At 39.7% G+C, this 139812-nt stretch overlaps 11 protein-coding genes across 17 annotated transcripts in view; 3 read left to right on the top strand and 8 right to left on the bottom strand.

The window, feature by feature from the left end:
* The window catches only part of ipp (intracisternal A particle-promoted polypeptide), a 4778-nt gene extending 329 nt beyond the window's left edge, over positions 1 to 4449 (bottom strand). Inside the window, exons 1-10 of the mRNA XM_061044223.1 lie at positions 4397 to 4449; positions 3518 to 3939; positions 3222 to 3433; positions 2773 to 2992; positions 2472 to 2627; positions 2183 to 2350; positions 1941 to 2078; positions 1566 to 1688; positions 1235 to 1455; positions 1 to 1150 (exon numbers count right to left, since the gene is read on the bottom strand). The exon at positions 1 to 1150 is cut by the window's left edge and continues 329 nt beyond it. Of these exons, the coding sequence (XP_060900206.1) occupies positions 926 to 1150; positions 1235 to 1455; positions 1566 to 1688; positions 1941 to 2078; positions 2183 to 2350; positions 2472 to 2627; positions 2773 to 2992; positions 3222 to 3433; positions 3518 to 3857 (1803 nt within the window). The 5' untranslated portion in view covers positions 3858 to 3939; positions 4397 to 4449 and the 3' untranslated portion in view covers positions 1 to 925. The remainder of the gene's footprint in view (positions 1151 to 1234; positions 1456 to 1565; positions 1689 to 1940; positions 2079 to 2182; positions 2351 to 2471; positions 2628 to 2772; positions 2993 to 3221; positions 3434 to 3517; positions 3940 to 4396) is intronic.
* A 7477-nt stretch (positions 4450 to 11926) lies between these two features.
* Positions 11927 to 17625, bottom strand: LOC132978878 (phosphatidylinositol 3-kinase regulatory subunit gamma-like). The gene is made up of 10 exons (XM_061044222.1): positions 17283 to 17625; positions 15181 to 15292; positions 14961 to 15059; positions 14670 to 14850; positions 14427 to 14543; positions 14171 to 14313; positions 13895 to 14071; positions 13707 to 13781; positions 13422 to 13592; positions 11927 to 13331 (listed from the first exon to the last, which is right to left on the bottom strand). Exons 1-10 carry the CDS (start codon positions 17335 to 17337, stop codon positions 13058 to 13060), a joined length of 1404 nt encoding a protein of 467 aa, XP_060900205.1. The 5' UTR covers positions 17338 to 17625; the 3' UTR covers positions 11927 to 13057.
* Positions 17626 to 40527: 22902 nt separating this feature from the next.
* Positions 40528 to 65788, top strand: LOC132978877 (SH3-containing GRB2-like protein 3-interacting protein 1). Its single transcript, XM_061044221.1, has 23 exons — positions 40528 to 40832; positions 47803 to 47866; positions 48407 to 48452; positions 50401 to 50457; positions 50743 to 50800; positions 52696 to 52874; positions 54282 to 54293; positions 54813 to 54824; positions 55263 to 55287; positions 55627 to 55690; positions 56197 to 56267; positions 56380 to 56454; positions 56555 to 56623; positions 56709 to 57473; positions 58744 to 58865; positions 58994 to 59144; positions 59668 to 59779; positions 60277 to 60432; positions 60565 to 60697; positions 60795 to 60997; positions 61136 to 61200; positions 62097 to 62261; positions 62405 to 65788. The coding sequence occupies exons 1-23, from the start codon at positions 40823 to 40825 to the stop codon at positions 62425 to 62427; spliced, it is 2637 nt and encodes an 878-aa protein (XP_060900204.1). The 5' UTR covers positions 40528 to 40822; the 3' UTR covers positions 62428 to 65788.
* A 1087-nt stretch (positions 65789 to 66875) lies between these two features.
* On the top strand, positions 66876 to 68401 carry dynlt5 (dynein light chain Tctex-type family member 5). 3 transcript variants are annotated; one of them, XM_061044219.1, is made up of 5 exons: positions 66876 to 66940; positions 67248 to 67380; positions 67525 to 67616; positions 67842 to 67966; positions 68066 to 68401. In XM_061044219.1, the coding sequence occupies exons 2-5, from the start codon at positions 67274 to 67276 to the stop codon at positions 68267 to 68269; spliced, it is 528 nt and encodes a 175-aa protein (XP_060900202.1). In that variant the 5' UTR covers positions 66876 to 66940; positions 67248 to 67273; the 3' UTR covers positions 68270 to 68401. The 3 variants fall into 3 exon arrangements, with proteins under 3 accessions (XP_060900202.1, XP_060900201.1, XP_060900200.1); XM_061044218.1 differs by having other exon boundaries at positions 66877 to 66940; positions 67231 to 67380; XM_061044217.1 differs by having other exon boundaries at positions 66880 to 66940; positions 67199 to 67380.
* Positions 68334 to 69364, bottom strand: LOC132978876 (relaxin-3-like). Its single transcript, XM_061044220.1, has 2 exons — positions 68776 to 69364; positions 68334 to 68671 (listed from the first exon to the last, which is right to left on the bottom strand). The coding sequence occupies exons 1-2, from the start codon at positions 68963 to 68965 to the stop codon at positions 68538 to 68540; spliced, it is 324 nt and encodes a 107-aa protein (XP_060900203.1). The 5' UTR covers positions 68966 to 69364; the 3' UTR covers positions 68334 to 68537.
* Positions 69365 to 70948: 1584 nt separating this feature from the next.
* Positions 70949 to 82813, top strand: mier1b (mesoderm induction early response 1b, transcriptional regulator). Of its 2 annotated transcripts, none has more exons than XM_061044209.1 (13): positions 70949 to 71015; positions 71797 to 71821; positions 72820 to 72968; positions 73261 to 73449; positions 73545 to 73674; positions 73768 to 73835; positions 74918 to 74990; positions 75092 to 75243; positions 75814 to 75895; positions 76041 to 76135; positions 76518 to 76564; positions 78754 to 78881; positions 80919 to 82813. In XM_061044209.1, the coding sequence occupies exons 1-13, from the start codon at positions 71007 to 71009 to the stop codon at positions 81230 to 81232; spliced, it is 1461 nt and encodes a 486-aa protein (XP_060900192.1). In that variant the 5' UTR covers positions 70949 to 71006; the 3' UTR covers positions 81233 to 82813. The 2 variants fall into 2 exon arrangements, with proteins under 2 accessions (XP_060900192.1, XP_060900191.1); XM_061044208.1 differs by having other exon boundaries at positions 76437 to 76564.
* A 277-nt stretch (positions 82814 to 83090) lies between these two features.
* Positions 83091 to 88323, bottom strand: LOC132978873 (nucleotide sugar transporter SLC35D2-like). Its single transcript, XM_061044215.1, has 13 exons — positions 88101 to 88323; positions 86294 to 86327; positions 86116 to 86202; positions 85959 to 86026; positions 85794 to 85865; positions 85640 to 85708; positions 85437 to 85539; positions 84078 to 84170; positions 83926 to 83993; positions 83766 to 83844; positions 83598 to 83680; positions 83448 to 83515; positions 83091 to 83333 (listed from the first exon to the last, which is right to left on the bottom strand). Exons 1-13 carry the CDS (start codon positions 88295 to 88297, stop codon positions 83323 to 83325), a joined length of 1032 nt encoding a protein of 343 aa, XP_060900198.1. The 5' UTR covers positions 88298 to 88323; the 3' UTR covers positions 83091 to 83322.
* Positions 88324 to 89343: 1020 nt separating this feature from the next.
* On the bottom strand, positions 89344 to 97389 carry serbp1b (SERPINE1 mRNA binding protein 1b). Of its 4 annotated transcripts, none has more exons than XM_061044213.1 (9): positions 97011 to 97389; positions 95792 to 95972; positions 95383 to 95523; positions 94456 to 94527; positions 94045 to 94119; positions 93572 to 93758; positions 92135 to 92200; positions 91836 to 92021; positions 89344 to 91045 (listed from the first exon to the last, which is right to left on the bottom strand). In XM_061044213.1, exons 1-9 carry the CDS (start codon positions 97264 to 97266, stop codon positions 90983 to 90985), a joined length of 1227 nt encoding a protein of 408 aa, XP_060900196.1. In that variant the 5' UTR covers positions 97267 to 97389; the 3' UTR covers positions 89344 to 90982. The 4 variants fall into 4 exon arrangements, with proteins under 4 accessions (XP_060900196.1, XP_060900194.1, XP_060900195.1 ...); XM_061044211.1 differs by having other exon boundaries at positions 91836 to 92024; positions 97011 to 97388; XM_061044212.1 differs by having other exon boundaries at positions 89344 to 91042; positions 91836 to 92024; positions 97011 to 97388.
* Positions 97390 to 99910: 2521 nt separating this feature from the next.
* Positions 99911 to 103611, bottom strand: LOC132978874 (3-keto-steroid reductase/17-beta-hydroxysteroid dehydrogenase 7-like). Its single transcript, XM_061044216.1, has 9 exons — positions 103441 to 103611; positions 102610 to 102813; positions 102387 to 102479; positions 102117 to 102231; positions 101722 to 101916; positions 101270 to 101374; positions 101110 to 101166; positions 100908 to 101006; positions 99911 to 100213 (listed from the first exon to the last, which is right to left on the bottom strand). The coding sequence occupies exons 1-9, from the start codon at positions 103473 to 103475 to the stop codon at positions 100076 to 100078; spliced, it is 1041 nt and encodes a 346-aa protein (XP_060900199.1). The 5' UTR covers positions 103476 to 103611; the 3' UTR covers positions 99911 to 100075.
* A 997-nt stretch (positions 103612 to 104608) lies between these two features.
* Positions 104609 to 117935, bottom strand: LOC132978868 (discoidin domain-containing receptor 2-like). Its single transcript, XM_061044206.1, has 17 exons — positions 117795 to 117935; positions 116768 to 116867; positions 115530 to 115632; positions 114024 to 114261; positions 112813 to 112960; positions 112510 to 112612; positions 112179 to 112362; positions 111508 to 111748; positions 111341 to 111406; positions 110326 to 110462; positions 109203 to 109413; positions 108882 to 109105; positions 108518 to 108645; positions 107829 to 108044; positions 106679 to 106907; positions 105805 to 105954; positions 104609 to 105508 (listed from the first exon to the last, which is right to left on the bottom strand). Exons 2-17 carry the CDS (start codon positions 116850 to 116852, stop codon positions 105374 to 105376), a joined length of 2598 nt encoding a protein of 865 aa, XP_060900189.1. The 5' UTR covers positions 116853 to 116867; positions 117795 to 117935; the 3' UTR covers positions 104609 to 105373.
* Positions 117936 to 121312: 3377 nt separating this feature from the next.
* On the bottom strand, positions 121313 to 139336 carry LOC132978870 (carboxyl-terminal PDZ ligand of neuronal nitric oxide synthase protein-like). The gene is made up of 10 exons (XM_061044207.1): positions 138559 to 139336; positions 137645 to 137716; positions 134556 to 134648; positions 134398 to 134456; positions 134195 to 134303; positions 130967 to 131096; positions 130379 to 130506; positions 126743 to 126904; positions 123631 to 123799; positions 121313 to 123143 (listed from the first exon to the last, which is right to left on the bottom strand). The coding sequence occupies exons 1-10, from the start codon at positions 138661 to 138663 to the stop codon at positions 122611 to 122613; spliced, it is 1560 nt and encodes a 519-aa protein (XP_060900190.1). The 5' UTR covers positions 138664 to 139336; the 3' UTR covers positions 121313 to 122610.
* Between the last annotated feature and the right edge of the window lie 476 nt (positions 139337 to 139812).

Raw genomic sequence — 139812 nt, 5'->3', positions numbered from 1 at the left:
TTTGATTAGAGCCTAGCATGCAAATATGGAAGCTTAATTGAAGTTTATGAAGCCTTAGAAGCAAACAATAAAAAGGCGTTAACGCTGCAGTGTCACATAAATAAACTAGCTGGTCTGCTTGACTCATCATCAACATCCCAAAAAGAAGGTAACACATCTTTCGACATGTTCTGTATCGACACATCAGTAAGTTGAAATGTATGTAGAATGTAAATCGTAGTTATTTCTGGTGCCTCTGATGAGTGAAATGAAAGAACAGGCTTCACTTGCTGGTTTTGAAGAGCAAATAGTAACTTAGAAGCACTATTATTTCTTACAGTTTCGTATATACAAAAAGAAACCAGTGGAGATCATTGTGTTACTGCAACTGCACTGATTTGACATCAGTGGTGTGCTGTTCAAGTAGACCGTTATTTTTACAGAAATCATGGACCTTTGGTTCCATTATGAGTAGGCTCAAGTGGTTTGATAAATATTCCAAGTTCAGTCCTTTAAAACATTTCTTAGTAAATAAGAAGAGGAAAACTACAAATCAGTGCTGTCACATCTTATCCCGAAAACAGTGTTCACAGTCCCCACAGGACTCTTCAGAAAATTCTCGGGTACATCCAGAGCAAGGGGTCCTCAGCAGTGAAAAAATATCCTCATCACAAGAATCATTTTGTTTTTTTAAATACGCACAAATGGGAAAATATGAGTGCTAACACTCTGATTGTAATGTAGAAATATCAAGTGAATTTAAAATATAAGGCTCAGACAAGTCCTGTAACAGTGTGAGGGGCAGCAGATTCAACAGTTTTGAAATGTGAAAGCAAACTTAGGAATAGAAACACACAGATATGTGTTTCTTAAGGTGCATTTTCTTCACTTTATGCTGTTTCCAGATGATCTGGGCGCTGATATGGACGTTTGGAATGCAAATATTTTAGAGCACAGCCAGCCCGCCGTCACAGCGACTGGTGATCATGTTGCCGACTTCAGTCCACGTGTCCAAGTGAGGATCATAGATCTCAACAGAGTCCACCGTCACTGGGGCGGAGAAGTCTCTGCTGGCGGCTCTCCCCCCGACGGCGTACAGCAGCCCGTTAACTGCTGATACCGACACTCCTGCGCGAGCTGTAGACATAGACGCCACCTCCATCCATTTCTCCTGTAGAAAAACAAGCACAGAGAGTGTAAGGAAAAAAATACTGAGGGCTCTCTAGTGACTTGCGAAAGTAACAATTCCCTTTACCTCTTCTGGACAGTACTTCTCCACCGTCTCCAGTGCACCCAGCGCCTCATTCCAGCCGCCCACTGCGTAGATACAGTTATTGAGGCAGGCGACTCCCACATAGGCTCGCCTTGTGACCATGACGGGCAGCGCGCTCCACCTACGGGAGATGGGGTCATACACCTCAGCTGATCGCAGCTCCATTCCTTCGTCACTGATTCCTCCGATCACATATATAAACCCTGGTAGTGGATATCAGCATACAGAAGTTTGTGAAGGAAAGTACTTCCCCTTACTGACATTGCACACTGGATGACATATACTGATTTACGGCACAAGTAGAGAAACAAACCTTGTAGCTCACAGCAGCCAAAGTAGTAACGCGGCACTGCCATGCTGCCGATCACCTCCCACTTGTTCTCCTCTGGATCGTATCGCTCCATCGTCTTCCCAATCTCAGAGCCGATCCAACCACCTGAACAAGAAACCCACAAACAAGGAGTTACATTTTGTTTGTTTCTGTTCCCTAAGAATCTTGTCGTAAATTATTGATTAAAAAACAAAGATGCATGATGAGGGACAACATCTGTTTTGTTTAAGTTAAATAAAAGTTTTCCTGGTAATCTACTTGTGCAATTGCTGGAAAATATTTTGTCCATTCCCGAAGCACACCACAATCATGTCTTCTTCCGTAAATGGTGGAAAAGCCTGTTATTTTTGCACTAACCGAGTGCATACAAAGCTCCATGGCAGGGGCAGACACCAACACCACAGCGGGGGAAGTTCAGAGACGCCACAGCAGCCCACTGCTTTGTCACTGGGTCGTACCGCTCTGTGCAGTCAAATATCATTGAGTCTTTCTCTCCTGGTGGTGAAACACAAAAACAATTCCTGTTCAGACAAAGGCTTCAAGGGGTTCTTTGAAATCGCACTTGAACACAACCATGAGAAAGGTCTAAGCTCTCTTACCTCCAACCACATAGATCATGCCCTCCAGTACCGCCACTCCAAGCCCGCTTCTGGCCTGATGCAGGGACGACACAGTGGTCCAGTACTGGTTAAAGGTGTCAAAGCGCTCCACGCAGCTCAACTCCCGGCTGTCACTCCAGCGACCGCCCTGCAGCCGAGTGAAGCCTCCTGTGTCGGGGAAACAAGGCTCGATTAAATTACAATTCTGATATTTCTCATTTGTAAAATATCAGGTACTGTCTTAATTCAATTTGAAATGATACATCAGGGAAGGGATCTGAAACAGAACCTATAGCGTAGAGGTATTTCCTGGCTTTCCTTCTTGGTCTCATCTTGGATGGTTGTAACTGACTGTACATCTTGTTTTCTTTGGGAGACTTTGCTACTTCAGTGTATTCCTTCAGCAGAGTCTGCAGTGCCACCCGCAGGCTGAAGTCTGTAACACCTTTATTGAATGATAAAGAACGTTATAGCTGTTGTTTACAATGCAAATTTTTTTTCATTTTACAGTATTATTGTGATACCTAAATTATTTATGTGTAAAAATGTGAAAGGGGAGTGATTTTTTTGGAGTTTTCTTTTTTTTTTACCTTCTATGTACTTGAAGAGTCTCTGTGGGGAGAGCAGAGGGAAGCGGACTGGTTCCAACACCTCTACCACATGTTTTTTCCTCTTCGCTACATCCTGGAGAACCCAGTCCATGGCTGCAGTAAAAACCTGGTACTCATCTTCAATTCTCAGCTCTTCACTTCTCAGCAGCCTCACCATCTGATCCTTTGTCAGGCCCTTAAACTCATCTGTGACGCACACCTAAAGGGAGGCAGACAGGTAAAAAAAAAAAAAAAAAAACCTCAAGCATCAACCTTAAACCCTTAAATATCAGTTTAAGTCCCTTCAGGTAAAACAAAACATTCTGGGGAACAACTGGCGGTATTTGGTGAATGTGTTATAAATAATATCAAAATAAGAACAGATTAAGTGCACATCTAGTTTTCACTTCCAGAGAAAGTGACGTCTGGCATATTTTATTGTTTCATACCTCCAGAAAGTGAACATGGATGTAGTTCTCAGTGAACTCCAGCATTTCCATGCAGGCAATCTGCTCCAGGAACTGAAAGATGCCCACACAGTTGGACGGGTCCATGTGCCCCTTGAGAAACTCTCCACTGATTGACACCACCTCGTTCAGCTGCAGCATGTCTGCCGCCACCATCAGCTCCTGCACGTTCTCCACCGTCACACTGATCACACCTGAAAGGAAAGGGAAAACGGTAAAAGGTACACAAAATGTTCGAAGACATTATAAAAGACGATAAGTGGAGGATTGATGCAGACCTGTGTATATGAAGTCCAGCAGAATCTCAAATACTCCAGTTTCCACTCCAAGGATCTGAACCTCCTCTTTATCTGCCTCCCTCATCCCGCCTGAAAACAGGGCGGAGAAGTAAGGGCTGCTAGCAGCAAGCACCAGCCGGTGAACTTTGAAGACCCGGTCGCCGACCTTCAGCCCAACATCACAGAAGTCAGTGCGCTGCCGCATCTTGTTCATCTGGGCCAGGATGATCCTGGCATAACGATCTGAGGCCAGAAGAGCCTGCTCCAATGCCTGAGTTGCCATGGTAGCAGCAGCATCACCACCACAACAAGTGGATGTTGACACAGAGATGGTGGACATGGCAGCGGGGACAGGTCTGTTTTGACATGGAGGCAAGTGTTCCCAAACCCTCGTCTTCAGTAACACCGAGTATCAATCAAGCCTGAAACACACATCGGTTGTTTGCATGAACACCAAAACACACACACACACACACACACACACACACACACACACACACACACACACACACACACACACAGTCTCTGACACATTTGACTGTTGTGTAACAACACAAAACAGAGACGATGTTGGTGATATAAAAAAGCTACAACCTGTGTAGAAAACGGTCTTTTAGACTGTCTCAGGGTACAGCACCCTGATGCAATCACAGGTAAGTGACTGTCTGCTGCTGTATTAGATATAAAAACACCTCACGACACCGTTAGCGCCTCATGCTAACAAACACACAGCTCACTAGTGAATTAAACATTCATCAACAAATGCTCAACTGGAATCTTGCAACTTTCTTTCTTGGACGACACAAGTGTCACCTAAGAAATGCGGATTTTTAAGGCAGAAAAAAGTCATTGCTCAGTTTGTTTTTAGCCGTGACATACCCATAACTTTACTGTTGATGGTGCAGGCGGCTACTTCCGTCACCCTGCAGACTCCTTTTTTCTAAATCGATTACACTGGTCTGGATGTTGACTCCAGACGTGACTAGCCAATCTATGAGCATGTGTTTCTGTTGTGTTTGAGTCTTCAGTAGTCCTTGTTGTGTGTTGTCTAACTTGCCACACAGCACTTTAAATAACACAACTTTTGTGATTATTACAACTTGTAATATTAATGTATCACCATTTCTTTGCTCAGTCGACCAAATTATTCAAGCCACGTTTGCTGGAACAACAAACGCCAGATGGCAGCGTTGCCTTTGAAAAATCTGCGAGACAACTGAAAGTCCTTGACAACAAGCCACATAAACCTACCATGTAAATTATCATTGTATTCTTAGCATGTCAGCCCCCAGAAGGATGGTAATTTAGATGTAGCTGTCCTGCACTGTGTTGGCTGTGACCTCTTCCACTGGAGATTTGACAAAGCCTACAATCTGAATCTCGCCTTCACTCAGACAGTGGCAATGGGTTGTCCAGTTTGTTTTAATCAGCAGCTTGACATTAAATGAGTTTAAACATTATGTTGGAAACCTATTATTACACACAGACCTCTCGCAATACTTTGGCCAATTAGACCTTCCCGGTGATCTAAATGAGGTGTCAACGCCTGTGACAGTTTTAGAAGAAAGTCCTGTAACTGTCACCTGACTTGATTTTCCTGCTGTTTCAATGTGTCACCCAAAAAAAAAAAAAAAAACAGACAGTGGTGAGCTATATAATACGTGGTGGCACTGCCGATGGCCAATAAAACTCAAAGGTAGATAACCTACGTGCCAACTTGGCCAGCCCTTTCGCCACACAATTGGTTAACTTTCAATCTGGTTGCCATGTATTGTTAAGTTTCCAGTGTATCCTGTTTCCCCAAAGGGAGTCTAACAAGGCCATTATCTGAGTCTAACAATGAGCTTATTGGATACAGAGTCTTAGTAAGCTAACATAAGGTAAAGCTCACCTTTTGAACTGCAAGAGCTTTGGAAAAAACACGCCTGCTCCCTATCCCCTAAATGTTGCTCCTATGCAGCCAAGAAAGACGAAAACATTAGGAACTACATTTAAACTGTAACTTGTCCTCCCCAAAAGACAAACAATGAGTTTGTGGACATGGAAAGCATCATTGGTTAGCCAAAGAATAAGGGATGAAAGTCTTGGTTGGAGCACATGAATGAACTATTTTTAATCAGAAGTAGAAAACAAAGAAATGTTTTCATTAAAAAAAAAAAAAAAGTCTATTTAGGTCTGTGATTTTGAATAAATCTGTTTTAACCTTATCAAATATTAATGGTGCTACATTTTTAGTCACAACAAAAAAAGGGTTTTAACCTAGACGTTGAACTTATTATTCATGATTCTCAATGTAGTGTTACAGTAACTGTCACTTTCCACACAAGCCTGACTCATGTGTTAATCACCTTATGTATTTTTAGCATTCATCAGGTGATCAGTGGTATTTCATTTTCAAGAGCCTCATTGGTGTTTCATTGAAGTATGACAACAGCCTCTCTTCAGTCAATGGATGATACATGCTGCTTTGAGAGAAACACGTTCTCTACAAGTCCAAGTTGGCTGATCATAGCTGCTGACTTCATTGCTAGAGCCAGACAACAGGCCTCTACTGAATCCTTTAAATTCCCCTTAATAACAAATACATTATCCCTATCATTTAGGTTTTATGTGTATCATTAGGAATATGAAAGTGTTAATTCTTTTGTGCCTCTTGTTCATTTTGCTGTTGCCTGGGCAGGTACCTCCTGTAAAACAAGTTTTAATAAGTAGGTAAGGTGCTCAAATGAATTTGAGTGCAGTGACACAGACTTCTTGAGACAAACTAGGTTCTGTTACAGTGTGATTTTTTTTTTTTTTGCCAGAGCACTGCTGTTAACTATCACTTTTTTCTCTTATATGCAATGTTTTCCTTGTCCTGATCATTATAATTATTTTCGCTGATCACCATGTCTCTTCATTGCGGTCATGGGAAGCAGCAGGGTGTTTGCCTTGCTCCCAGAATCTCCCATGTAGTAGGAGAAAAGAAAAATAGTGTGAGGGTCATCCTATGGAAAGTGGTCACTATAATTGCCATTTTGTTTTAAGTGCAGGGTATGTATGTCTGACTTTTTCACCAGGGCTCTGTCTGCTGGCAAGATGTTGCTTTCACCAGGAAAGAAAAACATGAAGACACTGACAGCTTAAAGGTTCTTATGGGAGTATTTAGAGTTCAGAGATGTCTAAGTCCTTTTGATTGGATCGGAACCAATCCAGATATTGCAAAATAAGTAATGACAGCACTTTGTGGTTAGAGATTTATTATTATTGTTTCCATAAGATGACAATGACTTACAAATCTCTGTTTTTGCAATCAGGGTTCTGTATTTTGTGTTAACATTACATTCCTTCTTTTCACAAATAAACTGTTGTACATCTTATCTCCTCTTTTTGGTCCGATATCACCAGAATAGGAGCCTGTCCTCACCTGACAGGACTTGTGAACTGTGTAACCCTTCCTTATCTATGCTGAGGTCACTGCCTTCAGACAGTATTATACTGTATTGACTGTATTGTACTGCCTACAGGTATTGTACAGTATTGACAGTATTGTGCTTTCAGAACGAGCTGGATTCTGATTTGAACTCTGACGCCTCTCTATCATCTGCACAGAGGCCGGAATCTGTCTGTCAGTGTACAGTGCCACATTGGTTTGCTGCCCATGTGCCTGCTGGTTCCCTTTTTTAATCTATTTGAGATTTGAACTTCCACAATGAGATTGCACTGTGAGATGAAATCATTAGAGAGGATTGTGTTTCATGAGAAAGTACAATGTTTTCTTGAAATCTTGAACAATATTGAGTATGTGTCCAAAAGGAAAGTTAAGTGTCCTATGAACATGTTAAAAGTCAGATCTTATGTCAGTGTCTAAGCCAGTCTCTGTAAGTCTGATTTGGTTGTGGATCTGGATTGGCATTTCTCCATAATTGTTTGTCAGTAAGCAGTATGTTATCCGCTTGTCGGAGCTGGCTCAGTGTCACCTCTCATCTCACTTTTATCAGAGCCCAATCACTTTTCCCAGAGGTATCTGAGATAATAAATGTTGTTTTTAGGTTTGGACACATTCAATTTATAGACACCCTACTTTAATTTTAAGTTTTATCTTGAACTTTTTCCAAGTAAATCTTATAATTTCACTTTAAATTGATGCAAAATAACCTGAAAATTGAATTCTGAAATTAAATTAATGATTGCACCTTTAGCCACCTTGATTTATTAGATTTAGGATTAGTGAGCTAATGTAATTGATAATCTTATAATTAACAGGTCAGTAAAGCAGTTGAGTAAAGGTCAGATATGATATTCTCATGAATCTGTATATTGGAATTAACTGGAATGTTAAATGTTTTGGGGGGTTTTTATTAGGATGAAAGACAATGATGGAAAAATGAAAACAACATGACCAAAAAGCCTTCCAATCATTTGCATTCAAAAATAGGTTTGATGTTGATCATTTGCAACATTTTTCTGCTTGGAAACTATTTTCCATCTCAAAGTTGTTTCTATTCAAGCTCTGCACACAAATTCTTTTACAAATAAATAGTCTTACATAAAAATACATACACATAACACAACTACATTTTTGAATGTACGTATCTATTGTTATATGTGATCAGATGTTTAATCCTGCTGAACGGGATTTCTGCCAAAAAAGTTTTGTTGTGTTCTTTTATACAGTGGCAAGAAAGTGCCTTTCTATTAAGTAGCACAGAGTTATTGTTTGTCCTGTATTTGTCGTGATCTTAGAGAGGCTTCAAAGAAATGTGGAGCCTGTATGTTTAATGGTTTGGTCTGTAGCCTATGCTGCTTGGCAGGCAACAGTGTCTCTTGCCTTCAGCCTATAAGCCAGCTATAATGTGAGCTAGTAAAAAAAAAAGAAAGAGAAAAAAAAATCCCTCTCTTATCGATTCTGCCTCCAACATAGCAACTGGGCGCTGATTGGACGACTCGCGGCACGTTCTCGGCCTCCTATTGGCTGAATGGGGAGCGTGAAAACGCTGGAATCGGACGGAGACAGAGGGGAGGAGAGAGACGATTGGTTGCTGCCAAACTGAAAGCGAAAACCTCCTCTTCTGAAGGCCTGCGAGACAGTTGATGGTGTGTGTGTATTTTCGGCGTGACTCCAGAGGTAATTTGTCCTGCTGCCTGCCCCCCCCACCCCCTCCTTCCCCAGCAAGGGCTTATTTAAATTGAGAACTATAAAGCAAAATAACTATGAATTTAACCGAGCGCAAGGAGAAGAAAGAAAAAGGGAGGGACGTGGAGGCCGACTGCATATGAATGAGAAAGGAAATGGCATGGGGGCTGTGTTTTTCTTAACTTAGATTGAACTCAGATCCAGGGGGGTAAGGGAAATAGCTCGGAGTAGTGTAAACTATAAACTGCTGTTGAAGCAAATACTTTTGATTTTAAGCCAGGTGGGAGTGTGTTCAGGTTAAGGGAAACAAAGCTAGGCCAAGCTTGACCTCTACATCCTTCATTTTTACACCATCCTGTACAGGAGAGTGGAGAAATGCTGCTCTGTTCTTCCTGTCTACCCCACACACTTTCTCTACCCACTCTTTCCCTATCCCTGAAAGTCCAAGTTTGACTCAGCCCTGCTACAGTCTGCCATATCTATTTATCTATCTCCGCTGTATCTGGTCAGTTCTAGTGGAGCGCACATACAGCCGGTCTGCCAGCTCTCTATGCTGACACAGGTAAGAGGCAGTAATCCGTGGCCTGGAACCGAGGCTCTTCCCCAGTACATCCTTGCCCTGTGTACCTCATTAATCCCTACCTAACATAGACCTTATGTGGTGGTTGAAACAGGCCACCTGTTGCTCTGGTCACAGAGAGACTTTCAACATATTCTCACAGCAACCCTTTTCCTCTGAGATCATGCCCACAGAGGAAAGCTAAATGCTGATGTATTGCTTTCTTTGCTAATTGTATTATTAGGGAATATTATAAACTGCTATCACGTCATCACTCCTGATTAATCAGAAACTGAAAAGACAGTGGATAATGAAAATCAGGAGGGACATTGAACCATATTTGTTGTGAACATATTTTGCTATATGGTTAGACAATAGCAGTTGAATGTTTTTTCTTTTAGATTTTTTTTGGCGTTCTATCCTTTATTAGATTAGACAGCGAAGCGAACAAGGAGATGTTGAGAGGAGAGAGTGGGGATGACGTGCAGCAAAGGGCCGAGGTTAGATTCTACCTCACGGTCGGTCGCTCCAATGAGGACTATCGCCTCTGTACATTGGGCGCACGACATAACAGTTAGGCTTTTTGGCACCCCAATAGCGGTTGAATGTTAACGTTGGCAATCAACCTCTTTCCACTTTACAAATACGAAAAGTAAGAAAATACAACCCGGGGAAACTTTTTATACAGGCAACACAGATAGACAGTGAACATCTACTTTTTCACATCAGTTAACCGTTCGCTTATTAATGGGCGATAAAAAACGATTTATACATGTAAAAAGTTACATATAGCCCCTTTAAATATATCCATGATTCTCCATCTGGATTTTCTCTATTGACTTATTTTGGTTCATTGAGAATAATCTGGAGGACTCAGTCCCTGCATAATTTTCAAGCCTACATTATAGTGGAGTCACATTATAACAGCATTTACCTGAGCCTGATGTCCGAGAAAAAACGCTGCCATCTGAATATGGTGAAGGGGGCGGTTACTAAGGGTTAGCATCCAAATCAATCAGTCCACTATATCCAAAGGTTCACTTACCGTCTCTTTTGGATGGTGCTAAATGTAAGTTTGGGGAGATTTTGAATACATTTAGTTTAACCTCAGGTAGTATAACACTGTGACATGAAGTTTAGGAGACTAAACTAAAGCTAGCCCACACTTAATGTTTACAGTGGAGCTGCATTCCTTTCCCAGGAACTTTGAAAAAGTTGTTTCAAAATACACCATGTTCCAGCTGAAATTGGTTTGATGCATAGTTTTCAAGTGACTCAACTGCGGCCAGACTGAGAAGGGAAAGGGCCTGCACATATCCTGCTATTGTCTTTATCGCTTCCTTTCTCTTCCATCTGTCCACAGCCTGTCCTCTAGTGCCCTCCCTGCCTCCTATCTCTGCTGACCCATGGATAAGCTCATCAGACGACAATGGCTCCACCAGAGACAGATGGTATGTTTTAATAACTAATTTTCTCCCTTTAGGCCAGCCTTTGCTTTGTATTTGCTAATATTTCCCCCATGTGATAAGATTAGTTGAAAAAAAAAAGAGACAAAAATAGACGCACGTCTTTGTTTAAGGTTACTTTAAATGATAAAAAGTGACACTGTGCAGTCTCAGCAATTCAGTAAGAAAAAAAAGCAACAGATAACGCAGGTTGACAAAACCCTCATCAGTTTATTGTCTTTAAGCAAGAAAAAGGTCAGGATCTCACATTGCTTTGCTTCACCCTAGGGGTTTCCTCAATCCCCCAGTGGAGTTATATTTTTATAAGAGGCTTAATCATCCCCCTTCCATAAACTGACCTCAGAATTACATTTTACAGTTTCTCTGTACAGAGTATCTATTGTCCTCAAACTTGAAAAATGTGCCAAGTTCAACATGGATTCCTTTCCTCTTAAGCTATGTAGGCGGCATGTCATGAAAAACATTCATAGCTCGAGCAATGCCACAGTTCAAGTAATGGAGGCAGGATACTTCCGGACCTCTGGCAGTTCAAACAAACATCGGAGGCCACATAATACCGACACCACCAAAGAGAGTGCATTCTTGTGGCAAATGTCAACCTCTCAAAACAGCATCACCGTCACCGCCATCATCATCATCGTCATACATTGCAACAATAGAAATACTGTTGGATTGCACTTTCTTCAAGCTTTCATCTTGTGGCGTGTTTATAGAAAAAATATATATAGAATACAAAAAGCTTATACTTCTTTGAGTAACAGAATATAACATACAGTACTTCAGATTATGTTTCAATCAGCACATCAGCAGGTGTACATACATTTCCCTCCCCTTGCCCAAATGCATTTACCGGACTGAACAGGGATGTAGTTTTAGCTCACTATTAAGTGCTTTGGTCAATGGGTTTAACATTGAGTATGCTCATACAATGGTATTCTACAGGATGTTAATGCTACATAATTACCCTTTGTGTATGAATGTCTGCTGAGGAAGGGGCAAATTGTCAAGATGCACCACCACTTTTTCACATATTCACACATGGAAGTTACCCACAAGTGGTTTGGTCCACCAAACCGTTATAAAGGAAACAGCCTGTTTACAGCACCATTTTTTTTTTCTCCTCACAAATGCACCAAGTAAAGGTAAATGATGGAGTTAGATTTTTGCCTTTTTTTCTTTTAGTGTGCAATGAGACATTTTAAGCACAATGGGGTTTTTTTGCACTTAAATGACATTTTGTAACACAATCATTATCAAGGTATGAATAATCTCTTTAAAAGATCGAAATTCTTTTCTTTACTACCACTGTTTATTTTGTCCATAAAACGTTTTTATGGACAAAAAAAATCCCCTTTTCCCTCATTTTCACATTTTGTTTTAACCATTTCTCCATTCAAATCATCTATTTGTGCCCAAACTCTACTTTATAGAGTTTTAGACATGACCACAATGACAGAAAACTTGAGTAAGTACATTTTGATTGGCTGTTCAGTCTCCAATCACGCTGCCACTGTTGATATGTTACTAGGGGAACAGGGCAGTACAAGAAGAATGGCGAGCAGCTTCTCAGCCCCACACAGCTTTAAGAGATTTGGCTGCATATACTTTCATGAACCTCTTTCTAAACCTGTTCTGCAAGTTATTTTAACTTTACTAGTGAGCAGCTTAGCTTTCATGGTAGGTTGCTAGTGAACTTGTATGTTGCTAGATAATCAAGCTAGTTGGCGTTCTTTACGGTTTCCAGCTTTATAGGAAAGGCATGATTATCTATAATGTAGGTCCTTGATGAAAATGCAATTTAAAATGTGCAATTGCACTTTTTAGACAATTGAGAAATTGCAAATGAGCAAAAAAGTTCAGATGTTAGCATTTGCCCGATTTGTATTGCTCAAAATAAATCTTTATTTCCATGATAAATAACTTCTCTGCGTCATACTTTCTTCAAACTGTTCAAAAGAGCACTCAGGAAAAGAGGTAGAAATATAACTCCATTGTTACCAAGCACATTCTCAACAATAGGTCAAATTTTCAGACCTAAACAAATGCTAGCTAGGGAAAAGAACATCTCTAGCAACATTAACTGGTTGTAAAACTCAAATAAAGGTGCAGCACCTGATGTCAGAGAGCAATAAACTGGTTGTGAACATCCCTACCAAAATGTGTCCATTGAACAAATGGCGTTGAATGAAGTACAAAAAAAAAAAAAAAGCTTAAACAGTCTCTTTGAAAACTAAACAAAAAAAAGTTCAAGCTGACATTCAAGTTCCGGTCCCACTTCTATCTGTGAAATCCCATTCACAAAAACCGATGGAATCATTGTAGTGCAAAACTTTACAAAATGCACCTCGATGCAGTCATTCTCGCAGGATACAGTAAACAACATGTCTCTTTCCATTGGATTACATTTCTGGAGCGGCAGGCGGCAGCCCCGCTGTGTGTTTTGGAGTCTGTAAGAGTTTGTGTTCCTCTGGGTGTTGCAAAGGTGTGGCTGCAGCTTTGGCGTGTACTGGATGTGACAGCCGAACATCCAGGGCATCATTGTGTTGCGCTAATGAGTGCAAGCGATAGTGCAGGACAAGGTCTTTCAGTGAGCAGTGGGCATCGTAGGGCTCAGCGAAGCCATATCCGTTTGGTGTGCTGTAGATCATACAATGCTTCACGTCTTCATTTACACTGTAATAAAATGAAGGAAAAAACACATTAGTGACACATAACATTTGTAATGTTCATCTTTTATTTAGCGTTCCAAAATGTTCTACTCACACAACAGAGCAGGCGTAGCATCCCTGTTTGCTGCTCTCTCGGATCAGGAATGTTCCGGAAGCTTTTCCTTGAAGCATCTCCTCTGCCTGCGTCCGGCTCATCTCGCCAACAAACCAACTTGTCTCCTCCTGATGCGGCAAATTCTTCTCATCTCCCTTCAGCACATATGTGCTGGAAAAAAATCAAGAGTGGTATTGTTACAACTCTGATACAATTGTCTTATTTCTTTGAGAAGTTAAAATCATTCTTAAGCATGGCATCTAGAAAGTATTTGCTCAAACTTACTCATCGAGGCTGTCAATCTGTGTCCCAAGCCAGTCATTTATGCGTTTCTGTCGTACGCCTTTGTGATTGAGCCAGCTGCAAGGAGAGGTGAAAAGAGACGTTTCATTTTAACTCCCATGCAGCAGCAGAATATTTTTTCCCTTCGGGGTTTCTCGCGATCAAGTACAAACAATATTCTCCCTACTTACTTAAGGTACTGGTCTCTCATGTTGCGTAGCTGGATGAGGTCAGGCCGCAAGCTGTTTATCTTCCTGTCCGTCTCTCTGTAGTCCTCCACCTGCGTTCTCAAGTCTTCCTCCAGATGGATTTTGCTGTCGTAGATCTCCCCGAGACGGCACTTCAGCTTCTCATAATTTATCAGGAAGCTAACAAGGGCCAGTGAAAGATCTCAGGTTAGAAAAAAAGTCTAATCAGCATGAACTACAAAAGGTGTTTTTTCTTTTAAACACAACGTAATAAAGTACCTCTCCAGATCTTTGTCTGTTACTTCAGACTGATTGTTCCTCTCAAACTCCTCGCCGTAACGCTCCTGTTCCCGACACTGCTCCTCGAAAATCAGCATCGTCTCATTGAATGCCTCGATTGCTGTTCTTTTCATCTGGATCTCCTGCACCACAGAGAATATATGAAGAGAGTGAGGCATGATATTTTTACTACTTAGAAAAAGCATTTTTCTCCCGTCACAGACATGAAAGATAATTTGAGTTAATTGATTTTTACCTGCGAGGTCTTTGTGAATGTTTCGTAAAGGCGATCGAACTCCTTTGACTTCTCTTGATACTGACAGTGAACCTCCTTGAGTTTTCTGCCGGCAACATCGACACTGTCTTCTTTCACCTAGAATCAAAAATTACACTTAAATATCTACAATACATAACATAGGTATTTAATAACATCACTGTTTCTCTACTTATAGTCTTCTGATCCAAAGAGTTTCTAATACTATCTCAACATGATGCTGACCTGTTGGGAGCGGGACACGGGATGTGTGAGCATCAGGTCCAGGGTTGCGTTGTACTCGACTAACGGATGGTGCTGATAGTACCAAATGAGCTCCACTACTGATGTGAACGTGAGGGGGTCCGAGAAGCCATACTTCCCGTCACGGTGGTATATCTTGATCAGCTTGTTGTGTCCATCTTTCCTGAATAAGCAAAGCAAAAACATTTAGAACATATATGCAAAATCAAATTGATATTTGTGACAGTTCTTTTATGGGGAAAAAATGATTTTATCTTTTCGTATTCTGCCTACCTTAACGTGAGCGTGAAGTCGCCTTGCAGTTTCGTGGATGCGTCACGCACCAGAAAGGAACCATCCGGTGTGTCCCGGAGCTTCTCGTTCACTTCATCCCTGCAGGGGCAAATCAGTTTATTGGTTATTGGATCTAACATACCATCACATTAAACAATCAAACGATGTGTTCTTAGCAGACGCTTGTGTTTGCTTGGATGATTGCGGGCTTGTTCTTTACCTTGTTATGTCTCCCCAATACCATTCAGCGTCCTGAAGCGAGTACACAGGTGGAGAAAGGCAGTTGTTGTTCACGGTGGTGGACACTGGCTTTGCTGACCTGGGAGGAAGAGCTAGAAATAAATGAGAAGGAGAGATAAGAAAATGAAATGCAAACGATCAGGAAGACTGTTTCTTAGACAGGCATCTGAGGAAAAAAAGATCTTTACTGAGATAAAGCTAAGCACTGTAAACAAAGCATCTATATTGTTGCCATTTGTGTGTGTGGTAAGGAAATAGTGCTCTCCCCCAACACAGACTCACACTCTGTCACACCCCTTGCTTGATGGAGCCTGTCATGATCTGAGGACAAGCCCAGGCATGTTTCCAAGAGATATCAGTGTCAAATCATTTCCAAGTTCTGAAGTGCGGTTAGCACTAAAAAAGGAAATGTGGCAGTTGGTTCTCATTTTGTTAAAACCCATCGGTCAACAACCGTGAGACATTTTTTTCCTTTCTTTGACCAGAAAAGTTCATAATTAGGTCTTCATTTGCCTGCAACCCTTGCAAAGTAGAGCTTCTGAAGTTTGCAGCAGCCTTTGGCACTGTCCTGAATTGCATGAAAGGCATTACATAAACCAGATGTTATATTTTGAGCCTCTTGGATCACCCCTCCCACTACTTTATAATGATTGCACGCTTACAGATCCTCTTAAGTTTTCCGTCAACCTTTAAGGAATAAGATCTGCGAGCCTGGCCGGAAGATTAAGCGTTTTCCTAAAAATAATTAAAAAAAAGAGAGCAAAACCGCATCAAGAGGAGGTGAAGGGCGATATATTTCAAGGACAAAAGTGCCTTTCATGAGTCAGTTAGGTAGAATACAAGAGCAGCCTCAGAGAGGAGAAAATGTGGGTTTCTCCCACCATCCGCTCTCCCTTTTTTTTTTTTTTTTTCTGACCTTAAAATAAACAAAAGGCAGGTGCAGCAGCAGCACAGGGGAAGGCACACAACGAAAAGCTGCGGCTCCTGAACTCAGCAAAATTAAATCTGCACCACCACCACCAACCCCCTCCTCCTCCTTGTCTCCTGCCAAGAAACTCTTCTGGCTTCCAAAACCCACATACGCATACCAGTACAGACAAGAGCCCCGAAATTTAAGTGTGGAATAAAATAAAAAAAAGTCAGTCACTGTATAGCCTGCTTTTGCAATGAATTCTATCCAGAAAACACCAAAAAAAAAAATGAACACAGGAATTGCCCCTAAATATCTATAATAAAGACTCTAACCAGGAGCAATAGGGCTTCTGTATTGTTCTTCTGTTGCGTCAGTATTTATTGTATTCCTATAGCTTAAGTCGTAACAGTCGTTAAATAATAATAACTAAATAAGAATAATTAAATAACTATGCACATCTTATCAGTCAAGTCAAAATAATAAGGCTAGGTGGTAACTGAGAAGACAACAGGCTTGAAACCCCGACAGAAATGAGTTGTGATGATGTTGGGACAGTGCAATCGCACCGAGGTCAGATGACAAAGGTAAATAAAAAATGAAGTGTTGTACTAGCTGCCGGAGTTGAGTCATGAGACGAGCTGTCTGGTTTGCTTGCCTCTAGCCTACTTTGAGAGCTAGCACACAAATTAAGCACGGCTGGCTGCAGAGGAGAACAAAGCGGTCGTTTCATGCGGTGCTCATTATTAACGCACACTCAAATCTATTCCCCTCTCAAAATGCACCATTTACTATGTCATACATGTTATGTGTAGTCTTTGGCTGAAGAGGAGATGCAAAAATCGCCATGCATTGCCGTCCAAGTTGGACATATGTGCTGGGACAAAAGAAAAGAAGGCAAAGCCGCTGCGCCTGGTCCACAGAAAGGTATTACGTAATTGGCAAGTGAATTGCGCTATGCATGCCTGGGCATAGCCACAGGGGGAGCGCAGCACCGAGGACCCAGGCATTATAACGTTTTACTGACACCTGCAAAAGGTGACAGGTGCCAACTTTATCACAAATCTTGTAAAACATGATGCTTCCAAATAAAAAAAGGCTCGGAAAAGGAAGAACACGTTTCCCCGAACCCCGTATATCAAGACAATGGCTGCATTTAACCCTAAACTTACCTGGTGGTGCTTGATCCATTTCGATGTAGAATAACCCTTCGGAAGGATAAACCATTCCTGTTTCGAAAAAGTAGTCCAGGTTGCTGTCTTTGTTGCTGCTGCGTGTGTTTAAAAGAAAAATGCACGTTTCTTTTTCCGCAAATGGGTCTTAAACAGGCTATAATACACCCGCAGAGAGCCTACATCGATGCAGAAGATGAGAAGAAACTCCCTCGTTTCCGAGTCCATAAAACATCCCAAAGTCCAAATCTATTTTGTCAACACAGTCTGGAGATGATTTTTTTTTTTCTAAGAGATTGTCAGTTCATGTTTTTCCCCCCTGTGCGACGGAGCTCTACTTCACTTCATCTCGGAAGTGGAGCGACTTTAAAGGGCTGTTCGTAACATCATCTTGGCACGGTCCATTATGGTCATTCAGGAGGGGGGGTCTTTTTCCATACAGGCGTCATTGAAAATTAAAATACATCAATTAAAATGTAAATTACAGAGTGGGATACTAGAAAATATTTCAGTCTGATACAAAAGTAGACGTGTGTATGATGAATTACACGAGCAAATGTACTAAATGTGCGTAAGCAGTTACCCCTGCTCTGTAATGGTACAGTCCAGACAGTTTCATTCACTTCTCAAGCTGCACTGTAACAGCTGAAAAATTCCTTTCAGGGCATGAATGGAAAAGAAAAACCCTGGTCTGCAAGCTTGAATGATTAAATCAGAGCATGACCTATAACTTTAACCTTATATAATAGTAATGCTTTTAAACAACTAGGAGTTAAGCTGTTTCTGCTACTTTGGTTTTGCACTCATAAACTGGTGAATGGATGGGATGCAAAGTAATGATATTTTTCTTTGGGCTTTGAATTCAACTGCCTTCAGTGGATTGGCCCACAGAGAGCCCCAGACTTAAACTCTATTGTCTGATAGAGAAACTTGCCTAGTTGGCAACTGTTTATTAGGCTATATTCTTGTTGAGCTCGTCGAACACGTTCAGCAGCAAAAATGGCACCTTGGCTGCCACTTGTAATAATTGCAGCTCTGAGATCATTCTGTCGAAGTCACGATATATGTGTGTTAACAACATGACACAAAGAATGTATTATTTTGTATTGACACATTCTGCTGTTTCCTTCTTCTTGTGCTAAAAATTGTTATGAGTAACTGTCTTCTTATGTTCATTTTGGATGAATACTTGCTTTGTGTCCCGTTCATGACACAGAATGACATTGTGCTATAAATTTAAACAACCAGGGCCTCTTCCACCAGCTGACATTAGTGGCTGCAAGGAGAGTGAAACAAGGCCTGCATGGTCAGAGGTCTGTCTCTGTTGGTGTCCGGGCATTTATGGCTGGTCCCCTTTTGACCCAAAGACAGAGAGTCAGGGAGGTAAATGCCTGGAGCATTCCTTTTTTCCCATCAGAGTGACACTTCTTTCCTTTGTCCAGTCTGTGCCCACAGACAACATAAGCTTTACCCATGATTGTCAGCCAAACACAAGTTCTGGCAATTTGGCGTTTATGTCTGCAAATGCAGTTAGACTTGCCTAATGGTATTTGTGGGATGTTTCTTTTACATCCACCTTACGACAGGTGTAGTAATTGTTTGGGTGTGTGCACACTTTGGGTAAATATGCTCACGTGTGTCAGTGTGGTTGTAATGTTTGAATAGTGCCTTCCTTCAGTCCCTCTTTAAGAAGCCTTGATGCCTGTCATGGCATGTGACTTGGCTACTGCCCAACCCCCCCCCCCACCGAGTGTCTGAAGACCACAAAATGTGCCCCTTTAACTTCTGGGTGTGACCTCTGTGACACATTTCACTACCCTGTCCTCCTCAGCACTGGCTCTACACACGTCAGTGATACTTTGGCATGATGAGCTCCTGTCTTTAGGCCTTGTGTTTGGGATTTGTTGCCGTTATGACCAGTACTCGAAAAAAGCCTTGATGTTTGGGAATGTGCTGTGTATTTCCACGAGTGCCTCTCTTGTGTTGTGTGCGTGTATTTGCCCCAGGTGATGAAGGCCTGACTCGCAGAATAAAACCTTTAGGCTTTGCACCCCAGATCGAGGCAGTCCTGATGGGATCAGTGAAGGCTAATCGTAAGATTAACTGGATAGGCTGATACGGCAGGCCTGCCAGCTGCCTACTAGCTGATGTGACTCATCTTGATACCGCAATATGCCACTGGACTGTGGGAGTGCTGGGAAACTGGGGGAAACGCTGCATGAGTTTTAAATTAATAGACAGATGTTTCTCTGTGCTTATAGATAACAATTCAGCTGTGAGTTTGTTGACAATTATTTGGCAACTTAGGCTGCAAAGGGCTGCTAATAAATGGACAGTAGGTGTTGGAAATGTGTTGTTACTTTTGTTGCTATCTTTTTGTCTCCCTGTCTGGGTCTCTCTGTTTATTTGTCTCTATCCATCTCTCTTTATCTGCCTCTCCCTCTATCCCCATTCATTGGGCAGATAGCTGTCCGACAATGTGTCTGGTTCTCCTCCAGATTTCTGCCTGTTGAAAGGAAGATTTTCCTTGTCAGAGTTGCCAAGTGCTTGATCATGGTGAATACTGTGTCCCTCTAAATAATAAAACAAACAGTATGGCCTATCTGTAAAATACAGAGTCAAAAGAAAACTTCTGTCATGATTTGGCAATATACTAATGGAATTTCATTGTTTGATTGATTGCAATACAAATGAGAGCTTGAAAGAATGGCAGAGAATTGTTTATTGTTCCCTAGCTGTTATTAGGGTCAGTGGTTAAGTGTGTTGAACATGGACTCTGTGTTGAACTGATGGAAAGAGCTTTAATCCCCATATTTAAGAGTGTTAAATGTACACACGATCGGCCCCCTGCAGTCTTTCACTTAGCCGCACTAAGTCATAACACCCAGTTTTTGGAAAATCAGCAGAATAAGCTCTCCGCCTTTCAGAATTGTAGAGTTAATGTTTGTTTAGACACAGCTCATTAACTGTGTCAAGGAATGTGTATACACTATCTACTGTTTTCATAATTCCTGAAGCCGCTTAATGTAGGTCACATGTTATCAGGATTTGTTTTTTGTTTGTGGGCTATCATAAAAGGCTCAAAGACACAACATGGCAATGTCAGGGGATCAGTTCAGTTCAGCAGTGTCTGTATTTGTGTCATGGTCTCTCATTGTAAACCCTGGATGAATCACACATCTCTCAAATCTTCTGTACTGTAGTGTGCTGCTATTCTCGCCCATTGAAGGGATGCATAATGGCCTTGGCAGGGCATTCGACATTCACCATGGAGAAACTGTGGGGTTTCCCTGATCGGCGGCCAGAACCAGCACACAAAGCACGCAGTAGCTCTGCCAGAGGCAACTCAACTGTGGGCAGAGTGTAGGGCGGCTATGGTCTGGCCCCCAGGACCCGGCCATTGTGGAAATGTAAGTGGGGACAGTGTCTGAACGGCTTGAGTTGGAACAGAAAACTTTGGATGACCAAAACTATGAGCTTCAAATAGCAGGGCCCTGGGAAACATAGCTTGTTCTTTTAAGGAGGTCACAGAGAAGCCAGAAAGGAGGGGAAAAACACAAAGCCAATGTTTGGTAGAGGGAATGTCAAATTGGAGGATATTGTTACTATAGACATCAGCAAAACTGACATACCATTTTTCCAAATGCTCCGTTCCCTGTCTTTCCTTTCATTTCTCTTTCTCTGTCCTCTGTTTTAGCAACCATCGGTCATCGCACTCATCAGCTGTCACTCCATTCGGCCTGAGCCTAATCTTACTAACAGAGGTGACAACTGAGGTACTCCTGGCACTCCTGGTACTCGAGTTATGCTGAGGATGATGATCCCACAGTATCTGTGGCCTCTGTTAACCCACCACTATGCTTAAGTAGAGCCCACAAATATAAGCCTGACCATGGGGAGTGTTAGCAAAATATATCCATGAGATGCTTTTGTAAGCCATTGTATCAATAGCTGAGATGTAAGTTGGTAATAGGGCTGCAACTACGGGTCATATCAACAGTCCAATAAAATGTTTGTCATTTTTTTCGCTAATCGTCTATTTTAAAACTCGGTCATTTTAAAAATGTCCATCAGTTTCCTAGATTTTAAAGAAGCAACTATAGACTGCTTGTTTGTTTGGTTTTGGACCAACAGATTCCAGGTTTGCTACATAAATCACACAGATGGTCTTGTGTCATTTTTTCCTTCCTGTTCCGATTCTGATATTCAGATTTGATATCAGCCAATGATACCCCAACAATACCAGCACAATGTATATAATATAAATATATTATGAAAAAGAGAACAAAACATTGATTTCTGAGATTTTGTTTGTTAAGGCTGATACAGATATTGAAACAATTAGAATGGTTTTGGATCAAAATTCTCCTTTTTGTTTTAGGGCAAGTGTTATATAACTGCTTAAATCTCACATTGTCTGAAGACAAAGAATGTATTATTTCAGATTCAGTCAACCCACCTTGAAATCAGAAGAACTTCTGTGACACCTCCTCATTTATGAGTCAACTATGAGTCTTCACAGAGGAGTCGTGTCAGTGAGGGAAGGATTCACGACTTGGAGCTCAGTGAAGTTAAGCTAGTAACCCTTCTCTCTCTCTCGCTCTCTATCACTCTCTCTCACATACACACATACATACAAATGCACACACACACACACACACACACACACACACACACACACACACACACACACACACACACACACACACACACACACACACACACAAATGCACACACACACAATCCCAGGCTTTCATGCTAAGCAGAATTGAGAAGCTGAGACCTCTTTCAAGCTTCTCGGCAGTTGCCCCCCTTTATATAAGGGGACACTACTTTCCAGCGCTACACAGCCATCACATCAGCACTATAACTCTATTAGGCACAGCTCCAGGACACACTAAGCAACCCATAGACCACAATGGCATCATTGTCAGTGGGGATTGCGTCCCATTGTGGTCCATGCTACAGGATTTATTCCCCTCCTACCGTATTTTGACCTTCACCTCTGACCTGGGCTGCCATCTCACATGCTCTGGGGACTGAGAGCTTGTGAGGCTTTATGCCTTCTACGTCTTAAATACTGCTTTACAATGACCCCAGCCTGCTAAGTGGCTTCTCAGCACAGCAGCAGTGAGGATGATTCAGGTTAGTGTCAGTGAGGAGAGAGGAGGGGCGGGTGGAGGAGTGCAGAGTTGTGGTTGGACTGATTGACCCTTAGAAAAGGTCAGTTGGAAGGCATGAGAGTGGAGAAGTTGCCTAAATGGCTCTTTTCTCTCCTTTTTCTCCCCCTGGCCTGGGCAGAGGCTCTGTATGGTTATTTATGAGCATGTGGGAGAGTGAGAAGGGGCTGCTGAGAAACCCACCAGACCCTCTTTGTTGCGAGGGCTGCGCTGGCCTGAGGTGCCTGTCATTGGTTCGGTTCTGTCACATATACATGCAGGTGCACGCGCTCACAAACACTATAAGGTTCCCGTCCCAGAGCTGCAAGGACAGAGGAGAGGACTCTGTTGCGAGGCAGATTTGGGAAATGAGGTGTGCTTCACACAATAGCTGTCAGCAGTTTGATAGATGCCACTCAGGCATCCAAACCCCAGGAAACTTCCAGAAAGTGGAGGCCATTGACATTAAAGCTGGAGGATAGTGTCGTGGAGTCTTGTTTCACAAAAGAATACAAAAAAAAAAAAAAAGACAAATCCAACCTCAGCCCTTTGCTGCGTGTCACCCCCCACTCTCTCATCCCAACATTTCCCTTCTGTTCTTCAGCTGTTGCATCTAAGAAAGGCAAGAAGGCCCAACAACAACTGAAAAAAGACACACAGAAGTAAGAGATGTTTCCTTAGCTGTAATAATGACTAACATAATTTATACTGTCATACAAGAGGATTAGTTCAAAGAGCTTAACAATAAAGTCAACAATAAAAAAAAGCAGGCAAATTACAACGAGTGCAAACACTGAATGAGAAAACCTACAAATCAAATTCAGAATAAAGCAGGGAAAAAGGACGAGAATGGAAATGAGCGAGGTGAAATAAAACATGTAAAAGATGATGAATCAAAGGAATACACTAAAACAAATGTGTTACAAAAAAAGAACCTTTACTGAATGTAAGTATAACATCTGTTTAATGACACAAGTCAAGATATCATTTGGATTTTGGTATTTGTTCATTTTATTGCTCTAATTCAGGGCCTTAAATTGTGACCCATATTTATTTATAGTGTATATTAGTTATTATATTAAAGTACTGAGATGTGTTTTTAAAGGATACTGCCATTTTCACATGTGCACTCCTAAAACATTTCAGGCAGACTGCCCCTGGAAACTGGAAAATAAAAAACATAATAAAGCAGTTTCATTGTGAGCGTTGAAATCCTGCCGGGTACGGTCTAATGTTGTGCAACAGTCCCCCTCTCGCTCGTGGTGAATTTTCCTGAATATTTCCTGCTGCTTCCTCGTATTTACTACGGGGCTGGCAGGACACATACAGGTCACCCTGAGAATTTCAGGAAGTTTTCAGGAGTGTTGTGCATGTGTGAGCGCACCACATGACAACTCTCGAGTTTATTCAGTAGCATCCTGCTCCTCTTTTCTGCACATTCACAACTCAGACAAGCTGCTTCTTCCAGTAAAAACATTATTTGATAGATTTTCAATAGTCGGATATTTCTTGTAAGATTGATACTCTGGAGAATAAAATCAGCCGTGCCGTCTTAGAAATGCAGAAAGTTGCCGTTCACACCAGCACAGCGCTCTGCCAGTGTAACACCACTTTTTTTCCTTTTCCCCTGACAAAGTTAAATTAAGCTTGAATTTCACGCTCAAGTCAAATGGTCATGATGTCATGGTTTGAGGACAGAATGACTTGGTTTGTCTGTTGACTGAGGAGGCCTATTCTTGCATGTTTGGGTGGGAGCAGAGCATATAATTGCAGAGCGGGATAGCATGAGGGGATGGGGGAGGGAGAGAGTTAGCACGCAACATGAGTTTTGGCCCACAGTCGCTGGTGTGGGTGCCAAACTTGTCCAGAGGGCTGCTGCTGTGTGTATCTGCTCACGATGCTAGTTTCTGCTCGCTCTGTTCCAAGACACAACTTTCATTTGCACACACTGAATAGCTCAAGGGAGCCTGAGGCAGTTAAGATCTGTCTTTTTGGACTTTTTGGGTGGTTGCCTGGCTCTATGAGTTTGTGAGCCAACACAGGAGAGTCCGGATCTTTTCTGGACGTGCAAAGAAAAAAAAAAACTTTTGAGTGTCCCATTGCATTGTTTAGTTGTCAAGTTAGTTGTTAGGGAGCAACCGAACTGCTATACACGTGTTGCAGCCATTTGAGGATTACACTGATCCAAAAATCTGACAGTAAAAGAAGAGAATGTAAAGCTTTGTCGGCCTTTTCATATCCTCTCAGTGGGAGGTAGAAAGGCAAGGCCTCCAGACCTGGACTTGCAGTGGTGGGTGTTAATGGGAGGGGGGGTAGCTCTCAACTGCCAACCAGATGGACAAACAAGCCTTGTGTATTTAGGGAGATCATAAGGGATAACCTTGCAAAGACAGATTGACATTTTGCTGACAAAACAAACCACCCCTGTCCTGCACGCAAGTAGCCCACTGCCCCTTTTTTTCCCTTTGCGTGTGCACTCTCATGTACGGCCATACAAATACTTTAAGTGGTATTTGCTTACATAGGTCTTAAGGAAGTTATTCCAGCATGTATTAAGCACTCTGTAAGGAGCCATAACAATAAGAGGATAGGACAAAAGATTCTAGGATTACACAACTCCTGCACAAACAATGTACGCATCAGTGACCTGCGTTAAATGACACAACCTTGAGCCACTAGGGGAAACAAAGTAAACCCATTTTCTGCGTCATGCATTAGGATTTACCTTGACGCTTTAGGGCCTTAGATTGGGATGTGTGCCTCAGATCGTTAAGAACATAATTATCTCTTTGCGTTTACTTTGTAATAGTATTAGACCACTTCTGAAAAGGTCAAGTGTTGTATATCAGCAGCTTTAAAACGAGTTACCCTCAATAGTCTATTATGTTGAATTTATTTAAGGAACTATATGAGTCAGACCTTATCGGATTCCTCTACTTGACCCTTTTTTGCTTCGTTAGTCAAAATAGTTTAGAACAAAGGGTTAGAACAGAAAGTTTGTAAAAGTACAGAATAAATGTAATTATCAAGAGTCACTCTGCTCTTTAATCCTCTGTGCAACAATTTGAATAAACTCTGCATGATTTATGGAACATAACCTTCCTTCATCCAAACACACACCACCAATTGACTTTATTAAAGCAGCTTGCAACAATGCTCCATGTACCAAAATACTGATTACATTTGTTGTCATAACATTGATAGCAAATTACTGTTATCTTTCAGATTCACACCTGCGCTCTGTGGCTGCTTCAGTCAATCCAGTACAAGAGATTCAGCGCAAGAAACGGCTGTAATGTAAAACTGCTGACTGCACAGACTCAAATTGTCATGGTGACCCGTAAAAATTGTGTCAGTGGCTGCTTTGTCTTTTTCTCTGCAGAATAAATGTCAAATTGGAATTAGATTATTAGCATGAGCACAGTTACATAAAGTATTGCCAAAGTAGGTCGTATTAGTTCTACAGTCTCATTTAGTCTGAATGTAATAACAAAAAGGTTTACACCACATTACACTTTACATATGTTCACTTTACAACACTAGATTTCACCACATTAGTTCCCAACAAAGTTCAGTAAGCCAAAGACCAGCCAACCATCAGAGGCAAATCATAAAATGTATTTAAATATCAAAAGAAAATGTATATTGTAAGATTTTTGTGTAGATATAATGGTGAGAACAATAGAAGAAAACAAACATAATCCAAGATGTATCTCTTTGTTATTGGAGTCTGGTACCATTTTATGAGGGTGTAATTAGAAGAAGTCTGTGGAGAAAGTTGGATTTTCTAACCCTTTCTCTCCATTTCTTTTTTTTTGTTGTTTTTATGGTATGTCCCACCACATAGGTCTGTTTGACACATGTGGGACACCAGAAAGTTTGGCTGACAGCTTGTATATAGTCTGTGGATTCAATGATCAGGGAACATTTTTACCTTATAGTGTCACTGATTTTATACAGTACAATACATTTTAATCATAATATTAAAGGGTTCTTCAAAATAAGTAGTAAAATAATTTGTTTTTGTTTTTTTTCAGACTTAACTTTTGGGTGCTAGCCAGCTGATGCAAAGAAGTCAAAATGTTTAAATGATGCAAACCTGAGGCACGAGGGGAAGCAAAGTAAACTCATTTTGTGCGTCATGCACCAGGATTTACCTTGATGCTTTAGGGCCTTAGATTGGGATGTTTGTCTCAGGACGTTAAGAACATCATTGTCTGTTTGTTTTTACTTTGTGTCCAGCTTTCTTTTTCCATAGTAGTTCCATTTTTGAGGACAACACTGACAACAGGCAAACCTTTGACCATTCCTTAAAGCAAAGACTCAGAAGTTTGTTCTTTTAGTATTATAATTACTGTAGGTGTATCTGACACTGAGATACAGTTGCAAAACTTGTATTCTTACCTACTGGAAAGGCAAAAACATTTCATAATGTACACAGTTAGCTTTAGCTGTGAAATTTCATCTCAGAAACTCAATGGAGCCATAGACACATGCCTAACCAACTCAGGTTCAAAAAATGACCATTTAGACATACATTTTTAAAGGAAATGTCTCGACAGATTTCAAAATGGACACCTGGTCAAGAAAAGAAAAACAATACGGGTTAAAAGCCATTGAATTGATATTAAACAGATTTAATTAAACCCCAAAAAGTGTTGGAAAAGTCACAGCATATAAGAAATCCTGGGGAATTTGAATATTTCTTTAATTATTTCTGAAACTAAAGTATACTATGAAATTTATAGCTGACCTTTATGTTCTCCTCTATGATTCATTAAAACCACTTTGATGCACAGTGGGTCACAACTTTCCTATAGTAGTATAGAGTTTCATGTTTAAAAGTAAATTTTACTAGCATGCTAAACTACGATGCTGACTGCAGTAAACATCAAATCTGCTATGCATTACCATATTGTCATATGGGCAGGTTAGCATGCTGACATTAGCATTTAGCTCAAAGAACTGGTGTGCCTAAATCCCATCAGACCATTAAACAAATGAATGTAGCCCCCTTAATGTCACTAATTTGTCTATTCACTACTTTATTTAAGCTTTAATCAGCATTTGACCGGCAACATCTCGTTTTTGTTTGTTATTTTGAGTCAGAAGTGACCATATTTGGACGCTCAGTTGATACATGTTTCTACACTTCTCTCCTGGTGGACAAGTTGATTAATTATCCTCATTTACAACCACTTTATCCTGTGCAGTCTAAGCATGATGATTTTAAAACATCTGCTGATTATTGGCTTCAATAAATTATTAACATAACTTGTTTATGTTAAAGTAGCATAATGAAATTTAATAGGATAGACCTAATGCACATTGTACTGCCCTTTCGTAGATAGCCCCCTGGAGTCAAGTCTAAAATGAGCTTATAGAATGAACTCAATCCTGTTTGGTCATCTAACGAGGATAGAGAAGCTGCTCAGGGGCAAAAGGGCAATTAAGCTTGTATGACCACCTTTCTTTGACAATTATGCCTGTGACGAATGACTCGCTATCAACACTGGAAATGTCAAAAGGTAAACGGGTCACTAACTGCCTCTGCCTGGGCTTTAACTGCAGTGATGTAGTAGTGTAAAGGGATGTTTAAGAACTTGCAGAGACAGCCAGAAAAACAAACAGACTTGCAGGCAGGGAGGCAAACACAAGCAGTTGTAACAAAGGAATCCTGAACATCACATGGCCGAAAGTTTATACTGCATGTCTCAGTTTGATTGCACTCATCATTCTCAAATTATGTTACCCACAGAGATTCTTTGCTTGTGCTATTTCGGTAAAGGCTGTTGCTTGGGCTTGTCTCTGCCGATCCAGCTCTCTACAGCTCTGTCTCACACACACATACGTACCCAAAACACACACATACACCTCTTTCCCTTTCTCTGTTTTTCCCTCTCTACCACTCTTACCACATTGCCACCCTCAGTTTTCCATGCCCTCTCATTCCCAAATGCTCTGCGAACTGAGCAAATGAAGGACACAATCCGGAAATAGTGTTCCAGCCGGAGATGGTGGGAAGGAAAATCCCTCGACTGGTGCAGACAGGAGGGTGGGAGAGAGATTAAACCATATTGTAGCCATTTACACTCTCTCTTTCACTCAAATTCTTGTAAAACAAGAAAAAAAACCACATTTCTACTGGGTAATCTCCAGGCAGATGGTGCACATGTGTGCTAACTTAACAGCATTATGAGAGACCATGTCGCTGGCTTCACGGCATGGTAGTAGAGGTTAACTTACCTTTAGCCCTAGAGGTCAAAGGCCAGTATTAAAAAAGGGCAGCTGTTTGTACGGAGGCTGGTGTGGAGGAGTGCAGCACAAGGCGCTGGGTAAATGTTGTCAGGATCGGCCTAGAGTTTTGGCAGAGGGGGAGGGGAGGAAGCAAAGTGAAGACAAGGGGTGTGTGCCAGCAGGTTAAAAGCAGGGTCAACACAATAACCAGGGTGATATCAGGATGGCCCTTTACAGCCGCCAATCACAATCATACTCGCACAGCAGCAATTTTCCTCTTCCTCGTCATGCTCAGGGTGGAAAGCTCAAATGCTGTTATGACGTCATAAAACTTTATTCAAGGTTGAACAAAGTGAATGTGACAAAAATTGTTTCGTCCACTGCTTAAAGATTGATCAGAAACTACAAATGTGATACCATGTTTCTGGTCCATTAGCTCCATGTTCCATTTAGCCACTGGAAATTTCATTTTTTATATTAAAAATGTATTGCACTATTCTAAACGGTAATATTTGAGTGAATGGCTTAATGCTACCATGTCTTTGTGGGTTCACCACTCAAATTCAACCACGTTGATTCACATGTCAGTCATGTTGTCCTGAATGCAAACCTTGGTCTGATAGTGTTAGTAGGACAGGCTTGAAAACTATTGTTAGCATTCTGCCACTATCTAGCTAGTGGTTAAATTTAATATTGTTGAATTCATTTGATTGTGGCTTATCAATTTATTTACATTCAGCTACCTTCAAGCAAGGACGCCTGAATAGAAAACAGTGATAGAGTAAAACAATATGATAGGAAAAGGGGCAAATTCTGAACTAATGGTAATGTTAGCTAATAAAAACATTATCTGTTGTGTGGGTTATCAAATATATTGTTTTTCAAAATAAGTCTCTTGCCCTTCACTATTTTGTCATAATGCTCTTTGAAAGGTATATATTAGCATTAAGCCCCCTGTCTAGCAAGTAACATTAGCCAGAAAGCTGCTGAATGCTATAGCATTTGCTGGTGCTGGTGGGTTATCCAATATTATTTGCATTTAGCTTCTTTAAGCAAGCAATTTTTCTATGCAAACATATTTTGTAATGTTGTAATGTAGGATAGCAAAGGTAAAAAATACAAACTTATTGTTAGCTAGCTAGTTGTTGAAGGCTAACATTAGTTGTTCTGTTATGATAGCTAATGGTTTATCTAATATTATGCTTTTACGGAATGAGCTCCGTTTATGCCTTTTATCCATTATATCACATAATAATTTGAAAGGGAAATGTAGGAATCAGCCACGTGGTAAGTATAGTAGCTAAAGGGTTGATGAATACGAACGTTAGCCTTTTGTTTGCTCGTAGCATACAATAATTTCTTTCGCAAAATTAAGTCAGTTTATTTGTTTAACTATTATATCATTTCACAATTTGAAAGGGAACAGTTAGCAATCAGAAACTATCTAACTAGGAGTAATATTAGCTAGATGCTGAATGCTTACATTAGCGTTTTTATGGTAGCTAAAGGGTAATCAAACATGTTGTTTTGAGTTTTTCTGGGTTGACTTTAAAGCCGGAATACAGCAGTTTAATATTGCAACAGTTTTATAGCTTCCCTGTAAACGAGATGACGGAGGTAAAGGGCTGATAATACGGTGACATGCCTGTTGTAGCAGCTTTAAAAATTGGATTTGACGGTGGTTCAGTCACTGCAGTCTTACATACTCAGGAAATGTTCCAGCTCTCTTGAAAACCTTGAGCGACGGCCTCTTGGTCAGGGTGGTAAAATGTTCCTCTACCGTTTGTCTGAGGATGTGGTTAAATCTTAGTCAAAAAGCCTCCAGTTCAGACTTTTGGTGTAACAAGAGTGTAATAAATGGTAATGTATTTATATCTGTTGAATTAAATACAAGTATGAATTTAAAAAGGTAAATGTGCTTGTGTAGAATATGCAAACACTGTGTTGTCATTGAATTTTAATTATAGTTTCAGTCCTTGTTAAATGGCCAACAAATGCATGGCTGACTCTGCCTGGGAGGATGGCCTGCGTGAGTACGTCTCACTATAACAGTCAGTAACATGAGATGGGGAACCACACAACCACTAAATCAGTAAAATGGGAGCCCAGAGTCACTGTAATTTGGGAGAGAGCTGGTTAACCGCTCCTCATAATGGATGGTGTTTCTGTTTAGCCTAAGGCGTTGGAGCTGAGGTCATATGCAAACAAGACGGATCCACGGCCTCGGCTTTTACACCGTTCAAAACGCTTGGCTTTGTGTATTTGATCAGGCTCATAAAATCGTCAAGACTTGGCATTAGCAAATTTATTTTACACATATTAAACAATTACCATATAGCTATGTTCTTAACTGGCTTTATTAGTTTGTTTAATAGTCTATTAAAAACAGTTTACCTGTCCTAAAGTTCAAAACTACTTCACAAGAAACAGCTTAATGTAAAGGAGGTTAGATAATGCAAATTACAACAAAAAAATACAGTTTCCCAAAGGTCATCTTTCTCTTCAGCCAATCGGCGACATTCAATGAAAACTTTTTTTGTGAGGAATTTCATTGGTGCTTACATATCCAAAATGTGCCCTGATACATTAATTAGTAGTCACTCTGTAAAATTCTGTAATTTGACTTTTATTAAAAATGGCCAGAGTAATCTCCACATCACAGTTGGTTCTTCATAGATTTTGTGAAGTTTAATAGATCCTAAATTTTCATTAATTACTCTTACTTAGGTGAGTCATTAAAGGAGTACTAAACCCAAGTAGTTTAACGTAAATCCTGCAATCATAACGCAGAATAAAACTGTGATGTTTATTTAACCAGTGAAACAATCTCAGTCAGACTTTTTTTTTTTAATTTTTAAGTTTCCAGAGATCAAAACTGAAAAAATTATTAAACCAAAATATAAATATAAATGTATTTCACACGTTCACTCCAACAGCGAAACACATTACAATTTACTGCTTATTGGCTGGTGAGCTTTTTTTTTTTTTACCAATTACACAGGATCATACATTTGTAACACGTTCTGTGTATCTATCTATATCCAACAATGACTATGAAAACAATGAATCACCTAGTGATGCCACATATCTCCAGGACCATCTGTGAGTTTTTTTTTAATATCAAGATTCGTTATTAATAGTTCTCCCATTGCCCTTAATTGACGTTAATCCCTGTCACATTCCTGATTGAAGCTACATCCTCGTCTTATATCAGTCATAGATACACAATCCAATATCGTCAACCGCATTAAGTAACACTTTGTAACACTGATCCAAATCATCATAAAGAACATAAAAAAGACAGATATTTATACATTTTTCTTTTCTATATGAAAACAAACTTATTTTTCAAATCTATAAAAGCTCAGGAATAATGTGTCAAATCATGGATGAATGTATCTGATTGTATATAATTGGCCTATGTATGATATTGTCTCATATTGATCACATTTGTTTTGAAAGAAAATCACGTTTCTGCAAACTAGAAATGTATGCAAATACTTATCGATTGTTAAAGAATCAATCTCCTCTTATTATGCAGAAACCAGCTTTTCAAATGTGATGATTTTGTTTTGTTTTTATCTGTCATGTCATGTCTGTCGAATGTTTCTGTGTTTGCAACAGCGGGACAGACAAAACAGGCAACATGAAGACGTCACTGTGGGCTCTGAGGATTTGCTGTAGGCATCTTTCTAACCATCGTGTTTCATTTCCGTGTAAATAATCATTCATTGAACATTTATGTATGGAGTGGTTATTTCAGCTCTGCTAGAGTGCTAGAGAGCCTCATCTATTGTTACCACATTCTAGTTTTTATGGGAAATATCCCTTTAATGGATTACATCATCCTCTTTGCTCTTTTTTTTTTTCCTTCGCCACATTTCTCAGTGTTCAGCCTTTTCTGCCCAGAGACAATTGGTAAATTCTCCGGTGTATAACACTGCCACCTCCTGATCCACAACACCACCACCTTATTCAAAAAAAGAAAAAGAAAACGGCAAACACCTTCCAGCAGATTGTTTAGTTTGTCATCATATTTGACAACCTTTAGACGTCTATATCATCCTTAGACAGTGTTCAGGATTAAATGCATCACTGCACTGACTGTAGTTTTTATTATTACACAATGTTCGGCCAAATGTTCATTACTGGTGAGAAGATGTAGATGTGATGAAGGTACCTGGTGTTCATCATTAATCCACTGAGAGCTGACGGCACCTTTTTAGTCTATTCTTTGCGTTATTGTGCCATCTAGTGGCAAAAACACCTTACTGTCGTGTACTGTCATATTTATGCCTCCATTATTAATAATTTCTCAGTTGCAATGTCACGTCTTTTCTGAAAATAAAATATTAGCTCTTTTTGCTGTAAGATTTTTCTTGTATCTCTTGACTTATTTTCATTAAAGTCACAGGAGCTGCTCAGTGATGTTTCAGAGCTTCTTTGTGTTGCGGACCCGCTCAGCTGACGCCCACGAGTCTGCGGCTTTAAAAGGACGGCCCTCATAACATCACTGCACAGCCTCTATCAACACTAAATGTCTCTTTGTTATCTGCTCCATAAAAACAACAAGTGCCCGGCGGGGAACTTTTCGAGAACAGAGGGAGTTATTTTGTCAGAAATATCTTCATTTACGCTCTTAAAGTTGATCTATGGTCAGAGTTTAAGCTAATAATAGACAGCAATGAAAGTCAGAGTGATGTGTTTTTACTAAATTAATTATATACAGAGAAGGAGGCATCAAGCAAGAAATACCAGGGGGAAGTAGATTTTATTCATCTATATATTCATGCTCTGGAGTAAAATGTTTTGTATTCCACACGTTTTATCTGATAACATCTGTCATTTGATTTATTTTGCATTTAGTTTTATGTCACTGTCAATCCGACTTGCAGAGATGGGAGGCAACAGATTACAAATAGCGTGTTATTGTACTTAACTCAAGTACAATCTAGGAATGGGTTTGTTACTTTAGCTTTAGTGTATTTGAGGGGAGCTATTGATTGTTTTAACAGTCGTTGGTCTCTATATTGACCTCCCAATAATGGCTACACTCTGCCCCAACCGCCACGCAATCCTGAACAGGATAAGCAGTGTAGAAAAAAAATGAGGGTTTGAGGGGACCTGGTTAAACCCAGTTGGTGGAGCAGTCGTCCCACTGGTTGAAGGTTAGACTCCTGATCCTGACCTGCTTTAGTCCTTGTCATCTCCCACTCTCTCTCTCTCTCTCTCCACGTTTCCTATCTTCAGCCGCCCTACCTCAAAAAAAAGAGAAAAATCCAAAAAACTATTAAAAAATAAAGGTTTAAAAAGATGGATGAATCATTGAACCTCAGTGATGTATTGAGATGGAACAATGGAGTGACTTTTCCAGTCTTACTTTGTTGATTTAAAACCAAAACAGAGTGGTCCAAAAGAACAGCTGATGTGTTTACGTCTTGTTTTGAAAGGTATGACAGTAATTGATTATTTATGACTTTTCTGTCCTGCACAGTTAACATAACTTGATGTTCAGTTTTGCTGATTCAGAAAATAAAAACACAATTCTAATGATATCTTTTATTTATAGAGCACAAGTATGGTAACTAAGCAAAATAAATGAATGGACGAGTCACAAATCATCCGATTTGAATGGAAAGCAAATATTATCACATTGTAGGAAAAATGGGAAATGAAATCAAATGAATTTGAAAGAAAATATCAATTTCATTTGATCCTACTTTCAATCAATATTTTTATTTGGATCGGAAGATATTTTCAGCCCGAGGACAGGCTCTGATAAAAAAGGGTATTTTGGTACGGGACACTTGAGATGCTGTGCCACTTGAAATCCTTCTCTGAATGATAGACATGAAACATGAGCCTGTGACTAAATTCATTGACAGGATTTCTCAGAAGAACTAATTACGTTTTACCATCTTTTCAATATGGCCTTGTTTCCACAAAGCAGCTGCTGAAACTGTTGAATGTTGCTGTTTGGGTGGCATATTAGACTGAAACATGTAAAGCTTCCTTCAGCTGATCCTCCGGCTGGGAGCTGCACACAGAGTTCAGGACGGCTCTGCTGGTCTTTGCTGTAGCAGAAAAAGTTTTGCTGACAATTCAGGGGCTTTAAATCTGGCTCACACTTCAGAGCAGAATAGATACACAGAAATCTCTTTTGTTAGAGCTTGAATACTGACATGTTATTCCTAAAGGTTTTGTAAGACATTGTGCAAGTTTAACTGTTCAAAGATATACATTTTCTCTTGTTATGATCATGAATAATGCTATAACTGTACTTGAGATGTTTCAGTTTAGTTCACTTGAACTGATTGTGTTACGAGTTTCCTATAGTAGATTAGATGTCAAGTCATTTATCTTCCCTCGGCCTCCCTCCTGTATATGTGCCTGTGTCATTTTAAATATATATATATGTAAATATTTTAGTATTGAACATGTAACGACCAGTGAGGGTCCAGATACAGAACACAGTATCAGAGGTGATGACTTGTAATGAGGTTTATTGCAGGGAAAGGGGGATGGAGATGGGGTGATGATTCCTGAGGTTTGCAGAGGTAAGGGGAAGATGGCTGACCATAGCAGGGCATGCGTGTGAGCGTGGCTGATGGAAAGGCTTTGAATCCGGCGGGCAGGTTGAGGCAGACGGCTGAGCAGGAAGGCAGGTGTGTGAGTGGTGATCCTGAAGCAAAAGGAAACAGGATGAGAATCAAACCAAAATTGCAGACACAGCAATCAGACAACGAGCTTTTTGGCCAACTCGGATACAATACGAATCTACAGTCCCTTTTCAAAAAATAAATAAATCAGACTGACAACCTGAAAACAAAAAAGAACTGTAGCCATCTAGGAGGCCGATGGGCTTCAATATAAAACAACTTGTCTGACTTTAAAACCAAATCAATCTGTACAGCTGCAGCTACACTTTGGAATAATCTTCAAGTTAATATTTAATCTGCAGGATTTTTCTTCAAATATGTTAAAAGGCAACTCATTATTTTGAAGTAGTGTGGTTTTTCTTTGGTTTTCACTCAGTAGGTGGCGGTATTGAGCCACTAAACTATTCAGTGTATGCACTAATTCTTCCCCTGTTAACTGCAGCAAATGCCATCTGAATATGCTGATTTTGATTGGTTTAATGAATTAAATGAAAAGTAGTTTAAATTGTATTATTTGGGAGAGAATAAATTGTTAAATCGATCCACAGGTTTCCTGTCGTCAACAGTTAATGTGTTACTCAGATTTTTAATCACTTTTTGCTTTTTAATTTGATATTCTAATCCACCCTTTGTCTCTGATGTGTCACACTGACAGATGCTGACAGTCATTTTTGTAGTAACCCTCCGGTCGCAGCTCTCCGTCGATGTCTTTTCTTCTGGCCAACTCTCCTCTGCTAATCCCAGTGAGCATGACCTTTGACCCCTGGATGTTATCTTACGTAAGGAGCTGGTTAAGGAAAGCACACGGGAGCAGCTCGTGCTCTGTTGATGCTTCAGGTAAAGTAAGCTCATTATCAGTTACTCCAGGATTCACGAGCAAACAACCACCACAAATAAACCTGAGCAAGGTGGGAATAGTAAACCTAAGAAGTGACGGCACTAGATGAAGGTGTTGACTTAATAATTATGAAGATTTTGTTCTGTAAATATTGTCTTTTTATCTTTCTTTCTTTCTTTCTTTCTTCGGATCCCCTATAGCCGCTACCTTGATAGTACTTACTCTCCTGTCGGTCCAAACAGGAAAACATGACATCAAAATGGCAGCTATAATAATATTCAAATTCCAAGGCAATAGGGCAGAAAAAAAGATAAAAAGAAATTTCAACAACCGTTGATACCAACCATGTAATCTGATTGGACAAAAGGCATTCTGTTGGTGCTAATATAGACTATCAGAGAAGTATAATTAAGTCTATCTCAGGTGTTCTGACAAACATTGATCAAACTATTAACAGATGCCTACATCACTACTTGATTGTAAATGAAGACATTCAGATAAAAGGACAGATAGATTATTACTTTTTATTGTCATATTGCACTTGTACGGTGGTATTAAAGCAGTATCACACCGGAGGTCATGCTTTTGTACTGAATGTTAGCATGCTGGGATTATTTTTAGCACTCTGCCTGTAGACTGGTGCCTATCACTGAAATGTAAGTCGTGCTGACAACACCACTCCCTCTATCGGGATTAAGGCTTCCTCCCTCTTCATTAACGAGTGACATACAGAAAAAGACAATTCTTCTTTATCAACGTCAGTTAAATCACTAATAAAATAACAAAAATGACTAGTACCCACATTACATTTGATTAAATTCTACATTATACATACAGTATACAACAGCCTGTAAAACATTTGATAAAGCTTGTTAATGGTACAAATGCTAATGAATAGAGCATGCACAGTGACTGCAGGGAAACAGTTGAAATACAAAATAAGAAATTACCCTCATTCAGTGCCGTCCCATATTACATTGAAAAACATGCTCATTAGGATAACTTTTTTTGTGTTCTGTGCAGTTGGGTCTTTCTTTGAATGTTTTAAAAACTATTAGGTGATAATTGTGAAATGCCTGATTGAGAGGTAGAGGACCCAAATGCAACAAGCAGTATTTATTCAAACCAAAATAAAGGCAAAATCCAAAACCAAAGCCTTTTTCTTTTCAGGTTTATCAAAAGTCCAACAAAAACCAAGGAAAAGCCACCAGGAGAAATCCATACAGGAGCCAGGAGAATGTCTAGGACATGAAGTGACACAATGCACCAAACTCAAACACAAGGGAGACTAATGACACAAGTAAAGACAACCAGGGCAATCAAAACTGGAGGGAATCACACAGAGGCAAACAATCACACGTGTGCACACACAACAGTATTGTCATCTAACTGTCCTCCCTTATCACAGAGGCTGAGTCACTCTACTCCAATGCTCTGGTACTCAGCCATCAAAACAGCTGAATATTCATACACACGCTGCCTTCGTCTTTTTCTCCCATACTGTATTACTCACATTGAAGCATTAGGAATAATTTGTCCGTTAACTGTGTCTCTGTCTTCGGGGCTGAATGTGAGGCCCCCCCTCCTCCCATTGAGTGTCTGCCATGATTACAGCTGACAGTGCGTACTCTATGGTGGCAAACACACTGGTGTCCTCCAATGTGACACATTTTTTACACTAAACACAATCCACCAACTTCAAACTATTTGAATGTATCCCTCATTGGATTTAGCTTCCTCACAAAACAAAGTCCATGCTCCTTAGATTCCACAAATGATCCTCTCTTGGCTTCCTCTTGGTCTTACATCTAAGTGTACCCTGAGAATATCCACCCAACTTTTTTCCAATCCATCATCTTCAGAACAAAGTGTCTCCATTTGTGCTGCCTTGGACCGGTTTTCTTCACATGAATCCAAAACTTCACAGCTCCACTGGGAACTCTGCCTCTTCTCCATCTTCCATATCCTGCAGGCGGCCCTGAGGCTTGACTGTCTGTCCAAATCCTCCTCTCAATTTATCTGGCCCATTTGGTTTAATGAAAGAATACATCTCTTTCTTTAATTTAATTTGTGTCCCCATACAATGCTATCAATTTATTAAAAGCATATATGACAACTCCCCCCCCCAATCCTCATAACCTCTTTTCTGCAGCCTAACTGAGGAGTTTTGGAGCCTAAATCTAATCAAACAGTTTCACTTATTTTGTTATGTCAAAGTGCTCACTTTTGGGCTTGTTTTAGGCACAAAAGGCACTTTTTCAAAATAGATAATTGTTTAACATTAAAACAATATGTCAACTTTGAAAACAGGGAAAACACAGAGATCTGTGCTTGATGCGGAAGCACACCGCTACATATTGCAAAACCAACCCCATCTGAGTAACATACATGTTGATGTTTGATCAGTTTTTGATTCCCATTGGCCAGACAACATAAACAACAACCCCACACCTGTAATCACATTTTATTTGTTTCTTAATCTTGAAAGACCAAAGGAATTGAATCACATGTTTATTTTTCCAGTTAAGCCCGACCCACTTATAATATGTTACGGTAGGAAGCCATCAATTAAAGTAAGAAGCTGTTTCAGAAATATGTTTTCAGTGCTGATTTTGGAAACTTCCTTGAGGACATCAGAGGTTGGTCAGCATTGGATTTCTGCACCTGAATAAACACAATGGAATGAATTTCCTTCCACAAACTCAGTCTGGTTATTATATATATTCTTTATAGCTTTGTTGGCATGTTGCTGCTATTCTTGGTGTGTTACAATCACCTGTTGTTCAGAGGAAACGTGTGAAACCATTGGCAGGAATGTGAATTTTGTTGCCTAGATTCATGTGTTTCTGTAAAAAAGAAGAAGCTGGTTTTTCAGGCATAAGTTAGTTATACACTCATTTCTATTTGTAGGTTCTGTATTTAAAAACAATACTTTGATCAAATGTGTTGGCTGGGGATCAGATTTTGGAAGTGTTTTGGTTTCTGTTTGTTGATGGCATTGATTATACACAGTTTAAACAGTTTGTGTGGAGAACAAAAGAGGCAGAAGGCCATCCATCATAATTCATCAGAAGTATTAGAACCCATTGGCGAACATCTCACATCTCACAACGCCTACGCTCAAATGAACATCTTTAAGCAGACATCTGAGAGTGCAGCCAATAACTTTCTCTTAAAATTTGTATTTCATCACCAACTCCATACACGCCCATTAAGTTACTTGCCAGACTGTAAACAATGCAACTTACTGAAAGAAAAGTCTTGGCTGGAAGTCCTTTATTCCATATCTGCTGGCTACACAGGAAGCCCTGAAATGTTGACCATCGCTCCCAGTCTATATGTTGACATCAGAAAAGAGCCAATCGGTTTCCTAGATTTGTTATTTATATCTATGCTGTCATATCCACTTAAGTCAACTCCTATTGATCACTCAAACTTTTTATTTTGGTATCACACACTCGCCTCTGTTTAGCGTCCACACTACAGCGAGACCTCTAACACGATCAGACAAGAACGAACAGTAACAATCCCCCAATATATTCCTCTCTGCATTCCCCGCAAGTTGTTGAGTAGTTTTAATAAAAAAGCACAACCTGTTCCCGTTCCTGTATTCACTACATTCTTGTGTGAACTCTTTTGCCCTGGAAACCTGAGGCCCTTTTTATCCGTCGCTCACTCAAGGACAGAGTCTCAGAATCCTCTTTCCTCTTCTGTTTATTTATTTTTCTTCAGTCTATTCAGGATTTCAAAGAAAGACGTCAAGAGACCTTTTCCTAGTCGCCTGAATAGCTGTGTCTGACCTCTATTTTTATCCTGTGTTTGTCTGAATGTCTGTATTTGTCCCTCTTTTTAGATTAAGACTTTTTATCTTTGCTCCTTAAATGCCATACAAGTGTAAATATAAATTAAATAATGCATAAATCACCTCTTATAAACACAAACATTTACAATTTTAGGATGATTTGTATCAGATTGAAAGCTCTTTTTTTTTTAGTTTTAATTTGAGTAAAGATTTCCTGTGCTGTTTTATTTTGTGACACCTTGTATAATATGCACGCACTTGGCTGTAGAGTGTGTGCTCGAGGCAAGCCGAGAGGTACTAAGGCATCAGGGGACAGCAGACATGTGACCATGCTTGCAGGGATTGGTTTAGTGCAGATGTGACATCAGCAAGCCTCCTACTCCCTCCCCCCTTTCCTCCCTCCTCCTCCTCTCTCTCCCAGTCTTCCCCTACCTCACTCACTCTCTCACTCTCTCTCTCTGCTTTCTTCCTCTCCTTCGCCTTTCCTCAGCATCCCCCCTCTCAGAGATGGCGTGTGTTGGAGCTGCCTGTGCGTCCGGGGCCTAACAGACCCCCCCCCCCCTTTCTATCCCCGGATTTGCTGCATATTCCTCGGGTGTCTCCTTTAACTGTGCCCTCCACCCTTGCTGCTTCTATTGCCTCAGCTTTTCCCCACCTTACCCCACCTCCCTGCCTGTGCGGGTGTCTAGGAGTCGGGCCCTTGGGGGGGTGGAGGGATCGTGCATCGCTGAGGGAGCTGTGCGGAATTAGCTATGCCCTGCCCAGGCATCCTTTGACCGGCTGGATTTCTCTTTTTCTGTCCGCCTGCGCACCAGAAGGGCAACGTAGGATGAAAATCTGCAATCATGATGCAAGGTAAATAATCTGTGCACTCTCCTTTTCTCCTTTATTTCCCATGTTTTTCTCCTCCTGCGTCCTCCTCCTGCCCTCCTGTGCTTCAGCCAATGTGATGTGTCGTGCAGTGAGGACCTTTGAGCTGCACTGAGCAGCTATATGCATGACCAGTGTGACAATTTGGCCTGTTTGTGTAAATTCTCGGGTGTGTTTGTGACAGATGAAGGTGTGATAAGATTTGGATTTGTAGAAGAGGATCTGATGAGCACATTTAACACAGATCAGCTGATGTCCTGCTTTCTGTGTTGCCACATGTGTCTCATATTGTGCAGAATCAGATTTAAATTATGTCTATTATATCTTTATCTCTCAATCTATGTAACCTGAAGAAAGGTCTGAACCAGGAATCTGCACCCAGTAGGCTAATGTATACTAATATTAGGACAGGTACTAAAACTAGAGTTGTCCTGATACATTTACTGGTATTATAGCAACACTGGTATCAGGTATCAGTGCCACTAAATCATACCTACATTGCTGTAGCTGACAGAGAATAATCATTGGACAATTAATGTTTAAACTAGAGTTTTACCGACACCAGTTGGATACCGATACCAGATCAATACTGGTATCGGTATCTGGTATCAAGTAGCAGTGTCTCTTTAATCAGTCTATGTCTTGTGAAAACCTATTAAAGGAGATATCTTAACTTGGAAAAATTGGTAAAGCTAGGCCTAGAGTTGTGCCATTATATACAGTTATAACAATACCAATGTCAGAGGCCAATAACTATAGGCTACTGAGCTGTGCTGTAGCTAACAATGAGGAAAACAGATGTCAAAACTACAACTGTCCCTACACAGATATCAGTACCTCAGGCCTATAAAGCCACAGGTATCAGTTTGGGTATCGGTGTCGCTATACTCGGTCTTTGTCATGTTCATATATGCTATTTGAAGAAAGATCTGAACCAGGAAGTTGAAGTCTTTCATACCTCTGAGGTGTTGCCTGCAGTGCATAACATTAGGAAAAGTGGTGCTGAAGCTGGAGTTGTCCTGATACCTGATAACAACACTAGTTTCAGTGGCTAATAACGATTCTGGTATCAGCATTGGGTGTCAGTGTTGCAACACTAGATGTCGCGTGAAGGTGTTTCTGAGGAGAGAACTAAACCAACAAGCTGCACTAATTAGCTGCTTTAGCTAGCAATGAGTAATATTCGGACAAGTGATGCTAAAACTTGAGGTGTCCCGAATACTGATGTCAGCACAGATATTGGCCCTGATACCACTTAAAATGTGGTATAAGCAACTGTGCCAGAAAGGTTCATTACCCCCTGATCAGGTCTCAAAATCGATGCCTGAATTGATCCGGAAGGAAACAATCTAGCTAAAATCATACATGATTTGCCGCACTTGCTGCTGAAAGTGAAACATGTAATTCTATATCAAAGTAAAATGTGATGTAGTGAGAAAGTTCATTACAAGCTATGATAGTAAATGTAAATTATGCATACATATAACCCTGTATGGAAGATGATTGCCTTTACCATCCATGAATGCCAACATGCTAATGGAAGGTTGCTATTATTAGCAAAGGGCCTGCAGTCATCCTGCCATGATATTGTGCTCAGTTTGAGCTACACAGCAGCACAGATGTCACATGCTTATCATTGCCTTTGTTAGCTACATGTGCACTGCTAATTACTCAGTGTAGGCTGTCAGGTGTAGTTAGGGACATGATGTACATGTTTATTGGAGTAGAACTTAGCTGCAGTGCATTGGCTTTAATAACAACCTTGCTGCTTATTCAGCATGTACGATTACATCTCTATTACATAATAAATCAATATGAAATCTCTCTCGAGCTATATGAGTAACTTAGTCTTTGATAAAAGATTCATTGATAAAAATATAACACACTTATTGTGACCTTTGTCTGCTGTCCATTCACCAGCATGAGGGCTCAAAATTATTTTCACATTTTCAGGCAACTTCTTAAAACAGTTCATGCAAGACTGAAAATCAAATTGCCAGAACTACTTCCAGAGGATCATTTAAAAAGACAAAGATTGGCATTACTTCAGTTGACCGAAACTTTATAAGTTAGAAATCGGTATGTTCAGTTTTTTTGACTTGTTGATACAGAGTACCATGCAGATACTTGTCAGATAAAAAAAGAAGATATATTATTAAAATATAATGTATAAAATTATCTTTACTATTTACTGTGTATGGATGCTATGCGCTTGCTATCACTGTTAAAGAGCCCATATTATGCCATTTTTGGGGTTTGTATATTTAACTCTATGCTCTGAGTCCGTCAGCTACACTCTGCTGAGCCCACACTGTTAGACCCCACGTGGGCCAAGTCTGCTCTGATTGGTCTGCCGATCCGCTCTGTCGTTATTGGTCAGTTGCTCCGCACGCATCTCGGAAATTTCAACATGAGCTGCTGGGCTTGCCACAACGAGCCAATGGGCTTAGATCAGTGATCTCACACTGACAATGACGTCGGACTGACAAATTTTTATCGAGGGGGGCTAGAACCGAGCGTTACATGCGGCTAATGCTACAGCTAACAGGAGGAGGTAGGAGAAGCCGCGTTTCCGCGGACTTTGAATTTTTGCACATAGATGTGCCTAAACATGCACAGGACACTTGGAAAACACACTAAAGAGCATATAAAACCAGAAAAAGCATAATATGGGACCTTTAAATGACCGGACCTATATGACCTATAAGCATGCTAAACAGCTTCGTGTCAGCTGAAGATTTCTAATATCTTTACTTTGTGTTATTTTTTTTATTAATTTAGATTTTAAAGGTGGCTTTTAGTGCTTTTTTTGAAGATAGGCCAGTGGATAGAGTCAGAAATTGGAGAGAGAGAGAGAGAGAGAGAGAGTGTGAATGATTTGCGGGAAATGAGCTACAGGTCGGATTCAACCCTGGCTGCCCGCTTAGACACCCCCCCAATTTGTGTTATTTTTAACAGTTATAATTGTCTTTAATTTAAGAACTTAAAAGTATCAAAAAGAAAAACGGTGTGTGATCGGGGAAACACTGATTGCTAACATTTTGATAACTTTGCATGTTATTAATGTCTTCACTAGAAACACTCTGCTGTACATTACTTATTGTCCCATTTTATTTATGTGATTCTTTTCTCTTTTTTTTTCAGCTCTACAAAAGTAGTTGCTACTGGTTGATATGATGCTTAATCTTATGGAGGAAGAAAAGCAAGTGGATTGTTGTGTATTGTTGAGACTGATTCATTAAGATATCAAAGCAACAATAACTTCAGTTACTTTTTACCAAACTTGTTTTTATTTCTCCTTTTTTTTAATTCATCCTTCCTCTTATTCACTGGCAATTGGTGCCGTTGTTGTTAAGCAGACAACAATCCTGTGGCAGAGTTTGGCATCTAAAGAAAGATGAAGTAGATTTTTCACACTGATGCTTGACTGAAAACTAGCATGAATAACTGAAAATGTATCTGTTGGAGTAAACTACAAAAACTGTGCGCCAATCTTTAGGAGCAGTGGCAAAAGGAATTGTTCTTCTCACTGTTTTGTCCACACACACCATTATCCCAGGAATGGGAGTCAGATGCTGATGAGAGTGACCTTAATCAGCTGTGCCTGTAGGACAAACAAACCTTAAAGACAAACAGTCAGAGAGAGGAAGCTTCATTCTTGACCTGAGATAGTCTGACAGAAACATTCTGAAGTCAAGGTTACTTTTGGAGCTTTCAGTCACATCTGCAAGTCGTCCGGTTTCAGGTTTCTTCTGTTGATTTCAGACATCCACAAGATCCAGCTGAATGACATCTAGCAAGTGGTGTTATATGCTGAAAGAATGTCAGATGTATTGCAAAATCAAACACTCATTATATGTAGCTGCCAGGGGATTGGGAAACCAACATGTACTTTGGAACAAGTTTAAAGGGGTAACTTGTTCCCCTAAAGGTATTAGCTGATTAAAAGGCCATGCAATAACAATGCTCATGAACATCTGTGTCATGCATTGACACAATTTGGCCAATCAGGCGCAGCCCCAGCTAGTGGTCAGTTACCCTAAGAATAATTTGTGTCGAATTGCGTTGCATTGCGTAGTAAGCATGATGTCTAAATAAAGATAGAATTATGTATTTTTAACTATTTTTGGATTCATTTGACACACCGTGTAACATACACAGTTAGTTTAAAAAGTAAGCTAAACAGCAGATTGATGTAGGATCTGCAAGTTGGCGCTAATTGCACACTTGTGTATTTTCTGTTTTGCCAGACTGCAGGATGTTCAGAAAGAGTGAGGTTATCACGCTACCCCATTTACAGAGGTTATAGTCCTCATCGCAGCAGCCATGAGTTTCGAATCCCATCTCGGTCCTTTGCTGCCTTCTCTCTTCCCAGCGTTTGCTGTCTCTGGTGTGGGTAACAGAATAAACAATTAAATGTAACTACTGTTTGACTTAAGGTTAAGCAATATGTGTTTCAACGTAACTCTCATAATAAGGCTTAAAGAAGGACCCACACTTTTCTATATTTACATCTCAAATCTTTAATTACAATGATCGCTCTGCGAATGATTTTTGTAGGGCTCACCTCAGGCAAACCTTGTAAATGGGTTACAAAAGGAAACTGTCTTTTTGTGATAGTGCAATGTGACCATCAAATTCTTTTTGTGCCTCAGTGAGTGTCATATTTTTATCTGCAGGTTTGTTACATATTAACATCAGGGTCCATTTTCGGTTTTCAGTCTTATCACATAAAAAGACACACGTGGGTTTGGACTGGATAGAGCGCTCGCTGTTCAGGGCAGCTTCCTCTGATGAAGAGCTATGATGCAGGAATAATCTGTGCTATTGAGCAACACAGCCAACTACTCATACATCACAGGCCCTGACATGTCCTTCAGTACCCTGAGAGCTTCCTCCCCACATGGATGTACTACACACCAGGCCAGAGAAGAGCCTTCACATTCACAGTGTTCATTAGTGTATAATCAGGATCATCAAATCTGTGACTCAATTTTCATTTTGAAGTCACATTAATTTTTTTTTTACTGTTAACAGACATCAATACACCACAATCCAGTCTTGGCGTAGGATAACTGAGAATATCATCATTGCAAAATGTCAGTTATAACAGTTCTTGTTTAAACTCAGCTTTTATATCACAAAAAGAGACGCCGAGCAAAGACAAACCCAAAATGAGCTGCCTCTGAATAGTACACAATGTTCATCCACCCAACTGTCCATCACATGTGAACCTCTATGGATGCGAGTGCTCTCTTGTCTTTTGAAACACTGTTATGCAAACCTGTCAGCTGTCTATTTTGGGGACCAAAACCTGTTTCACAGCACAGCCAACACTCACAAATAACGAAATATGGGATTAATGCAGCCTGTGGGATTTCTTTTGTGGCTTAGCTAGTGAGAGTTTGCTGTTTGGTAACTCAGTCAGAGAGAGGTCCTCAGTTCTGTGTCTGTGTTCAATGGAGGACAATCAAGAACTTTATTTTCTACTTTGAGCTAAGTTAGCATGAGTGCTGTACCTGGGGGTTATTGATTTGTCCAACCAACACTGAGTTACAGACTGAGGGACCTCAACTAGGATGAATATAATCTACTTTGTTGTTCTTAATATATCATCAACTACAAACTTCTGGTCAACGTTTTTGATAAAGTGCTAATTAAAATAATTTCTAAATGTTAGCAGGCTAACTATTTTGGTTAACATGGTATATATTTAGTTTATTATGTGCATGCTCACACTCTAAACTAATCATGTTAGCATGGTAAAAAGTCATTGTGTTAGCATGCTAACACTCTAGCCATTTTATGTGTAAAAGGTAGGGATAATAATAATAGAGAGAAAAAGTAAATGTATAGGTTTACTTTCTGTCCAAAGACAAACTAGCATCCAACACAGCAGTCTGTATAAGAAATGTACACTTTTTTTCGTTGAATTAAGTTAAAAGCAGTTATTTAGTGTGTTGCTACAAGCACAGCAGCGCTCTTTATTACTTTAGTACTGTTGTATTTCGTTGCATTGTCATTGTGGGCACGTTAGCATGATTCATTTAGCATTTAGCACAAAGTTCAGTACATCATTAAAGATTACAGAAATCTAAAATCCCCTCATAGAACATGATGTGTTGTAGAATATGGAGGGTTTTTTTTCTGCTCGTGCTGCAAATTTAGCATTTAATTACCAAGTTAAGTTGGTTACTTTTCAAACAACTGACAGACATTTAATCAAATTCATCTTAAATTCATGGAAAATTAAATCTTCATACCAAACATTTTGAGACAGAAAAGCCAGCAACTTTGTTTAAAAGCAACATTTTTTGTTGTTGTTGGTGATGTAATTCTAAAATGTTGTTTTTACTTCTTATTAAAACACCATAATTGTAGCTCTGTTGTTTTTTTTTTGTATACTGTTCAGTGATGCCACAAATGAGGCTGTCACACATGGAAATGAATTGTTTCTTTAGTCATCCTGATTGGAGTTGCTCGGTATAAACCGTCACTGCTGCAGGGGTCTTGGCTCTCAGTTTGGCCGACAGGCGGCTGTAGTAGATCTCTCTCCTCTGTCCCTCAGATCTCACTAATGAAGTAGACTCATTGATCAACCTGTGCTTGTGTTTTTTTTCGACAGTTTCTACAGTCAGGGAGGGGGGACACTTAAGGGGATTGAGTCTGTCCTTTTTCATTTCACACTCAGACTGTCTCCAGATGGCAGGATGTTTATGTCCTGAATCATTTAATTAATTTATATCAACTTATTGGGGTTTCCTCTGTTTCATCCTTCAGTTACTGCTGTGTAAAAGTCTGGTATTATTAGTGTAATTGGCTCTAAAATGCTTTCAAAGAACACTTGACTTTATACTTGGCTCTTAGACTTAAAATTGTTCTTCATCTCTCTCTCTCTCTCTCTCTCTCTCTCTCTCTCTCTCTCTCTCTCCCTCTCTCTCTCTCTTTGCACCAGGACTGAAAAACCGAACAAGGAAAGCCCTGGGCTTGCGAAAGAAAGACAAGGATACAGACACAACGTAAGACTTACACTCACAACATCATTTACATACATCCGCCTCATCAGTTGGACAATGTGAAGAAATTAGAATGAAGAAACCCACATACTATTTTGGTAACCATCAAATTGTGTAGGGCTGGGCAATTAATCAAGTTTCAATTTTAATTACAATTTTATCTTCCCAAGATCGTGAACCAAGATTAAACTGGATGAGATTAAACGATTGCTGTGCTGCATGCTCTGCCACGCTGGTTTTGTCTAGAGGTTTTGTCGTGTGTGAAAAATGTTTGCTGGTTTATTTTGGCTACAAGAGTAAATCATCACTTCCTCAAAGCATAAATTCATTTATATATATTTTTTTGTAACGTATAAATGTTTACTTTTCTGTTCAAACTCAGTTTATATTTATCAAAGGAGCATTAGAGAAAAAAAAAACAAAGTCTCTGTACCAAAATCTACTAAAATAATGCTCATGCTGGTTTTATCAGACCCCTGATAGACTGATAAACATTACACCAATGTTATGATCATTTTTCTTCGTTCTTTTCCCTTCAAACAGGAGTTCACCTGACAAAGAAGGAAGTGGAAGCAGTAAGAAAGGAAGTGTAAGTACTTGTTAGATTTTCTGTGAATTTATAAAGTTTTAAAAGATGCAATGCTGTTTAACAAAAGAAATCATCAAAATAATGAAGCAAAAAGGTGTAGATTTATGATTTGGACTTAATTAAAACTTTCTCTATTCCATTGTTTTGCTTTTCATACTCACTACAATATCTGCTAAGATCGCGGCTTATGGCAACATCACTACAACAAAGTCTGAAAGTGATGAAGGAAGTTGTAAAAAAAAATAAAAAAAAATACATTTGATCAGACCTCCTTATATGCAGGTAAAAAAAAACCTAAACCAACTTCTATGCTGGCATAAACCCTCATTAAACAGAAACACAGTGTAGCATTGAAGGGTTAAAGTTTAGCCGGGAAGTTAGCCTATAAATCTCAGGAATATAACGAAGGCTGGGCCCTAAAGTATACCCCTGCAGTCCCAGCAAGATGGGGGGCCCCTGCAAATACTATCTGTATATTCAGCGTAAAAATAAATAAATAGATTTTTTAAAGAATTGTTGCTGGTCAACAGTTTTCCTAAAATAACTATTATAATATTTTAAAAGGGTGAACCTTTGACACATAGGGTGCAGTCTGGCAGGTACGTTTGTCTCGTAGCAACAGCTAACGTTACCGACAGTGATGGTAAGGTTAACAGTTCAATCAGGAGAGACTTAATTAAGAGAGGACAATTATTTATTTAAACGTTTAGAAAAAGACAAATGTGCAACGTCTTTGGCGATTAGACTGCACCATGATGTCTTCATGTACTCGAGGGGTAGGAAGACCGACAGCAGGATAGGATACCCCCTGATAGAGTCTAGAGTACCATGGTGGGGGTGATTAAAGTATGCAGGATGTGATGAGGAGTTGACTTTGGAGGAGCTGGTCATGGACACTGTTAAGATGGAATGGAGGTGATTGAGGTGGAGGGTGGTGGCAGCAATCAAACTGAAACAACAAACTGACAGCGAAAGAGAGGAGAAAGGATTTTTAAAATATGGCAGCAGCAGGATGATTGGTTGATAGAGGTCGTGGCAGAATCTGGTTGGTTTATTACTAAAAGAGTAAACGCCCCCATCAGCGGTTGACCAAAGCAGGGAGACTAAGTAGAATAAAGAACAATGAATAAATGTGTGAGAGAATATAAACAGTCGTTCTGCTTGAACCTACGCTGATCTCGATCTGTCTTCATGAAATCCTGCACAGTGAAACAATGAGTAATGAAGAGGAGTCAAATACCAGGAGTACCATGGACAGCTCCCGCACCATGACAGTCACAGGATCAGCACCTTGATAGTGACTTCATAGTTTGTCATGTTAAAAAGCTCAAACTGTGAAAAATGTATTCAGTACAATTAACTCCGGAAAATATTATTAACTCCACAATAGACTAGAGGTAAACTTGTGCTCTAGAATGGCAGCCTTTGTCATAATAATTATTTTATTTTATTTTGTTTCTCTGTCTCATGACTTTGTCCAGCGTCGCTCCCTCACTTCAGCCGGGTTGGCCGGCCCTTCATTCACTCCAACAATAAAAAAGAAAAAAAGGCACACTCAAGTTTAGCTTCAGCGGGGCCTCACATGTTTGCGTTACAGGGCTGAACACAGGACAGTTTGGATAATCATTTTATATCTCGCCATTCTTGTTTCAGGTATGTTTATTTAAAACAGCCGTCAGTTCATCGGATCGCTCATGATTCTAGTCATGCTTATGTTTTAAGGGTTTTGCTGCGATTCACTTGGTGTGTGCAGCATTATTGTAAGTGAAAGGCGCAACAACCAAAACTATTAAATCTAAAACCAAATTGTGATAAACCAAACTCTGCTTCTGGTTCATCATTTAGTTATGCACATTGACAACTCAAAGTGACATTTAAATACTTGTTGTGTGCTCTGTGATGTTCTCCTGTTAACATCCCGTCTTTTCTAAAAAAAAAATAATAATAGAAAAAGGCGAATGGAGCACCAAACGGGTTCTACGGGGAGATTGACTGGGACAGATATGTGAGTATGCAGAGCCCTACTCCTTATTTAAGTCCTCACAAATTCTTTCAATAAGCAACATTGCAGCTTCACTATTAAAATACTGTGGCTGAGGTACCCAGTGTCATGTATCACTAGGTTTAAAATAATTGAGTAAACACTGTAAAAAGAGTGATGACTGCATGTTCCTTGAGTCAGCACGAAGCTGACGGTCCACATTTATATACAGAGGAAAGAATTAAGCAACATTACAGGAGTGTGTGATGAAGTCAAAATGACTGTCACCTCCTCCCGTCTCTCCTGCAGGCGTCTCCTGACGTGGATGAGGAGGGCTTCAGCCTCCGGCCTGGCGACGAGTCTGATGATATCCTTTTTATTGAGGAGAGGAAGCAGCAGTAGAAGCAGTCTGGGGACTCTTCTCCAGAAAAAACTATTGACCTGTTTGGCTGAGTGACTTATTGGACCAGTGTTTCTCAGCATTGAATGGGCCAAATCAATAATCCCTTCCTTCCCTCTCTGTTTATCATGTGTGTGTCTGTGCAGTGCTAAAAGCAGGAAGGACACTTGACAAAGCTACATTACATTTGGACTGGCTTTGCTGTCACTGAGCCCCAGTCCTCATTAACTACTGACCCCCAGGTTGCTACTGTTTTAAGTATTAACTCCAGAGGTGTCAGCAGCTGTATATTTGAAATGGATTTATAGAAAGCAGGTATGATGGGGACTTCCCTCGAGCAAGAGGATTAAGCTGAGTGTGAGTAACAGCAGATGTAATGCTGTTCCAGTGACAGAGAGTGGGATGTTAAGGAAAAGTAGCCACACCCCAATTAAGAAACTTTTTTAACTAGTTTAAAGGTGCACTCTGTAGATTTGTTAGTGAAATTTGAAAGTTGGAGAAGTGAAACAATTATATGCTGCATTTTCTGAACTGAATACACAAAATGTATTCAAAGGAAAGAATGGGTCCCTGGAACACTTATTTGAGCTAAAAAGCTACCAGGAGAGTAACGCTTTCTCTTTTCCGGGCCCACCACCATAACTTCTCACGTATCGTTTTATCTTCAAACACAGGGAACACATTTTCCTCTGAGGACAGTTTGTGTATAGAGTTATGAACATATACCACAGAATCTGTACATTTCTACAACTTTCACATTTCTCTACCAAAACTCCATAGTGCACCTTTAAATTCTGCAATGAAGATAAGTCCCTTTCTGTTTTAATCAATAAAAAACCATGTATAGGCTATTAGAATGTGAAGAATGAAATGTAAAAAAAGTCGTCACAATATCCCAGAGCTGGACAGACATCTCACTATGGAAGAGGATTAGGGTCACTGAAAAATGTTTTTTGGGGTTCCGAATTTCTTTAATCTCAGAATTCTTTCTCTGACAGACTGTCCTGCTTGTGACGCGAGCAACAACTTTTTTTCGGCTCACCTGAGCCGTTTATTGACGAGCCTCTGTGTTGTGATTCCAGTGAACAGCTCTTAAATACAAAGCACCACATTTCATTTTGTCCATAAGAATTATATATGTAACATACACAGTGTGGACAGCCAGCGTGCGATCCATGGGACCATGTTCTAGATTTGCGCCCTACAGTTTATTTTGTGATATATAGCGCTCGTGTGATGTTAGGACACGGTGTGAGATTAAAGTCAGAATTAAAAAAAAAAAAATTTCAGTGGCCCTAATCCTCTTCCTCTTCTTAAAAATGGCCTTTTAGTGCAAACAAATGTCTTACATGACTTAAAGAAGCTACAAATCTTTATGTCTGACCCTTTTTTTCTTGATTGCTGCATGACGTGAAGTATTCAATATGCAAAACAGCATTTTCCTTTTGGTGTTTGTTATTTAAATATATACATTTAGCTAAATTCAACTACTTCATGGAAATTCTTTTGCTTTGTAGCTTTTGAATGGTGATCAATACAACTCTATTTCAGTCTATAATATGATTTTATCTTTTGTTTATGTTTGCAGTATTGTTTAAAATGTTTGAAGGAGCCAGTGACTGAAGTGTAGTAAAAATAAAGATTTGCCTCTGAATTGAAGTGCAGTAGACGGAGGCGTAGCAGAGAATTAAAACGCTCAGTAAAGTAGAAGTACCTCAAAACTTGAAGAAGTATACGTTCTTACTTTCAACCACTGCCTGCTGAGTTCTGCAGTGTGTGATTTCGACCAAATGTATTTATTATTAAGTGAAATGTGACCTCTAAATGTTCTAGATAAAACGTTGTCCTTGACCCATGTTCACCAGCGTCCAAAGGAAAGCAGTTTTTCTCCTCCAGTGACTCTGAGGATGACGAGGACGACAGCAAGAAAAAATTCAAAATCAAGATCAAACCTCTGGTGTCGGACAGCGCCAAGTGTGTCCCTCCATCCATGGACGAGCTGAAAGCCTCAGTGGGAGGCCTGGCGCTGTCTCCATCTCTGGTGAGTGCTGCTGATCAGAGCTCTTTTTCTCTTTTACCTGACTGAAGGGCGCAATTCTGGAACACCTTCACACACACACACACACGCTCACACACACACAATCAGCCTTATTGACCACTAAGTTCACAAGTATTTAGTTACATTTGTTTTTAAGAAAGTTTGCAGGAAAAGTCTTATTCAGTGTTTGTAAACCGCAGACTTGTTCAAACTTGTGTTCTTAAATAAGTTTCTACAACATCTTCAAAAGTCGAAAGCTGATGACAGGTATGTTGTTTTTTTCCCTTTAATTGATACGACTGTTTGAGACAGTGAGGAAATGTAGTGAAAGAGAGTGGAGCATGACATACACCGAATAGTGAACACAGAGACTCATCTTATTCTCAACTTATTTATCTCTTATCCCCAGAACTGCAGAAGCACAAAACAAAGACAGAAACAGGCTAAACTTCCCTCATTAGTGTGGGTGATGACAGCGTGGCACGTCGTGGTGTAGTGTATCACAGTGACCAGGCTAATGATCCTGTCATCATGAGAAAACAAGCTTCAGTTATCCCGAGATAATGAGATAAATGTATCTATAATAATGGGAAAACCAGCTTAGTTATTTCAAGATAACATGAAAAATAACTTAAGATCCAAAGATAACAACTGGAAGTTACTCATTATAATGGGAAAGGTGAGACAATAAAATATATAGATGCATGTCCACTTAGCGCTTTTTTAAGCCTCAGCAAACAAGCTGGCATGATAAGTAGGGTCAGTAGTGATTATAAAATATTAATCACACAAAAAGGATCCTTTCAATTCTACTACTCCTCAAGTGAACACGGTATCAAGAGAGGTTTTTGTTATGAGGGGAACCCTGCACCTCCCTGCATATACGTCCATGCAGGTCCCTTTACACTGGCTTATGTCTGATCTCAGAGGCCGTCATAAATCACAAAGAGAAATAAGTCAAAATAATCGCTCAACGCAGGCACCAATCTCTGGAAACTTGAAGAAATTAATCCAATCTCTAAAGGATGAAGTGGTGCGCCTACACCTGCATGACTTCATAGATGCATTTGTTTCTTGGGATTCATTGAAAACGATGGATGATCAAACTGTCTAAGTCAAATTAATACCAGAGCCTTCTAATAATGGGCTCCAGGCGTGACGTAAACAGTATATCCAGTTATTTTGCTCAAGCATGTTAGCAGTCAAATATGCCTTAGTGTGCTCTTCAGTGTTTGTGGAACATTTAATTTGAAATCGTCTTGAATACAGTGTAAGTGAGTTTTTACAAGAAATGTCCTCCTAAAAACATTTAGTAAATGATGGTCTTTATAAATGGTCTTCAATAATTTCTCCGTCTGACACTTTCTCTGTATTTGTCCTTTTTCTCTCTTATCTTCCATAATCTTGCAGAGGAGAAGTCCGGTAAGCTTGTCATTCATTTTGACACCACAAACATGTGCTGCATGACATTCACCAGGACATGCTTGATAAACATGTTACTTCTTTGGATTCACATTATTTCCTGCATGCAGTTTTTATCTCACCCTGAGTGTTTCTGTCTGTTTTTAGGCCTAGAATGTCCTCACTTCCTTTGTTAATTTCTCCCTGCTATCTTTACTTGTACCTGTCTGGCAAAGTGTCTGTGTAACATAATGCACAGTAAACATAACACACAAACAGCTCTAAATCAAATGATTTGGTCTCTGAGGAGCTGTGCGACCTGCTACCTTCAGTACCTCTGCTCTGTAGGTGTTGGTTGTAGGTGATGGCGCTCTTGTCCTCATGATCTCAAAGGTGTTATGGCTCACGCTGCATTATTACAGCTTTGCGGTGCAAGTAAAGTTTTGCGGTGTGTGCAGTTTTTAGTTTGTGTCCATTTGACTGATTTGTCACTCACTCTCTGACCCAGGTCTGTTCTCTCTTCCTTTTTGCTGGTCTCAGAGACGCAGCCCGGTGAGTCTCTTCCGCCCTCTGCTGGCTGTTTGAAAGACAACAGCCTGAACACTGTTTTTATTCTCTGCTGTCTGACCTGTTTTTTTTTTTAAAGTGAAAGTGATGCACTCAACATTAAGAAATAAGCTTGATGTGTTAAAAGTTCAAAACAAGTGAAAGATATCCAAGTGTTGTGACTATGTTAATGCATTTTTAATGCTACTTACATTGTTTAAATGCATTTTATGTATACATATAACTGTAGTTAATATACGATTAAAGAAGTAATACAAATCTACAATGTTTATAAAGTTTAACATTTTCTTTTTAAAATACTTTTTAATAACAAAACCATCATTGATTGAAACAGACAAACTAAGTTGAAGCGGTGGTTTTGGTGCATATGTTTACATGTCTTTATCCTCAATTTGTGTTTTGTTTGGATTTTGTCTTTTACAGGGGCAGATAAAAAGAAATTTGTCCTGTAAGTAAACTTAAATAGCTTTTAAGTAGCTCTAAAGACAGGGTGTAGCTGGGCTTTTGGGAATATTATAAGTGTTACATGAATTGTCATAAACTAAAAGGTTATGGTCGGGCTGACTTAATCATGGCTTTCATATTAAGTTATAAAAATGATGATTATAATTTATCCTTGGCAATGAACCAAATGCTTTTGAGCTATTTTAGTACGAACCAAACTGACACACAAATATCTCCCTGGAGCAAAACTGCTAAAGAAGCTAAAAATAATAATAATAATAAATAATTTATTCATTTGCACATGTAACAGAACAACAGTTGAGTTTTCATTTTTCTCCTGTAGGTGAAGAGATTGCCAGACCCAGACGCTCCACACCTACTCCAAGTCCTGCACCTGAGACGCCAAGGTCGGCCTTTATTTTAGCAACACTAACAACTGACAGTGGTCAGACCTGTTAACACTCTTTATCAACCTGCAATACAGCTGGAAACATTTATGCGTCAATATAACATTGAGTTGACAAATACTTACTTCAAGTAAACATGTAAAAACGTTCTGGTTGCAGCTCCTTTAATGTAACGACTTTAAGTAAGCTACTTTTTGTCATGTGGCTGAAGATTAGGTGGGTTTGGTTTGTAACTGCTGGTTTGACAAATACATAATTTAAAGTGTTCAGTTCAGCCTCTGGGGTTTGTATCAAATGTAATCATGAAATTAATAATTGTTCTGCAGATGATTCAATGAAGAATGAATGAATAATTGTTAGTCTCATCCATGCTCCATTTGTTATTAGTACTGCTGCATTAATTGAAAAATGTTGCTATGGGATATTTATTTTTTCAAAAAGGTTTAATGCAGCAGAAACTTTTAGACAAAAAATACTCTGAACCTAACGTGTTTCTCATTTTGTAGTGACCGGCTATCACAGAACGTTCCTGCCTTTTTTGGGCTGCCTTCAGAGACCAAATATGCCAGATATGATGGTTTGTCTACTCTCGATAGTACATCTCATCAACTGAAACTCTGCACTTCATGTAGCAGGTGCTTTACACAGAGGTAATTTTTACCTTTTTTTCTGATATTATCCAATCACAGTGGTCCATACAGAAGTTTGGGTAGAGTCTCGACATCGATCAGAATCACCGCTGAGCAGAAGTTACCAAACAGGAGGTGAGCTGGAGTGAATGATTAACACTTAAGGAGAAACATTTGTGTGTAGGCCGGTTTGTATTTTCATGTCTAACTGGCTTGAATGTCCCGCATGTTGCAGCTCCTCCTCCTCTTCCTCCAAAAAACATTCCATCAAGAAGTCATTACGGCTGTCCCTCAGACTTTGTTGGTGAGTCTGACATTTTCAGTCTTTCTTTTTATAAGAGCTTTCATTTAAGTCTTTCCTAAATTACATTCTACCTCGAATTCTGCAGCTGATCTACCCAATGGAAGAGCAGCTCGTAGCTCTGCCCCAATCTACCTGAACGTCCTGTCCCCCGCCTCCTACCGAGGCTCACCTGCCCCCGACCTGGACGATGTGTTTGGCCCCTCGGACAGCCCCCGCACCAGCGAGGAATACGTTTCACCTCGATGGGTTACTTTCACTGACGACAGACCTCCGCCGCCTGATGAACTCCCTCCCCCGCCACCACCTGACTCCCCTGCCCCTGACACACCCTCCTCCACACCATCCACCCCCTGCCTCTCCCCAGGACCACCTCCAGACGAGCCCCCACCTTCCCCTCCGCCTTTTTCTCCTGGGTCTCCTCCTCCTCCTTTCTCACCCCCAGACTCACCCCCCTTCATAGTACTCGGACCTCCTCCTCCAGATGAACCGGCCCCTCCCCTCCCTCCAGACTTTTCCCCCTCTATCTCACCTCCTCTGTGCCTCGACGAGGACGCCATCGATGAGGAGGTGCTGCAGTTTGCAGCGTACTGTTCGTCCCCGGCCCCAATCAGCCCTGTGCCTCCTCTGCCTGCAGAGCGACGGTCTCCTCGGGCAGGGGGGACATCTCCTCTGGTACTGGGGGGTGTGGGGGGAAAGAGGACTCCAGAAGGAGTGTACCTGAGAGACGATATCCCTGACTTTGTGGGTTCGCCCAGAGAATTAACACCGAGCTTCAGGGGCACACCGCCTCCTCTTCCTCCAACCACTTACAGGTCCATCATGTCTTCCCCGGGGCCGGGCTCGGGCAGCAGTGAGTATTCTGAAACCTTTGCAGAGGTTTGTTTGATTGTTCATCACTTTGTTGCACTAGACGTACACTTTTTCTCATCTGCATAAAAACTTACAAGTGCAACTATTGTTCTAAAAACATGTTTATGTTGAAAAAACAATGCAAAACAGTGAAAGAAAAAATGTATTATCTTAAAAGTTAGATTTTGTGAATTCGTTTTTTTTCTGAATTGATTTTGTAATGCTGGCGGTCTTCATGTAGCCTTGCAGAAATACACTTTTGGGAATACAAAACAATAAATATGTTGTGTATTTCAGTATTTTATATGAGTAGTGTATAAAGATGATTTATATTCATATGACTTCCTTTTGCAAAGAACAGAAATGTGACTATTTGTCTTTTTATTCATGTCATATTGTAGAGATGGGCACAGAGTCAATGTTCCCGCTCTGAGGGGAAACATGTCAGTGTGAAGCTCCTTGCTTTCAATTTAGTCTGAAAAGTTTAACAATATTTTTGATGCAGTCACCAGATATAATATTGATTCTATCTGTTTTTATGATAACTTGTAAGAATGAAGTCGAGTTGATTTGAGGTAAACTGCTTTCTTACTGACCCCTAGTGGTACAGTGTGAGCTTTCAGCCTTATGATTCTTTATCCACAACTGTATTTATTTGGTGTAATTCTGTAAGACTGCATGTACGATTAGTCCTGATGCACACTTTACATAGCAGCCTCTGCCATCATCATCATCATCAACCTTTATTTGTATAGTGCCACTTCATAACTAATGTTATCTCAAGACACTCTCCCTACAAAAGAGCAGGTAAGAGACCTGACTCTTTGTTATATATTATTACAAATACCCAACATGAATCCACCATGAGCACAATACTAAGCAACATTCAGTATCAAAGATAAACTTCCTTTAAGATGCTCATGTTGAACAAAAATCTGCTGAACGGTGTTGAGCTCTAAAGTGGGATGGAGGGAGATGCAGGAAGAGAAATTAAGATAGAGACAAACAGAGCAACAACGAATACAAAAATATGATTTATAGCTACAATTTCAGTGATAATGTCAAACGTACGTGTAGTATTAGGAGTAACAGCTTAGTATGATAATAGACTGATCAGTCTAATATTCACAGTACCAACTTTAATGATGGTGAAACTGGGAGGACTGGGGATGTTAATTATAGTCGGTGTGTGAATGTGAGTGGGTAAGAAGTGTTGGAGCTGATGTTGAATGAAATCATTTTAAACCACACACTCTGATGTTGTATGGCAGGCCCCTCATCGCCAGCTCGTCCTGCCACTCCTCAGTCTCGAGGCAGTCCAGTCCCTCCTCCTCCTCCTCCTCGACCTTCGTCACGACCAAAGCTGCCGCCGGGGAAACCAATCACAGACCTGGTACATATAAAGAGTCATTGATTTAACCTAAAACCTCCTTTGCTGACAGGTATTCTCACATTTAATTTAAAAAAAAAGAAGAAAAAAAAAACAATTAATGTGTTTGTGTTTTCATGTTCTGTCCCCAGTCTCGGCCCTTCAGTCCTCCGGTTTCAGGCAGCCCCCCACCTTTCGCCCCTTTGGCCCGTGCGGAGAGCTCCTCCTCCATCTCTTCTATCACCATGCAGAGTGCAGCGTCTACTCCAACATTAGGAAAAGAGCTTAACACACCCACCACAGGTACACCACCATCTTGTCTCCCTCATTTCCTCTAGCTTCATATGTCAATGTGTGTCCGTGTTGCGTGTCTCTCCTCATCGTGTCCTTCCTCACAGTCTGCCCCTCTCAATAATTCTCTCCTCCTCATATCTCTGCTCGCTCAGAGGCCTCACTGCCTCTGGTTTGGTTTGACCACGGCAGGTTTTATTTAGCTTTTGAAGGTGAGTAGAGCCAGACCGCCCCTGCAGTTCCACTAGTGCATGGATCCAAAGCACAAACCCTTTTATTACCTGCTTTCATTGAGCAAGAAAATTGCCACCCATCTGATCCCTTGTCCTGCTTACTCACTCACCTAGAGTCTAGTTCCTAGATGGATTGTAGAGGTATAAGTTTTCCTGTTTGCTTTTTATGTTAACACTCCCTTATTCCCTGCGTTAAAGAGAAGACAAAAAAATGTGGAGTATATCAGGAATGACCTGCGGGATTAAATATTGTATAAATGTAGATTTTAAAAGCGTTGTGTGTATATTTGTGTTTTCCAAAGGATGCTCCAGAGGGCCCAGTCCGCTCACCATGGGACCTCAGGACACTCTGCCTGTGGCTGCAGCCTTCACAGAAACCATCAATGCCTACTTCAAAGGCGCAGACCCCAGCAAGTAGGTCCCCATTTCTCCCTTTTGTCTTTTTTGTCACTTGTGCCCATGCACCGCACCCCAAAAACCTTTCTTGCTATTCAGCACGACTATAAAATGACTTTTTTTTCGTGCCAGCCCCGTAGTAAAAATCCTGCATGAATTCAGGTAATAGTTTGAAACTTTTTCCCCAAGCAAGTGGGCTATTTTATACTAATCAGTTCCTTTATGGAAATGTCCTTCTACAAGTTGTTGTGATCATAACGCAGTGTTTCTGTGGAGGAGCAGAGTATATCGGCAAAAGGTTCCCCATGAATATCTTACTTAAGATTAATGCAATAAATAGATGAAAAGAAAAAGGCCAGAATAAAAAGAAATATAACAACATTCTTCCAGTTGGCTGACTTTTATGTGATGGTTTTCTGGACTGCAGACTTTAAGACTGATAGGACTGGTGGCAAACGATCATTTCTGTGTAAGCATGATCTCTGAGATCTGCTTCCCCTCTCCGTCTGTATCAGATGTGCTGTGAAGATCACAGGAGAGATGGTGCTGTCCTTCCCTGCGGGTATCACGAGACATTTTGCCAGCCATCCGACTCAGCCCATCCTCACCTTCAGCATCAGCAACTACAACCGACTGGAACAGGTCCTCCCTAACCCACAGCTGCTGTGCTGGTGAGAAAAACACCAATGAAAAACCCTCTTATTATAGGCTTGATTTGTTTTATAAGAAATGCATGATACATGGCTTTAGTTCTGGCGCTCCGGCAATATATTTAATTTGAATTTATACATTTATTTTCTAAGTGATTCCACAGCAAACAATGCAGACACAAAGGAGTTCTGGGTAAATATGCCAAACCTCATGAGCCATCTGAAAAAAGTGGCTGAACAGAAGCCTCAGGCGACGTACTACAACGTGGACATGATTAAGTATCAGGTATCAAATATCTTTTCAACTGTGCATTAATTTGTGTCTATCTTCTGTATATTAATCCATCCATATATCTCAATGTCTTTGTTTCTTGTTCTCTCAGGTGTCATCGGAGGGAATCCAGTCCACTCCTCTGAACTTGGCATTGAGTTGGCGAGGCGATGCCAACAACACGGACCTTAGAATAGACTACAAATACAACACAGAGGCCATGGCCGCCCCCATGCCACTACACGACATCAACTTCCTGGTTCCTGTGGATGGAGTCATGGCCACAGTACAGGCCATGATCCCCCCTGCTACCTGGTAAAGATGAAAATCTGGCACAACTTTTTCTCTCTCCAGGTTTTTTCTGTATTGGACATGGAGCCTAATGGCTTACTTTATATAATGTGATTAATGTCATGAAGCAACTCTGTAATGTGTTATCATTTTCCTCTGAAGGAATCCAGATCAGCAAACAATACAGTGGAAAATCCCCAGCCTCTCTCCTCGATCTGAAAATGGAGGTAAGTGCTCATTGTTGTCGTGTTCTTGCAGTAATCGGATTTTAACCCTTTGAATGATGCATTATCCTTTAAATCGAACTAAACAAAATCTACAATAGCCAAACATGGTTTTAACACTTGTGTCCTTTGCGTCATCACAAAGTAACTTCATTGATGTCCTCATTACTTGTGGTGTAAACTTCACTGCGATAGATCATTGTTCTGTTAACCTGGTTTCACTTTTATCTAAAATCAAACAAAAAGACCAAAAGAAAATAGACATATGTGACATACACTTAAATTGAGTAGGTTTAGGGATGTGAAGTGCTGACATTTCAATACAATAAGCAAAAACACAAAAGCATATATTATTATATCTATGTTTCATGTATCTAAAAGACCAGCCAGCGAAAAGGGCTGCAAATTAGCCACGGCTAGAAACTAGTATGCATGGCATCTACTTTGTATTTAACATGAAGCAATGTTCATTTCATGTGTCCCTGTTAAGTAAACAAATTCAAATATATATATATATATATATATATATATATATATATATATATATATATATATGTATATATATATGTGTATAGCCTATATTTAGCATTTCAGGATTTAAATATGTTTAAAAAAAATTTGGCTAACATTAGCTGAGATAGTACTGATTCACAGAATATGACCCGTTTCAAGATATTTCAAGAAATGATTTCCCGATTAGGAAAAATACCAATGTAGGCACTTGTGAAATCATTTTTTATTGCATAGTTCAAAGGGTCTAATAGACAATGAGTCTCATTCTTTTCTTGTATATGTGGCTGAACTTTAAGACAGAAATCTCTCTGATAGTTTGACATCATTTTGAAACTAAACGTATCACGATAGAAACCAATACCATCCATTCTGTGTGCCTCCTCCAGGAGTCGGGGCTCTTTTGGGCCGGTTCCAGATGACTGAAGGTTCCTTTAAATCCTCACAACTGTCAGTCCAGTTCACCAGTGAGGGCAGCACTCTCTCAGGGTGCGACATCCAGCTGGTCGGGACGGGCTACCGGCTCTCTCTGATCAAGAAGAGATTTGCTGCAGGTCAGTTGAAGCATCAGAAATGTTTGTGACATAATTGTGACTACATTTTGAACCAGAGTTCTCTTAGGTTTGTCTTCCAAATATGTAGACACATTCAAAGCTAAATGTTACAACTCTCTGACATGTTTCATTTTGTGTCACAGGGAAATATCTGGCGGACAATTAGTGGACCTGTTTGTGCACGGAACAATAAGAATCAACGGCTTCTGACTGTGAAGACGACGGATCCATCCCATGTTTAGAGAATATGAAACTTTATCTTAAGCAGCCATTAGATGTAATGATGAGATTTTTCAGAACAACAGATCACACACACACACACAGTTAATATCATATTCAGTAGAGTGACTGCTGCTGAGTTTATGCAAGTAAAAACAAATCATTACTCTGTGCACTTGGAACACTTATGGGCTTACATGGAGAACAATATAAGGACACTCTGATTCTTTTTTTTTCGTTGACATATTTGTGGATTCATACAGTGATCCAGCCTTATACATTGCAATTTCTTTTGTCTTACCTGTTGTCATCGCAATGCACTGTAAAAAAGAAAATGTGAATATATTATATAAATCAAAACAATCTTAAACAAGGTGGAAAAGAATGGAAAATGTAAAAAAGTTAACATAGGGTTGCTTTAGAGTTTAATTTAAATAGGTTTAAGGTTACATGGTAAAATCTGATTTACACTGCCACCTCAAATCAGATTTGTTTTCTACCATGAGACATCATTCTTAATGACTTAGAAATTACTTTCATGTAGTCAGCCTTTGAAACGCCACAGCCCATTGTTTCAGTCTTGTGATTAAAGGTGACTGGTCCGTTCACAGTACAAAATGACCCACAGCACTAGACTATAATATCAGTACTCTGAGGTGCTTTAGATAGAATTATATGTGAGCCTCTGTCTTAATGGATTTGGAGCAGAGTAAAACCTTTTTTAAGTACATTGACTATATTTTGTAGATAAATTATAACCATACAAAGAAAACTACTAATTTATAACCTTCCTTGCTCAGTTTCACTCATCTTTCTCCAATTTAATGCAAGTTTTAAATGTACGTTTAAAATCTTAATCTTTTATCAATATTTTTATTTTAACACATGGTTTTATCACTTGATCAATCATCATGACATTCCTCTTAGAAACAACAGGCAGCTTTTTCACTGAGGAAGCTTAAACAAAACCACCCAATGTTCTTAACAAGCCTAGCACCAAGCTGATATCTAAGCTAGCAATTAGCCATAACAAAGTGGATCTAATAGCAGCTTGGAAGGCAGATTTTTTTTCTATAGGGAGTTGATAAAGACTATTCAAACAAATATAGAAGTAGAGAATATATTGGACAGAAACATGACTCCAAATGAATGCTAACATTGTGTATCATCTGGAAGCGCTAATTTGTGTTAGTGTCAGTGTTGTAGCCTTATCAGTGTGTTTGGGCTGGCCCACGGTGGCCAAAAAATATTAGTGATGTCGGCTAAAAATATCAATAAGACCTTCAAGTTCTGTATCAAATAATTATGTGTTCAAGTTACTGTCCAGGTTTAGGGTTAAGAATCTATATGTTTAGCTTAAAATTACCTAATTAGCCTAAAAGCAGCGAATCATGCAGGCATTTGTTAGCTAGCTTAGACAGCTTGTCTGAAAGCTAATCAAGTACAAACTAACCTTTATACAGTTTCAAAATAGTACATCAAAAGAGACACACAACACATTTTCTAATTTGTATTCAGTGTGTATTTTTTAATGGGTGGCTGTGGTGTGGCTACTTACTTCTTAAGCTACCTACTTTGCAGATATGTTCATTTTTGTGTTATTTGGGTGTTAGCAAACATGCTAATACATTTAGTGAGAATTTGCTCAAATCAACTTATTTTAATTGATATTAATTTATCAACAAAATCAGATCTTTGTACTTGCTCAAATGTTCCCATCATGCTATCAGGGTTGACGCACATAAAAATGCTAAACTTTAACCATTAACTCTGATGGCATTTTGCTGCTAATGGTTCATGTGAACAGAGGATTGAAACTGAACATGACCTGCTGGAGAACAAAATCATTACACATTACATACAAGTGTGGGCACGTGCAATGCTGAGATTCATCAATTCCTCCACGTCACAGGGCTAAAGGGATGTTTGTAGTGATGTGTGGATGGTCATATACTGATGAGGGGATACCTTTGTGACTAACAGAAGCTGCTACTTTCAGTTGAACAGTTGATTTAAACTGTTATTGTTACAGATTTTTTAAGTTTAAAGGGCCTTAAGATGTGAGTAGATATAGAGCCAGATGTGAGTGCCATATGGTGGTAAAAGGAGCTTTAAGTTTCAGGAGAAATTTAGATGGGACCTGAGTTAGAGGATAGAAGGAATTGCCTTTGACTGTTCTTAAAAAGTCGGCTAATTTCTTTGATCATGACCTTTGATAGAGGTGTTATAGAGTATTAATGGGGATATCACAGAGTTATAAAAGAAACATCCATCAAGAAGTAAGCACTATTCATGTCCCTGATTATTTTCTTCCTTTTCCACCATGTTGAAAAAATGTTTTATCATTTTCTAATAGCAATATTTAAAAACTAAAATGTAAAAAGTGTATATATAAAAAAAAGCTATGTTTCAAATATTTCTCTGGGCATATGGATGTGTCTGTGATTGTCTCTTGGTTTATTGATGTCAGCACTCATAATGCATTTGGTTCTATGTGATAACACCACTTTTCACCTATGGTTTTACATGTGGGTTTCCTGTAAAAAAAAAAAAAAAAAATCAAGTGTTACTGTTGATGAATAACTCCAAACGGTGCCGCATGAAATCTGCATTTGTCCATCACAGATCTTATCAATGCAATACTAACTTATTCATCCCAATATGGTCATGATACATGTTATTGTATACGTGTGCTATGAGAGGAGACTTTCTGCCTTCACTTGAACCTCCACTCTCTGTTTTGCTGTTGTTGCACCTTCAGAAACCCATTGTCGATCAATTTGGCATGTATCCATTGATATACCCATAACATGCATCTGATATAGGTGTTTGACATTCTCCTGTGTTTGACTTTCACTCAAAACACACCATAAATTTCATCAATAAAAAAATGTAATTGCTTCACATACACATGTTAAACATCACATTTCATAGAATGTTTTAATGTGTTGACTCACAGTTTTGGCCTGGGTGTATAATATTTCATTAGGTTTTTGGAAAAATAAATAAACATGTTTTTTTGTTATGAAGTACAACAATGTTTCTTTTTATAATGCTTATCTTTTTCTTTGCCTTATATTTGAGCAAACACCAAGTCCTCCAATATCGGAGGGTTTCTGTAAGTTTTTTTTTCTGTAAGTTTATTTTTTCTACAACGTTTTGTCTTTATTCCTTTCACTGTGTTAGACACAGAATATGCAAATATTTCATGTAAATTTCCCATCCAAAGATTTTGAAAGTAAATATATGAAAAGAATCAATATAATGTAATACCTGTTTTACTTGGTAATAAAGAAGAGGAAAGATGAGACATGGATCTCCCTCTCATTTTTCAGTGATCTTTTTAAATCTTGGGATTCTGGCAAGTTTGAAAAAAAATAACATTTTGTGAATTTCCACAGTTTAACAAAGGTTACCTCAGGTTATGTGTTTTGATTCATTCCAAAACTCAACAAAGCTTTACCAGAATCATGTAGGCCATCTTAAAGAAGGGTGTTGGTGGAAAATATATTAGCGGGCAAGATCAGAAAACAATCAGAAAACAATCTTAAATCTGTTATTTTCTGATAAGGAATTAACACTTGAAAAACACAACCAAACATGATGAGGTGTTTTAGACGGGGTCAGAAAAACAGGAAATGTGCTTAAATCTGTACCTCTTCAACATCAGAAAATCCATGAAGAAGTTCATGTATGATTAAAAAGAAGCAGAACATCTATTAAATAGACTTTGTAGTTGAGTGTGAAAGGATCCATTGATATTGAATATTCAATTGTGTTAAGGATCAACGATTCACTAAGATAAGGGTTTTAATTAGCCACTACAAAGTGATTTTTTTTCATTTGCGTGTCTAGCTGAGTTTTAGCAAAACAATTATTAAATTGATATCAGTTGAGATTGAGATCAGTTTTTTTTTTATGTGACTAATTGTGTTTAAAATGGTCTCATGTTGATCCTTAACCTCTCAACTTAATCATATCAAAATCACACCATAGCCCAGAATTTGTGATATAGCCTAAGCAAACTGTGTATCCTACCATAGTTCAAAGAATTGATTTTATTTTCATTTAGAGATGAACCTCGAGGTTTAACACTCCTATTTCTGGTGAGATTGTTTTCTTAGCTACTCTCAGTGATCAGACACGGGGTCCACATTAACGTGAAAAATTAAACACATTTTAAAGATAGGCTAATTATCTGTAAAGAATATGGAAACACATCTCAGTTTTCATCAGCAGATAATGTCCTAATATACCCTGAAAGGGAATGTCATAGCATGTACAACATTTAAGGAAGTGCTTTTGTTTTTTTCAGTATAAAATACTAGGCTGTATTTGGTCATATGTTTATTGATGCCTAACAGGAAGTTCGAGCAGTAGGCCCTCGTGGTAACCATGACAACACCAAGCTTTACGGGGATAACAACTTCGCTCTGCTCGTTCAAGAGGCGCTGAAATCGGTAAAAAGTTGATACATTTCCCCCGAAAAAGTTTCTGTTTAATCCCTTTGACACGACATAGAAACGAGGTGTAAGTATACATCGTAATCCCAAGTTAATAGAAATATTATTAAAGTAATAATAATGGGTTTACAAACGAGTAAACTAGTAGCCTAACACCCGGTTATAGTTCCGGTAGCTTGTTTATGTTTACTTACAATGAAATCTGGTTCGTGTTAGAAAACTTGAATAGTTTTAACGTTGCTGAATACTTTCCAGGTACACTGAATTGTCGTCACCAATATATTTAGGATTTCCTCCTCTGTAGACAAAACACGGACAGGGAAAGTTGTGATGTCTGATGTGTTAAAAGACAAATCCCAAAAAAGAGACAAGAAGGCAGGCAAGGTGACCTCAGAGGGAAGCCATGGAGTCAGAGCCAAAGATACAAGGACTAAGGAGTGAGTATGAAGATCATAAGCATATATTTACCTTTAATTTACTGTACTCTTAAGTAATCATTATCAAATCTACAAAATGCATTATATGCAGTCAACACATTATGTTTCTCTTCAGCTCCTCTTAACTTTTGTCTTTGTCTCCAGCTCTATCAGCACTGTGTCATGCTTAACTGAACTAGGACACCATGATGACAACGCTCGGATGGAACATCTAACAGAGAACACCTACCAGATGGGTGAGATAACAGTCACCTGTTCATGTTTGCTGAACAGGCAAACAATTGGGAAATGGTAGTGCTTTCTTCATTTTGATATAAGTCAATGCATTTAGCCCACTACTACCGTTCACCAATGCACTGATTTAAATAATAAAAATAACTACTTTCAAGAGAAAAGATCAAAGTTTTTCCCCTTACATACCAGTCTCATAGGAGTTAAAACTCTTTGTTTTTGTTCCACAGGACCTTACAAACGCTTCCCCATACCTGCTGTCACAGACATACTGAAGGATGTGCTCACTAGTTACCTCCAAGAGGAAAAATATGAAGTAGAGTGGTCTCAAAAAATGACAAAAACAATATGTGAGGTAAATTTAACTGAAAAACAACATCAGGTAGGTCAGTCATTTTGAATACCTAATAGTTTCTGATCTATCTGTTTCATTCTTTGGATTGCCTCCTCTCAGGTGATAAGAGCCCGGGTCAAGGACTTGATGATACCCAGATATAAGACTGTGGTCCTGGTTCATATTGGCCAGCTCGCCGGACACAGCATGCAGATCAGCAGCCGCTGTCTGTGGGATGCATTGAATGACACTTTTGCCTCTTACTCCTTCAAGAACAGCTCCCTGTTTGGTGCGGCAACTGTCTATGCTGTATATTTTGAGTGAACTGTGTAGACCCAGACTGATAAAAAGAACACAAGACATTTAAATAAAAAAAACAAAAAGTAGATCCGTGCTTGAAGAAATCTTTATCTCTGTTGCATATTTTGCCATGTGAACAAATTGGTAAAACAGGAATCTGTGAGCAACATTCATTCATCATTTTGTTTTTGCTAACATGAAATATTAAACACATTTTAAAGATAATTATCTGTAAAAATAGTTTTAAACTAATGGACAACAAGTAACGACGACCCCTCTGGGATGTTCCCTTCTAGCAGAGTATGTAGAGGTCACTCTTTCGACAGCCTAGTTGACAGCACACAGATTTGAGTGCCTGGTTTTCGTCTCGACGATGGCGACCAACCTCTGGCCCAATCATTGTCTTCAAATTTGGATCTCTGCTACCTGCCAAGAGATGCCAGCCATTTTTTTACCACACATTTTTAAAAATGTTACAGGTTTATTTCTGAGAAATTAGATTCAGAGATAAATACTTTACTTATACTCACTGGTGTATAAAATGTCATTTTCTCCCATCAGCCTTCTCCACCTTGATCCTCCACAGGTGTACACCACCGCCCGCAGAAATGCACGTCCACACAGCCTCAGTGTGTTTGTGTTGTCTTGCATCTGAACCTGTGCTACACACAACATGCACAGCAGCATCACCAGCAGAGGGAGGGACCTCATGTTGTTCATTGTTAGGAAACATCTGTCCTGACCATTCCCTTTTATAGAGTCTTCAGTGATGTCACATCAGCCTCTGGTCTGCCTCAGGTGTGTAAACAGTGTGTATTATCTTTAGTAACCATCATATGCTTTTAACAGCGGATGTCAATCAGTCCATTTAGGATGTGTGTGGGAATCTAGGTCACTGTGATGATAACTGATTGACTACTTTTTGGTAAATGTCACATAGAGAGAATGGCTTTTTAATGTCCAAACTGGTTTTTTTTATTGCCATGGATTAAGTAAAGTGTTTCTTAATGGAGCTCCTGAGATATCTGTTGTACAACAAACTAAGATGATGGGTCTCTACATAGCGACAAGAGGGAGTCTCGGCCTGTTATCATCAACATGAATCAGTGATTCCCAGAAAAGACAGTCACATTAACCGGTACACTTGTTTTCATACTGAATCATGTCATTAAATGGAGACATGGCTGGCTGGTGAGGCTAAACTAACCGATAAATAGATATAGCTTGTGTTAGGTATGTTTTCTTGAGAAGAGTGTATGCTGATTTAAAAAAACTCAAGCATTTGCCAAAAGATGTATAACCCTTTGCCCTTGCAATCCAGTGAATCGTCTTCCTAAGAAAGGGTACTTGGTAAAATAGCTTTGCAAACTCCAAATTACTTCACACTGAAAGTTATTACAACCTTTTGTCAAATAAAACAGTTTCATTTAATGAAATAAACAAACAAACAAACAAACAATTGAGTACAAAACAGTCATATACCAGCAAAAATCTGTCAAATAAAGGCAAAAAGCTCCCACTCCTTAACTGGTCAGGACTTAACCAAAAGTAGAAAAAAAACTCTAGACCAACCAGGATTACTCTTATTCTGATAATTAAAAAAATTACAAGAGTTTTTAACATATCAACTGCCTGCACACATTCACAGTGGTCATGATGAATGGCTTGTAAAATTAAAACATGGTAATAAAGTAGATTACCTTACTTGAATGATTGTGTGAAACTATAAATGCAGTTAAAGTACAAGTAAGTGTTTATGGTCAGAGGTAGTTTTTTTTTTATTGAAACATACGTTAATCAAGTCATTTCAGCAATTTTGATTTAACATTGCAGGAGATGGTGTGTTACCACTGCTCCGTTGACTTGATGTCAGAGACTCCTATACATACAGTCAATGTTGTCAACTTGGAAACCAATTAAATATCCTTAATCTCCTTTCATGGATTTTCTCTAACTTTGTGTTATTTGCCAAGACCAGTTCAAAAGCTTCACAATATGTTAGATGTTGAATATAATCTGGTATCAAAGGAGCTTTGCCTTTGTAATCAGTATCACAGCCTGAACATGTGAAGCTACTGTGCAAAAAAACAACAACTTTCAAATACTTCTGCTGAAAGCCCTGAAATAATTTAGATGTATGAATACTTCTTGGAACCCATACAGTTATTAAGTTGAAATCTCTTGTGAATGAGACATTTTCATGATTTGTACTGTAGTTTTTCCAGGAATTAGTGTAATACAACTGTAGACATGAGACTGCATGTGTAGCTTGATCCAAAGGCAACTGGACTTGGTTAAAGATCTTGAAGACGTTTCATCTCTCCCCCGAAAGGCTTCTTAAGTCCTGAACTAACAGAGCTAGAAACAGCATATGTCTTTCTCCTTTTCTCATGGAAGCTACTTTATTCTTACATTTCCTAAATATCAGTGCCTGCCAAAATATGTACAATAAAAAACGATTATAGCCTACCTTTTGATTTGTAGTTATTATATTTTTTGTTTTGGAGCATATCAATAGGCCTTCAACAGGGTATTGCAGCTGTTTCAAATGTTGGGTGCATATTTTAAACATAAATGAATACGTAACACTTGACATCTGACTTGAGTTTTCAATATAATACAACGTAAAGGAGGAAAACGGTGCATCTGTCTCAGTAACATCAATGCTGTTGAGCACTCGGTTCCTCTTACTGCAGGTGGGCGGGGCTCTGCATCCGGGTACTACCGCTGACCCCTGACGCGACCCTGCAGGATTGCAAACATGGCGGAGGTAAGAAAGTGAAATAAATATAAGGAAAATAAATATTTGTACTGTAATATAGTTATTTCAGTCGAATGCGTGCGTATTTTGTGTGTTGCCGCTCCGTGCGCTAAATGAAGAATCCGCAGTTTGCGCTGCTAGATAAAAAACATTTCTTGACTCAGGCTTGTTTAGTAAACTTCGGCTTTAGCTAATGTTAGCTGTGCTAGCTGTGACGGAAGGTAGCTGCGGCGTTAGCGATGTTACTTCGTGGTATTGTTTTAGAAAACTTAACTATCCGAAGGAACGTTTTTAATTTGACTTGTACAAGTAGTTCCTTGTTTAGAGATGTAGTCTGTCTTTGGTTTTGTTCATTATTTACCGGCTGTTGATACCAAGCCCAACTTAGACGCGTTAGCTAAATAAAGAAGGAGAATTAGCTAACACTTTGTTATTTAAGTTAGCCAGGTGAGAAAATGAACATAGTTAATACACACCTGTTGTAGCTTACAGTGTGTTAATTCACAGCACTGTACACACGGTGTTTATAACATGGACTACATGTTCCCACAGGATGTGGAAACAGTGTTCTTTGTTTCTTTTCTGATGTGCAGTCAGGCTTCAGGCTTCAGGCGCGCTTTTTCTTAACTTGTATGAAACATTTATTGTCCCCGTGTTCCGGCTCATAACTTCAATACATCGTTTAATATACAAGGCCGAACAGTTTCTTATTGTCTATAAAATGCGGAATTAGACTCGTGATTTGTTGTGTAATAACTTTTTTTTAATGCTCCTCTGTTTGTGTTTGCAGCCCTCCCTCGGGAACTCGAGCCCAGGTACATGAACATGAGTTTTACTTTCTGTTTGCTCTTAAACATATTCACATGGATTCTTTAACTTTAATTATATAAATTAAAGAAAGAGAAACAGTCTATATTCACAATATTCAAAACGAAAAACTGATAAGGCATGAAATTGGTGTTATTTATCATTTTATCAAAAATCTTATTCTAATAATATGATGAATAATTCCATCAATAATGTTTATTATATATTTATGATCAATTCTCTGTGTTGATTTATGTACAACGCTTATGTTTGTAAAGTAAAATTAAAAGGGTAAAACATGCTTTAAATTATGATTTATAAGAAAAACACAAAATAGTAACTAACTGTAAATAAGATCATCATGAGCTGTCTATAGATTATAAATCCAGGCGAGGTTTTGACAGAATATAGAACTAGAGACTATTCAAATATTGCTTATTACCAATCTGGTATAGCCAAAGTTAAAGATTTAATAGTACGTCTGTATTTCTTGAAACAAAAGTCATCCAGTAATCTGGATTTCACTAAATATATTTTTAGAGTAGACTAGGTGTGCCAATTCTGAAATGTTCTTTTAGGGTTTAAAAAAAAAATATATATATATAGAGAGAGATAATTTTAATTTGTATATCATCAAAGAATTAACTGCAGTGTTTCCCCCCTGGTAACCCTTGCAGCGATGTTTCCAGAACTTTACTAAATGAGTTTTAAGATGTAGGAATTAAACAGGCCTAATTGAAGTTTGATCATCATATATGTTTATAATATGAAATTACTTAATTCTTATCAGACATCTTACATACCCTTTGAATTTCCCTCTGCATCAATAAAGTATCTAGCTATATACCCCTCACCCTAAATACATCCAGAATTTACATGACCTTAAAACAAAAGTGCTGACGTGACCTTGATTTGATTTTTTAAATACATTTCTTGCAGAAAATGTTTTTACGTTGTCACGTGTCTGAAACTCCATTATTGGTCTCATTATTGTTTACCTTTGCAGGAGGTTCAGCAGGTTCCGATGACCATGATTTTGACCCATCAGTAGACATGCTTGTCCATGATTTTGATGATGAACGCACCCTGGAGGAAGAGGAAATGTTGGAGGCATCAGATGAAACCAACGCTAACGAGATTGAAGACCTTGCACGGGTGAGTGTCAAATATGATGTTACTTTTTGTTTGCAGCTCAACATGTAAAAATATTAGTGTGTGTGTGTGTGTGTGTGTGTGTGTGTGTGTGTGTGTGTGTGTGTGTGTGTGTGTGTGTGTGTGTGTGTGTGTGTGTGTGTGTGTGTGTGTGTGTGTGTGTGTGTGTGTGTGTGTGTGTGTGTGTGTAATGACATGTTCCAATCCTGACGTTAGAATTGTATTCTTTGAATTTATACCAAAGATATGTATATGTGAGTGTACAGTTGATAATGAGCCACTTTTCTCTCAACAGGAGGGGGATATGCCAATTCATGAGCTGCTGAATCTATATGGTTATGGGGGCAATTCACCAGCAGATGAGGATGAAGAGGAGGATGAAGAACCAGAGGAGGAAGAGGAGGATGATGAGGAAGAGGATGAGGAAGAAGACCTAGACCATGATGAAAGCAGCAGAAGCACCAGCGAGTTGAAAATGAATGAGGTCGGTTTTTGAGACTCATTCATGTGAGATAGTTTCCATTATGATTATTTTTTTAGTTGACCTTTCTGTGTAACTTTTTTTTTTTTTTTTTTTAGGGTGAGGGTGTGAAGAACTCATCAGGCCAGGTAGATGAGGCCCAGACCACCTCCGAGGGCCGCACACGCTCAGTAAGGTCCCTTGGGACAGCAGAACTTATCCGTCCTCAGAAACTCAAGTACTTTGAAAGTATGAACCATCACACCTCATTATGTGTATCATAAAACAAAATGTTTTCTGGTGAGATTTAGCAGATTAAATGGGTTCCACTCTGTGTCTCAGGTAATAATGATGCAGAAGAGGAGTCAGATGAAGATGAGGACTATGTTCCATCTGAAGACTGGAAAAAGGTACGTAAGATCTTTGTTTTGTATGAGCATTATACACCTTCACTTGCAGTTTGCTCTAAAGACAATTTGGCACTCACACTAGGTAATCCGTACCGTGCCTTAGCACGCTTCACCCCCAAAGTCCAGTTCGTTTGACCAGTGTGAGTACTCCTATCCGTGCTCAAGCACGGTACACTTCCTGGGCCCTGGCACACTTGGAAGAGGTGTGCTTTGGCTTGGTACAGTTTATGCACAAGCACAAGCATAGGTACACGACATGGACAGCCTTCTGTATGGAAAAATCGAGGAGTGTTTTTCTTTAAAATTACTCAAAATAAGCCACAAAGTCAGTAAAGTAGCTGTCATGTTCTCTAAATGTGCCGACGTGTACTCAACCGCACATTTTTTTTGCCCCAGGTCCGCCTGTCTTGTAAACTAAGCACGCTTCATGATCACACAAAGCTATGCATGTGTTGTATTACGACATTATGTACAGGACGTTACCGTGCTCAGACCTGGTTAGTCCATGAGCAGTATGAGTGCAGGCCAGCACGGGGATGGGGAGGGGGGGCAATGGTGCTTAAGCATGGTACTGGACAACTGGGCCTAGTATGAGGGCACTATCACACCGTGCCTAAGCACGCTTCACCCCTTAAGTCCAATTCGTTTGACCAGTGTGACTACGCCGTACTGTATTCAAGCATGGTATTCTTCCTTGGCCCTGGCACGCTTTGGAGAGGTGTGCTTTGGCACGGTACAGTTCATGCACGAGCACAAGCATGTGGGTAAACATTAAACAACGTTGACAGCCTTTATTGTGGAGTGTTCTGGCTGTATCTGACTAACCATCGTGCTTAGGCACGGTACGGGACAACTTTGTGAGTGCGCCCTGAGTGTGCTGTTAAAGAGCCTACTGCATACATACCACACAGGACCCACAAATAGTTACCTTTCTAAAAATAAGCAAATAACTTTATAGGAAGAATACATTCACCTAATCCAGGTATGTAGTATGTGCAGAAATGATGATAAAAGGATATACTCTTATGTGGAATAAGTTATGTTATTACCAGCCTGTCTACATAAACTTGTGTTCCCAACAGGAGATCATGGTGGGTTCAATGTATCAGGCAGAAACTCCTGTTGGCCTGTGTAAATATAAAGACAATGAAAAAGGTAAGTCTCACTTTCAACGTCTGCACATTAAAGCTTAAACAGTGTGTGTTGTTTGTACAGATGACTAAAGGTTTCACTTTCACTTCTCCTGCGTGCTGTAGTTTATGAAAACGATGACCAGCTGTTGTGGAACCCCGAGTGTCTCCCTGAAGGCAAAGTGGTGGAGTTCTTGACAGAGGCATCGAGGAGGACCGGCGAGGAGAAGGGTGTGGACGCAATCCCAGAGGGATCCCACATCAAAGACAATGAACAGGTGACAGAAAATGTAGCCTGTTCTGTAGGAAGACTGGTCAAAGTCTTTTTTTTTATTGTTAACAAACCCATGAAAAGATTAGCACCAACAGCAATTCAATTCTGCAAAAGCCAAAGCCTGACATAGGACATGACTTAGAGCTTAGAGCAAAATAAAGCAGATGGGGAAGTACAATTAAAAGTAACCAAGTTGGGTGTGGGGTTGATTTGCATACAATCAAATGTGGACTCATTGTTTAGCATTTTATTATGTTAAGGTGAGCACGCACATAAGTTTGCTGTGTGTGCAAGAGATGATGTAATATTGTAAACTAGTAAAATGTTCCTGTCTATCTCTCTGTGTCCTGTCAAATATAAGCAAAATGTCCCAAAAAGAGAGAGAGCTGACAGAGAGAGAGAGAGAAAGAGAGAGAGAGACATGTATAGTAGTTGGTCTTTTTATGGGTTTGTTGGCATAAAGATAAAACATCTCCAGGGTTCTGTGTTACATCAAGTGAATGTGCTCGTGCTGTATTACATGTTGATACCTGCATACATGGCTGGACTTGTTTGACGATTTGTTTCTGTTCAGGCTTTGTATGAGCTGGTGAAATGTGACTTTGACACAGAGGAAGCTTTAAGAAGACTGAGGTTTAATGTCAAAGCAGCCAGAGGTGAGTACACAATGGACACATGATGTCCTACATATGAATATGTTTCCACATGCTTGTACAGAGTTCTGTGTGTAAGTCATTTCTTACTTGTATTTTGGAGATATCTATCAGATTCTACTTTAACGCTTGTTTCTTTTTGTGACAGAGGAGCTCTCTGTCTGGACTGAAGAGGAATGTAGAAATTTTGAACAAGGACTAAAAGCTTATGGGAAAGACTTTCATTTAATACAGGCCAACAAGGTATGTCGTCAAATCCACATTTATCAGTTGACAATTACAACATTACTTAACATTTGTTTTGTTGTGCTCACTGTTATGTGGCATTCTGATGCTCATGGGTTGGAATCAGCTACATTTCAACCTTGTTGCATTTTGAGGCAAATCAAATTTCTCAGTTTTGATCCTGTTCAAAGTCTCTGAAGATGTTAAAGACCTGTTATGCAATAATTTGATTTGTCTTTCATTTCAAACTGAACTGAATGGATGTCTTGAGACGATGGTAATAATGGTTATTTCATGTCTGCTGAATTAAATCTTTCAGGTGAGAACTAGGTCTGTAGGAGAATGTGTGGCCTTTTATTACATGTGGAAGAAGTCTGAGCGTTATGATTTCTTTGCACAGCAAACCAGACTTGGGAAAAGGAAATACAACCTTCACCCCGGTGTCACGTAAGTTTTTATTTGATTTCTTATAAAAACAGTCAATTATGAATGAAAAATGAATAAATAATAACTGATTTGTTTTCAGGTTGATGTGTTAAGGAATGCTTGGTTTTCTCCAAAATTACACAAAAGGTTTTATAATTCAAAATCAAACAAACATCAAAGTAAATGTAAAAAGATTTCAATGTGTTTTTGTGTGAGAATAATTGGTGGGTCCTGTTTACAGACACACTTCATACAGTGGATATAAATAGTCTACACACCCTGTTAACATGCCAAGTATTTGAGTTGTAAAAAAAACACAAAAGAAATGTGACCAAGAGAAATGATTTCAGAACCTTTGCTCCTTTATTGTGACCTTTGACCTGTCCAAGTCAATTAAAAAACATCTTTAAGGTTGTAAAATATAAACAATGAAAACTAAATTGATGCGGATGCATTAATATCCAGCCCCTTAATTAAACTAATAATCTGTTCAAACACCTTTTGACATATTCAGTCATTTCAGGCAGGAGTCCATCAGCATGGCACATCATCCTAGCAAAAGCGCTCCAAATCTGTCAGATTACGAGGGCATTTCCTGTGCACAGCCCTCTTCAGGTCACCCCACTTATTTTTAATAGGATTCAGGTCCGGGCTCTGGCTGTTGTTAAATGTTAATCTTCTACTGGTGAAGCCAAATTCCTTTTCATCTGTCCAGCAGACGCCTGATGATTTTGCGCCAAAATTGACTGGTATTTTTGAACTGTTAATAATTACCTCCACTTTAACTTAAGCCCCCGTTACAGCTGAAGAAAAACAGCCTTAAAGCATGAAGCTGCCACCACCATGCTTCACTGTGGGTGTGGTGTTCTGTTGGTGATGTGCAGCGTTGTTTTGGTATCAAACATACCTTTTGGAATGATGCTGAAGTTCAAGTTTTCAGTTTGGTCTCATCAGACCATAACACACATATTCCCACATGCGTTTGGGAGACTTGATGTATGTTTACTTTTCTAAACTGAGCCGGGCTTTGATGTTTTTCTTCTGAAGTCTTTCCAACCTAGCCCATAGCCCAGACATACGAAGAATACAGGCAATCGTTGTCACATGTAGAAAACAACCAATACTTGAATAGAATATATCTTTATTGTCATTGCTATAAAAACAACGGCAGAAAGTCCTGCAGCTCCTTTATTATTACTGTAAGTGTCCAGTTATTGATGACTGTCTTCACTGTAGTCCATGGTATAGCTAAGGCCTTGGAAATTCTGTTGTACCCTTCTCGTGACTGATATCTTTCAGCAATAAGATCCCTTTGATACTTTGCAAGCTCGTAGCTTTTGCTGTCAATGAAGGTGGAAAAATTCTGAATTTGTCTATTTTGGTCTCATATTTAAAAAAAAATCACATAATCATTTTAACTGTAGACGTTTTATATCCACTGTATATAACACACCGCTTGAACCTGCAAATCTTATAGCAATTAAAAGTTTCACTGTTTAGAAAACAAAGTGACAGCATAGTGGCAGTGCAGTGTATTTTAGAGTTATATGTACATGGATTGACAGAATAAAAAAACTGAAGTGAAAAGGTGCATTGAACTTTGCTCACAGGTCACATTATTTCTACAGGTTTAGAAGCCACCTTTTTATTGAACTTGTGCCTCCCCACTCCTGAGCAATGGTTATTGAAAGCAACTATTTTATGAGCTTATTATGAATATCTATTGTTTTTCCTTCTCCTTTATCCTAGCAGGGAGGACACACTGAGGCTGAGGTCTCTTTTTCCAGTGGTGTCCTGTAGCAATACAATTATATACACGACCAAAATAAACATTCTGGTTTATAAACACAGAGAGAAATATTTTATGAAGCTTGCAAATACGTTTCTTCTCTGTTATGCAAAGGAAACTCGAGGACAAAGACAAGTACAGAAAACTAAAGAGGGATTTCTAACCTAATATAATAACCTAAAAGTTAATATTTTCTCTTTGTCTCACCACCATAATTAGAGGTGCAGTATAAGATTCATGTAGTGCTCCAACTGGAGCATGTGTAAAGACAGTCAAAGCATTATGACCACATTACTCAGCTGTAACAGGGACCCACCTGCAGTCCCAGCTCAGCCACATACAGTTGGGTGATTTGTTAAATGGTATCTAGAGTAGATTAAGTGTTGTGTGTAATGGCCTGTGTGCTGCTGTGTGTCTTCAGAGACTACATGGACAGATTACTGGACGAGACAGAGAGCGCAACATCCAGCAGGGCGGCGTCCCCGCCACCCACCACCTCCAGCAGCAGCACCAGCCACTCAGAGAAAGAAGACAGCAGCAGTCAGAACGGTGAGATTAGCCATAGAGATGTAACCACACACTCACAATAGGGTTTCTATCTTGATTTTTTACAATATTCCTATTTTTATAAAAAAAGAAGCCAAAAACAGACAGCTCCCCCTGCTGGTTAAAAAGAGTATTGCAATATATTTTGTGTTTTGGGGCTTTTTATGACTTTATTTGGAGATAGGACAGTCAATAAAGTCAGAATGCAGTAATAGAGCAAGTGGGGAAAGACATGCAGGAATAGAACCTGGGCTGCTTGCCTGGAGGACCAGAGCTCCCTTACCACTAGGCTACTAGCGCCCTGTAAAATAAATTGTAATTGTTGATGTTTGTATCAGTTTTAAAATTTATTGCGAGGCATTATAACATCCTTAATTATCAATGCTGAGTACTTATATGAGTTATTTAGATTCCACTCATAGTATTAACCATCCATCCATCCATCCATTTTCTTCCGCTTATATGAGGTCGGGAAGCGGTGGTAACAGGTGCAATAAGTCAACCCAGACTTCCCTCTCCCCAGCAACATTTTCCACCTCTGTCTGGGGGATTCTGAGGCGTTCCCAGGCTAGACGGGATATATAATCCCTCCAGCGCATTCTGGGTCTGCCCCGGGGTCTCCTCCCAGTTGGCCGTGCCTGGAAAACCTCTAAAGGAGGCATCCTTAACAGATGCCCAAACCACCTTAACTGGCTCATTTCGATGCGAAGGAGCAGCTGCTCTACTCCGAGCTCCTCACCCTATCTCTAAGGCTGAGCCCAGCCACCCTCCGGAGGAAGCTCATTTCAGCCGCTTGTATCTGAGATCTCATTCTTTTGGTCACTACCCATAGCTCATGACCATAGGTGAGGGTTGGAACGTAGATCGACCGGTAAATCGAGAGCTTTGCCTTCAGGCTCAGCTCCGGCACAACACCTGCATTACTGCTGACGCCGAGCCAATCTGTCTGTCGATCTCACGCTCCATCCTACCCTCACTCGTGAACAAGACCCCGAGATACTTGAACTCCTCCACTCTGGTCGATTGTTGAACCTCGGAGGAGGAACAATGTGGATTCCGTCCCGGCCATGGGACAGTGGACCAGCTCTTTACCCTCGCAGGGCTTCTTGGGGGGGCATGGGAATTTGGTCATCCAGTCTACATGTGTTTTGTGGATTTGGAGAAGGCTTTTGACTGTGTCCCTCGGGGGATCATGTGGGGGGTACTGGGGGAATATGGGGCCCCGGGGCCGTTGGTACGAGCCATCCGGTCCCTGTATGAGTGAGAGCTGTGTCCGCATCCTCGGCACAAAGTCAGACATGTTCCCAGTGCGTGTTGGCCTCCTCCAGGGTTGGCCCTTGTCGCCGGTCCTGTTTGTGATCTTCATGGACAGGATCTCAAGGGGCAGCCGGGGGGGAGGAGAGTTTCCAGTTTGGGGACCTCAAAATCTCGTCTCTGCTTTTTGCAGATGACGTGGTTTTGTTGGCTTCCTCAAGCTGGGACTTCCAGCAGGCATTGGGGCGGTTTGCACCCGAGTGCGAAGCGACGGGGATGAGGGTTAGCACCTCCAAGTCAGAGGCCATGGTTCGCCAGAAAAAGGTGGATTGCTCTCTCCGGGTGGGGAGTGAGTCCTTGCCCCAAGTGGAGGAGTTCAAAATCAAGTAGTATTAACTTATTTTTAATTAAGTTTAGTTTTTCATCTTGCTCTAATTTGTTTTTCTTTATCAAACAAATTAAGATCTGTTTTTGGTTTCTGCCTCCAGGCTAGAACATTCAAAATGAATTTCAGTGTTCTCTCAGTGTAACACAACAACAATGTATCTTTTCATAGACAGTGTCCTAGATCCCATATTTTACCCGGAGCCATTTCTGATATAGAAATTAGTCGACTTAGACATTAATTTACGATTAGACATGAATCTAAGAGACGATGAGAGAGATTAAAACAACCTGGTTAGGAAAAACCCAGAGGCGGCTGCCTGTTTAATAGAATTGTTATTTTTCATCTGCTTAGATCTAAAGTCTAGGTGTCTCAAACGCTCACTTTTTTTTATTTGACAGGCATTTCCAGCCACAACTCCAGCCACCAAGTAGACGGTCCTCAGTTACTCCCAGCAAACCCCGTCAAACCTGAGCCCGTTCAGACTAACGGCCCCTCCCATCTCACAGTGGAAGCTCCCCCTCCCATTTCAGACAACAACTCCAACGGCTGCAGCCAACACAGTGCGCCAAGCCATGACCTAAACGGCTCTCTGGAGCCCTCGCTGGACCATAGAGACACAACCGCACAAGAGAGGCCGGCCAAGAGGTGTAGAACGGAGGCAGAGCAGCTGGGTCAGAGTAAGGTGGAAACATCTTCAACACAGGAGGACTGAAGGATCCAGAGCTCGCTGATGTAGACTAACAAACATTATCTTGGGTGAAAAAAAATCGTCCATAATTTGTCCCAGCAGAGGTAAGAGGATGATAAAGATGAGCCCCTGTTGGCTCGTGAGCACAGTTTCTCCTGAGAGAAAAGACTCTTTCATAAGGTCCCTGAAAGTCAGACCTTGAAAAACACAGCCAACCAAACTGCAGCTAGTCCTTCAGGAGGGGCAGCAGCCCCCGCGTCCCCTCCACCACATCCATGTTCTGACAGCCTGCAGAGCTCATCCTAAACCACATCCTACAGAATGCAACATCTCCTTCATCGTTGTCTTTATTTCCTCTCTGAGACTTGACTGACAAAAGTTTGCCAAGATTTTTTTTTTTCTATCTGTATCAAAGAAAAGAAATCACCTGTGATATTTTTTTACACAAGAGATATTTATATTTTTTAGCAAAAGAAAGTATGATGGTTAACTGCAGTTCAAGCTTTTTGAACATTTGATGAAACAGGCGACATGTTTAAAAAGATAACGTGCTTAAGTTTGTCCAAAAGAGGCACCGTAGGCAAACAAGTCACTGGCCCTCTTTAGTGCACTTTGATTGTATGTTTCTTATTGTTATCAATAAGGAGTGGTGTCGAAACCCAGCAGAACAAAACTTTTTCACTCCTTCACTTCTGAACCCGTTCCGGCCTCTGTGCATCTCGGCTGTTTGTTTGATTCGGATAAATAAACCGCCTGCAGGTTTGTTTGTGGAAAGCAGCTGACATCAGTGATGTCCTGTATTGTAACTCATCATGTAGAAGGTCGCTGTATTTTTGGATTTCCATGGTCAGTGCTTTGCTCGACACTTTGTTTTTACTAGACAGAATGTCAATGATTTTTAATGTAAAGTTTGTATAGATTTCTTACCTTGAGCAGTTGGTACATTTTTTATAACTGTCTGTTCATCTCTGTATTTTCTGGTCTTCCATGTAGCCTGCGCTTTTTGTTGAGAAATCTTCTGCTTTGAGATGGATGTAGTAAAAAAAGTAGCCATTCCTCTTTACCCTCTCTGCCCTGCAGCACTTCCCATTCCTGTGACCTTGCTCGATTTGAGATATTTTTTTTGCAGCGAGCCTCGTCTTTTGTCTGTGGTCGAGCGTGCAGTCTGCCTTTGGTTAAAATCCTCGGAAGTGCTTAGTTTCCACCAATATTTACCGTCTCTTTCCTCAGTAGCAGCTAAAGAGAGCAGGCTGAGGGATGCAAGACCTTCATATGTTTTTTGGTACAGTAGCTTTTCAGCTTATCGCTGTTTGTGTTTCACTTTCATTCACAGATTAAGATAAGTTTGTCTCAGATAATGTTGATCCATGTAGTCTTTTCTTTCCCTTTGTTGACAATGATGTCTTGTTTATTTGACAACATGAATAAAAATGAAGTGTATTCCAAGACTGGCCATGAATGGAATTGCATTGGTTATATTTAATAAATGTATTAATAAGTCTGACTCTTTGTACTGTGACTTGTGCAGACACTTCAAACTGTTCCAATCAGAGTTCAAGTTTTCATTTTTCTGTTCCCCTACAATAAACCCAATATGTTAATTAACTATTGGAAGCTATTATCTTTACTTACACATCTGCATTGTATGAAATAGGACAAACATCTTACTGAAATCAACAGAAGCTGATTCAAGGCCTCAATAGTTTAACAATGTTGCTTGTACATCATTTAACTGTAAACGTTTGACCCATTTCACTTTTCTTTTTCTTTAAAAATTAGTTTGTAGAAAAGTAACTATGAGATTTGAGGGCTGTATTGAATATATCTTAAATTAGAAACATTTGTATGACTGCATTGAATTAGAACTGGAAAAAAGTCTGAATACATCCTTTATTTGTTTATTAGTTTGTATGAAATTAAAAAAATATAAGGCCCTTTATCTTAATCAAAAATTAAAAAACTTAATAACATCTTATTACTTTACATGATTGTAGCAAACAAGTGTGCAGACATTTAGAACAAACTCAATAATGTCACCATGTACAACACTCAGGCAACATCAAAAGCATCCTAGAGGTTTGTAGGTTTTCAGTGTCCAGTCCTGTCTCCATTGTTTATGCCTTTTCTGTAAAATGTGAAGAAAAACATTAAGAAATCTAATGCATGTTATACTTATGCAGATTTAAACCTTAAGACAACATCATGTAAAAGTAGTTTGGAAAGTTTTGATGCACATTACTTAAACTGTTCTTACTCGTTTGCCCGTGTGTGAAGGTGATGTAGGAGTACACCAGGCTACCAGCAATGCTGTGGGAGACAACAGGTGACAACATTTGTTCCAGGACAGAAAAGCTCCTCAATAGTATAACCTAAACGGTACTTGTTTTACCTGATATTTAGACCTATGAAGTTAGTCCAGCTGAATATGTAGTCTCCACCAAACACCATGCCAATGTAGGTCACCAGGATGTTCTGTAGGAATCACACACGGTGTCATGAGTTATCTCATGTAGCCCACAGAGTGAAGGAGCAGCACGATAATAGGGATGTTACTCACCTTAATGCAGCCGATGATGGAGGTAGTGAGAGCTGAGTTGTACTGCGTACACAGCATGATGGAGTACATTAAGATGAAGCTGAACAACACATATAAAGAGTTAGAAAATAGCAGTAACATTTAAGGTGATCAATAGATTTGTGATCGATGTAGAACTTACCCCATGACACAGGAGAGCACAAACTGCACAACAAACATCACATCAGACCATCCATTGTACTCCAGCGCCTACAATAAAACACACACAGGAGAGTATCACCACTATGTTGTTGTACACTACACCATGCATGTGTGTAGAGAGGCTTCACTTACGGTTTGAAAGTCCCCTGAGTAGTAAGCATACGCCGCAGTGGGGAAAATCATGATCAGAGCATTGTAGTAGAGGAGTCCGTATTTTCCGAGCTCCTGCGGGAACAAAGTCGTTTATTTTATTTACTCAAATTCTTTATCAGCTCATTTAAATCAGACTCTCTTTTTTAGGAGATACCTGTTTACAAAAATGTACATATAGAGTTTTAGAAAACTAACAGACGCACAAATATTAACATAAATGTACAACACATTTTCACAATTTGAAACTCGTGATGTGACATTTGTTTAAAGCAAAGTATACTTACTAAAGAGCCTGATAAATTAACAACATGCAATGCAGTACTCTCCTGTTATTCAAAGCTTCTCATAAAACTTGTAAAGGTAGCTAATAAATGTATTGCCATTGAAACGGTGCAGCCAGGATTGTAGGTTATACCATGGTATCTCTAATAGCATAACAGAATCATTTTTTCCCCTCTATAACATCCTAATGGGTCCTAATCCTAATTGGATATGGGTAATAGCCTTGATACTGTATGGTGATCTTGAGGATAGCATACATTTCTCAAGCATTTAAAAGAAGCATAAATATAAAGAGCAAGAACTGTAATGTATTGAATGTAAACTGAATTGCCTGATTGGGAAAAGAGCCAGTGGTATATCACACATTACTTTATATAATACATTGACTACTGCAGCTCCTTACTGGCAGGTCTCCCTGCATGCACACTCAAATCTCTGCAGAAGATCTCCCTCCACTGGCTCCCATTTCCTGCTTGAATCAACTTCAAAACCATGTGGCTAAAAAAAACCGCTGTTCCTACTGCTCCCGCCCACTGCACTTTGCCAACAAAAGGTGTCTGGTCCAACCTTCAAAACAGGGCCCAAGGTTTCTAGCTTGAGTCTTCTCCTCTGTTACCAAATATCATTCAATCTGCATTAATACTTGAGTCCCTTTTTACCTTTAACAAAAAGCTGAAGTTCTCTTTCATGAACACCTATGCACTTAATGATATTGATGACAAAAGCCTTTTCTACATGAAATTGTAACAATGTAAAATAGAGTAAACCATATAAAAATGTACATTACAGTTTAGGGTAACAGAGACAATACTGTGTTTATCATTTTGTTGTTTATATAGGCTAAATCAAAGAGGGCTGAGAATGGAGCCTTGGGGAACACCAGTACTATGGGGATTGGACTGTGAATCAGTCGAGACTACTGTCTGATTTCTACCTGAGTGATAGTCCTAAAACCATTAAGTGGACTTTTCATCAGTCAATTACATGCTTGACAGTAAGTGAAAAAAACAATGCATCTTACAAAAAGTAAGGTAGGAGTTACTGCTCATTGCTCACCTTAGAGTCAAGTTTCTGCTTCACATAAGCCCCGCTGGCTGCTGTCAGAACATTGTTCAGCATTATGAACACATATCCTTCAAGGTCAAACGCTAAATCATCGCTACAAAACACAGAAAAAGAACAAGATGCATGCTTGAAAAAAGTGCCTTTGAGTTTGATGACGTCCGTTTATGTTGTAAATACTCTATATCGCTTCTCACCTGGCAGCAATCAAGGCACCAATGATCATAGTAAAGACTGTGCTTTTTACTGATGTGGAGAAGGTCTTTCTGTGAGAAAATCAATAAAATGGATCATTAAAATAATTTACTTACAGATGCAATAGCTTTCTTGTGTTGAGGAATTTCCACTTACTTCAGCAAGAGTCCCTCAAACACCATGGTAAGTAAAATACTGAACCTCCTTAAAACTGTAAACATGGGTAAGCTAGAAAAGAGGAAACATTGTAAATTTCATTGTGTAGTATTAAAGAAAACAACATTTTATATTATGAGAAAGCAATAGAAAACAAGTACTAACTTGAGTCGTTGTGTTCCAAAGAGCCCTGATATTTGATTCCCAACATACAGCAAAGGCAGCGGAAACATCTGGAAAGACAAACAAAGCACTTACACATTGGGTTCTACATATTATCATGTATGTAATAAAAAGTCTTCAAAGTACTTGACAGTCTTACCTTCCCTGGTATACTCATATCCATGTCTGGAAATGAGATCACACCAAAGAGTTTGCCAGTCCTCAGAAGTACGATTGTTGCAAGCATCTGCAGAGTTATTTAATCAGAGAGACTTAGCACATCAGGATCCTTTTATGGCTCAACAGTTAGTATGTGACTCAAATTAACACCAACTTACTTGGCCGATTCCGACACATGTTGACGATGGAAATCTGTAAAACATCCAAATCCCAGTTTGAATTAGGAAACTTGCTCAATAGTACAAATGCCCTTCTGGGTGGTGTTACTAGAGCCTGGTAGATATTTCAGATTACAGATATGGGCATATCACTGATGTAAAAATGTTTGTTTTCAGATATGATCGGTCATAGAAGATCTCTTTAGAACAAATGACAGAAAATAATGCTTGAGGTGATTAAGAGGTTGAGTAATGATGTGATTTGTGTCCAGCAGAGCGCTCTGACTACATACTTTACAAAATATTACCTGCTGAGCATGTAGCCGAGCACTGTCTACAACTTAACAGAGTGTGGTTTACAGAGTGTAAATATACTTTTTTTATACAACAGCCTTTTTAGTTAATTTGGATTTTCATATTGCGGCAAAATTGATTTAAAAAAAATTCATATAGGTCTAATTTCTAATTTTTGAATAGAGCTCAGAGTATTAGCCAACATATTGCATATAGTATCATATTGTTCTCCTATTTAACAAATTAAGTACATAAAACTCAAGCACTAATTGAAACATTGTGGTACTTTACAGATACAAAAAAAAAATATTTAGTATGTATAAATCATTTAATTAAAATTAACCTTCCCAAATAATGTAATAAGTTACAATTAGCCTTAGTGTATCTTCAACATTAAAATATTGATTATTCGCAGCTGTTCAAAAATCAAAAATCTAATTTTATGTTATTAAAAACTATGATTTACTCATATGCATGGGCGTAGTAGTGAGGGGGATTTGTTTCTCCCTACGTCATATTTATCAAAGTAAAGGTAAAATAGGCCAAATAAATAAACAGGATACTTCACTCTGAAACAATAAAATAAAATACCAATACCTGTTTCTGATACCACGGCATGAAAAGAAAAGAGTCCCACATGCAATATTCTGTTCTTTTTTGCTTTTAATTACCAAAGATTCCAGGCAAACACTGTGCACTGACTGAGGCAGTGTGAGGGGCAATGTTGTCATGGAGATCCAACGACTCCCCTGCTCACATTCATCATTCTGCTGCATAACAAATCTATTTTCTTTTGATAATTTAAGTGTTTTAACTCTGCTAACTAACAGCCCCCGTAGCCATAAGAGGCAAAAAAATGTAGTATCATCCCATATCTGACTTTATCACTGTGAGCTTAAGATCACGACATGACAAGTAGGGATCATGTAGAACCCCCTTAATTAAAAAGAAACAGGCTGAGTATTATTACATAATAATAATAACTGATTTTTAAAGCAGATTCTGATTTTAGTTTCGTTTTTTTTAACTGAATAACTCTCTCATCCCTAAGATCTAAGCCTACAATTTGCACAATATATTAATTTACCTGTAAGTTGATAGATATTATAGGAGTGTAATAAGCCCCAAACTCTGTTAAGAAACTGTGAGTTTTCCTATAGCTTCTCTTATTGATGATAATAGTCAATTGTTTGACTGGTCATGAATTTTACAGTCTATGGTCATTACTCAGAACTTTTAGATAAGAGAAGGGCTGTAGCCTATAAGGGGGCATATTAAATCCCCAAACCCTGCTAAGGCTCTTCTCCCATGATGCACAAATGTTGGAAGTGAACACATACTTCCTAGCTCAGAAAACTTTGTATTTTTCTCCGAGTCGGTCTTCTTCATACGCCTTTGATTCACCCATTGTAAATATCTCTTAGCTCTGCAGCTATCATCACTGATTTGCAGCTGGTCAAGAGTCCGAAAAAAAAGTCTTCCTGTGACTGTCGTTTGTACTTTGAACCTTTACCTGTAGCTGGTGAGGACGCTTTTGTTGACAACAACGATGAAAAATGAACTGACTCCGTAAAATGCCGCAGCCAGCAGCTTCACGAACACCGTGGAGCTGTCACCAGACGTGTCTGTTTCAGTTTGAGAGGATGCTCCTTCAGGTGTCACGTCTCTGGCGCCGAGCTCCTGTCGACGCTTATGAAGCTGCGCCATCATTGACGTAATAACTAACCTACGACGATTAAACGGAAGCCTATGGGTTCCTATGCGCATGCGCAAAACAATCCTCGGCAGAAAGGGGAAGTGGAGAGAAGATAAACATCATTCAGTTTGCTTACTCAAATGTGTTAAAGACTCATATCTACCGAAACAGCTCTTATGTTGGCATTACTTTTGCATTTTGCATTTAACTGTTTAGTATCCATAATGTCCTCACTTTGATCGGCTTAATTATTTATCTCCCCAACATTAATCCTGGGTGACTTTCTTAACTCCTTTTCTTAAACACCTCATTAACAGGAAAACATAAACAAACTAATAATTTTGATATGCAGTGGCTGCCAGTCAAATTGACAGGTCTTTAAAGACAAACACAAACTACTGAATAGCCTGCTATCTGTCAGCTGGTTGTAAACACATAAATGATCCTTGTTTTTCTTTTCTTTTGGAGACTACTTTTTGGGTGGTGGTTGTTTAAGCTATGCTATCCACACATAAATGACAGAAGCTTAAAACTACAGTATACAGTAGAGTCATTAAAACGTTGGTTAAAAAAAAAAAAAGATAATTGCATGTCACTTAAAATACTGAATGTAAATGTTCCTTTGAATAAATGTGTTATCTGTATCTGATTTCCCTGCTTTGTATTTAAGTTACCTTGCATGCAACCAGCACTCTGTGAGGACAAAGTTTGTGTTGCTGTGACAACAGTTTACTTTGTTCCATTAGAAAGCCCATGTCGCTTACACTTTTAATATGAACATTTCTCTGCGCTTTACAACCGGCAACTAAACGTAGAATTTAGGACCCTGTAAGTCTGCTTTCCTTTCATTAAGTTGACTCAACTGGTACCTAAGAGTAAATCAAACCCTTCTGGACAATTCTCTTCCTTCTAATGTTTATATCACGTTATCCTCGAATAGTGTAACACAAAGCTTCACAAAGCTTCATTGCACTTCAAGCAATGAAGAGTCCAAAGCATGTTCATTTACACTTTAAAATCACAGTATTGATTTTAAACAACCCAACAGCCATTGGCAGAGTACATGTAACACCTCTAAAGCAATTTATTAGAACAGGGATGTTTGCAGAGAAAGTTTCACCGTCATGTGGCTCAAACAGTCCTACAAGAAAAACTGCTCCAGCCGTCTGTATCAGTGCATCACCAGCTAGTCTTTGCAGAGCACAGCATGTAAAGCTTTAAATTAAATCCATCTTGGTCACAATCCCCCCCCCCCCCCCACCCCACCCCACCCCAATGTGAAATATACCTGCTTCATTAAAAGTTCACTGGAAATGCTGACACAGGTGGCTAGAAGCACCGTTAGCTCACTTTACATTCTGTAGCTCATGATTGTTCCACGATGACTGCTGACATTTCTTTCAGAAGATTTATGCATTTGGTGCTGCTGCACAAATAAAATGAAAAAAAAAAAAAAAAACAGCAAATATGGTTTACATAAGGGGAGAAACAATCCGCAGAGGGCTGGTGCTGATAAAACCAAGTGCTTTGAGATCTGAAAGACATTACAGAATTTCTAAGAGCAAGATATGTCCATGGTCTGTCATTCTCACCTGGATTCAAACAATCACTTCGCGAAAGACACTCGCCGTCTTGTCTGAGAGTGGCAAGTTCATAGCATAAGAATACTTAAAACCTAAGTAACTAGCTGTCAAATTCACACATTCAACCTCACACATTGCTTTCCCAACACACACACACACACACACACACACATCCATCCATCCATAACAAAACAAAATAATACAATATTTGCTTAGTGGTCCTGAAGTGAACAAAGTAGTACAGTCTGTATGACCTACAAGGACCAGCCTAAAGATATACATTGGGCCCTGGGACAGCCTGAAAACATAGGTAGCACATCTGGATCAGAGAGATACAAAGCATTACTAACAACTGGTCCACCAACAAAGGCAAGCTATCAACAGAAACAAAATAAAAGGAAAAGAGGCATTTACTTTCACTGCACAACAAGCAGAAGAATACCAAGCTTTAGTAGGAAGTCCCTTCGTCTGGTTACCCATCTGAATTTGTGCCTCGCAAAAGGATGGGTACTCAGAGTCAGAGTAATTACACTTTAAATGCATTTTAAGCCATACTTCAGATATCTAGTACAAGATTCCTATGTAGTGTAGTGCTACCACATCAGTGTGCATTACTGGGAGGAAAATCTCCGGTACAAAGTCTTTTCTAAGATGACCCCATAATACTGAGCTGCAGTCATGAGGGGAGAAAAGCACAAAAGCTTCAGGGGAATTAATACACACACTTCAACCTAATTGCAGAAATGCAGTAATTCAAGCAGCACATTAAAAAATAAAATCAATGAAGTATGCATAATCTTTGAAAAAAAAAAGGGGGGGGGAAAGTATGAAAACATCCCTGCCTTCATGTTTCTAAATACAAAACTTCAGTGTAACAAGAGGTCCTTTTTCTCCATTTTTTTTTGTCTTTTGTTCTCCTTTAAAACGGGTAAAATTTTGTCCTCTGGTGGTGTGAGTGGTAATGAGATGACAGTCTTTTTTGCCATTTAAAATCTTTCTTTTTTTTTTTCTTCTTCTTTGTTTTCTTATATATTTGAAGATGTGGTAAGCATGCAAGCCTCGTAGAGGAGGGACCCGGAGGGGCTGATGGGTGGGCTGGTGGTGGAAAAGGAGCCTTTAGGCCAGAGCTGGGAAGGCCTCAGGATCATCCACGTTGGGGACTGACACTCCACCAGCCTGCTGGGACAAACGGATAACAGAACGAGTGTTAATGAAAATTACAAGGAACCTTTATATACGTTAATCAATAAGATTTGTATTATACACTGAGGTGTTATCATTTAGATGTCCCTCCATAACCAAATAATATTACAGGATTATTAATAATATATTATAACGTGCTGTACTCCCCCAGCCTGAGAGAGAGAGAGAGACCGACAGCGTGCACATACATACGGGCAGAGAGGTAAAGAGGGAGCAAGGGCAGCGAAACGCTGTGTGTTTCTTCTCCTGTGTGTCAAACCTTTTTCTCCTCTACTGACTGGCACCTCACGTCTACACTGCTGACATGTCCGTCAGTGTTTGTGTAGTTGTGTGCACAGCATAAAACGGCTGGTGTGTGGCAGGCGGAGATCAGCACAAAATCGACTATACTTGTGAGGACCGGCCGGTCACCAGTCAGGGCCAAACAGGCTGAAAATGGGCAGATTTCAGTGACGTATCAATCAGTGCACCTTTAATTCAAAAGAGAGTAAGGCTTTGATGCCATGTTTTCCTTCTTATAATTTTAATTTTGAACGTTGAGATTCAGTTACCTCAGTACACAACCTCAGCTCTCCGCTGACATTAGGACAGTGTGTGTGTGGGTTTAGCATTATGTGGTCACTGGTCTGTTATTTCAGGGATGTGTGTTTGGCTGCAGGTTTTCCAACTCAGTGCTTTTACAGCCTGTTCACAGTCAGTGAGCTGAAGCTTTTGTGAGAGACACTAAACCTTTATTGTTTGCAGTGACAACAGCAGTTATTGTTACCTTTTCGGAGCGTCCTCCGCCACGTGCCGTCCTGCTGCCTCCCCCTCCGCGGCCTCCCCTGCCTCCACGGGCTCCCCCACGCCCGCGGCCAGGGCGGCCCAGGTCTCCAAAGTTGATCTCCAGTTGAGATGTGATGTCATTGGCTGGTTTGCGGAAGTGGTGGTCACTTGGGTCGTCAGGGTTGGCCTGCTATATAAACAACAAAATATAACATTTTTAGTATTTAGTGCTGTATTTAAACCTAATAGTTTTCCTACAGACAGAATCTAAACACTAAACATTTGAATTGCTGCAGGCACCTTGTGGAACAGAGTTGGTGGCTCTACTTCTGTCTCTGCGGTGTCGATCAAAGCTCCAACAGGCTTCTGAAATATGAACAGAAAGAGGCTTTTCATCAGTTTTACATCAAACATACAAGGATCAGCCCCTGAAACCAAGCCTGTGCGTTCTACAACGCTCAAAATAAATAGAAAACAGTATGGCCTTCAGGCAGTCATCTTTCAAACTATGTCTGACAAGTTGGCAGTGCTTCAGTAACCCTCGCATATCAAAGGAACAGAGTCCTGCATAGGCAACCTCCAGATTAAAAATAGAAACACAATTTTTGAAGTAACGGTTTCAGTAATCTGCCACTGGTTTGAAAACTGGGTGCACGTTTTAAACATTTGCAGATTCTTTGTTTGAGGAATTGTTACTTTTCTGTCTCAGTATCAGTATAAATGTAAAATCCTTCAGTTATTAAGTTATATACTTCAGGGATGTGATCTGCAGGAAATATCTCCCCATCACACACCAACACACCACAGGTGTACAAAAAGTAAACTAACTTATAAAATGCCCAGATATTGTGCCTACAAGTTCACTTTCCTTTAAATATGACTTCAGAAACAACCGGTTGGTTGTAACATGAAATGGTTAAACAGTTACTGTTTAAAAGATGACACCATCAGGTACGGGGGAGGGGATCTTAAAATGTATTCTTTTAAGCACCAAAAATATTTTCCCTTCATTTTCATCTTTGAAACTATTTATGTCTGATCTGTAGCATTTTAACGTTTTATTAACAGAGGGGGTCAGGATGTAGCATCTTTCATACATACATACTAAAACGTTTTACTAGCAATCCTGTCATCACACCAGGTTAGTGAAGAGAGGCTTGTAGAAGAATAACATCTACAACGAGCTGCTGACCGATTAAAATAGCATCAGAAGGTTCTGAATTGACATGAGACATTTAGCACAATCTTAGCTTTGAAAAAGCAGCAGAGAGCGCGAGGAGACCGTCCGCTTGTTTAAATGGCATTTTATGTTATATTTAATGGTATTGTCAATATCATCAATATGAAGTTAAAACAGGGATCTGTAATATACAGAAAGTGATGTTTCTAAAGTGAATATAGATATTCACTGTCACAGCCTTAAACCTTTATATGTGCTTAAGTTCCTTACATTTACTCACTCTACATCTCCTGATGTCTTTACTTTATTGTGTGCTAGAAAATTAAATCAATTAATCAATTGTTTCAACTAATTAATATTATGAACTATTGTGTCTTTGATTGGTTTCTGTGGAAAATTCTAACCAACTGTGTGACGTGTGATGAATTAAAACAGGATGGTGTGCAGTGCTGGTGCAGACAGCAGCAGTGGGTAAAATAAAAAGAAACTATCTTCGGTGACAAAATGGTTGAGCTGCAGGGGAACAACGGTTTGTAATTCTTGATATCAATAATCACCTCGCTAACATCTTCACTCTTGGACTTGTGCAGCACGTATCCTTTCTTCCACTGGCTGTCAGCTCCCTCGTTGGGCTTGCGGATGTTGAACTCCACTTTGGTGCGCTCCTTGTCCTGCATGGCCTTCCACTCGTCCAGGGTCATCTCTTTGGGGCCTTCGTTTTTCACTTCTTCGACCTCGTTTTCTCTAGAATGCCAGCACACAACAACGTTGGAACCTCACAGCTAAAAGTGCCAATCCTCTTAGCTCCAGGCATGCTCTGTAATCCTGAGGCTAAAAGGTCAGAAACAATGCTGATCCAATTTGCACCAAAGCTTTGTGACGGAAGTGCACATGCAGAGGTGCCGTTTGTGACGCAGAACAGCAACATGACGTAAAACTGGTCTGGTACTTTCTCTGAAGTAAACACACGATATGACTGAATATTAGATATCAGCTGAACCTGAACGTCTGACAGAAAATGAAGACTCACTTGTTCTCAGAGCCGGCAGGTGCATTTTCCTCTCCCTCTGGGGTCGTCTCAGCAGCAGCAGTCTGTTCAGCCTCACTGAAAATAAACACGCACAGCTGGATTATCAAGTGAAACATGATATCTTAACTCTATCTCACTAATACAAAAATACACACCGTACTGTGTGTTGTATCTATTTCCTCTCATGCAATTACCCACTCTGACCAAAACAATATTTTCCCCAAAGTATACTGTAAACCCGAAAGCATAACATGTACCAGACCCTCCGTTGAGATGACTGAATGTCTGTATTTTCACAACAACAGAGCCACTTAACATAGCCCACTGATATCCAGTATCAGCTGTGCATCAGCGTCCTGCAGACAGTTAGGCTCACACAAACAGGCTGTTTGTCTCTTCTTACAAACTCACCTCACTTCTTCCTTCACGGTGCCCCAGTTGTTCGAGCCGCCTCCGGCACGCTTCTCCTCGCTTTTCTGATTGCTGGAAGAAAAACACACGCTGATGCATGTGGTCTCTGGATATTTGGTAGAAAATGGTCAAATATGCCAAAATGATATCAAAGTTGACATTCTGATTGAGCATCCACAAACATTAAAGTGAAGATGCACATTCATAAGGATTAAAAAAGCCTACAACAAAAAGCTCATTTTGGTGTTTACATTGTTTGTAGCACAGCTTTAAAAATGTTGGTGAGATTTAGGATCAGAGGAAGCACACACTCTTCTATCTGAAATGACTAAAACCAAAACATTGACAACCGTGGTCAATACTTGACAACAGCCATCAATACTCATCCATAGTTGATGTTCAATGGTTATAAATAGCAAAATAGCAGACATGTGACTATTCTCATGGGAGGGGGGGGGGCCTAACAAAAAAATCAAATAAATAAAATACCAACACATCCAGTTGAAACCCAGTATCAGGATATTTTACAGATTATGTAATTTAACCCTTAATTATGGATTGGAAATACTTGAACAATTATTGTTGTTTCTAGCAGCTTTAAAGCTCACAATGAACTCTCATTCTGAACAAACAACAACCCTCTGACCTCACGTCGGTATTCAAAAGAAGCTTAATAAACAATACTTGGAAAAACAAGTGTACAGTGTTGATCTAAAAAAAAACAGGACTTTCTAACAATCAGAGAAGAGATCAGAATCCACAACAACACTGTAGAATAAAGTGTTACCATTGGCAGTAAGAGAGCTTGATAAAGTTATAGCCAGATGATAAATGACAGAAACAAAAGAATAGGATGCTCCAGTAACGAGTCATTTCTATTTGTGGACTCTTAGTTCTGCTACTGGTCCTGGTTTAGGACTGACTCACGATTTGTCGTTGCCGCTGTGTCTGTCAAAGTCTCGCTTTCCGCGGGAGTCAAAGCCGTCTCCTCGGCCCATACCCCGTCCTCTTCCACCACGTCCACCCCGGCTGCCACCACGTCCTCTCGGGGGCCTGTCTCCAGAGGGCCTGAGGGACACAAAGAGAGTGTGAATTTTAAATTATGTAAACAACTTGTTCTCAGAGGAGAACTTGGAACTTATTTATATGACAAGCGCACCTTTCAGCTCAAAAAAAAAAGTACAAATGATTTATGCTATGATGTTGTGATCGAGTGGCAGAAGAATTTACCAAACACTTGCTTGCTATGAATGCCTCCACAACTATCACACCAGACAAACTTGAGATAAGCAGCATGTGTTCATCTCGCTTCTCATCGTTCATCACAAACACTTACTTGTCGACAGAGAACTCTCCTACTCCATCAGGCTTGTCCTCTGCAGGCTTCTCAAAGCGACGCTCACGGGGAGGTCTTCGGTCCGGCCTCTTGTCTCCAGGTCGCCCTTCACCCGGTCCACCCTGGTGTTGGGAACCAGGCTGGCCCTGCTGGTCTGGTCTTCGGCCCATCCGCCTGATACCTGACACACAAACACAAAGAGTCAATAATACAGAAAATATCATTCACCCGGATGCTCTTTGTAAATTGAGTTTTTAGTGTCGTCATATGATATGACAGTCATGTTTGGGGCGGCAGTAGCTCAGTCTGTTGGGACTTGGGTTGGGAACCGGAGGGTTCAAGTCTCGGACCAAATTGAAGACCGAAGTTGGTCTGGTAGCTGGAGAGGTGCCAGATCGCTTCCTGAGCACTGCCGAGGTGCCCTTGAGCAAGGCACCAAACGACCCCCCCCACCACCAGCTCAGGAGCGCCCGCTGTGGGCAGCTCCGTCACTCTGACATCTCTCCATTAGTGCATGTCCATAAGATCCTGTTTGTACATGTGTGTGTATATTTCAGCCTATGTGTGTGTTCATGACTTACAGAGTGTAAAAACAGAATTTCCCCTTTCGGGATCAATAAAGTAAATCTTAATCTTAATGATTGCACAGGGACATGTTAACTGCCATGCAAAGTCACTATTGGAGCTCCTGATGTTTATCTATTTTCAGTCTCCCCTTTACTTTCATCACTACAGCTCACAGCGGGGCCTCTCTTTCACTTTCGGCTCTGCTGTTTGTGAACGCACAAACACGGGAAAACAAGTATTGACTCAGCGGAGATATCCTCAAACCAAACAAAGAGCCGCCTGTCTAGTTTTCTCAGCATCCGGGTGAATATTTTTGCGCATTTACTTTGCAAAGCCTGCAGCTGCTAACAGAACTGCGGAGACAGCACGGACCATAACACAACACAAGCACCGACACTACACCTTCCTGTCGGATGCTGCTGCTGCTGCTGCTGCTGCTGCTGGAGGCAACCATCCCTGCGACACAAGACGAGCAGGTGTATTCACCTGAGCTCAGTCAGTCTAATAGTGTAGATAACCTCTCCGTGAGCTTGACCTCACGCTGTGTTTGGCACTGAGCAGCAGCTAGTGGAGCTAACATGACAGCTGATGCGATAAAACATCAAAACAAACACACGGAGCACACGGGAGGTAACGCAGGTGAAGAGGTTACCTTCTTTCTTCAGGGGCACAGGAGCCTGGGACTCCTCCTTCTTGTCCAGCAGCGGGTTCTTTCTGTCCTTCTGTGACTCCTTCTTCAGCTGCTTGGCGGCTTGAGCGGCGCTCTTGGTGGACCCAGCAGCGGCCCCCTCCTTCTTCTTGTTTTCTGCAGCTTTCAGGATCTCGAACGGGTCGGACTCGTCGTCCAATAACTGGTCGAACCGGTTGGTTACGACGCAGCCGAAGCCTTCTTGCAAGTGTCCGGGCATGATGGCGCCCCTTCAGCGGGATTCACCTCCGATTCTACGAGGCTTGATGCGAACAATTCGCTGGATGCTGCCACAAGATGGCTGGGAGAGCTGCCCCTTCTCTTCCGGTGCGAGCTCCATCCGGGACATCGAGCAGAGCGGCGCGCACCAATCTGAGCACACTGCAATGTTTTTATTTACATTATGTAACAATGTGATGTGCTCCAATGTCCCCACAGAATAATCCCGGGTTTACTTTCTGACAGGACAACAAGGGAAGCCGTCAATACTGTGGTATAAATTAAATGGCTTCTGTAAACCACGTTCTGCTGAGAAATAGGGAATCATGCGGTACAAAGCAAAAAACAAGGCTATAGTTAACTTATTTGAAACTTCCCAGACAAGTAAATGCAAAACAATCAAAGCCAGGTTATTTAAATTAAGACTGATAAATAAATAAACAAACTACAGTTTAAACCAGAATAAAAACGGTAGCACAAAATAGACAAACAAATGAATAAAATACTGTTTAATATACAGAACGATGAAACACTCAATTATCACCCAGTCAAAAACAACAACATAAAAAGCCAAATGAATTAAAAGGAACACAAAAAATAAATAAATGTTTGGAAAATTCAGTAAAAAGTCACACTAACAGGTAAAGTATTTATTAGTCCAAATACATTTTGAATTCAAAGAAGGATCAATAGCCAAACTAAAAGACTAAACAAAAAAAACTAATTTCAAAAAAGTTCAGTTAAATGCCTGACTATAAATGACGGTCTTCACTTTACTAAATAACTTGATCATTTATTTGTTAATGTTTTTGTAGAAATCTGCCAAGATGAAGACATATTGACTCCTTCTTTGTTGACAGTGGGTGAATAAACTCTGCATGGAGACCAGACATACATTTCTATTAAAAACTTTGAATGTGCAGCTGTGACTCCATGCTGCTGCGTATCATAAGATTAAGTAGGATTTGTGGGTTTATAAAAAGCAGCAAATGGTGTGTTTAGGGTCAGAGCGGTCATGTCCAGTAACAGCTGGTGTTAACATATCCGACAAGTGTGCCCTCATACAGTCAGAGATAAAACTGCTGGGTATAACCTCGGATCACGACCTTTTATGGTCTAAACTAATTGATAATATTAAGAGCACGAGAGACACAAGATCTGTGTCAGCTGTGAGAAGAGTTTTTCAATGTATGCCTCCAGATGACATTAAAGATCTTAATGCTTTGGATTCACGGATCAATTACGGTTTTGTAATTTGGTCCAGTATTTCAATAAATTACAAAAAAATGTAAAGTAGCTCAAAATAACGTGCCCTGTTGTTTCTTTAAAGTGCTCTTACAGAACTCATGTAATTGACATGCATAACTGAGTGTTAGACAGAGATCCATCAATGCTTTGTCAAATTTCTCAGAATACACAATCCGAAGCTATTATAATATAATTTATTATAATATAATAGCTTGTGTGAAAGATTATTCTCTTAGTCAATCAATCAGTCTTTATTTGTATAGCTTCAATTTATTACAAATGTCATCTCGAGACACTTTACAAAAGAGCAAGGTAAAAGACCTTATTCATTATTACAAAGACCCAACGTTAATCCATCATGAGCACAGCGCAGGGTAAAAAAAAAAATGGTTTCAAATTGAGAAATAATCCTAAAAGTTCATTCAGACAGGAAATGTTCTTCTATTAAGAATTTATCTGTGTAGATGTGTGTATGCATGTAAATCGTTTTATTTGTAAGTAGAGAGAAAAATGAATGTTTAAAGACTTGTGATATTGATTATTGTAAATGGATGGCCATGTTGTTTCTCTTCTGTAAATGTAATGAGAGGAGCTGTTTGTGCTTTTTGACCTTGTTAGTTTTACCATAGTCTGCCAGAAAAACAGAGAACTTACAAATGGTGAAGGACTCGCTTCTTTAGTGAAGGTAATAAAAATATTTATCTAATTACATTTAGACTACAGAGTTTTATCAGCAGAATTCAATTAAAGAGTGACTCCTTTAAAAGTCTAATTAAGATGATTTTTCCTTAACGCTGAAAGTAAAGCTTGTCTTAAACAATTGTAGCAGAAGTCAAAAGAACAAACCAACTCTGTATAATGGAGTGGAGTGGAAGCATCACATTTCTATCATTTAAATACAGATAAATTACATCAAAATTGTTCTCCAGTCTTTGCGGCCTTTTCTGGATGTCCATAATACAACAATAATGGAGGTTTCATATTCTCTGGAGTGGATCAAACTGAGAGGGTTAAAGGGCAAATAGCTTCTCCATCAGAGTAGCAGCTGTGTGTTTCTGTAAGAAACAGCTAAAGCCAGACATATCTCAGTTTAACAGAACCCTCTGCTTACGTTACCCTGAAGCAGTTTCATTTCAAACATTGGTGAGAGATTGTAAAAGCTTTTGGTCTAGTAGGGACCTCAGCCGGTGTTTCATTTCTTTAAATGTGCCAGTGATTTCAGCCGACTGTGTGTGGGCGTCACAATGTATTGTTTGAGGTAAAAGAAGCCACAGATTGTAAAGCTGATTGTCTTGGTGGTGGTCGGTCAAAGGCCTCTGGAAACCAGACTATAAATGGACTGCTAATTAAAGTTTGTAAGGTAAGAAGGGTGCTGCAGAAGAAACACGATACAGCTATCAGGTGAAGACAGCAGGCAGCGGTATCAACGTTACAACAAGAGAACAGCAGGAGAAGAGACTCTGACAGAGCATTCAATGGTACACCTGTCAAGATTGAAAAGCACTTTTATTGTTTCTCATCGCACATTGCACCTTCAAAAATACCTTTCATTTAAAAAAACATCACTTCTCCTCGTCACCGGCTGTCTGTACATGAGCTTCCTTGCCAGCATTTCTCTCACTTAGTGTCCTTCTGAAGTCTTTCTCAAGATCAAGAAGTTTTGAATAGAGGACCTCACACATTTCTTCATCTATATCCATCTGAAACATGAACAGAAAAAAACACATCAATTCATTACATAGACATAAAGCACCACTCAAAACTTCACTTTAAAGCCCCACCCCAGGTTTAATTGCTTGATGTTCTTGATTTCCTGCTTGATTGATTCAAAACTTGAATTTCAGTAGATTCAAGACTCTCTTACAGGTATTGTCATTACTGCTAAGATGCTGTGGTAAGATTACAAGTCTAAACAACGTTTTCCTATTTAAATGGCCAACAGTGTACCCTGTGCACAGCCTATACGTTCTCAGGTGAGCACAGTTGGAGAAACATAGCATGAAAAAAAAAAAATCTGTGGCACGGATTATTAACTTTTCCTTTTTGTTACTACCACTTACACCTCCTCTACCGTACGTTTTAGAGTATCTCTTAAAAGTAGAAATAAACCACAAAATTAACAGCCAAAAGAAGTAGTCCTCAATGCTAATGCTAAATCCTTTAGTTGTAAAGTATGACCAACAGCTGAAAGTAGCGTACAAAGTACTACTGTTTGCACACTGAATCTGCAAACATAATATACAAAAAAAAAAGACAATTGTATGTTATTTGTAGACCAGTGCAAATATGACTCTACTTGCATCTTTGAATTGACTCTTTGTAAAAAATTGCTTCCTCTTTTGTCTGAACCCTAAACCAGGTTCAGGGTAATGTCAGGTGTATCTTCTTCCTCACCTGCCGTGGCTGAGTGTAGCTTTTCCCGAGTCCTGAAGATAAACTATGATACTTTGCTCTGGGATCCAGACACTCGGGATTTTGAAGAAACAACCAATGCTGTGGAAACAGGGCAGGAATTCATATTAGCAGTGATTCTATTCTGACGTGAATCCTTACTGTACTTTCACATGGACAACAACAGAGCAGGCTGACAACATACCAGAGCCTCTGCTCCATTGTACGGTGTGAGTGTGAATGTGTTAGTGAAGATCCTGACCTGAAAAATAAATCATCAAACATGAGACAGTTTCTTTGCCATACATAAACAACTGCACTTTGGTTAGATTGGTAGAATAATAATAGTTAAAAAAATATGCTACCAGCCACATGATGGGCATGATGAGAGTCCAGAAGAAGGAGGGGAGGATGCCGTAGGTCAGATTAGTCATCACTAGTCCTGGACAGATAACAGAGGAGAACAGCCCCTGTTACAGAGAGAAGGACCCAAAACACAACAAATAAATTGATATGAAAAGGTTTTACTAATACAGAAAACAACCCTTTTATAACAGTGTAGTATATGCCGTAGATCTAATGAATGATGTTCAAGAACATTTAAATAAACCTAAGATAACACATCTTTAAAAACACATCAGTTAAGATTTAAAAACAAAAGAGGGCTCTCTAAGTAGAGAGGACTGAAGAAACAATTGGCAGGTTCTGTAAAATAGATTGTTCAATCTTTTTTTAATAGTTTTGCATTTTTTTCTAGAAGATCAGAAGTGATAGTCACTGCTGTATCAGTGCTGTGCAGATTGTGTGACAGTTGTACCTGACTGTTTTTGTGTCTGTTGATTGCCACACTGAGCATGTCTGATGCGTATTTGGAGGAACTGTAGGGCTCTGTCCCATTTCTGTGCTGCATGTCATCGATGCTGAAGGCAGAGCGGCGTGCGTTACTCGACGAGGTCCATACCACTCTGGATACCTGACCTGCCTGACACAGCAGGGACTCCAGCTCTCTGATCTATACCAACATGGACATCAACCGACTGTTATTATCCTTGGTAACTTTATAACTTCACAAACATGAATGAAAATATTACCCATCACTAACAGCTTGATTTTAAATGCATAAAACATTTAAGGAAAATGTATATACTCTCTTAATTAAGGGATCTGTTCTCAGTGTTAATATTTAATGTAAGTGGGCAGTATGGGGTGTACCAGGAGAAAATGACCAAAGAGGTTGGTGGTGAAAACTTCCTGCAGACCATCTGAGTTGATTCGGTCCTGTTGAGTCAAGAGACCCTCTCCTGTAGCAAACATGTTGACCACATTTCTGCAGAGAGAGGGGACACAATCACATCACAGAATGGACAATGGACGAGTTGTATGAGTTTAAAAGCTTCAAACTTTCAGTGAATATGAAAAACCAAAACAGATAAGTAAACATAAAGCGATCAAGAAAGTCAGGAACTAGGTTTGGAGTTTTACCTGGAGAACAGACCGTTAAAAAACGCTCTGACGTCCACCTGAGGGTTTGGCATAATTCCTGCATTTAGATACAAGAAGTCAATCCTGCTGTACCTGAGGGAAACCCCAAACATGCATCGAATATTAATCAAATGTTATTCCATAATCACTATTTATAGTTCAGGTGAGGAGAACAAGGAGCTCTGATATCAGTGTAACAGTGTCATGACGTCATGGTATCTACCTGGCCTTGACCTCCTGAGCAGCGGTCAGCACTGATTGCACAGAGCCCACATCCAGGTGCAGCAGGTCCACACGGGCATCAGGATGAGAGGTGAGGAGGGCAGAGCAGGCAGCCTGGGCTCGCTGCATGTTTCTGCAGGCCAGACACAGCCGGAGCGTGCTGTCCTCAGTCAGCAGCCTCTCACACAGCGCCAGGCCGATACCACTGCATGAAGTGACAGACAAACACAAGCATGCACAAACACTATTCTGTAAAGAGCTGTGTGATCACAAAGATTTACTGAGTAAATCTAAATCTAAACATAGATGGTCTCAAATGATCAGTTGGAGAAAATGATAAAGGCACATTCAAATTTGTTTGTGGCCTAAAGCCTAATGACATGTAATCAAAAATAAATCAAGCAATCAAAATATCCTGAACTAGTGCTTTCAAGTTGACAGGAGGGTAACAATATTATTAGGATATTTTCAGTTTCACTTTCTGGTGTGCTTTATGTTTTGTATCCTATTTCCTACTGTACAGAACATTTTTTTATTTGATTCTATAATTACAAATATACAGCTGCTGGCTGTCAAAAGTAATTAAACATACATTGTGCTTGTCATTATATTGCGTTGGCCTTCTCTGCTGGGCTGTGACGTATTCAGATTAGTACACAGTTATGGTACAGCGACAATTTTTCCCAATGCAGAAACATAAAATTAATATAAGGACATTAAAAGTTATCTTACAAAAGTATAGTGTTGTGTTTACATCTCGCGAGATGAGTTGTCACCATAACGACGTGACGTCTTTATTAACCGTACAAACGCATTATCGCTGTGGACTCACCTGTTCGCGCCTGTGACAATGACAGTTTTCTCCATGTCTAACCGGAGCTAGCAGCTGCTGTGAAGTAAAAACAGGACCAGTCCGAGGTCTGAAACCAGTTCTAGTGTTCCGCAAAACGGGAATGTACAACCCATCGTCCCATTCCGCTGACAAGCATCAGCCTATGTGCTCGAGTGGTGTGATTGGATGTCAGCAAACCGATGGCCAATCAGGTATTAGTACGGAGCGCGACGAGGGTAAATATTGAAAGGGCGCAATGATTAAAAGAGTCTATACCACAGACCAGTGGTTCTCAAACTATGGTACGCGTACCACCGGTGGTACGTGGGCTCCCTGTGGTGGTATTATTTTTACAGTCTATGGGTGGTACGCAAAGAAATCTCCACAATATAAAAAACAAACCCGTTCAGCATAAAACGATTTTTTTTCTTATCTTATCTGTCTTGTATCTATTGGGTTGTATTTATATCAAATGTGTTTTCCCCTCTAAATTAATCTAGTTTTTGCATCAAACAACTTTAATCTGCTCAATTTATGCTCTCACACAGACATAAACAACAACAGGACTCGTGTTTTGAAAAGTTCCACTCAATATTCTGTTATAGTTCAGTACTGAAACAACAGCAACAGATTGTGTGCTGAACTCCAATAAATATTTATTGGAGTTCAGCACACACTAACATTTGTAGCTTCAGTTTTGATGCATGTAGGGACAGTGGACTTTATCACTCCCCCTCCCTCTCTCTCTCTCTGTCCCCCCCTCCCTCTCTCTCTCTCTCCCCCCTCCCTCTCTCTCTCTCTCCCCCCTCCCTCTCTCTCTCTCTCTCTCTGTAGCTCTGAAGCTGATGTGATTCTGCTCTCTTTTGAAATGTCTCTACAGTTTCTGTAGTGAGCTTGTTGTAAATAATACAACTTTATCAACAATGACAATTTCGAATATGTTTCAAAAGGCAATGAAACGTTAAAGGAGAAATACGATAACATTTAAAAGATATGTAGTGAAAATTTAAATAGAGATTTTTAGTTTGAAAGCTGTTAAACGGTCAATATTTTACAAGGTAGAGTTTAATACTTCAAAAGAATCCAAATTCAATTACATATGATCAGATATGCAGTGAATATTATATTTTATTTATTCAAAGGGTTCTTCAGTTTACTGCAATTAAAAAAAGCAACTTTTCAACAATGTACAGATCACATGTATTTAGAAAGAAGAAATTCACAAAAAGCATGTTTACATGTATATTAACTGTACAATGTTCTTTATTTGAACTAATACTGATAGAATCATATGAATACTGCAAACAGAAATAAGACATAATGAAAGATGCAATTTATATAACTTTTGCATTATTTACAGGGGTGTTAGGGTTTGACAGGTTTTCAAGAGACAACTATTTAGCATTGCACAAATTATTTTGTATTTTCAACATTTACATGTTGAGTACAGTAATACTTGAGTACTCTGCTGCAGAGTAAAAGCCCACGTTTTATTAAGCAACATACATTATTGTTTCATCCTTTCATATTCCGAAGTAAGAAACAAATATATTAAAATTCAAGGTCACATGACTCAACATTCACAATTAAATGTGCACTAGAAATAGATGTTTATTAGGTAATCAAAAATGTGTTTTAAAACCTATGAATAACATGAAGTACTCGATAAATAGAAATGACTTAGGAAATAAAAAGCATTTAATAAATACAAAAAGGTGTGAATAGTGCTTGTTTGCACGATATCTACAATTTAAAGCTCTGTTCAAGTGTAAACCTTCTCCTCATATCTTTTTATTTACAGCACCATTGTTGCAAGAAGGCAAAAAAACTAATGGAAAACATTTAATTGGTGGTTTCTGATTCCATATAAATCCAGACTGCAGGGAGCAATTGTTACAGTGCATGGCGTGAGAGAGGCGGCCTGTCCTGTCTGCTACGCCAGGCTCTCCATCAGCTGAGCGTGGATCTCCTGAAAGCCAGGCCTCTGTTTGGCATTCCTCCTCCAGCAGCTCAGCATCAAATCGTTGTAGACAGTGTCTGGACAACAGGGAGGCTTCGGCAGGTACACCTGAGAGCGAAAAATAAAAGGTTACGGATTCTTGTGGAAAAAAAAGACAGGTTAAACTGGAAATAATCATTGAATCATTTTAACAGTAATAGATTAAAGTGCAAAAGTACAGGCTCTGAAAAGGAACTCAAAGTGTGAACATGTGTACTGGTTGTTACTGTGCAAAGCTACCTGAACCTGAACATCATGTTTGGGCGACTTTATTTTCTGTATGATTACCCCAAAAAATGTGATTGACCATACCTGACACACCATAAACAGATTGGACTGGTCGCCTGTATCTGGGCGCTGCTCACCTGTTTGCCCTGGTCCCTGAAGAACTCTCCTGTGTTTTCAATGACCTGCTCGTCAGAGAGCTGTGGGTACGGCTGCTCCTTACACAAAGTGAGAATCTCCCACAGAGTCACACCGAACGCCCACACATCACTGGCCATTGTGAACTTCCCCTTAGAAAACAGAAAACTTACATTTATATAAAACCCAGCAAAGAATGAATATGTTAAAAGACATACCCAGAGTTTTTCAAGCTTGTTTACCGTTTGTTTCTTTTTTACCTTAAAATCCTTACAGAACTTTGGCTGCACATGTTTATTTATTAAACGTGATTTGGAGAAATTTGTCTTGGACTCCAGAGCTGAACACACACTTAGCTGTCTCCACAATAGAATCAATAAATAAAAATAATAGAAACAAACAACAATCCACATGTAAACAAAGAAGTACAAACCCATGAACACCACAAACATACACATATTGCAAAAAATCTGCATTAAACACAACATAAGGAAAGGAAAAAGAAACAAGACAAGAAAATATTAAAACACCACGATGCTATTGCACAACCCATACAGCCTTAATAAACTTTATTAATACATTTTACCGATGTAGGCACAAAGCAGTTTTTACATTTAGGGCCTCCTCTGCCAGATGGTAAAAGGTCATACTCAGCATGGAGGATGTGAGACGGGTCAGACAATACCCTCTGTGCTTGCCTGAGAACAGCATGCTCATATATTGACTGTAAGGAGAGGTTTTCGGTCCTCCTCACAACCTTCATGGCAGTCTGCACCAGACGAACAAGCTTAGATTTCAACTGAACAGAGAGACCACCGCTACGCTGGCATCCAATACCTGAGGATACTCTAAAACACTACTCGGCTTAGCACTCACCAGCAGGATGCTCTCCCAGGACATCCAACGAATAGGCAGCACCGCCCGTCCCTGGATCCTGTAGTAATCCCCTCTGTACAGGTTCCTGCTCATGCCGAAGTCAGCGATCTTTATGGTGAAGTTCTTTCCTACCAGGCAGTTTCGTGTTGCCAGATCACGGTGGACAAAGTTGAGAGAGGACAGGTACTTCATACCAGAAGCAATCTGCACAGCCATGCCGATAAGTTTACTGCAAGAGAAGGTGTATGATTGTGATTTTATCTCGTCATTGTATCATTCATTATAATATTTAAAGCCAGAAGCAGGCTTACAACAAATCAGTATTTAAGAAAAAGAGTGGACACACATATTACAAATAACATTAAAGAAGTAGTGTTTTTACCAAGCCCAAGAAACAAAAGTGGCCAACTCATACAGAGAAATGTAGATGTCTTGAGATGGACTTGAGTTTGTATAGCACTTGTCTCGTCGTCTGACTACTCAAAGCGCTTCATGTCACATTCACCCATTCACACACATCCACACATAGCAGCAGGAGCGATTTGGGGTTCAGTGTCTTGTCATTGTTTGGTGCATGTCCTCCTCCACTCTCTCTCCCCTTAACTCCCTGTCTCTCTGTTTCAATGCTGTCAAATAAAGACCAAAAAGTCTAGAGAAATCATATATCAAAGGTGTTCTTATATTAATATAGGCCTACTGTTATAAGGACAATGCAAAAGAAAATGTGAATCATTTTTTGACTGTGCACATTTTGCATAATTAACAGATCCCCATCTCCTCCTGGATATTTCTCCTTCTGTCAAATGTGAGAGCCAAAGGAAACATCCTGGTCTCAACTCCTTGTTAATTTATATTTGCAGTAATTTATGTTTATACAAAATATTGTTGAACCATTTCTCTTCGAATCTAGCAAGATTTATTTTCCAAAATTGTGTTCATGCTGCAAGATAAATTATTTCTCAACATTTTGTTAGTCTAATGTAAGTGAATATGTAACTAACAGGGTGGAGTCTGCTTACTTTATTCCAATCCCCATATCCCTGCAGTATCATTACATAGGAGAGACATTTAAAATAGAGAGGAGTAATATTTTAAACTAAATACATAATATTTACTCTAAATATGACCTAATGTGATGATATGAGCCTACCTGACCATACCCTTTCCCTCTTCCTTCTCTTGTTCAGTCTTATCTTCAGCAGCCTCTTTACGTCTCAGACTGCACAGGAACTGGTTCAGGTCTCCGTTCTCCATGTACTCAGTGATCATGCACAGCGGGTCAGTGTCCACGCACACCGCAAGCAGACGCACAATGTTGGGGTCCCTCAGACGAGACATGATCCGAATCTCTTTCAGGAAGTCATTCCTGCACATGGACAAACAATCGTAATTAATAGAGATAAATGTTGGAGCCGAATATGCTTTTTATTTTGCTTTTATTTGTGATGTATTAATTCTATTCTTGTGTGAGACCCAAAGTACCACGACATGTATAGAAATGTACTTCCAACACTGAACACTGGGTGGAGCCTTAGCTTATGGTGCATAAAGCCAAGGCTCCAGGTAAATGCATTTGTGTGTGAATGGAAGAAGACAAGTTTTTGACCGTCTTTGACTCTCATGTCAGTTTGAACTTTTAGATGATTTTGTATGTTGTTTGTTTGAATTATTGTAATCTTCATACAATTTAATATAAATGAACAGATTGCTGTATCTGAAGGGTAAACATGCATTATATGTTTCCTTGGCGTTGGGTCTGTACAATAAATAGTAACTTAGAGCTGGAGACTCATTTTCGGTGCATTTTCTTAAAAACAAAAAGTTGCACATTTTTTTCACCTTGCATTCTTGTTGGCATCTTCCCGCAGTGTTTTCACGGCCACCAGCAAAGGAGACTCAGTGTTTCCCTCTACAGCCAAGTCCTCATCCAGGAAGTCCTGCATGCCCTCTGCCTCACACAAGTGCACCTGTTTAAAAATAACTTCTTCAGTCCATCATAGACTTGCCTTCATTTGAAACCATCTTTTTTTTAAACTTAGTTTAATACCACTAAGTGATTCTTCTTTGTCAGCAATCTCTCGTCTCTCTGACCTTTTACCACAAACATCAACATAACAGTGGTGGAAACAATGGTGACTGAGTGTTTTTCTAAAAAAAACAAATCATTGCCAACAAACATTAGAGCTATAAAAAGTAAGTTTACTTCTCCAAATTGGCCCTCTCCCAACTTCTCATTGAAGGTGAGTTTGTGTCTTGGGAACTCTCTCATGAAGGAATCTGTGCAAGCAAACAGATTCATGCTGACGGCTGTGATGGAGTTTGAGATGCAGTCTGAAGACTCCTGCAGGCTGATGATGTCTGCCTCCGCATAGTGAGGGGCTCCGTCTGCACCACCAGCTGCAAGAGCTTTACCGATGGAGCTCAGTTCTGATGTGAAAATACACAAACATTAGCACACTCCAGCAGCTCCGGCTATCCCCATACAGCCACAGTGTTACACATCTGGATGGAGATGGAGTCTTACCGAGATGTTCTGTGGACTGAGCGAACTCAGGTAGTTTCCGGATAAGGCGTGAAGGCTCCTGGTAGTCGGCGCAGAGGGGGAAGATTCTCTCGTAGGTGGAGTTGGAGGTGGAGCCGCCCTCGCTGGTCAGAGAGGAGTGATGGGAGGAGAAGGGCTGAGTCTGGACAGCAAGACGAGCTGTGAGTTCATCGTCCAGCATCCGACGAGACGCCTAAGACGGTAAAGACAGGGAGAGTTTAGGCCTTTTATTAATATTTTTGATTTTGTTAAATAATCATCAGAATTATGAATTAGTTAGAGGACATCAAGGTTGGATATCTGATTTTAAAATAGAGCGTTTGGATTTTAGCAGAGATTGTAAAGAGGAAAAGGAGATGTTTTCTACACACTGGAATTTGCAAGTTCCCCTAAATTATTTGCATTTATTAATGCAATGTTTTGATTTACAAGGACTTCATCAATCAAACTTGACAAAAGGAAGGATAAACATACAGATAAAAAGAGACAGCTGCACCCACTATTAGGATATCAGAAGATACTAAAGAACATCTCTTGAATGCAAAGTTATTCCCCCTAAAACTCATTACGGCAACTGGGTTTTAGTGGACTCACAGTGTTAATGCACACATTCAGTCTGTGAGTTTTGGACTCACACACAAACACAGACTGTCCAAGGGGTTTCTTTCATCCAGGTCATTACACCTATGAGACTTTTTTTTATTACCAAAACACCACAGACTGATGACTGCATTGCTTCACAGTCCATTTAAGACCATAGCTCATGCTAGAAAGCAAAACATTCATTCACAGAGTCATTTCTTTTACCGCCCCTTTGTTAATATATCTCCTCCTGGGCCAAAACCAATCAGAGAGCATTTACTGATTTGTTTTCTCTCATGCATAATATCTTTTTAGTACGCACATTTCTCCATTTTTAACATATGTTGTGGAAAAACTTTGAAAACGTTTTCAAAAGGTGGTAGTAAGTACATCCTGCATGGGCTTCAGTCCTTACATGTGTTCGTTTTTTCTAAATGTATTTTTTAGGTGTGCCTGACATTTTCAGAGCTTCTCCAGCGCTGACACAGAATCACGGATTAGTGGACCTTAACTCTCTTCTCACCTTCTCGAGCATCTTCTGCCACACCTGCCTCCACAGGATGATGACTATGATCGTCAGCAGGATGGCGATAATGGCCACCAAGCAGCCAATCAGGATCCTGGTGTTGCTGTCGTCCATTTTATGAGTCGGATCATCTCCTGACCAGAGATATGAAGGTTTCAGAGAGTTTAGGTGGATTTGATTTAATCCATCACAGTTTAGGTTCTTAATATGAAAGCAGGCTTTTTGCATAATCTCCTCCATGTTTCCTTCAGCACCCCCAGTGAGAGGCCTGATGTATGTTTGATCAGTCGTTTCTAAAGCCAACAGCAGGGGGCACTGTTCAACCAGGAAACCATTTAGTTAAAGCACATCTTAAAATGAGTAATTACCCACACCAGGCCTGCACACTTACTTTATTAGAAGAGCCAAATGGATACAAGTAAAGTGCCAAAGGGTAGGGCATTTACCTTTACTGTGTCAGACCTGTTTGATAGGAATTTAAAGAGTGCACCTTTTTAATCTAAGAAGAGAATTAACGTGAAGTTTCAATAAATATAATGTTATAAGTCATTTTTATTCAGTTTAATTTTCTCTCATGCTGAGTTTAAACTTTTTGGATAAAATTATGTGGGTCTGTGGTTTACAACAGACCCACATGATTTTATGCTGAATAGCCTACAGATAAGATGATGATCTTGTAACAAGCAAACAATGTTCTGACAAATGAACTGACCCTTTGAGACTTTTTCAACAGCACGAGAGGTAACATAATTTCATTGGATAAAATAGTAATCATCAACTCAGAGCAACCATCAAACTAGGCCTGAACTACACTTTCATAAATAAATAAATGATCCTTCTGATAAAAAAAGCTTCTATTTCATTCATGATTATACTTTCAGGATTGTCTTTGTTTACAACCACATAACTTCTCAGCCGCCTTATATCATAGCAGCGAGCAGTTCATCTGGCTAACTGTCATCTCCTTTAATTAACAACGTAGAGTAAGAGACAAAAGTGTTGAGCTGCTGACCTGGTAATGTGTTTGTTGGGTGTCCGTGTTTTCTTGGACTGAGAGAATTATTGTAGACTGCTGAGCCTACAGAAGAAGGACAAAGACGTCGGGTCAGAGGTGGAAGCCGCGGGTCAGTGTGAAATGACAGCAGCTAATAAATTAACATAAACAGTGTGTGACTTTACCTGACTGGAAGGCCACCTCGCTGAACAGCATCCACACATCGCTGAAGTGGAAGCGGCACTTGATGGCGCTGGCTGTGCGGTCTCCAAGCGGCACGGTGACAAAGCGGGCGCTCTGGCTCACGCGGTCCACAGCGGGCCTGAAGGTTACGGGCTCGGGCTCCCAGTCTGATCCTGACCGGAAGTAACAGCCAGCTTGTCTGAACATCCTCACTCCTCTGCTGAACATGTTGTTACAGTGGACCTGAGGATGGAACATTGGCATACTCAATTTGATTAAATCTATGTCTTGCAAATATTCAATTATCCTACCTACTAGACATGTGCCTTTTTTTCATTTTTAAAAATTGACCATGATGACTAAACGGTTGCTTGAGAGTCAGGGTTAAAAAAGGAAAGATGATGCAGGAGCAGGTGTACTGATGACTAATCTGTTTTGCTGTAGCTGAAACATCTTTCATCTCTGGACACAGCACTTACCCATCCCATGACAAATAGGCTCATTATACAGGGCTATTCTGCATCATTTTATACATTTTATGTCTCAGTAAAAATCCCTGCAGCTATTGGAGATGGATGCTTGCCCAGTGTCATGCTGCACAACTCACTAAACCGTAGTGTTGGCTCAGCATTTTTCTAAAATATTTCACTTGTGTACTCCCCCTGCTCCTTACCTTCATGGAGGTGAAGTTTCGGATGTGGTCGAACTCAAAGATCATCTCCACATAACCTTTGGGGAAGCTCTTGTTGCTCCAACCCACAAAGTCGTAGCCCGGCCACATGCCGTATATGTGGCTGTGGAGGAAATCATCCAATCCCCAGGTACCGTCTGTCAGTTGGCCCAGGCCCTTTGTCAGCCTAGTGGAGGGGATGAACAGTGGAAATATAAATGAAGACATGCATTTTAAATCCTATTTATTAAGGAGCTCAGAGAAAAACACCACATGCACAACTGATCAAAATATGACTTCATGTTTCTTCTTTAAGAAGCAGTAAAATGCAGACCTTTCAGCCAACGCTCCATCATACACAGAGTCATTAAAGTAGACATCCAGGCCTCTGTAGATCATTTGGTGCCCATCTGGAATACTATAAGACATCAGGCCATCTGCAGGGGCAGAGAGGACAGGACTTATTCACAGCATGCTTATAGAAGATCATAAAAAAAGAACAAGTTTTGCATGTTTAAAGTCAAATACTAACTAAAAGAACTCGCAAGTAACCAAAATGAATCCACAAAAACAAACAAATATAGGGCTATAGTGAATCTGAAGACATTGCACTCTGTAATGTAATGTAAATACTGACCGAGCCATTCACAGCCGTAGAGCTCCACTCTCATGCACACGATCATGGAGTGATCCGTCACAGGCATGAAGCGCACAAATCGAGCGATGATTGGAGGTTCCAGGTCCTTCAGCACCACATCGTACGCATTCCTGTTCCCCTCAATCACCTGGCAGAGGAGACACAAAATACACAAAGAAGAAATGAGTGAGCGAGTGAAACGTGTCAGGGATGAAAGTCAAACCATGAAAAAATTATTTGCATGTTGTTCATGTTTTGATTCTTTGAAGAAAAACTGTTCTGTTTAGAAACAATGTTTCCGTATTTCAAACTTGAAATGTGTGCTGCAGCACTAAAGCTGCATAAAAATGGGATTGCCAAATAGTTGCATTTTAACAAAACCAGAAAAAACTGGTCTAATTAATCTCCTTCTTGCTCTGCTGAAATTTTCATCTAACCCATGACATCAGAGATTATCTGCTGTTATCTGTTGATCCCGCCTGCTGCCATCTCTGAGCGTTGGTGGGGAAAAGATTCAGATCGGATACTGTGTTAACACGTATTAACATACCAAACTAAACAGCAGAAATAAACATGTCCACAAGCTGAAAAAAATAAAGCATTTAGGTCCCTTTAGCTCATTTACCACACCATGAAAACTGTACAGAGGATTTATTCTTGCATTAATTATCAGATTAAATTGTATTTAGGCTTAAAGTTATACTGTATATCATTAGGAGATGGTTGTTTTTCATGCTGCTGGCTGTCTGTCAGGCGTCAGCTAATCATAGCCAGTTAATTTGACATCTTGGCAGTACCCGTGTTGTTGTTGCTTTTGGAGCATATTTTCAAGCAAATATCAGATAAATAATAAGTCTTGAGGTTTGGGTTATTGTACTTACAGGATGCCAAAGGTTTTGGGCTCAAGTATTTTCACGAGGTGGATACCGAGCATTATTTTGTTCATATGTTAGCACACATTGGCAGGTATCTCCCCCTCTCCTCACTTTTTAGCTAGTTAGCTTTCCAATAAACTGTATGTTAGCACTGACCTAATAACTAGCTTCAAAAAGCAGTTCACAAACCAATGGGCCCTTCATAAATACAGTCTATTCCCTAGACTCCTCTGTCACAGCAGTATTTAGTCCTTAAGTGCAGAACTGAACTGAAGTGTACCAACACGTGTCAGTAAAGAGGAGCAACTTCACACAATAATATCTTTACACTCTTACCTGCCTTCCCTTCCTATCATGCCAGCCCACCCAGTTGCTGCCGTCGCGGCTGTACTTGATCCTGTATCTCTGGGCAAACTCATTACCCATCCCGTCGGCATGGCGACCCTGGGTGCCCACCAGGGTAATGAAGTGCAGTGAGCGCAGGTCCACCTGAAGGTACTCTTTGAAGCCGTCTGGCTCTGACATGATGTCAGGACACCAAGCTCCATCACCGTCTCCGTTATCCAGGTCAAGTCTGTAGAGGAGGAAGAAACAAGAGAGGAGGGCAGAGAGTTCAGAGAGAGGGAGAAAAGATGGATAAGAGTGAGTGAGGAGTGTTCAAAGGCATGCCGAGTGGAGGAAGAATTAACAAGACATGAAACAGAGAGCAAGTAAATGTATCCCTCATGCATGATCTTTTCTGTATCGGAAATCTAAATTTGCATCTTTGACTACTCGATGTTTCTGCTGCACATATTGTGTAGTATAAACTTTTACATATGCTGGGATTCAAACAATCTCTTCTCAAGGTCCATTGAGTTGCTGCTCTGGAGCTTTTGAAAAGATCCAATCCACATCCATTGATCTTCTTGTGCAGATGGAGTTGGCTCAGTTGTCATAAAAGTTAACATTTTTAAGTTTTTAAGTTGTATGACCCATGAGCAAACTCCACCAGCTGATGAAGATTTTGTGGTTTCTTTAATGTCCAGAACAGCTACTAAATACTAATACTACAAATTAAATAAATGAAAAACCCTTGTTTGGAACATTAAGAATTAGGCAGTATTTCATAACCATGCAGTGATTAGTTGGATTAAATCAAAACAGAATTTGGCAGAAATAGCAATGGCCATTGAAGGTTGAAAGAACCATATAGATTATCCGTATAAAATCTAGCTTGAATTCAAATTCATTGAAGTTCATTTAACATGTGCATCTCTTAGGACATGAAAAAAGACATATTTTACAGCCATATTCACTCATGCAAGAAAATACATTTCACAAAGTTTCAGGGGGAGCTGCATATTTGGACATAATAATTTTGGAATGTAGTAGCTGGAGTGAACTGATGTGTCTATGCAGCAGGAAATGTTCAGGAAATCTCCCCCTGAGCAAGCGGGTGGGTTGATGACATTTGTATCATGCAACCAATGATTGACAGGTGCGATCTTCTTGCACATATTGAAACTGCTTCATACTGTTTTCTGATGATCATTCTGATTATGCTAATGTTTTACTGTTACATGGATACTGTGAATATATTCAATTACATGTTGCAAAGATATAAAAGGAAAAACTGTCATCACAGCACTGGACTCTGTTGCCCGTGCACCATCTTGGAACATCCATTTTACCTCATGTCTTGCCTCCTGAGAAGCCTCCTTCCTATAAAACAAGCAACTCAGAAAGATTCTAGGGGCTGGCTGTCTGGAAAACCGTAGAGATTTTCAGGAGTGCATATGTGAAAATAGCTTTATGGCTTAGATTGAGATATAAGAAAAAGAAATGTGTCTTGAAACCTGCCTGCCGAATCTTGCAGCAGTCGACTCAGACCACTGGCTGGATGCAGAGATGTCCTCGTCCTGAATCTGCCCACCAGTCATACCCAGAGGATACCGACACATCTCTACAAAACACACAAGGCATCACTGACACACACATTTTGAGGTACATTTTAATGTGTTTTAGTACGTGTTACTGTGCGCCTGTATTTTCTCACGTGTAGTTTTGATCCTTTTCGTGTGTTTGCAGGATGTGAGGAAGTGTAAGTGGTCAGGCCCCCCCCCCCCCCCCCCCACACCCCATCCCCCAGTCCCCTTTCCTGCAGCCCTGCAGGCCCCTAATGCCAAACAGAGGTGTCACTGTGTGGGTGCCAGTCTAAGCAGAGCGAGGCGGGAGTGGCCTCAGAGATGCTTGCTCGTCCTTTTTCACAATCTCTGCCGCAGACACGTGAGAGACATTTCTGTGTTTTAAAGCACCAGAACCTGCTGGTTAATAACTCAATCAACTAAAAATCCATTTGAAATCAACAAATGCTACATTTAAGTGTTCATATTACTGAGAAACTGACCTCTACATCTTACTTTTGCATCGAAATTTGTGTATCCTAAGCATTGCTACTATTAAGGGACGTCTGTGTTTCATTCACATGTACACACTGAACGCCTGACATGTTCTTAAAGACAGTGTCAGAACAAATAACCCTTTTACTGTGTAAATATTCAAAAGTGAAATGAGTGCATGTGTGTGAGAGGGAGCGTGTGTGTAGGTGTGTGTGTGTTACCTACAGCTACGCCTACGAATTTTCAAACTTTTTTTTTTCCATGAATGCCCCCTGCTCGTGAAAGGTTCGCCTGTTCTGATGTTATTTGCTGTCTGACCATTAGGTAAACCACATACACACACTCTCCCTCACTTTCTCACACATACACACACATTACATTCTTGAGCTATAAGCCCACCCACCTAAAATTGCTTCTCTATTTTGTCAACATGCTTATCCCTCAAAAATATAAAGAGTGTCTTTACATTTTTTTGAATGACACCGGCTCGACATCATTCACTGATCAAACATTAAAAACAAAACAAAAAAGAATCTTATTATAGCATTCATTGTCTAAATGACACGTGCATGGAACAGGTTGAACCTTTGTTGTTATCTCTGCAACAACCTATTCCTCGATTTATTCGATTAGGATATCTATCCAGTACCTTATCTAGGCTAGAAGGACATGGATGCAAAAGTGAAATATCTATTTTACCTGGGTTGACTTGACACCGGACAGCCGCAGCCAGCAGGAAAAAATAGACATGGTTCGTAATCGGATGAAGTGTCATGACCTTCATCTCTTCTCTGCACACCTAGAAGTTTCAGGAAGGTCATAAATCAAAGAACCAAACACATTTTCTACAGAAAATCTTGTGCTTTAGATGTAAATTTTGTAATTTTTTGGGAGGTCAAAATAAACATACACTAATCAATCAGATGCAGGGTTACACAACACTAAAGGAGTTTAAAAAGATTAGTGTTGGACACACATTTATCATAAAAGAAAAAAGTTCAGTGTTATATAGATAATAGTTATATTTCAGGATGTTGCATGTAGTTGTACAGAGTTCAGCATCCATTAAACCTTGGTGAGACACATGCTGGTAAAAGCACACACAGTTCTCCTTGTAGCCCAGGGTCTTACTCTCTCCTCCACAGAACTTGGATTTATTTATCTTAGTACAAGTCCTGTGTAGGTTTAAGCAACGTTAAACTCTAACAAACTTCACTAGCACCTTAGACTTCTGTTCAGAAATTGCACCAAATCATTCATGTGGTAGGCTCACCAGAGATATGCCGTGATGATGCCATTCTGTCCCAGTGCTACAGTATTAAATGAAGACTTGTATGGAATTATCTTTCTTTCTAAATGCAAATTTAGAAAAGTTAACATGTTATTTAATCTTCAAAACCTGTGTCTGTCACAGTTTTCACTTGAGTTTCCACTTCTGGCACTCTGACATGAAGATCATGAAGAGTGGAATAACTTTTCTAAAAGGGTGCATATGAGCTACTGATTCAATAAAAACAAATGAAATGAAATGAAGTGCAGATATCCTGCCCCTTTTCACCTTAATATAAACAAATACATATACTTCATGTAGTTCTGTGTTATGTACTTTCCAGTATGATATATTCTCTATACCGAGCTGAGCTGTGTTAGCACAAACTTTCTTCACAGTCAGTTTCCATCCCAAGCTTAATAGTCACATATGAGTAAAAATATGGATTTGACTTACTTTCGCAAGTTCTTCTCTTGTTATTATAAAACCATCAGTTTCAGGAAATATTCCACATCTACTTCTGTGAGTTAATGCATTCAGCACTGGAGTCACTGACCTCTTCCTTGTGAGGACTTTGAGGGAGTGGAAAAGAGAGAGGGAGAGGGAGAGAGAGAGGGGAAATGAAGGCTGATGTAAGACTTTTTCTGGCTGGAGGAAAGAAACAGAGAAAATAACACACTTTGGGAGTTTGAGGTGAAGCCAAGAAGTCCCAGAATTCCACCTGATCCACAAATGGTTTCAATTACGGCCCAGAGAGTCAGCTGAGTGCAGCAGAATCTGGCTGCTTTCACCAAGAGCTTCTGAAAAACACACAGGCTGGACTTCATTTTCCAGCAGAGGAGAACCTGATAATTACTGAAGGAGAAGACCTGATTTAAAAAAAAAAAGTAACTCCTGGCATTAAAAACATAGTTCTAACAGCAGAGAAGATGATGAAGCTTGTCGATATTATTGTACATAATATGTGAATCACAACAGCTTGGACACATTGAAAAGCTCATATGGTAAAAATGTTGCACCAATGTCTGCTAACTTTCTCTTTCATCCCACACACAACACTAACAATGCATAGATGTTTACAAATTCAGATCAAATTATGTTTACAGTACTATGCCCTACTTATGGGCATGACAATGAAACTGGAGTGAAATTAACACAACATGCCTTCAATAATGAAAAAGTTTTATTTCCTCCTCACAGTCCTCTAAAACTGCTGGTGCAGCAACACGCCATGAAAGACTTGATTCCAAAGCTGATGTGAGGAAAGAAACAGAAAGAATAAATAAATAAGATAAGCGATTACTTTTACTTCTACATCCAAAGCAACACATTTCTCATTAAAGCACAATGCTTTGAACGATTTTCATTTGATCAGACTCTGGGTTGCCAACTGCTAATCATCATTACAAATAACATCTCTCGCCTTTATCTCATAAAACATCTCCCTGTATCTCGGCTCATACTAATTTGAATAATAGTTTGATAATTTGAGATATACACGCCTGTAAGCTTCCTGTTGCAGAGTTGTATGATCAGTATTTCTTCATATCTGTATGCTAATTAAGAAGCTAAAGTAGGTCAGTTAGCTGGTGAGCTAAAATTAGCAGAAAGACAGCCCAGATGCTGCTCTAAGCTCAGCATTGTAGCAGTAGCTTGGCAGGGCTAGCCTGTGTCTCCAGACCTCATGCTAGGCTAAGCTAACTTTACAGTAAATTGTTTCATAATTATTAGGTCACTACGGAAAATTTGTAACATTATAGAGACACAGCTCCTAACTGCTTTTCCTTTTTTCCAATAGTAATTTAGATTTAGATTGTACGAATGTAGTCTAGCTGTTTCTTTCTGCTTCCAGGCTTAATGCTAAGCTAACATTTTGCTAAGTTTAACTTAATATTTTACACACAGGAGTAAAATCAATATTTACAAGTATTACATTTGGACAGAGTCAGGATAGTTTTCTCCCATTGTTTCAGTCTTTATGCTAGGCTAAGCTAACAGTTTGCTAGATGTAGCTTCATATTTTGCATACATGAGTACATCATAGACAAAATTTGTTATATCTGGACACATAAGTCTAGCTGTATCACCTCGGTCCCTTTCTTTATGCTAGGCTAATCTAACTGCTCATTGGTAGTCAGATGTTTTACTTTTGGACTTGCTGGCTATCTGCTGTAGCTTTGCTATACTAATGAAACTGATATAGTTTCCTTTTTAGTGTACTTGAGTATCAATATTCAGATTTTAACAACACAAGTCTAGCTGTTTCTTGCTGTTTAAAGTATTTAGGCTAAGGTAAATACAGTATAAAGATTAAGGAGGTATCTGCCCACTTACCTCTGGACAAGAAAAAGAACCAATGTTTGTTTTCCTAAAATTGTGAAGAGGTGTCTTCAATGGTAGATTATAGAGATTTCATTCTTCCATTAATACTCTTCCAGGCTCAGAGTATCAACTATTTTTGAAAAGAGAGGGAGAGACCAAAAGATTCATAATGAGTCATTATATATTCTGCTGCCTACCTCAGGTTCTCATGGAGACAGAAGCTTGTGGTTCACAGACATCTGCAGGAGGTTAAACTGTATATCATCCAGACTGTTCCCTTGATTGTTATTATGATATTTTGGAGAGAAAAAAATGTATTCCATTCTAGCTGGCAATGTTAGTTGAACAGCAAGAGGATGATGATCAAAGTTATCAGGGTGTACATTCAGGAATGATAAACGTTGGTGGAAAATTGAATGGTAATCCATCTAATTGTTGTAGAGATTGTTCAGTGTTGACTGACGTGTTTGTCTAAATTAGCATTCTAGAGCTACAGCGCTGGACTGACTATGAAGACTGAACAAAGGGATAAAGGTCATGTACAGCTAAACAATGTTTCTGAATTCATTTTACCTCCATAATTCATGAGGGTGTGAGGATATTGACCTTAGAGACCATTTTTCATTATTATCACACAAATGAAAGTAGAGGCCACCTCCTGAAGGCCGCCCACTATCTGTGTCAGCAGCAGCTGCACTTATGGAGCTGCAGGATATCGTGGTTGGCTGTAGGCGGGTAATCACTGATATTCTTTATATTTTCCAGCTTATCTGCAGTGTTACTTTAAGCTGCTGCTGGCTGCACACAAAGTGAGCTTTATGGGGGATGACCCTGTTTAATGACCACAGCTGGTGGATTTCTAAGCGCCGTCACCGTCGCTAACAACAAGCATGCAGGCTTACACCCCAGTTTTTCAACCAATTATAAACAGTTACAAGAAAAACATTTTGAAAATGTCAGCCCTATCAGAGAAATATTTATTTTTATATCAAGGAGAGGTTCATCTCAGCAATTTGTAAGTCACCAAATTTACTGAAAGCATCATAACACCAGAAATAATTTCAGAAAAGGCATGAAGAGGAAACATTGATCTAATTAGACCCTGTGTTAACAACAGACATACCTTTGGAGGTAAATGCCACAAAAGACTAATAGAAAGATGTGGATAAACGGATGCAGCAGACAGCTTGTGAGTGCAAATACACTGAGAAAGAGTTGACAGACTTCAGGGACAAGAGGGGAGGGAGGTGGGGGAGTGAGAGAAAGAGGTAGAGAGGAAGGCCAGGAAGAGATTTATCGATTTTGGAAAGAGCTCAAAGGCACGTCCCAGGTTCAGTGATTCAAAGTGCTGGCTTTCTGTCAGTAAGGTGGAGTTCGAGTGACAGCCAGCCAGAAGAATATGAAGTTTGTCTGGAAGTTTTATAGACCACCATCTTGGTCTGATTTCAGACTTTCGGAAAAAATCATCTGAAGGGAGGTGCAACAGTAACACAGCATTTTGCTGGTGCCACAGTACAGCATTAATAAATCAACTGTCAATTCCTGGGGGCTACATTTCTATAAAGCACACTGTAGCACAACCTGCAACCAGTGAGATGTTTCATTGATTAACAGCATCAGGACCAGGTTAAAGAATATCATGAACTGACTCGTCTATGTTTAATGTTTATCAAACAATAAACAATGATGTGAAAAGATAACAAAAAAAAAGATACAGGTCGGTTTTTAAACCCATGTGTAATTTCAGATCAGCTGTCATAACAAGCACATTAAACTATTATTTTTCACACTCCAAAATATGTGTAAGCATATCCAGACTTCAGAGATTTTCAATAGAAAACAGCAACAAATGACCAAGTCCATGCCCAATGTGTCACAAATCCATAAACAAAGATACAAGCACAGTGTAACAAGCCCAGTGAGTGGTGATTGCACCAAGGTACAACAATCATTACACACACAGATTGTAACACACATACCTACAGACAGCAGAGATCAGACAGAGCCTCAAACACCAAAGTGTTTGTACTATCAGACAGTCCAGGGTTTGAAAAATACTGTGTCACATTAGTATAAGTATACCTGCTCTTTTTGGGGTGTATTTGCAATTTGCAATTGAGTAAAAAAAATTAAATAATGTTTTTTTTCTTCGTCTGAAATACAGAGAACTTGCTCTCAGGTCAAACGTTTTTTTATATGTCTCAAAGGTTTAGTTTAGCACCAAATTTCTGTTACACCATCAACCATACTTTTAATGCTAATTAGTCAAATTAGCATATCAACACACTGAGCTACTGTATGAAACTGAACATGGTAACCATTACAAAGCATGTTAGCATGTTGACGTAGGCATCTAGCTCAGCACCAAGAAGCTGTTAGCATTGCTTTCATATTTAATTTATTCTTTTTTAGTAATTTTTGAATTCATATGAAACAAGAGCAAGCTTTGTTTAACATTGTTATGGCTAATAGTGGCTGAAAAAGGCAGTTAATAATATAATAATTATTTTGTTTATATTGTTTATTAGAATTTGGCATTACAGTATGCTGGCGAGTTGTGATAAAGGATAAGAGGAAAATCCCATACAGAGGAAAATCAATTAAATTAGTTTTTTATGTTTTCTTGAATTCTGTGTCCAAGTTAATTTAAACATTGTGATCATATTGGTCGGCTCACGTATACATTATTATTTTCTTTTTTAAGTCTCAAACCATCTTCTGCCTTTATAGAAGTGAGTAATGTTTGCTGTGAACAGGGAGCCGCACAACAAAACTAAAAGCTTAACATTGAGAACTCTGTCAAAAAAAAAGCTACAAATAATTCATACCAGCAGACAATGTGGCTAATTGTTGTCACAATGCATGTGAAATAAAGTCCTATGAACGTCACCTCTTTCCCATTGGGCTGGTGCATAAATTCAATGCTGCATGTGTAGCTTTATTAGCACCACTACACAGCCATCTCATCCCCTAAGCAGTCTGGCAGAATCTCTGCATTCAGCACATTAAACAGTCGAGCTGCACCATCAGCCCCCGCCCCCTCCCCCTGCCCCCAGCTGTCCCGGTCATCACTCTCATCAGTGTTTGATTCGTACTCTGATCCGATCCCCGACTCCCTGAACCGGAGCAGCTCCAGGGCTCCCAGGACCTGCTCCCCAAGCAGCGAGTTCTCATCCGCGGGACCGTCGCTGGGAGTCTCCCCCGTGTCCTGGCTCGTATCCTGGCTGTCCGTCCCCCGGGAGGAGAAGCGGAAACACTCGAATCGAACTCCACTGCCGCTTAATTCCAGAGGGCTGGTGGCAGTGCCTGTGGTCCCTGGAGAGCAGAGTCCTGGGAGGCCAGAGACCCAGGTGCTGTCGCTGATCTGGAGCAGGGACTGAGCTGCTAAAGCACCCGATGACGAAGAAGAGGTGAGGGTGTCACAGGCTGCACTGGGCGGTTTGGATCGGAAAGTGATCTCCAGCAGACTGTCCTGGGAGCCCACTATGAACACAGAGATTTTTTAAAAAGGACGTGTATGATTAAATTGGTAGCCATCACATCATTTATAAAAAAAAAACTGAGACAATGGAGCCTGGAAAAGAGGGTTTTGAGGAGAGCATTGAAGATTAAATGGAGTTGGGTGAAGACTGTGCTGACAGGATTTGATAATTCATGACTTTATGGCAGCACATTTCCAATGGCTAAAAGCAGGGAGCCAGAGGGGGGGGGGTAGAGGTGGGCAGAGAGCAAACTGAATCCTGTGAGAGGGCTGCCATGGGATAACAAATTGCTTGCCAGAAATGGATGAGAAAAGGAGCCATAACGACAGGAAGCAGTCTAAAAGAAAGGCAAAAGAGATGAAAGGAAATTGGATGATGGAAACTAGCAGAAAAGAAAAGAAATAAATAATCAACAAAACAAAATAAAACACAAAAATGAGATGGAGAGCTGAATAGTTCAGTAAGAAAACAGCAGGTTTTACACTCACTGGATGTTAACTGTCCAGCAGATTTGAGCTCCAGCTCCTGGATCTGTTTAACCAGCAGGGAAATGTGCTGCAGCAGGTCTGTGTTCTGCTGCAGGAGCCTCTGCACTCTGGCCTGAGCTTCAGTCCGTGCACACACCTCTACTGACAGCTGCTCCTGCAGAACATGGACCTGAAGGGATCAACACACACAGAGTGGAAGTCAGACACCAAAATGAAAAACCAAGACCAGTAAAAGGCTGCTCTTAATTAAAACACCGTCCGTGAGGCAACACCTTAATTAATTACCACCAAGATCTGATTTTATGGCGCGTCAGCATTTACAATCTGATTCTGTCAATGAGATTGGTCAAAGTGAGCTGAGAGCACAAAGAAAGAACTTTCCCCTAAATGATCAAAGGTCTTGAATCTTTGCCTAAGGCATATCTCACTGAGGAAACTTTTTTTCATCTAAAAGTTGAGAGGAATAAAAGAGGTGAGAATTTAATAAGCTCAAACTGGTCACCACATCCTCATGAACACACCACTGATTCAAAATGAAAATAGCAGATTCTAATTATCGTTCTCCATTTGAGTCAAACTGACTCCCCAATTGTTCTCAAACAGATTTGCCTGATATGTGTTTCATTAGGTATATTTAAACATAATCCTATAAACTGATTTTGACGAGGATTTTAAAACCACGCAAGTTATCGTCTTACATTTAACCGTCACACAAACAAAAAATAATTCACCTGTGAAAGGAATCTAATCTAATGGTAGCTGTTTTTGCTATAAACTCGCTTTCCAGCACCTAGATGATGGATTGCTGTTACAGACATTTACAGTGAATCCCTCTGCTTCGATCATTGCTTCACTTTTCCTCAAGCTCAACCAAATAGTCTCAACAAAAAATAGATGGATAGATTGGTAGATTTAGGCTGTTTACGCTGATTACAAATTATTAGCATGCTAATATGTTGAATTTAGTAAGCATTAAAGCAGATTTCATCACCACTTATGGAATTTAATAACTCAAAAACAAGATATGTAACACAGCAGAACCAAAAGATGGCCCAATACAGCGAGACAATACGAGGGCACGGGAGGATAACTACAGATTTGAAAACACAGCGGTGATGACACAGAGTAAAAAGAGTAAAAAAAACAGGCGGAAAAAGTATTTAAAGGGAAAAATCCCCCAGAAAAAAAACAATAAGAAGGATAAAAAAATCATAAAAAGATTACATTCATTACTTAAGTTGAAAAATTAAAGAAGACAACACTATATCATATGAAATCAAGTCTATAAGAGTCTTTCTGAAATGTAGTATTGTCACAATAAGCATGTAAGCAGGGTGACATTGGAAATACTCAGCCAGATAGAGTAGCTAGCATGCATGTAGACTTTTTGCACGCAGACAGCGCTCCATTATTCTCAATGTTAACACAATGGCAGCTCTCACTCTTGTGTTTTTAACTTCCATTGTGTGACTATGTCAATCAGCAAAACCCCAAAGGGAAACAATAGGAGCTGATTGTACTGCGTCTAAGTTACATTCAATGTTGACACAGCTCAATGAAGTGAAACTGACTGTGAGGAAAATTAGCTTCAGCACTTATCTGGTCAGAGACAATACATATTCTATTTCTTAAGCTTGCTGTAGCTAAAGTCAGTCAGTTTGACTGTGTCCTTAGAAGAGATATACAGAGTAAATAGACAGCAGCATAGCCTGTAATTTACAGACTAGTTGCACATTTAGGCTTGTTGATCTATTTTATATGCATATATACACAAACAAAGAATTTAGGATAGGTCGTTTTGGATATATGAATATATTTTCCCCTTTCATCTTCGACCAAAGGAACTCTGAATTTCTATTCCCTTCGGTCTCCCTCCCACTGCCCTTTAAACGTCATAAGACTTGTCACAGTTTCTCTCATCAGTTTCTCTCATCAGTAAAGGGTATATGTCACCTATATTTCCCCTGCTGGGGGATGTTATGTTATAGATTGAGTGTCGTTGGCTGGAGGCTGTGAGACCAATCGAGTCATATCTTGAAGAAACTTCAAATTTGTGAGTATCTGAAGAAGTGTCTGAAGGAGTTATTGAAACTCTGAACAAACAACTTAAAATATAAAAATAAGCTCTTGAAGAACATGTCTTTAGACGTATGATTGAGCCAAGCACTGAATGCTCAACTGAATGCTCATCTGTTTAAAGAAGGCAGAGCTGCTTATTTCTTTACAACAGAAATTTATATTAACCAGATCTCAAAGGGTTGTCTGAGTTGTTGCCATACTTTACAAAAATAAAAAAAAACCTTTGGCAACAAGCTGTGAAAGCTAGAGCATAATAAAGCATCGTGAAATAAAGTATTCTTGCATGACTTTCTCTTTGTTATCAATGTGTCAGTTACAGCTGCTTCCTTATGATTTCCATACAATTGGAAATCTTTCAGATTTGCTGACCAATAGTAGAACTAAGTTTGGCAGTCCAAGCCCACCATGCTGACAAGGACCCTGGGGATGTTTAGCTTTTTGTGGACTTTATATTTTCCACAAAGAGAAGTAAGCTTTCTTTCTAGGTAGACAAAGAACGCTTTATTCAAGAAGATTGATATACACTTAAGGATATAAAGAAGCCTGAGGTAATTCCACCTGCCACTGATAAGGTTAACACATCCAAACAACCAATATCCTCTTTTAGAAAGGATAGGAGAAGTGGGAAATGTCGTTGGAAAAAGTCAGTGTATGACCCTCTCACCAACTTATTTTTCTTTCTCAAGCACAAGTTAAATGTCAAGATATCAATTAATAAGCAATCCCTGGCTGTAATATGGTTATCCATTCAAGTTTTTCTCGAGTTGAAAACAACAGGAAAAGCTCATTAAGGGTCAGAAATATAGAGTAACATATTGTCTGAATAAAGTGAAACTTAAAGTGAAAGCGCCATTATTTTCACCTTCAAGAAATGATTGCCATGGACAGAAAATTGCTAAAGGCTTCATTGTGATCACAGAAATGAGCAGGGAAGTTGACATCCATGTCGTTTTGGTTGTGTTAAAAAAATATATATTGTTATTTGTATCTACTTTAGTGAAAACTATGGAATTTTAAAACATGCCAGTAGTACCTGTGCTGAAGCTGCCAGTGCCTGTTGTTCCTGCTGCTGCAGTTGTTTCTTAAGGAGCTGGACTTGGTGCTCTTCAGAGAGGGGAGCCTCTGCTGCAGACTGACCCGACACAGAGGCCCCGGGGAGGGGAGAGCTCAGCAGGAGGGATGGGTCACTGGACACCTAGAGCAGAAATGACAGTAAATGAAGCTTTACTTCTTCTACAGCATCAAAAAGTTGATGTTATGAGAAAGGAAAGCCATTTCTAACCCTTCTAACATCTGTTTCCTACAGTGTTCATTGTACCAAATGATCACATAATCATACGATTACCACCGAGAAACTCAAAGAATACCAGGGATAAACAAAACACATGGGCCTAGATTACTATATTATCTTTGACATGTGAAGTGAAAAAGCTCTACTGCTCTTGGCAGTAAAGCTCAAAAATTAAAAAGAAACACATTTAGCATATTACTTCTGGGGAGATACCATAAATTAAGTCAGTGTTGGGGAACACCTAGCCATGGATGCACTTTGTAGATGATAAATTTAAGAGTTAGGGTAGGGGAAATAAAAAATAGTAGAGTGTAAAGAAAAGCATCAGGTCGCTCTCTGCCAGTCTAAGCTCCTGTGTCCTTTTATTCTGATGAAAAAATCCAGAATCATAACCAATAAAGATTTGTGATGAAGCGTTAAATCATTTGTATCTAACAACTCCTGTGTTTAGCAACATTATGCAACATGACTTTTTAAAGTTATTTGATTTGAAACATTTCCAAAAATACGGGGGTGTTTCTTTGTGCTGAATGTACTACAGGTATAGAAAGGCTGATGTGTATAGAGGTTCTTATAATAAGGGAAGAGAGATCAATGCTACTTCCACCATGTGAAGTATAACTAAAAAAAAAAGGTGTGTGTTTTATTTCACACCAAAGACAGATCAATAAAGACACCGGCGGTGCTCTACTGAGGCTGCTGTTGATGTAGGACCTTGTATCCGAGACAGATTTCCACATGAAGCAGGTGAGCTGTGTGATAAATGAAGAGAGAAAGAGCTAGGAGCTTGGTGTTTGAGTTTAAGTAGCTGATACCGTAGCACAAAATGAACTGAAACATAGGCCTCTCTTCTTCTGCCATGGTACAGACTGAAGATGGAAATATCTTTTAGTAATTTCACATGATACAAACAAAAACCCACAATACAACTGAGTGTTGGCAATGGGAATTTAAAAGCCTTTGCCTTATTTAGCTATAAGCATTTATTTGCAGTCATGTGGTTTTCAGTTGGTTGTTGGACATACGTTTACTTTTGGCTGTGATTAAGTCTCCAGCTCGGATAACAGATAAAGTTATTTTAATGTTTGCAAACTTTACTAGTTTGCTCTTTAATCATTAGCAGGACACATTCTTTTTTTTCTTTGCCAAAAACAACTCGATGAAAGTGATGAGAATCAATCAAACGAGTGAAACTGGGCCTCTTAAAATCAAACAAGTGAATGTAAAGATGCTAAAATTTAATAGATATGCAAGAATGTTAGATAGGGTTTGTCATATTAGGCAACTTCTTTAAAAAAGTGGTTATAAGACCCATTATTTGATGGAATGTAATTTTTTGGATGAAAGCCGCTTTGAAGTTAGTTTAGATGAATGAAAGTTGTATTTTTTTTTAAATTGGACTTCACTTTTTTCAAAGAAGTTGGCACTTGGATTCACAACACAAGCATGTCAAATCTGCCAAAATGGACAATATACTCTAGTTATGTAGTAGGGAATCTCTGGCTGACTACAAAACACAGAGCAGCATCAGTTAATCTAATTGTAAGAATGATGCTTTCATGGGAGTTCAGTCTATAGTATTTTTAAATAGATCGACAGAGCCACGAGACGAGCTGCTATTATAGATGGTTCCACCATCAAGAATTATGACCCTCACAATTATGTTAGAGCACTGCTGAGAGAGGAGCAGCCATGAAGGACATACGCTATCTGTCATGTCTGAGATGGGAGATCAATATGTTGTACTCCATTTTCATTAAAACAGGTCTTTGAAGGACACTTGACCTTGAAATCAAATACATAAGAGGGAGGGGGAAATTGTGGCGGGCCATCTGAACATGTGAAATCAGACAGCATATTTATTTTTATTTTTCAGGTAACCATGTGATTTGATTTAATATCCTCCAAACCAACATTTGTTGGTACAGCACATGTTATCTTGAGTCAGCTGACAGAGTATCACAGAAACTAAACTGACAAATATTAGATAGCTGCTTGTTCAACATCTCAGGATTAGTAGAGCACAGAGAACCTAGATATGTTTTCATTAATAAACCATGATCACATCAATATTGAAGAGGTTCCTGGAACATTTTCTGCACAAACAAGCCTTGAAGACATGACCGCTTGCTGTATTTTTTCTGATCTTCACACGACTACATGCCAAACTTTCATCATAACCCTTTTAATGGAAAACTTGCTTTGCCAAAGTATATCCTGTTTATTTTCAGATTTTTCTTCTGATGAAATGATCTAAGGTGGGCCGAGTACATGTTTATTTCTTGTTGCAGTAAAAAGAGGGAACTTAAGGAGCTCAGTTGGAAGATTTATTTAAATCTTTTTTTATAAAAAAGTTTTATAAACACTTCATTTATTTAAAGTTTTTTTTAAAGTTTCAGCAGAGTCTAAAATCTCCAAAATGTTCCTTACTTTTAAGCCCTTGGATAAGGTCACTACTTTATCCTACATTTCCCATAATGCAATATGACCCCATCGTTTCCAAAACTGAGTCAAACTTATCAACCCCAGTTTGTTTGTACAGAAGACTTTCTGTCATAAATATCTGCCCATAGGTTAGTTTGTTGATTGTTTGGTTGGTTCGGACACTAAAGCTGACGTATTATGTATAATTGTTTCATATTGCAGTAACTTTTTGTTGCGAAACTATTCGGTCCATGTGTTGGTTGTGTTATATTGCCAATTAAGAACCGCTTTATTTTTAATTTAGACCCGAGGCAGTGTGTGATACTGCTGGCGACGATGTACAGAGCTCCATTAAAACTGTAAGTGAGCGTAAAGAAAGCTACTTGTGACATGTGCTGTGTCCTGTGTGCCTCGGGTCAACATTAGTGAAAGCTCAAAAAGTTGCTAGTTAGCAAGAGCTGTGTCATGCTGTTTCCATAGTAACTCAAGAACTACTTACCGTGACGTTTCTGCTCACAGCTTAGTATTTTGTTAATACACTTTGCTTTCTGTGGTGACTGTCAGTTTTAATTTTAGTTTCTATACATGTACACCAAGTTATATACCCAGGAATATTTAAGCATTTACTGTTGCAATATTTTTTGTTATTCTTTGTTGTTACAAAAACCTGTTGCACCTGCTTTAATCACTAGAAAGCATAAAACATCATAAACAAGTATCTTTCAAGACAAATTATGAATTGATTAATAAGGAAGACATTTACATGACAGCAAAAATGTAGCAGTTGTAGCCCTATCTTTTAGTTGCAGTATATTACACATTGAAGCCACAGGCATCCATAAATCACACTTTGCAGTGGTTGCTTCCTCTCTGCAGGCTTTACAACCCATCTGTGTTTCTGACAACACTGCATGAGAGTCACTGAAATGTTCAAGGACATTTTCTATACTCTACCTTACGATGTATACGAATGGCCTCGTCTTTTTTGCTCTTCTCTGGATCTGATGAAGAGACGCACTCTATGCTCTCCTCTGTAGTGGCTTCAAGGTCAGTCTCCTCTGACAATGCAAACCTTTTCTTTGCTGCAGAGAGACCAGATAAATAGGAATTTTCATGCAGTTTTTACTTTGAGCATCATAGTTTGCAGCATATTTGAGGCAGTGACAGCAGCAGCAGCAGCAGGCAAAGAGCTGGCACAAGTCCACAACATATTTGATCAATGGCTCAAGCTGAAACACATCTGCAGCTGCAGCCTGGTAAGCTGCAGAAAAAAAACGTGATGGTGGATAATGACATTTTCTCGGAGAGCTCTGCTCAGTTGCTTATGTTTGTTACCGAAGGCATTTCTGTTTGTGAGAGAGAAAACAAAACTGAGAGAGGACGAGGCAAGGTTTTGTTGTCGCTGTTTGAGGGGAAGAAAGAAGATTATGTGTGTGTGACAGAAGGGGTGCAGGAAGGGCAGACACAGGGGCAGGGGGGAGGACAGACAGGATTTGTGTGTTTAATTTTGAATGTGTAGGTATGTATGTGTGTGTAGGTCACCTGGCACTGCCTCTGACTCCTCTGCTTTCCCCTCCTCATCCTCCTGGTCGTCGCTTTTCTGCTGCAGGGTTAGCTGGTGACAAACATCAAATGCCTGACCCACTGTCCGCACGATCCTCATGGCCTGTGACTATAAGGAGTACATAGAAAAATAGCGTGTTTGTGTGTGTGTGTGTGTGTGTGTGTGTTTTGTGGTTATGAGAGCTGGGGCGAGGGAAGCAGAAGCAGGAGCACAGTGAGGAAGGATGCAAAAATGAGGAGACACAGCAGGGGAACAAATAAGGTGCCAGTGGGAGAACGATGGATAGATGAAGGAGAGTTTGTTTGTGTGTATTTGTGCACAGGTTAAGAAGAATATGATGGGAAATATTCACACTAGTAGCAGGAAAAGGCGGCGAGACAGAGACCAATAAAAGTCAGACAATATTACGAGCACAGAGCTTCGTGTCCTTGTCTATCTGCTCTGCATACATTTCGCTGTCATACTGATGGATTGGTCAATTTCAGAGGCGAGTAACTTTGATGGCAGAGAGGGTGATATAAAGTTTGTTGTGATTGCAGGAGGCTCAGCTGGTGTGTCAGCATTATTATCAGGTCATCAAGCAGGGACAGTTTCATTAGCATTAATAAAAACTGATACAAATATAAGCTACTGAGGTCAGTCAAAGTCACTATTTTGTCACAGGATTATGTCATGCATGTGTTCAGTATATCGGACACATTGTTTCTTTAGAGATTGAATCCTATTATGTATCTAGGATTAAAGATATCACAATCATTTAACATGCGTCACCAACACCTTGATGCATCACAACGACATAGTTAATTAAAAGTAAGGGTCACTCATGCACAGTATGTAAGAAATAAAGAGAAACTAAGAAAAAAACCTTCACTTATATTAAAGGAAATGTTTTAAGAAATGCATCATCTAGGGTGCCCATAGAGTCAGATGAAGAGACTGATATCTCATGTCTGTTCGCTGAATATGCAGCAACCATAAGAAACATAATGCCTAGTAACAGCTAACCTGGCTCTATTTTTTGTTAATATATTCAGTGTTCAGTTAAACAATGTGGTTCTCCAGCCTGTTCTCATGCCCAAATAGCCAAATATTGAGTGTTTATCAGGACCCCTGTCATCTCATACACAGCAAATGAGACCCACAGAGCTTCTACTGTAAACACATCACAAATATAGTGCTAAAATCAGTGAAAATAATAGACACAAAGGGAAGAATTGCTGTTATTACGTAGTAGAGAAAGTAATACAATTTTGCTTTGAATTGTGGTCAATTCACTTTTGATTCCAAAATTGAACTTTTAGTTACAATGTGAACCAACCCTGTAATGTTTTACCAAAATGTAACCAAACAGACCATTCCATGTTCACCAATGTTAGAAAGGAAGACAACAGATGCACTTACGTAGATTTGGACATTTAGCAAATGCTTCCTTGTATCTGTGTACATAGTTTAAATGAGACGTCAAAGGGTTGTGACAAAACATTGTTTTTTCAGAACCTTGGATAAGAGTTTGTTTGGTGTCATCTGCTAACCTTTTTCAAGTTTAAGACAGTGTTAGGCTAGCTGCTCTATAACTATTTTGAATGCCATTGTATGCTATCAATCAATATTTTTTTATCTAATCCAAAAAACAAATAATAATCTGTGTATTGGTCATGTTGACCATATTTTGCACACTTTATTTCTCTGTTAACCTTTATTATTTGTTTATAAGACCTAGGCAAGGCCTTGTTTAATCTATTGTGTTGTCGTGCTTAATTGATTGGTCTGAAACCAATTAAATGTGGGTTTCAGCATTTTATCTTAACAACATGGGGAAAGGAAACTCCGTGTTTGAGACAGAAGCAGTTTCCTTTATCGATTGGAGGATTTTTCCCCCCTCGCTAAAGCCATACTACACAGTCCAGTGGCAACATCCTGAATGATCCCGTAGAATTACACTTTATCCACTATGTCCTTCTTTAATCTTACTGTACTATAGGAGAATTTAAAAAAATGTTTTCCGTAGTGAGTAGTGCCAGAGGCAGTGTTGAAAGAAATCTCTTGTCATCTGCCTCTGGCAGCTTCAAAGTAGTTGAATCAAGTGATAAAGTAAAGGAAACATGCAGGAATACATTTTTGTAATGGATCATTCAACACCAAGATGTAATTTCCCTTTTTTAGGTCAAACACAAAAAGCTTTTTTGTCATACTGAGGTGACATCTTAGCCCTGCTGAGCTGAAACATGCTAAAATGAAAATAAATCAAATCTTCTCTTATCAGCTGATCCATCTCCTCCTACTCAGCACACGTGCCTCGTCTGCACTGTCCTGATAAGGCTCTGCGGCCTCGGGGACAGACTGAGGCACCACTGGCCGTGTCACTGAAAACATGGTGGGTGTTCATTTTGCTGTGGCAAAAATGTCTTTTAAGTGCTGAGTGAAAAAGCCCCTCTTCTTTTCACGTCCCGACACGATGATTAGTATTCAGCTTCACTAAGTCACCGTCAGTCTGGTCTCCATGGTGAAGGGATGGGAGTCAACCTCACGGATGCTCTGTCTTTGTCATGGAGGAAGAAATGCTCTCTGCTTTATATGCAGATATTTGGAGATTTGAGAATTTTACCACAACACAGACAACGGCTCTGACTCTCCCATTAATTAGTCCTATTTGAGGTCCAACAGGGCTCTAAGTCACATAGAGAATTGGCATAATGACATCATTAGAAGCTTTGAAAAGAGCATGGAGCTGTAAGCAATGATTGACTGTCTGCGGGTTCATAATTGTTTGTAGTCTACTTAGAGAAAAAGCTGGGGATATTCTGGCTTTATTAATGTTAGCAACATTTGTTTAATGCCCTAAACAAACAACATGTTTGTCTCGTCATACTTTACATCTTTCTACCAATTATATCACTGTCGTACTTAGTTATTAGAAAATGTTACTCAAACAGTTGTTGTGTTTGTGGGATTGACTCTTAAGTTTACCAGTGTCCATATCATAATGAAGACACATCATACACAGCACACATTTAATGTGTTCTTAAAACAATGACACAGAGGAAAACTGTTTTAGGCTCATTGGTTATTTGACTTAAAAATACTGATGCTTATCAATCAATTTACCGTTCTTGTCTTTTTTAAATTTAATTTAAGAAGAAAACAAAAACATGATATATAGCCAGAGTTAATTTAGAGCATTTAATGTCCGCAGGGATAAAACCTACTTTTCTCTTTGACTTGAAAACATTGCAACGGAAAATGTTGCTCTGTCCCTCTCTCGCTATGTAGCTGAAGATCTTCAGGTCCTGGGCATCATGTGAGACATAGAAGATCCTGTTGAAATGAAGACAACATAATGTTCAGTCAACTGAACTGAACTTTTTTACCATTTTCCAGTGTTGGATTAAATTCCAGCAAGAGGCCCTACCTGTAAATGGGATCTTGTGTCACCAAGATTGTATTGTCGTCCCACGACCAGCCTTTTCTCTGTAACCAAACAAAAACACATGGGTTGAAAGTGACAGAAGTGTAAAAGCAAAAAAGCCAAAAGATTTAGTACAAAATAATTTGCGTAAAAGGACTCACCTTCCTCTTTTTGCGCAAAATAACTTTGACAAAATCAGTGGAAACGACAATGTTGACCTTCTTTTTCTTTATGTTCTTCAGTTTGAATTCATACTGTGAAGGAAAAAAAGATCCACTTAAATATCCATTCAAGGTTGGCAGAGAAGTTGAAACTCATTCAGACCAAATTGATTATTATGCTGCAGTGTGACAAGCATTAAATATCACTGAAGTCTGTAGAGGTTGAGCTCTGTACATAGGACAGATTCTATTTTGCCAAAGGTAGAAAGGAGGATCATTTAGATATGAGATATTTTTGACTCTCCTCTCCTGAGGGGAAATCTGAGATTGAGTAAACACTGAGAAACTGTCGGTTTCTGTTTCTGGGAGCTGTTAAAGCCTTCAAAGGCAGGCGTCCCACAGGGAGGCAGACATGTGCGGGACACTTTCATCCCTTTCCATGATTAAGAGCCTGTACCCTGCCTCCACTGCAGGCTCACACTCCAAATACCAGGGCTCAGACATCTAAGAACCACCAGAATCTATGTGAAATAACACGTCTGGCTTTGAAAACACACTGTCTAACATCAGATGTTTAATTAATCAGATGAAGTTCTGTGAAATCACCAGTCTTCTCTGACATATTTTCTTTACTTTGTGTAAAAATAACAACCAGGTGCTATCTTTCATTTTCTGCATGATTGGAACTGTCTTCTCACTTCTGTATTGACATTTCAGGAAAAAAAAGAAATTTAATGAGAAGAAAAGGGATCATTGCTGCCAACAAGGCAATTATCTAGCAATTTTAGCGCTAATGAGTCTGGAGCTGTGACTTGTGAAAAGCACCTGACTTTTCCATTGTCGTATGATTTTATCTGGCTCGTCTTGTTGTGTGGCAAATTTCTTTAGCACGCAGTCAGGCATGAAGAGGCTCAGGTGAAGGACACTCATTATCTGCAGGTTGCTCAGGCTAATTCAGAGTAAGACAATAGGACCATTCATCTCCACGCACACTGCTGTCAGAGGGCAATGAAGTGCGGACATCGAATGAATAAAAGAAGTGAACTAAGCAATCCTTGCATCACAGATTGGTTTGTGAATCCACTTATTAAAGTTTTAAATTTGGAATTTTAACTTCCAAAAGTGTCCATTATTGGACGACAGGGTGGAAACGCATTGTCATGTCTTTACCCTGGTTAAGAGGTAGGGTGGTATAGCAACCCGTCAAACACGGGTATTCACACCTTAAACATACCAAGCTTTGACATTGTTTGTATGATACCATATGATATGACATGATATTTTACAATTATTCATACAATAAGATACCATAGGATATGGATTGATACTGCACATTGTAATAAAACACAGTATGACACTATACGGTTTGGGTGATATGGTACGATTTCAGTATAATGGGATATAATATGACATGGTACAAATATTGTGATGTAATACAATAGAATATAATACAATGATCAGGTAAAAAAATGATACCATATGATATAATTTGATTTGATATTTGTGATACCATAGGTCATATAGCCTAATATGCTTATATACCGTATGATGTCATACGATACAAAACATTTGATCGTTCTTGTAGTGTAATTTTACTCTAAGTAGTACCATAAACTATAATGAACATCATGCTGTGTTGAAGAACACTTGCAACTTGCCATAGAGAACATAAAATCATTAGTAAAACATCTACTGCGGTAATAAATCAACCAAGAAGTATGGTCATTGTCCCATCCGTCCCAATTGGACTTCTTTTTGCAACCATTGAAGTCACATCCTGCTGGCAATTACAAACTGTGTGGGTTCAAGCACTTCTGAATTGGCTGTCCACTTCTTGTAAAGAGTCTCTGAAAGGAGCACAGACAGCATCTGTAGTAACTTACTCAGTCTGCCCGGTGCAAAGCTCATTCTCTACAGGTTGTGTCAGCTCACCTTTATGCCTCTCACTAAGCAGCTGTGAGTCTTTTGAGGACACATTGCCTCTTGAATATTCAGTGAGAGCGACTCTCTCAACAGAAGAAGAGACTCTTAATTACTGAGCCATTACAGAGTGCACAAACAGGCCTCACTCTCCTGCTGACTTGCTTTTATGTTATCAATTTAAATCTCGCCCACATTGGACATAATTCTGTTTATTGTATTTCATTATTTTCTCCTATTCCTTATCTCCTTCAGTTTATTTCTGCTTTGAAACTTTGCAGACAAGCACTTTGTAAACTTTGCTTTCAGATAAGACCGGCATAACAAAGACCTTTAATTAAATGTGTTTGTGAAAGAATGGATGAAAAAGGTATTTGCACGGAAATGGCTTGAGGGCTCCAAAAGCCTACCTTTTTTGGGAAGTTTTTTTTCTTGCTGTTTTCACTTGTTGTATAAAATTCATTAATTCATACTGCATGCAAGAGCTTTCATTACGAAAAATGGGACCATGAAACCAATCAGAGATTCCTGATAGATGTGTCAGACCAAATTCAAAAATACAGCATCACTATATCTTTGCAGGCACAATCAAATGGCCATTACACCGCAGCAAACACGAGGGATCAGGATTAAGTTCTTTCTTGGTGTCACTCGGGATGTGTGTGACCTCTGAGTGACACAATAACTTGGGTTGTTAGATTAGATCCAACAGCTGACAAGCAGCTAAATCCTCTCCTCCCTGTGCGCTTCTGTGTGTAACACTGCAGTCATGTGTAATGACAAGGCAGCGCTGTGTTTCCTGTGGCCTTGTCAGGTCTGCAGGGAGGCTCCAGAGTGAGTTGGTTTTACTAATAGTACACATAAAACCTGCACACTGTATCTCTCCTCAGCCATAAAATCAGTCCCATGAATTCTGCTGTGATTTAAAGCACTGCTGGCAGCCCACTGAATCTGCAGTGTGTGCTTTTACGCAGAACTGGCGATTTATGTGTAAGGAGGATGTTGGGGGAGTAAGGATGCAGGGAGCACAAGGTGAGAGATGAAGACAAGAGAGAGACAGAGAGAGTGGATAATTGTGCATGCACCCCATCAGTCGGCGGCTGTCTGTTAATGTGTTGCGACTACTATCGACTCAGGGGTCAAGTTCAGTGATGGGTTAAGTGTCTTACTCTGATCCTCCTCATCGCAGCGACTATCTCCATCCGGCTGCCAGGGCGACCCACTTCCAAACTGCCAATGTACTGCAAAGTGCAAGAGAAAGTTGAAATGCCGATGACGGGTTCGGTGTGCTAAACTGGCAAATAGTTTATTTCTAGTATAGTTTTGACAGCTTTATTTGTGCCTCTCTGGAGATATTCTCCTTTATGAGTAAATTATTTCTTTCCAGCTGTAATTATAAAGATTATTGATTAGTTGATTGACAGATAACTATTTCGCATGCTTTTTCATCCTTAATGCAGCCAATTTGACATCAGAAATACCAAACTATATCAGCTTCTAATTTTTGAGGGTCTGTCTTTTCCTGTCGAAATAATATTTATTTTAATATTCTTGAATTTCTAACCCCTAAAATGAACCCAAAACACCCTGTGTGGCTTCAGCAAATTGATAATTGTTTAATTTTCATTTTTGGATGTTTTGTACAGCAAAAGCTTATTTGAATAATCCCAAAAACAACATTTCAATTGTTGAAAAAAAAATGCAATGTTTCAGTCTTCACACTTACTCTGAATTTGCAGGACATCAAAAGTACAAGACAAAAATGTAAAAACAGTCACCAGCATGTCCTTTGTTCATCTGAAATGTGCCCGATGATAATTAAAATGAATGTTACATTCATCAGGTTATCGGTCTGTAGGCAATACTAGCAAGGAGGGTCAAAGATGTTTAAATCACGGACGTATAAAGTCATGCAAAGTGGATCAATTCAAAGTATGTTAATAACGATAAACAGGCTACGAGCTAATGAAAACCTCATGGATGAAGATGCTCAGTGGTTGCTGTAACAGCAGCAGTGTCATTGCTCCTCAAGCATCTTTTGATTGCTGTCACTCATAAAGTATGTGTTGTAGAGGGTCCCTACCTTCGCCTCGAAGCAGACCCCATGCTTAAACACCTCGTCGTTGTGCATGGGGATCCTCAAATCGTGCGCGTCATCCACTAAATTGTACTTCGTTACCCCTGGCATCGCTCTAATGCTCTCAGACTCTCCTGCTTTACGACAGCGCTAGAGCACCTGCAGATCTGCGCCTCTCCCCTCCTCTCCTCCACGGCTTCTGCCCCCTCCTCACCCTCACCGGAGAGACGCGTCACTCCGGGGGTCATCCGGGTTGAGGCGCGACGGAGTGGTCGGTTTATGTATTCAATTAGCGCGCTGATCGGTGATCGGTGTGGCTCTACTGACCCTCCAGCTCCTGTCTGAGGCACGACGAGGGAGAAGCAGTACGCACCGCCGGGGACCCGATGACGCACGGATCTTAGCGGGTGATTGTTTCTTCCCTCGAAGCACCGCGGCTCCAAATGTGGTGTTAATTGATCAGAGGGAAAAATCAATATTCACGAGCATGGAATGCGTGTTAACCGGTAATCTGGGTGGAAAATGTCACAAGTGAAGACGGACTGTGCTCGTAATGAGTCCATCAGCACCTTCTGTACTACGTCTGTTTGTTTGAATGACATCTAGTGGCTACAAAGGGAATAAACAACTCCCCAAACTATTTCCAAGTGGATTCCAGGAACTCCCAGGGGTCCTTGAAGATCTCTTGATTAATTGCTGCGATATGCTGATTAACATAACCTTACATTTCAAAGAAAGCTATTTAACTTCAGCAGAATAGAAAACGATGTGGACAAAAAAAATGTAATGTAAGAAGCATCAGTGGTACTACTTTAAACCCTTTATATCCTGCTTTCTGGTGTGTTTTTATACTAATCTGTGGTGGAAATGTATAATTTATCCTATATTTATGTGAAAACAAAAACTATGTATGTAGAACAAAACGTTTATTTATTTCTAATGCATGAAGACATATCATACAAGATAGATCAGAAATGATATCCCAAAATGTCAATCTATTGCATAGTAAATCCGTCATAAGTCCAACTAAATCCTTTTTCCAACATAGAAGCATATTCGATCGCTGTTATTAACAATGACCGATTATCCATCCATTTAACGGCTTTCATAAATAAAAGATAAATATAATAATGGAAAAAAACGTGATTTTCATAATAGGTCTATGTGCCAAAGAAGGTTGAAGGCAGCTTAGGCAGTCACCATGAAAACATTGGTTTTGTTTAGGTTATATTTCAATCTTTTTTTGAATGAACAGCTTTG

The sequence above is a fragment of the Labrus mixtus genome, chromosome 8 (genome assembly GCF_963584025.1).
Source record: "Labrus mixtus chromosome 8, fLabMix1.1, whole genome shotgun sequence".
NCBI classification, from domain to species: domain Eukaryota; kingdom Metazoa; phylum Chordata; class Actinopteri; order Labriformes; family Labridae; genus Labrus; species Labrus mixtus.
This window is presented reverse-complemented; position numbering and strand designations above follow the sequence as displayed.

Excerpts from the sequence above, each read along its gene's own strand:
- LOC132978868 (XM_061044206.1), bottom strand. The coding sequence starts at position 116,852 with ATGAAGGTCATGACACTTCATCCGATTACGAACCATGTCTATTTTTTC. Across the intron at positions 111,407-111,507 it reads CGAGGTGGCCTTCCAGTCAG|GCTCAGCAGTCTACAATAAT; the intron begins GTAAAGTCACAC and ends CTTCTTCTGTAG. Across the intron at positions 109,414-110,325 it reads GGCAGAAGATGCTCGAGAAG|GCGTCTCGTCGGATGCTGGA; the intron begins GTGAGAAGAGAG and ends TTACCGTCTTAG.
- LOC132978878 (XM_061044222.1), bottom strand. The coding sequence starts at position 17,337 with ATGGTTTATCCTTCCGAAGGGTTATTCTACATCGAAATGGATCAAGCA. Across the intron at positions 15,293-17,282 it reads AATGGATCAAGCACCACCAG|CTCTTCCTCCCAGGTCAGCA; the intron begins GTAAGTTTAGGG and ends ATTTATTTCTAG. Across the intron at positions 13,782-13,894 it reads ATGAGAGACCAGTACCTTAA|CTGGCTCAATCACAAAGGCG; the intron begins GTAAGTAGGGAG and ends CTCTCCTTGCAG.
- dynlt5 (XM_061044219.1), top strand. The coding sequence starts at position 67,274 with ATGTCTGATGTGTTAAAAGACAAATCCCAAAAAAGAGACAAGAAGGCA. Across the intron at positions 67,381-67,524 it reads AAAGATACAAGGACTAAGGA|CTCTATCAGCACTGTGTCAT; the intron begins GTGAGTATGAAG and ends CTTTGTCTCCAG. Across the intron at positions 67,967-68,065 it reads TGACAAAAACAATATGTGAG|GTGATAAGAGCCCGGGTCAA; the intron begins GTAAATTTAACT and ends GCCTCCTCTCAG.
- mier1b (XM_061044208.1), top strand. Across the intron at positions 75,896-76,040 it reads TAATGTCAAAGCAGCCAGAG|AGGAGCTCTCTGTCTGGACT; the intron begins GTGAGTACACAA and ends TTTTTGTGACAG. Across the intron at positions 76,565-78,753 it reads AACCTTCACCCCGGTGTCAC|AGACTACATGGACAGATTAC; the intron begins GTAAGTTTTTAT and ends GTGTGTCTTCAG.
- LOC132978876 (XM_061044220.1), bottom strand. The coding sequence starts at position 68,965 with ATGAACAACATGAGGTCCCTCCCTCTGCTGGTGATGCTGCTGTGCATG. Across the intron at positions 68,672-68,775 it reads AAATGACATTTTATACACCA|GTAGCAGAGATCCAAATTTG; the intron begins GTGAGTATAAGT and ends ATCTCTTGGCAG.
- LOC132978870 (XM_061044207.1), bottom strand. The coding sequence starts at position 138,663 with ATGCCAGGGGTAACGAAGTACAATTTAGTGGATGACGCGCACGATTTG. Across the intron at positions 131,097-134,194 it reads TTTTCAAGTCAAAGAGAAAA|TCACAGGCCATGAGGATCGT; the intron begins GTAGGTTTTATC and ends TACTCCTTATAG. Across the intron at positions 126,905-130,378 it reads CCATTCGTATACATCGTAAG|GTGTCCAGTGACCCATCCCT; the intron begins GTAGAGTATAGA and ends TTTCTGCTCTAG.
- LOC132978873 (XM_061044215.1), bottom strand. The coding sequence starts at position 88,297 with ATGATGGCGCAGCTTCATAAGCGTCGACAGGAGCTCGGCGCCAGAGAC. Across the intron at positions 86,027-86,115 it reads ATATGAGTATACCAGGGAAG|ATGTTTCCGCTGCCTTTGCT; the intron begins GTAAGACTGTCA and ends TTGTCTTTCCAG. Across the intron at positions 83,845-83,925 it reads GTGCTCTCCTGTGTCATGGG|CTTCATCTTAATGTACTCCA; the intron begins GTAAGTTCTACA and ends TGTGTTGTTCAG.
- serbp1b (XM_061044211.1), bottom strand. The coding sequence starts at position 97,266 with ATGCCCGGACACTTGCAAGAAGGCTTCGGCTGCGTCGTAACCAACCGG. Across the intron at positions 92,201-93,571 it reads AGAGTGAAGATGTTAGCGAG|AAGCCTGTTGGAGCTTTGAT; the intron begins GTGATTATTGAT and ends TTCATATTTCAG. Across the intron at positions 92,025-92,134 it reads CACCAACTCTGTTCCACAAG|CAGGCCAACCCTGACGACCC; the intron begins GTGCCTGCAGCA and ends TTGTTTATATAG.
- LOC132978877 (XM_061044221.1), top strand. Across the intron at positions 55,288-55,626 it reads GATAAAAAGAAATTTGTCCT|GTGAAGAGATTGCCAGACCC; the intron begins GTAAGTAAACTT and ends TTTCTCCTGTAG. Across the intron at positions 57,474-58,743 it reads GGGGCCGGGCTCGGGCAGCA|GCCCCTCATCGCCAGCTCGT; the intron begins GTGAGTATTCTG and ends GTTGTATGGCAG.
- LOC132978874 (XM_061044216.1), bottom strand. The coding sequence starts at position 103,475 with ATGGAGAAAACTGTCATTGTCACAGGCGCGAACAG. Across the intron at positions 102,480-102,609 it reads GCTCAGGAGGTCAAGGCCAG|GTACAGCAGGATTGACTTCT; the intron begins GTAGATACCATG and ends GGTTTCCCTCAG. Across the intron at positions 100,214-100,907 it reads GCTACACTCAGCCACGGCAG|ATGGATATAGATGAAGAAAT; the intron begins GTGAGGAAGAAG and ends TTCATGTTTCAG.